At 35.4% G+C, this 144179-nt stretch overlaps 2 protein-coding genes across 5 annotated transcripts; one reads left to right on the top strand and one right to left on the bottom strand.

Moving 5' to 3' along the window:
* Positions 1 to 4117: 4117 nt before the first annotated feature.
* Positions 4118 to 5620, bottom strand: LOC148956005 (uncharacterized). The gene is made up of 2 exons (XM_089093578.1): positions 5340 to 5620; positions 4118 to 4409 (listed from the first exon to the last, which is right to left on the bottom strand). Exons 1-2 carry the CDS (start codon positions 5583 to 5585, stop codon positions 4119 to 4121), a joined length of 537 nt encoding a protein of 178 aa, XP_088949704.1. The 5' UTR covers positions 5586 to 5620; the 3' UTR covers position 4118.
* Positions 5621 to 57728: 52108 nt separating this feature from the next.
* Positions 57729 to 115822, top strand: LOC148956004 (LIM domain-binding protein 1-like). Of its 4 annotated transcripts, none has more exons than XR_016142142.1 (12): positions 57729 to 57807; positions 67072 to 67284; positions 71346 to 71577; positions 75940 to 76027; positions 77132 to 77234; positions 80639 to 80811; positions 85431 to 85637; positions 89480 to 89603; positions 96099 to 96232; positions 99612 to 99852; positions 106660 to 106867; positions 115018 to 115822. XR_016142142.1 is itself a non-coding variant. In XM_089093556.1 (11 exons), the coding sequence occupies exons 1-10, from the start codon at positions 57729 to 57731 to the stop codon at positions 99837 to 99839; spliced, it is 1581 nt and encodes a 526-aa protein (XP_088949682.1). In that variant the 3' UTR covers positions 99840 to 99852; positions 115018 to 115820. The 4 variants fall into 4 exon arrangements, 2 of the variants coding, with proteins under 2 accessions (XP_088949682.1, XP_088949696.1); XR_016142141.1 differs by having other exon boundaries at positions 106739 to 106867; positions 115018 to 115821; XM_089093556.1 differs by lacking the exon at positions 106660 to 106867 and having other exon boundaries at positions 115018 to 115820.
* Positions 115823 to 144179: the final 28357 nt, after the last annotated feature.

The raw sequence follows: 144179 nt of genomic DNA, 5'->3' as shown, positions 1-144179 counted from the left end.
TAGAATATCGTGGGAGAGCTCATTGGAACGGAAATTAAAAGTTCTAGTGCCCTTTTTAAGTGACCAAAAAAAATGGAGGGCAACTAGGCCCCCTCCCACGCTCATTCTTTTCCCAAAGTCACCCGATCAAAATTTTGAGACAGCTATTTTGTTCAGCATGGTCGAAAATATTGTAACCTTGTCTTTTAGGATGACTTAATCCCTCGAAACCCCCAGGAGGAGGGCTGAAAGTTATGAACTTTACCCAATGTTAACATATAGTATTGGTTATTGGGACCCGGCTCAATGGTAACCGAAACTCTAGAAAACGGTATTTTGATGAAAATAGATACATCAAAAGAATCGGATTTTAATGTTCATTTTAAATATATAAGTTTCATCAAGTTTAGTCCTATCCATCAAAAGTTACGCGCCAGAGAAAATTTGGCTGATTTTCGAAAAAAAGGCGAAAGACCCCCTAAAAGTTACAGAACCTTAATGAAAATCACACCATCATATTCTGCGTATTAGAGAACCCTACTGTAGAGGTTTCAAGCTCATATCTACAAAAATGTGGAATTTTGCATTTTTTGCCAGAAGAAAGATCACGGGTGCGTGTTTATTTTATTTTTTTCTCCCAGGGGTGATCATATCAACCCAGTGGTCCTAGAGTATCTTGGGAGGGCTCATTGGAATGGAAATTAAAAGTTCTAGTGGCCTTTTTAAGTGACCAAAAAAATGGAGGGCAACTAGGCCCCCTCCCACGCTCATTGTTTTCCCAAAGTCTCCTGATCAGAATTTTGAGATTGCCATTTTGTTCAGCATGTTCGAAAATATTACAAGTATTTCTTTTAGGATGACTTAATCTCCCGAAGTTCCCGGGAGGAGGGCTGAAAGTTATGAACTTTACCCAATGTTAACATATAGTATTGGTTATTGGGAAGTATACAGTACAGACGTTTTCAGGGGAGATTTTTCCTGGTAGTGAGGGGGGGGGTCGGGCAGGGACGTACGCAGGGAGGGGGGCGTCCGGGTCCGGGCCCCACCGAAATCTCACGATTTTTTTTCATTTTCCCACAATTTTCTGATTTTTCTCACAGAATAATGGGTTTGAAGGATTTGGCCCCCCCCTAAAAAAATTGGGCCCCCCTGAAACAAATTCCTGCGTACGTGCCTGGGGTCGGGGGTTATGTAGGAGGATCTTTCCACGAAGGAAGTTTTCATGGGGGAAGGGACATTGCTATGAAGGGGACGCCGGACTTCCCAGCATTATTTAAAAAAAGATCAGAAATTAAATATAAAAAAAACAAGTTTTTCAACTGCAACAGCAGCAACATCAAAACTTTAAACGAAGAGAAAATATTAAATATATGATTGGGTTCACCTCCTAGTCAATACCTCACTCTTTAAGCCAGAGATTTTTTAGCACTTTCATAAGAGCTATTTATTATTATTACCGGCCTGTGTGATTAAGCGATCAGTTTTAGATAATTGGAACAAAATTCAAAATTCCGATTAAAGAGTAAGTTATTTAGTAGGGGGTAAACCCCCTAACATACTTAATAAAAATATATGAATATAGAATTTCGGTAAGTAATTCGATTCGTATGTTACACATATTTATTGATAATAAAAACATTCTTAAATAAAATTAAACAAGTTTCGAGAAAGACATTTAACCAAATAAAAGTAAGTTAATATGAAAATTTTGTTATAATTATTCATGTACTGTGAGTCAAGATCAAAACCTGCATTTATTCAAAAACGTTCAAAAGTTAAATAAAAAAAACAGTTTTTTTAACTGAAAGTAAGGAGCGACATTAAAACTTAAAACGAACAGAAATTATTCCGTATATGAAAGTGGCTGTCCCTTCCTCAACGCCTTGCTCTTTACGCTAAAGTATGACTCTTTTTAACAACTCTATTTTTTTTAAACAATAGAAAACTTTAGCGTAAAGAGCGAGGCGTTGAGGAGGGGACAGCCCCTTTCATATACGGAATAATTTATGTTCGTTTTAAGTTTTAATGTCGCTCCTTACTTTCAGTTAAAAAAACTTGTTTTTTTTTATTTAATTATAGTAAAGATCGAAGAGGGTATAATGCATTTTTTTTTGTTTTTGTTGTTGTTTAGACCAGGGCACTTCGTATCGAAGGTTGCCATGGGAACTTCGAAAAGGGCTCATTCGATTGAAAACAGAAAGGGCTGTAGCCATTTTTAATAGTTTAAAATGATTTGAGGGCAACTAATCCCCCTTCCAATCCCACCCTCCCACGCCAACCCTCCCATTTCTGCTCTTAAAATTTAACCAAATCAAAATAGCGTAAGTATATCCAAGCTATCAAAGAATGTTTTTTGCGAATGGTATCAAGTTTTCCGTTTCAGGTCAACTAGAGGAGGTATGAAACTAAATTGAACAGTATTATTTGTGTCCAGATTTTCAAGAGGGTGTATGTTGTTAAAAGATGCTGAAAATTTTTCTCCAGCATACAAATAGCAGGCCAAACTATAAAGTCTTAAAAAAAAAAAAGATTTAAAGTATTATTTTCTTTTTTCCCTGAAAAGACTATGCCAATATAAAACGAACAGAAATTAATTTAAAAACTTTTTCCACAAAATAAGTTTTTCTAAGAAAAGTAAAGAACTCGATTAAACAAAAAATGAGCAAAAATAAAATCATAATAATCTACCAAGCGTGAAACTACCACAAATCAGCATCGATAAATAAATGAAACCCAAAACGAACAGAAATTACAATAATTAACCGAGTCAAACTCAAAACGAGTAGAAATTAACATAAGTTGGGCGCACATCCCCTATGCCTTCCTAAGGCCAGAACAAAATTTGCACTTTACTGAAAAAATACAAGTGAATGTGCATTGTCAGTTTAATATACATATACTGATAGTTAGTAATTAAAATGTTAATATTATTTGATTTATTAAAGTTATAAAAGTAAAAACATTTATATGTTTTCAGTGAAGCGCAAATTTTGTTCTGGCCTTGGGAAGGCATAGGGGTTTTGCGCCCAATTTATGTTAGTTTCTGCTCGTTTTGAGTTTGACATAATATTTGCCGAAGTACATGCTACAAAGAAAAATTGAATTTTAAATTCTTGCTCATTAAGAGATAAAATGTATTTTGCGAAAGTGTTCAAAACGCCTTTTTGCAAAATTTTTTTTAGGAAGAATTTAAAGAATTTAGTTCCAATGAGAAATTGCATTCAAAATTTCTAGAACTTTAATAGATGTTTTGATAGGTACTAGACTTTACATGCCGTCCTTAAAAAATTGGCGATCTTATTTATATAATTTATTTTAAAAACTTTTTAATTATAAAATCATTTTTATAGTTCTCATTTTATGTTGATATCAAATCTTCGATCTTGAAAGTTGCAGAATCAGATATATTTTAGTAGAAAAGCAGAAAAAAGCACTAAGTAGTAAAAAGGAGAAAAATATATTTGAAATCAGCATAAAAATCCATTTCTTTTGATGCATCTATTTGATGCATCAAAACTCCACTTTTTAGAGTTTCGGCTACTGTTGAGGCGGGTCGCTTCTTACTTACAGTTCGTTACCAGGAACAGTTTGATAATGGAATTTTGTATTCAATTATACAGACCTCTAGATTTAATTATACAGTTTTGTTAGTAGCAAATACCTATCTTAAGAAGAAGTGGGGGGAGGGGGGGGAAGAAGAATCGGTCAAAATTTAACAAGAAACTTGGGAGACTCAACGGCTTCGAAAGATTCGACTTTAATTTGAAGGTGCAGCTGCATTGTAAAACCATATGTCTAGCCAAAGTTTGCAAACTGTATGTTTAGCTAAAATTCATTAACCTAGAAAAGAATGTCTGCCAGACACGGACCAGTAAATGGTAGTTTTTTTTATATTTCAAAAAGTTACCTCTGCCAGTTATGTTGTCACTGGCAGAAACACAGGACACTCAACGACTTTGAAAGATTCAACTTAAATTTGAAGGTGCTGCTGCATTGTAAAACCATATGTCTAGCCAAAGTTTGCAAACTGTATGTTTGGCTAAAATTCATTAACCTAGAAAAGAATGTCTGCCAGACACGGACCAGTAAATGGTAGTTTTTTTTATATTTCAAAAAGTTACCTCTGCCAGGGAAAGTTGTTACGTCTTTGGTGACTGAGCATATAAAGTTGAATCCATCAAGTGTATCGCTTGTGTCTTCTTTGAATACCAATTTGGGGTCGAGCCCATAGAGACGATTTGCAGGAGCTGTAGAGTCTCTAGGAGGTTCAGGCACCACTGGACCGAACCTTGAGATTCGGTCGGTACAAGCATGATTAATTCCAGGCTCTCGTTTTGATGGACTTGAATCTTCAGGAGCCTGAACATTAGAATAAAAAGCTTGAAGAACCTGGGATGCCACATCATGCTTTGCTGCTTTTTTTGTTCCACCTTAAAAAAAAAACAAATTATAGCATTTTCGTCTTCATTTAAACGACTTGACTCGTTTGGGATGCTTTGATCCCACTGCGACATAATTCTTGCCGAAGTAAATGCTATAAAAGGCTAGAAAAAAAAAATTAAGTTCTTGCTCATTAAGAAATAAAATGTATTTTGCAAAAGTATTCAAAAAGTCTTTTTCCAAACCCTTTCTTTAGGAAGAATTAAAAAAATTTAGCTTTCAATGAGAAATTGCATTTAAAATTCTTAGAGCTTTAATACATGTTTTGCGAGATAGTAGACATTACATACCATCCTTAAAAGATTGGGAATCTTATTTATGTAATTTATTTTAAATACTTTTTAATTATCAAATCATTTTTTTAGTTTTCGTTTTATGTTGATATCAAATTTTCGTTCTGGAAAGTTGCAGATTTAGATATATTTTAGTAGAAAAGCAGAAAAAAATACTTAGTAGTAAAAAAGAGACAAATACATTTGAAATCAGCATGAAAATTAGATTTTTTTTTATGCTTCTTTTAGTATTAAAATTCTGTTTTTTAGAGTTTCGGCTACTATTGAGCCGGGTCGCTTCTTACTTACAGTTCTTTACCCAGAATAGTTTGATAGTGAAATTTTGTATTCAATTATAGCGACCTCTAAATTTAATTATAAAGTTTTTGTTAGTAGCATATACCTATCTTAAAAAGAAGTGGGGGGGGGGGGGAGGAAGAAACGGTCAAAATTTAACAATAAACTTGGGAGACTCAACGGCTTCGAAAGATTCAACTTTAATTTGAAGGTGCAGCTGCATTGTAAAACCATATGTCTAGCCAAAGTTTGCAAACTGTATATTTAGCTAAAAATCATTAACCTAGAAAAGAATGTCTGCCAAACACGGACCAGTAAAAGGTAGTTTTTTTTTATATTTCAAAAAGTTACCTCTGCCAGTGAAAGTTTTTCCGTCTTTGGTGACTGAGCATATAAAGTTGAATCCATCAAGTGTATCGCTTGTGTCCACCTTGAATACCAATTTGGGGTCGAGCCCATAGAGACGATTTGCAGGAGCTGCAGAGTCTCTAGGAGGTTCAAGCACCACTGGACCGAACCTTGAGATTCGGTCGGCACAAGCCCGATTAATTCCAGTCTCTCGTTTCGATGGACTTGAATCTTCAGGAGCCCGAACATTAGAATAAAAAGTCTGAAGAACCTGGGATGCCACATCATGCTTTGCTTCTTTTTTTGTTCCACCTTAAAAGAAAAAATAAATTGTAGCATTTTTGTCTTCCTTTAAATGACTTGACTCGTTTGGGATGCTTCGATCCCATTACGTCATAATACTTGCCGAACTATATGCTATAAAAGGCTAGAAAAAAAAAATTAAGTTGTTGTTCATTAAGAAATAAAATGCATTTTGCGAAAGTAATCAAAAAGTCTTTTTCCAAACCCTTTTTTTAGGAAGAATTAAAAGAATTTAGCTTTCAATGAGAAATTGAATTCAAAATTTCTAGAGCTTTAATACATGCTTTGCTAGATAGTAGACATTACATACCATCCTTAAAAGATTGGGAATCTTATTTATGTAATTTATTTTAAATAATTTCAGAATCATAATCAGAATCATTTTAATGAAAACAGCTATCATATAAACATTAAAAAAAATGCACTAAAAGGCGTTGTTTTTACATGAAAACTTTTTTACATAAAAACACTTCTCTACATTTTATTAAGAGCACTTGTAAAAAAAAGGAACAAAGGAGTTACTAAGTCTGTTTGTGTGGCACGAGACGGGCATAAGTTTGCTTTTCCTTCTGGTATTTGCGCGGACAGGTATTTTAGGTGGTAATATTGTCCTATGTACAGGACTAGACAATAAAAACTGGCCAAAACGAATCATCAGCTGAAAACGGCGATCGCGAAGGCTTGGTATTTCAAGTGACTTCAGAGCGGAGCTGTAATCTACATATTTGTTGCAAAGAATGATCTTTACAGCTCATTTCTGGATCCCCTCCAAATCATCACTTAAGTAATCTATGTAATGAACTTGTGGGCCCCAGACAGGACACGCATATTCAAGGATGGGTCGAATAAAAGTGGGGTACGCGATTTTCAGCTTATACTCTGGAAAACCCAGGCGGCGCATCGCCACCAGTGTCCGCATAGCATAATGTCCCTTCTTAACCAGCTCTTGTACATGAATAGAGAACGAACAGTCCACACTAAAGGTGACGCCCAAGATAGTCACGCACGAAGCAGAAGGGAACAAAGTCACGGGGTAGGTAAAATCGCGTTTAAATGGGTTGAACCTCAAAACCTTTGATTTATTCTCATTAATTTGAAGACTGTTCGCAGTACACTGTGATTTAAACTGATCGAAAAAATTTGGGTCGAACTGGGCTACAGCTTGCGAATCCTTTACGTGGTATTTAAGAAGCGCAGACAAATCATCGACGAATTTAAAACGATCGTCAAAGTCAGAAAGTATATAGTTGATAATAGCCTGGAAAAGAAGAGTTGCTAATATGGTACCTGGTTGGGTCCCACATGTAATTTCCACCCTGTCCGATTCAATATTCTTGGGAAAAAGGGTGTACACTTTTTGCTACCTGTGACGTAAGAAATCAACTACCAATCGGAGGATGTACTTACGGGCACCCATTGACTTGAGATTCTGGGCGGCAAGAGGGTGCTCAATCAAATCAAAAGCCTTTCGGTAATCTACCAGAAGTAAATCTACAAACGAGCTTCCAAACTCCAACCATTCAACTACTAGGTGATAAAGCCGTACTAAATAAACAGACGTGCTGCATCCCTTCAAGCAACCATACTGGAAGGGGTCAAGTTACGGTGAAATGTCCATGAGAAGTTCACGATATATGAAAGATTCTGCAACTTTAGCAAAGTTCGGTGCGATCGAAATAGGTCTTAACTGATCACATGTCTTAGGTCCTTTAACTTTGGGTATTACGCGAACATAGGCTCGCTTCCAAGCATAGGGAAAGGTTTGTTCACTGAAGCACTGATTGATGATCGATGCCAATGGTCTGGCTAAAAACAAGGCATATTCGCGAATAAGTTTGACCGGCAACTCACCAGGGTAGGAAGATCAATTCGGTTTTAGTTTTTGAAGTTCTTTAAAAACAGCAAATTCGGTAAACTGTTTTATTTCGTCAGTTTCACAATGGACTAAGAGATCAACCAGTTCGGCCTCTGTAATTGAGGGGTAGGTGGTACAAATGCCAGCACAGAACTCGTTTACCTCTGAAGCGCTCATTTGAGATCCGTCAGGCTTGGGTATTTTTTTCTTTCTGGAAAGTTGCAGATTCAGATATATTTTAGTAGAAAAGCAGAAAAAACTACTTAGTAGTAAAAAAGAGAAAAATACATTTGAAATCAGCATGAAAATTGGATTTTTTTATGCATCTTTTAGTATTAAAATTCCGTTTTTTAGAGTTTCGGCTACTATTGAGGCGGGTTGCTTCTTAAAGTTTGTTACCACGAACTGTTTAATAGAGAAAAATTGAAATTCTGTATTCAATTATACAGACCTCTAAATTTAATCATTCAGTTTTTGTTAGTAGCAAATACCTATCTTAAAAAAGTGGGGGAGGGAGGAAGAATCAGTCAAAATTTAATAAGAAACACGGGACACTCAACGGCTTTGAAAGATTCAACTTAAATTTGAAGGTGCTGCTGCATTGTAAAACCATATGTCTAGTCAAAGTTTGCAAACTGTATGTTTAGCTAAAATTCATTAACCTAGAAAAGAATGTCTGCCAGACACGGACCAGTAAATGGTAGTTTTTTTTATATTTCAAAAAGTTACCTCTGCCAGTGAAAGTTTTTCCGTCTTTGGTGACTGAGCATATAAAGTTGAATCCATCAAGTGTATCGATTGTGTCCTCTTTGAATACCAATTTGGGGTCGAGCCCATAGAGACGATTTGCAGGAGTTGCAGAGTCTCTAGGAGGTTCAGGCACCACTGGATCGAACCTTGAGATTCGGTCAGCACATGCCTGTATTAATTCCAGGCTCTCGTTTCGATGGACTTGAATCTTCAGGAGCCCGAACATTAGAATAAAAAGCTTGAAGAACCTGGGATGCAACATCATACTTTGCTGCTTTTTTTGTTCCACCTTAAAACAAAAAACAAATTATAGCATTTTTGTCTCCATTTAAACGACTTGACTCGTTTGGGATGCTTTGATCCCATTACGACATATTTCTTGCCGAAGTAAATGCTATAAGAGGCTAGAAAAAAAATTAAGATCTTGCTCATTAAGAAATAAAATGTATTTTGCAAAAGTATTCAAAAAGTCTTTTCCAAACCCTTTCTTTAGGAAGAATTAAAAAAATTTAGCTTTCAATGAGAAATTGCATTTAAAATTCTTAGAGCTTTAATACATGTTTTGCGAGATAGTAGACATTACACACCATCCTTAAAAGATTGGGAATCTTATTTATGTAATTTATTTTAAATACTTTTTAATTATCAACCTTGAGATTCGGTCGGCACAAGCCTGATTAATTCCAGTCTCTCTTTTCGATGGACTTGAATCTTCAGGAGCCCGAACATTAGAATAAAAAGTCTGAAGAACCTGGGATGCCACATCATGCTTTGCTTTTTGTTTTGTTGCAGCTTAAAACAAAAACTAAATTGTAGCATTTTTGTCTTCCTTTAAATGACTTGACTCGTTTGGGATGCTTTGATCCCATTACGACATATTTCTTGCCGAAGTAAATGCTATAAGAGGCTAGAAAAAAAATTAAGTTCTTGCTTATTAAGAAATAAAATGTATTTTGCAAAAGTATTCAAAAAGTCTTTTTCCAAACCCTTTCTTTAGGAAGAATTAAAAAAAATTTAGCTTTCAATGAGAAATTGCATTTAAAATTCTTAGAGCTTTAATACATGTTTTGCGAGATAGTAGACATTACATACCATCCTTAAAAGATTGGGAATCTTATTTATGTAATTTATTTTAAATACTTTTTAATTATCAAATCATTTTTTTAGTTTTCGTTTTATGTTGATATCAAATTTTCGTTCTGGAAAGTTGCAGATTTAGATATATTTTAGTAGAAAAGCAGAAAAAACTACTTAGTAGTAAAAAAGAGAAAAATATATTTGAAATCAGCATGAAAATTAGATTTTTTTTTTATGCATCTTTTAGTATTAAAATTCTGTTTTTTAGAGTTTCGGCTACTATTGAGGCGGGTCGCTTCTTACTTACAGTTCTTTACCAAGAACAGTTTGATAATGGAATTTTGTATTCAACTATACAGACCTCTAAATTTAATTATACAGTTTTTGTTAGTAGCAAATACCTATCTTAAGAATAAATGGGGGGGGAGAGGAAGAATCGGTCAAAATTTAACAAGAAACTTGGGAGACTCAATGGCTTCGAAAGATTCAACTTTAATTTGAAGGTGCAGCTGCATTGTAAAACCTTATGTCTAGCCAAAGTTTGCAAACTGTATGTTTAGCTAAAATTCATTAACCTAGAAAAGAATGTCTGCCAGACACGGACCAGTAAATGGTAGTTTTTTTATATTTCAAAAAGTTGCCTCTGCCAGTGAAAGTTTTTCCGTCTTTGGTGACTGAGCATATAAAGTTGAATCCATCAAGTGTATCGCTTGTGTCCTCTTTGAATACCAATTTGGGGTCGAGCCCATAGAGACGATTTGCAGGAGCTGCAGAGTCTCTAGGAGGTTCAGGCACCACTGGACCGAACCTTGAGATTCGGTCAGCAAAAGCCTGATTATTTCCAGGCTCTCGTTTCGATGGACTTGAATCTTCAGGAGCCCGAACATTACAATAAAAAGTTTGAAGAACCTGGGATGCCACATCATGCTTTGCTGCTTGTATTGTTGCACCTTAAAACAAAAAATAAATTGTAGCATTTTTGTCTTCCTTTAAATGACTTGACTCGTTTGGGATGCTTTGATCCCATTACGACATAATACTTGCCGAACTATATGCTATAAAAAGCTAGAAAAAATAAAATTTTAAGTTGTTGCTCATTAAGAAATAAAATGCATTTTGCGAAAGTATTCAAAAAGTCTTTTTCCAAACCCTTTTTTTTAGGAAGAATTAAAAGAATTTAGCTTTCAATGAGAAATTGAATTCAAAATTCCTAGAGCTTTAATACATGCTTTGCTAGATAGTAGACATTACATACCATCCTTAAAAGATTGGGGATCTTATTTATGTAATTTAATTTAAATACTTTGATTATCAAATCATTTTTTAGTTTTCCTTTTATGTTGATATCAAATCTTCTTTCTGGAAAGTTGCAGATTCAGATATATTTTACTAGAAAAGCAGAAAAAACTACTTAGTAGTAAAAAAGAGAAAAATACATTTGAAATCAGCATGAAAATTGGATTTTTTTATGCATCTTTTAGTATTAAAATTCCGTTTTTTAGAGTTTCGGCTACTATTGAGGCGGGTTGCTTCTTAAAGTTTGTTACCACGAACTGTTTAATAGAGAAAAATTGGAATTCTGTATTCAATTATACAGACCTCTAAATTTAATCATTCAGTTTTTGTTAGTAGCAAATACCTATCTTAAAAGAGTGGGGGGGGGGAGGAAGAATCAGTCAAAATTTAATAAGAAACACGGGACACTCAACGGCTTTGAAAGATTCAACTTAAATTTGAAAGTGCTGCTGCATTGTAAAACCATATGTCTAGCCAAAGTTTGCAAACTGTATGTTTAGCTAAAATTCATTAACCTAGAAAAGAATGTCTGCCAGACGCGGACCAGTAAAAGGTAGTTTTTTTTTATATTTCAAAAAGTTACCTCTGCCAGTGAAAGTTTTTCCGTCTTTGGTGACTGAGCATATAAAGTTGAATCCATCAAGTGTATCGATTGTGTTCTCTTTGAATACCAATTTGGGGTCGAGCCCATATAGACGATTTGCAGGATTTGCAGAGTCTCTAGGAGGTTCAGGCACCACTGGATCGAACCTTGAGATTCGGTCAGCACATGCCTGATTAATTCCAGGCTCTCGTTTCGATGGACTTGAATCTTCAGGAGCCCGAACATTAGAATAAAAAGCTTGAAGAACCTGGGATGCAACATCATGCTTTGCTGCTTTTTTTGTTCCACCTTAAAACAAAAAACAAATTATAGCTCTTTTGTCTTCATTTAAACGACTTGACTCGTTTGGGATGCTTTGATCCCATTACGACATATTTCTTGCCGAAGTAAATGCTATAAGAGGCAAGAAAAAAAATTAAGTTCTTGCTCATTAAGAAATAAAATGTATTTTGCAAAAGTATTCAAAAAGACTTTTTCCAAACCCTTTCTTAAGGAAGAATTAAAAGAATTTAGCTTTCAATGAGAAATTGCATTTAAAATTCATAGAGCTTTAATACATGTTTTGCGAGATAGTAGACATTAGTAGAAGGGGGGTACCAGCACGATCCCTCACCCCTGCTGCTACCTACAACTTTTTTGCAACCCATATATGGACATAGCCTCTCTAGAAAGAACACGTTGTTAATGGGGTCAATGACCTCTTTCACCAGGGTCTCATCCTCCAGGTATGTTTTTGGCATGTTCTCAGCGAATATTATGATCCAGAAATAGTATTTGTTGTTGTTGCTCGAGGCAAATGTTATGAGTTTCCCGGAAACAGTTAGATCACGTGTTTCCTTCTCAGCCAATCAGAGGGCTTGACACAACAATTCGCCCTTGGGATTTCGTATATAACGGGCATGCAATGTAATTAAATTATCAGAAAGTATTTTGACATAGTTGATATAACAATGGATAAATTTGATGAATTAGAAGCCATGCCAACTTCAATTTGCAATGTAAGTACATTTTCATTTTTTATTTTCAAAATAAAATTATTTTCCTTGGTCACCCTCCAGTATATTCAGGTAAATCCCCTCCCCCCTCCCACTCTAATACAAACATCACTATACAATCTTTATACTCGATGGAAAAAATAAAATATTTTCTTTTACCCTCAAAACCTAACCCCCCCCCCCCTCACTTTTTTACAACAAAACTCTCGCAAAAACAAATAATTATCATTTCTTTAAATTTATGAAATTTTAAGTGTTATATATCCTAGCTAAAAGCGACCATTGACTTCCGTCACTGTTGTTATTAACCCGCTCTGGTTTGACATAATGCTCTACGCCAAGTCAAAATTAGCTGTCACCCTTTTCCATTTGTCTTTACGAACGAGGCGGTCAAGTCCAAAGGAACTGTTCTTCCATCAAAATTAAAACACTATGATGCAATAATTAGGCGCAGACGCACCGCGCTTTTGTGCAGAAGTTAAATGGATTATTTTCAAATTAAGGTCTAACAATATATTTAGGAAATTATGTAAAGGGGGGGGGGCAATGCCATCGCTTCTAACGGCTTCGTTGTAAGTAAATTATATAAAAGGAAGAGGGAGGGAAGAGGGGCAATGCCTCAATTCTATCGCCATCATTGTAAAATGAAAACAAACTGTGCAATGCTGATATGCAAGGCTAGAAAGAAAAGTCTTTTAGGAGTTGCATGAAGCTTATATTACGTGTAAATTGAATAGCATTTTAACCTATCCTAACCTAACCTAACTTAACCTAACATAACTTAATCTAGCCTAACCTAACTTAAACATGGAGAGACGGTTAGCTAGCTAACCTAACCTACCTAACCTGCCTTAACCTAACCTAACTTAATCTAGTCTAACCTAACTTAATCTAGTCTAACCTAATCTAACCTAACCATACTCGCCGGAAAATCCCCCAAGGTCGACTTTGTATTTCTCTCTCACTATGCATGCTTGTTGGAGATTTTTTATTTTCTTTGAAAAAAAATTAGAATTGAACTATAACTTTTTTCTTTTCTCTAAGAAAATTCAGAAGAGAACTTTAAATTTCTTTGTGTCTTTGTGAAATTAAGAACTGAAGTGGAAGATTTTAATTTTTCTCTGGAGAAATTAGAATTGAACTGTAAGTTCTTTAATAAAATTCAGACTTGAGTTAAATTTTTATGATCAATTTAAAACTTTTTCTATCTTCTATGAAAAATTTAGAACAGTAATTTAAAATTTTTCCATCTCTTTGAGAAAAATCTGAACTGAAGTAGAAAATTTTTATTTTTCTTGAAAAATAGAATTGATGTGTAACTTATTTCTTCTCATATGGATAGTTAGGAAAAGAACTTGAACTTTTCTTCACATCAATGAGAAAATTAGCTCCTTATCTTCATAGAGAAATATTCACGAACTATTTGTAATTTTTTCTATCATCTACAAACAATGTGGATGATAATTTAAAATTTATGTCTTTGGGGAAACATCTGAACTGAAGTGGAACCTTTTTAAATTATTAGGAAAAATAGACTTGATCAAAAACTAATTTCTTTTTCATTGAGAAAATTTAAAAGAGAGCTTGAACGTTTCTTCAATTCATTGAGAAATTTCAAATAGAACTTTAAATTTCCTTTTGTCTTTGTGAAATTAAGAACTGAAATGGAAGATTTTTATTTTCTTTGGAGAAATTAGAATATAACTGTAAGTTCTTTAATAAAATTCAGAAGATAACTTGAACTTTCTATCTTCTATGAAAAAATTTGGAACAGTATTTTAAATTTTTTCATCTCTTTGAGAAAAATCTGAACTGAAGTGGAAAATTGCAGGATATTGTGGCGTGCACAAAAAAAAATCTGACCTGAAGTGGAAACTTGCATGATATTAGTGGTGTGCAACAAAAGTTTGTCAAATGTAAAGTTGTGGTGAAAAGGATAGGTACTTCTCAACTATGTAAAATGGGTTTAGGAGGAACATTAAGACAAAGAACTTGTTCTGAAATGCCTTTTGAAAAGTATTGCTCGGTGTTGTAGGCATTTAAAAAGCTGTGAAGTATAGTTCTGGGTGAAAAAGTTGGGTACTTCAACTTGTAAAATGGGTTTAGGAGGGACATTAAGAAAAAAGTTGTAAAGCTAAAGTTCGTGGTGAAAAAGATGGGTACTTCAACTTGTAAAATGGGTTTAGGAGGGACATTAAGAAAGGAACTATGATTCTGAAATGTCTTTTGAGAAAAGTATTGCTAGGTGTTGGGGCATTCAAAAAGCTGTAAAGTTAAAGTTGTGGGTGAAAAGGATGGAAAGTACTTCAACTTGTAAAATGGGCTTAGGACGGACATTAATGAAAAGAACTTGTTCATGAAATGTCTGTTGAAAAGTCATTGACTTGATGATATGGCATTCAAAAAGCTGTAAAGTATAGTTGCGGGTGAAAAGGTTGGGAACTTCAACTTGTAAAATGGGTTTAGGAAGGACATTAAGAAAAGAACTTGTTCTGAAATGCTTTTTTAAAAGCATTGCTTGATGTTGTGGGCATTAAAAAAGCTGTGAAGTATAGTTCTGGGTGAAAAAGTTGGGTAATTCAACTTGTAAAATGGGTTTAGGAGGGATATTAAGAAAAAAAGTCGTAAAGTAAAGTTGTGGTGAAAAGGATGAGTACTTCAACTTGAAAAATGGGTTTAGGAGGGACATTAACGAAAGGAACTTGTTGCTGAAATGCTCTTTTGAAAGAGTATTCGCTTAGGATGTTGGGGTATTCAAAAAGCCTGTATAGTACAGTTGTGGGTGAAAAGGATGGGAACTTCAACTTGTAAAATGGATTTAGGACGGTTACTAAGAAAAAAACTTGTTCTGAAATGTCTATTGAAAAGTATTGCTTGATGTTATGGAGCATTCAAAAGCTGTAAAGTAAAGTTGTGGGTGAGAAGGATGGGTACTTCAACTTGTAAAATTGGTTTAGGAAGGACATTAAGAAAATAACTTGTTCTGAAATACCCTTTGAAAAGTATTGCTTGATGTTTGGGCATGCAAAAAGTCTGTGAAGTAAAGTTCGTGGGTGAAAAAGATAAGTACTTTAACTTGTAAAATGTGTTTAGGAGGGACATTAGGAAATGAATTTGCTGTGAAATGTCTTTTGAAAAGTATTGCTTGATCTGTAGGTGTGCAGAAAGTCGTAAAATACAGTTGTGGTGAAAAAGATAAATACTTCATATTGTAAAATTAGTTTATTAAGGACATTAAGAAAAAACTTGTTCAGAAAAAATATAATAGAGTCTTTTGAAAAGTATTGCTTGATGTTTGGGTGTGGAAAAGTCGTAAAGTAAAGTTGTGGTGAAAGACGGGTACTTCAAGTTGGAAAATGGGTTAGAAGGGACATTAAGAAAGGAACTTGCTCTGAAATGCCTTTTGAAAGGTATTTCTTGATGTTGAGGTATCCAAAAGCTGAAGTAAAGTTGTGTGAAAAGGAAGGATGCTTCAAGTTGGAAAATGGGTTTAGAATGAACATTAAGAAGAGATGTTGCTCTGAAATATCTTTTGAAAGTTATTTCTTGGTGTTGGAGTATCCAAAAAGCTGTAAAGTAAAGTTGTGGGTGAAAAGGAAGGATGCTTCAACTTATAAAATGGGTTTAGAAAGGACATTAAGAAGGAACTTGCTCTGAAATGCCTTTTGAAAGGTATTTCTTGGTGTTGGGGTATCCAAACAGCTGTAAAGTAAAGTTGTGGGTAAAAAGGAAGGATGCTTCAACTTGTAAAATGGGTTTAGGAAGGACATTAAGAAAATAACTTGTTCTGAAATGCCTTTTGAAAAGTATTGCTTGATGTTGGGGTATTCGAAAAGTCTTATAGTACAGTTGTGAGGTAAAGGATTGCTACTTCAACTTGTAAAATGGGTTTAGGAAGGACATTAAGAAAAGAACTTGTTCTGAAACGCTTTTGAAAAGTATTGCTTGATGTTGGGGTATTCGAAAAGCCGTATAGTATAGTTGTGAGGAAACAGATGGGTACTTCAATTTGTTAAATTGATTTAGGATGGTCACTAATAAAAGAACTTGTTCTTAAATGTCTTTTTAAAAGTAATGCTTAATGTTGAAGCATTCAAAAAGCTGTAAAGTAAACTTGTGGCTGAAAAGGATGGTTACTTCAATTTGTAAAATGGGTTTACAATGGAAATTATGAAAAGAACTTGTTCTGAAATGTCTTTGAAAAGTATTGCATGATATTGGCACATTCAAAAAGCTGTAAAGTAAAGTTGTGGGTGAAAAGGATGGATGCCTCAACTTGTAAAATGGGTCTAGGAGGGACTTAATGGGTTTAGGATGGATATTATGAAAAGAACTTGTTCTGAAATGTCTTTTGAAAAGTATTGCTTGATGTTGAGGTATCCGAAAAGCCTTATAGTAGAGTTGTGAGGAGAAGGATGGGTACTTCAATTTGTAAAATAGGATTTAGGACGGTCACTAAGAAAAGAACTTGTTCTGAAATGTCTTTTGAAAAGTATTGCTTGATGTTGTAGCATTCAAAAGCTGTAAAGTAAAGTTGTGGGTGAGAAGGATGGGTACTTCAATTTGTAAAATGGGTTTACAATGGAAATTATGAAAAGAACTTGTTCTGAAATGTCTTTGAAAAGTATTGCATGATATTGGCACATTCAAAAAGCTGTAAAGTAAAGTTGTGGGTGAAAAGGATGGATGCCTCAACTTGTAAAATGGGTCTAGGAGGGACTTAATGGGTTTAGGATGGATATTATGAAAAGAACTTGTTCTGAAATGTCTTTGAAAAGTATTGCATGGTATTGGCACATTCAAAAAATTGTAAAGTAAATATGTGGGTGAAAAGGATTGGTACTTCAACTTGTAAAATGGGTCTAGGAGGGACTTTAAGAAAGGAACTTGCTCTGAAATGCCTTTTGAAAAGTATTGCTTAATGTTGAGGTATCCAAAAAGTTGTAAAGTAAAATTGTGGGTGAGAAGGATGGGTACTTGAAGTTGGAAAATAGGTTTAGAATGGACATTAAGAAAAGAAGTTGCTCTGAAATGCCTTTTGAATGGTATTTCTTGGTGTTGAGGCATCCAAAAAGCTGTAAAGTAAAGTTGTGGGTGAAAAGGATGGGTACTTCAAGTTGGAAAATGGGTTTAGAAGGAACATTAAGAAAATAACTTGTTCTGAAATGCCTTTTGAAAAGTATTGCTTGGTGTTGTGGTCTTCAAGAGCTGTAAAGTAATGTTGTGGGTGAAAAGGATGGGTACTTCAACTTGTAAAATGGGTTTAGGAGGGATATTAAGAAAAGAAGTTGCTCTGAAATGCCTTTTGAATGGTATTTCTTGGTGTTGAGGCATCCAAAAAGCTGTAAAGTAAAGTTGTGACTGAAAAGTATGGGTACTTCAACTTGTAAAATGGGTTTAGGAGGGACATTAAGAAAAGAACTTGCTCTGAAATGCCTTTTGAAAAGTATTACTTGGTGTTGAGATATCCAAAAAGCTGTAAAGTAAAGTTTTGGGTGAGAAGGATGAGTACTTCAAGTTGGAAAATAGGTTTAGAAGGGATATTAAGAGAGGAACTGGTTCTGAAATGCCATTTGAAAAGTATTGCTTGGTGTTGTAGCGTTCAAAAGCTGTAAAGTAAAGCTGTGGGTGAAAAGGATGGGTACTTCAAGTTGGAAAATGGGTTTAGAAGGGACATTAAGAAACTAACTTGTTCTGAAATGCCTTTTGAAAAGTATTACTTGGTTTTGTGGCCTTCAAGAGCTGTAAAGTAAAGTTGTGTGTGAAATGGATGGGTACTTCAACTTGTAAAATGGGTTTAGGAGGGATATTAAGAAAAGAACTTGTTCTGAAATGCCTTTGAAAGGTATCGCTTGGTGTTGGAGCATTCAAAAAGCTGTAAAGTAAAGTTGTGGGTGTAAAGGATGGGTACTTCAATTTGTAAAATGGGTTTAGGAAGGACATTAAGAAAAGAAGTTGTTCTAAAATGGCTTTGAAAAGTATTGCTTGGTGTTGGAGCATTCAAAAATCAGTATAGTAAAGTTGTGGTTGAAAGGGATGTATACTTCAACTTGTAAAATGGGTTTAGCATGGTCATTAAGAAAAGAACTTGTACTTAAAACATATAATAACGCCATAAAACGTATTAAAAAATGGGAGCTCAGGGCCCTTGGGGGTGCGGGGGGTCCTTGGGAGGGCTGGGGGGCCCTTTAGGGCCGGGTGTTCCTTTGGGGACGGGGTGAGGGCCTTTGGGGGTCCGGGGGGCCCTTTGGGAGCCCGGTGGTCTTTTGGGAGCCCGGTGGGCCTTTGGGGGCCCGGGGAGGGCCTTTGGGGGTCTGGGGAGGGCCTTTGGGGGTCTGGGGGCCCTTTGGGAGCTTGGGGGACCTTTGAGTACCGGGGGCTTCCTTCGGGGTTGGGGTAGGGGGATCGGAACCCTTTGGGGTTGGGTTAGGGGACCTCACGACACTGTTAAAATACAACTTGTGTATTATAACGACCACAGAGTTTTACCCTCAAATTCTCTTCTAAAATCATCTTTTAAATCATCTTTTAAAATGTCTCTAACTGTTTCAGAGGTAGTGCATTTTAGAGGGTAACCTCCTGACCTAGCGTTGATGGGGCAGCTATTAGAAGTCCAAGGAGGGCGGATGTGCAAGCGATGTCATTAATTTCTTGCGCAGGTTGGACTGCGACTAGTACAGGAGCTGTGACTTGTGCAGTCGAGCCAAGGGCTGGCACAGATGGCTGCACTTGACGAGGTGGCATTGAGGTTCGATTAAGAGGGGCTTGCATAGATGCAGTATCGATGTCGCTGGCTTGTATAGCGGGGTTCTCCACCCTTGCAGCCCACTGTCTTTTCGGTTTTTGACCGGACTGCATTGGGGTTGGCACTGATCGGGCGGTCTCGTCATCTCGCGCTTTCTTTGATGGAGGAGTCGTGCATTCTTCGCTATTTGCGGTACCCATAGCTCTCTTTACAGCTGGAGGGGCAACAAATTCTTCATAATTTGCCTTAAAAAGAAGAGAAAAAATTAGTATCACAATAATTTCCCCATTTTTTTACAGAAAGAATGTTAGTACCTCCTTCTACAGAATTTATTGTCAGACATAATTTGTCTAGAAAAGCATTTATCTGAAAGAAGCCTCCTCCTCCACCCTTTTTCAGCAAAGCAAAAAGTAAAAATTTAGCGAGAAATATATTAGGCTTAGAAATCAAATGTTTTTATTAGACAACTTGTAAGAAAATAAGTCATGACAATCAGTAGTCTATAGGCTTTAAATTAGATCGTTAACCCAGCGGCCTATAGGCCTAAATTTTCTAAACATAGGTTAAAATGCTATTCAATTTACACGTAATATAAGGTTCATGCAACTCCTAAAAGACTTTTCTTTCTAGCCTTGCATATCAGCATTGCACAATTTGTTTTCATTTTACAATGATGGGGGTAGAATTGAGACATTGCCCCCCCCCCCTTTTACATAATTTACTTAAAACGAAGCTGTTAGAAGCGAGGCATTGCCCTCTCCCCCTTTTACATAATGTCTTAAATATATTGTTAGACCTTAATTTGAAAATAACCTGTTTCACTTCTCCAAAATAGAGCATTACGTCTGTGCTTAATTATTGCATCATAGTGTTTTAATTTTGACGGAAGAACAGTTCCTTTGAAAACTTTGGCCGCTGCGTTCGTAAACACAGAGGGAAAAGGGGTGATAGCTAATTTTAGCTTCGCGCTGGAGATTGTGTCAAAACAGAGCGGCATTTTCATTAAAAATTGACAGAAGTCAGTAGAGACTTTAAATCACATTAGAGAAAGGTATACAATAGAGAAAAGTCAAACTTTAACGAAAGGATAATTATTTCTTTTTGCGAGAATTTTGTTGTAAAACAGTGAGGGGGGGGGGTTAGGTTTTGAGGGTAAAAGAAAATATTTTATGTTTTCCATCGAGTATAAAGATTGTATAGTGATGTTTGTATTGTATGGGGGGGGGATTTACGTGAATATACTGGAGGGTGACCAAGGAAATTAATTTTATTTTGAAAATAAAAAATATTCATTTTTCAGTCCTTTCACTCTGACTGCCGACTCTAGACTAACCAGAAAAGAAAGGGAACATTTTCGAAACAATTTTATTGAATAATTATAACATCAATAATACAGAGCATGTACAATTAGCGATAGAGTTTATTGTCTTCGATATGTTTCACTATTGCACTTAAAGCACATTGTAGTCTATTCACATGTGCTATATCAACTTTTGCGGCGAAACATAATTGATCTTCCATTTTAAATTTGCTCAAGGATATCACATATCTCGCATATACTGCATCCCATTCCAGACAAAGCCGCGATCCTTTCGTAATTTCCACCGCAATGTTTGGTGCTCTTGTACTATTATCAGCAAATCCACTATCAACTTTTAAGAGTTTAAACATTCCAATCATCGCCATCAACACAAATATATATCCAAATGAGTAATGTCAAAACTGTTCTTCTTACTTCTTCAAAATCTCTTCACAGACTAATAAAAACTATAGCAAAAACCCTTTCCTTATATTCCCTCCATTACTAACAGGTATGCAAGCTCTTTGATTGGTTGAGAAGGAAACACGCGATCTAACTGTTTCAGGGAAACTCATAACATTTGGCTTGAGCAACAACAACAAATACTATTGCTGGATCATAACATTCGCTGAGAGCGTGCAAAAAACAACAACAACAACAAATACTATTTCTGGACACCATGACATTCGCTGAGAGCGTGCACTTACAACAACAACATTGACCTTGACATTTGCCTCGGAAACAACAACAAATACTATTACTGGATCATAACATTCGCTGAGAGCGTGCCCAAAACAACAACAACAACAACATTGACCTTGACATTTGCCTCGGAAACAACAACAAATACTATTTCTGGATCATAATATTCGCTGAGAGCGTGCCAAAAACATACCTGGAGAAAGAGACCATGGAGAAAGAGGTCATTGACCCCATTAACCACGTGTTCTCCCTAGGGAGGCTATGCCCATATTTGGGGTGCAAAAAAGTTGTAAGTGGCAGCAGGGGTGAGCAATGGGAGATATTATGGCATCTCTACTGATATTTTTATAGGTTTTTCCTTTAGCTAGTAACTTTAAAGTTTATTTGACAACTTGTTTCAATTTAGACTCAATTTTAATGACTAATGACAAAACAGTTGCGTTGGTGTCTCCCTTCAAAAATTCAGTCTCTGTTGACGATTGAGTAACATGAAACGGAAAAAAGGCGCTTTGAATACGTGAAGGCGCTTTCAAAAAGACGCTTTAGAATACGTGAATACTTTGACAGTTATGTCCAGTATATGGCCCTAATTTGTTTCTATTGGACTTTAATCCACTTTTCCGTAATTGATCATTATCTGATAAAAATTAATCAAATGCGTCAAATTCCGTCGGTTAGCTTGCTCAAATTTATTAGATTTTTGTCATTTATACCGTAAATATCTATAAAAAAAAATCTCGAAAATGTATATTTTGGGGGTTCGGATAGACCTAGAGGGGACAGGGAGTCACCATTGGTAGTGGAGTTCTAAAGTCATGTTTTGTTAGAAAGGTTGGAGTGATCTGTCACTTAAAAAGCCTTTGTCCGTCTAGTCCAAGTATTCCTCTGCACGAGTTCTTGATTAGAATGTTAGGCTCTTCGTTAGACGAAGGTTCTTCATCTAAAGAACCTTTCTCCCAAAAATACAGAAGTTTTAAGGCAAATATATTTCTGAGATTTTCTTACTAGGGGGGGGGGAGGGGATTCTTGCTAATTTCCTCATACATTTCAGAAAACTTACTTTTTTTCTTCCTTTTTTGACAAATTAGATCCCCCTAAAATCAAATGGGAGTGCTATTCCTAAATTATTGAAAATCGCAATTCAAAGTATCTTGTTTGTGCTTTTGTCTCAGATACACTCCCCCACCCCTCTCTGCACTCCTCAAGATGAATCTTTGTTAGACACATCAATTGGCGGGAGGGGGAGGTTGGGAGAGCGGCAAGGACAATCGTAAAAACAACAAAATTACCCCTTAGATTTTGAGAAACATATTTAGCCCCCCGCCCCCCTCCCTTTGGTTTCGTGAATGGACGCTCCTGGTATTTGTTGACTCGGATAAGATTTATTTCCAAGAAAATGAGTTATCCTAAGTCAAGATATACCAATTCACAATTCATTCAAAACAGCAAAAAAAGAGAAATATGGTACCTGATCAAGAAAAATGGTCAAGAGATCAAGAGAAATATGGATCAAGATCAAGAGAAATATGGATAGAGATCAAAAAAGTGATCAAGAGAAATATGGTAACTTGATCAAGAAAAAAAGACAGATTCATAAGCTGATATGTCGGAAACATTAGAAACATATAAAAACTAGCAGAATTTAAAAAGAAATTGAATTAGTTAATAATAATACAAAGAGGGAGTGGATTAGGTAAATGGTATAAATAACAAGGAAGAGGGTTTTTGGTAATGTAGGAGGCAAAACCATTTCAAGAATTTAGTCAGAAATAGACTGTAGAAACTTATCTAGTGAAAGTCTATTAAACATAACTATGGATCTATGCAGTAAAATAGAGAGAGAGACTCAATCCTAATACGATTCCACTCCAGAGAACCCTAAATACATCTGGTTGGGCAGTTAATTAGAGCTTTTAAGGGTCAACTGTTTCTTTTAAATGAAGATATTAAATGTAGGGAGATTTACAGATGTTTCCTACAAGCGATTCCGATCTCCTTCTTTTCTGTGCTTTTGCACTTGTTTGACCCGACATATAAGCAGGCACACCACTCGCTGGTTATTTTTAATGATTTTTTCTGCAAAACTGAGTGCTAATGAATTACAAACAGAACAATACTTATTATTCAATTTGCTTTTCATTGTATATATTTCTAATTTAAGTGTTTGGACTATATTCTATGTGCTGAAGCAAATAACAACATGGAATATGAATTATTTTGTACGAGAACGTTAAGTTTTAGAATACACCACTATTGTAACCCCTAACGTCATTAATGTCTTGTTTTAAGAGAGGATGCTAGTACTACTTGCTCTTCCAGATAACGACAGGAAGGCACCAAGGAATTGCAGCTGCCCTAGAGCTTTTGAAAGTCATCATAGACAATATTATGACAAAGATTACTTTTCGTCTCATATTCGCGCAATTTCGTCGTGAATCGTGCAATCTCAAGCGTTCACTTTCTTTTCCACTTGCCTATTGTGGCGGATTCCATGGATAAACTGTTGGAAGTGCTCCGAATTCTGTGAGATGAAGGAGCTAAGGTTGAACTTCAGATAGATAGGAATAAAACAACAATCATGACCATTAACCCGTCTTCTCTAGTTGCTGACTCTTCCGAAAACCTGGACAATACTACTAGCATTGAAGTTGTTCTAGTATTCACTTACCTGGGCAAACGCCTTTTCTGCATGGACCGGTTTAGCCGTTACCTGTGGCGAACATCAAACATCGGCCGTTCAACAAAACTAGATTTTCAACCCCCTCGTTGGCTCTGAGGCTTCAAGAGCTGAGACCTAGAAATCATCAACCGTAATTCTCAAGTCTGTGGAGGATTATCAGTCAAAGAAGGATATAAAGTCTGCGATAACTTGGCTTCCTTCGCAATGAGAGGTTGCTCCAACTCACCAATCAATCTTGGTATTGTACCGAGGTAGCCGAGAAAACCTTGCGTTGACTTGGAATGCCACCACACCTACCCGCAAATTCCGTCTACGGCTTTCACCCTTCCAAAGCTCGTTGGAAACGACCTCGCGGCCGACCGAGGAAGGGCTGGTTCAACAGCCTGTCCAATTTTCTTGCGCAAGGTAACATCAACCTTGATGAAGCACATGCGCTCGCAATGAACAGAAGCAGGTAGAGGAGGCTACTTTGGTTAGGATATCAAACTCTTTGTGGTAATGAACAGTTCATAAGTAAGGAGCGAGTTGACCCAATAGTAATCGAAACTCTAAAAAAAGGAATTTAGCTAGCAATTATTACATCTAAAGAATTGTCTGTTCAATGGAAACCAAATATATAAAGTTGTTTAAGTTCAATGTTAACCATCAAAATAGGAAAAATGCCCCAAAAAAGTCAGGCCTTTTTTTCCCAATGATATATGATCGAGATATTGAGATAGCCATTTGATTTAGCATTGTTGAAATGTTCTTACATAACCCCCATAGTCCCTGGGAAAAGTGCTTTTGTTTTGCCCATTATTTCCACAAGTATATATTATTGGGAAATATATAGGACTTTTTATTTGGGGGCGGGGGGGGGGGTTCCACGGGGGTGATATTTCACAAGAATAATTTTGTAAAATTGTGAGAAGAAAGTTTCTGGGGGGAAAATTTCTCGTCGAAGTGATAAACGGAGGGAGGGGGATTTCCTGGCATGATTTGAAAATCCGTCATAAATTAAACTTAAAAAAAACAGCTGTCTTCGACTGGGCAACATTAAAGAAGGAAAGGGTTTTTTATTAAAAACGAGGGCGCGGCCGGAGGCCTCGACCGAGTCCGTTGATTTTGAATTGAAGTTATCAAGTATTTTGGGTAATAGGTTGCATAGGCTGCATCAAGACTGGGCTGTGTAATCGTAGACAGAGAAAAGCCAAGACAGATACAAGTAGTTGAGAGGCAAATGTTTTAATGGCTGGGGCACGGGTAAATGGCAGGAGTATGAATGACTCTCTTATTGGACACATACTTGTCAGGTTAGTTTTTGGAAAGGCATGCCTGCCTAGAGTCTTAGGCATGCTGATCAAGAATTTAAAAAAGAGGCAAACAAGGCACACCCGCCTATGGTCTTAAGAAGGTTGACCAAGAATTTAAAATTGACATAGGACCATAAATTTGCTTGAAATAACAGGCAAAACAATCGTTTAAAGCCATCTTTATCTTTCAAATAGTACCTATTCGTTGCCATAGCTTAGCTAAACAGCTAAGCTAAACAACCTAAAAAGGTTGTTTACATTAACAACCAACCCGAAGCTTATAAACTTGGTAACGGGTAAACATCACCCTTTACAAAACCCTGCATACACAATCACTACCAGCCATCCTTACCCCCCCCCCCCCCGAAAAAGATAAATGAAAGAATTGAATTATAATTATTCATGACCTACCTGGATGTCGAAGACAAATAAAAATTGATCCTTCTATTCTATCTCCTCGTCCCCCTCCAAAGAAAAAAATAACAACTTAAACATTAAAACTAAAAACGAACAGAAATCGTTCCATATATGAGAGGGGCTGCGTCTTCCTCATGTCCCCATTCTTGATGGGGTATTACTTATAGAGAAACTAAAAGACTTAGCGTAAAAAGCGAGAGTTGAGGAAGGGGCAGTCCCCCTTTTATACAAATTAATTTCTGTTTGTTTTAAGTTATAATCTTGCTCCTTACTTTCAATTGAAAAACGTTGTTTTTTTATTCTTTAATAAACATTAAAGAACGAGAAAGAGTATTTTGTCAATTAGAAGAAAAGAGTCAGGTTATTTGAGCGGGTAGTTTTTTTTTTTGCATCCGAGGGTCTTTCAAAGTCCAAACTCTTAGTTGCTTTCATCCTATGTTTAGGTCTTTATATATATATATATATATATATATATATATATATATATATATATATATATATATATATATATATATATATATATATATATATATATATATATATATATATATATATATATATATATATATATATATATATATATATATAAATAAAATTTTACAAAATTTTTAAGTGGAAGCAAAGAGCGACATCTTGACGATTTTTTTTGTCCTGTCCTCAAATCAGCGACACCCTTGTAATTTAGACCCTCTGAGTAAACACGTGGACTATGACACTTGTTTAGCGCCGTGTGTTCATATTCAATACGTACAATAATTATAAATTTTTACTGGCCATACTAAACAAATTGTTTAATTATAGAACAATCCTCAACACAATATCAACACACGGTCATCGACAAGTATCAGTTCCATGGATGGACTGAATTTATATCAAACCTAATTAGTAACCGCCAGGATTTAGAATTACAAGCATTATATGCTGTTCAAAGTATTGACAACAAATTGGCCCACCCCAAAGGTAAGATGTTCCTTTTCATTTTATGTTTACAATTTAAATTGTAGAATCATCTATAAAACGTGCCTTAGTTTGTTTTTTATATGGTACGTTTACACATTAAGTACCTTTGGTAGTCTCTCTCTCTTTTTCTCTCTTCTCTCTCTTCTCTCCTCCCTCTCCTCCCTCTCCTCTCTCTCTCTCTCTCTCTCTCTCTCTCTCTCTCTCTCTCTCTCTCTCTCTCTCTCTCTCTATCTCTCTCTCTCTCTCTCTCTCTCTCTCTCTCTCTCTCTCTCTCTCTCTCTCTATCTATCTATCTCTCTATCTATCTATCTATCTATATATATATCTATCTCTGTGCCTTAAATAAAGCCTCTCTCTGTAAAAAAAAGCCTCGAAATAAGATTTTTCTAGTTGACTGGAATAGTATGCAGTAAATATAAATAAGTTCTTAAAGTAGCTATATTATCAGAATTTTAAATTACGTGTTGTCAAAAATTAATATTTGCGTTAAAAATTTTTGTGATATATATTCTCTATTTGCTATTGCTCTATAATACTTCTATCTGGGAGTTAGCTTTCTTTTCTATCGCTGACGAAGAATGATCAGTGTTGCCAGTTGATTCTAACAAATAAACTTTCAAAAGGGGATAAATCCATTTATTTAGACAGTGAAAAAACAGGTACAAAGTGACTGAAATATCTGGACTTTAGTACCTGTTTTTTCACTGTCTAAATAAATGGATTTAACCCTATTTGAAAGTTTATTTGTTTGTCTTAGAACGGCAGTTTGGTCTAAGAAAACAACACCTAATTTAAAGGTGTTTTGTCGAAAATACGTCAGTTGATTCTGCAACTACTTTTTATTATCTGTAATTATATTATTAGCTTGACAATATAATAATCTGATGTTATTTCTAGTGTTGATAATAGCGGTGCCGCTGAAGCTGCGTTCATATCGTACAAATTTATATTTTATTAAAATACGCTTATATGGTCTATCTTCCAGGATTCATTAATGATATGGCCTCCGCTTTGTACGAAAACGACATCATATCCGAACAGGCTTTCAAATTATGGAAAGACAGTCCACCTACAAGTGAGCATGAAGGTCACGCTATATGTATAAAATCACTGAATCGGTTCTTCCAAGCTTTAGCAGATGACGATATTTGCAATATAGGAATCCAGTTAAATGTAAAAATGTCTTTTTGAACAAAAGAAAATGTATGTTCACAAAAAATGCAGTGTTACAGTTTGAAAAGTTTTAAATAAAACGCTTGCACATTTGCATCGCTTGTCCTTCATACGGATTAATTTAAAAAACCTTTTACAAGACAAGTTTTTCAAAGAAAAGTAAAGAGCTCCATTAATCCGAGAATGATCCAAAGCAAATTGAAATAATTTCCAAGCGTAAAACTACCACAAATGACTATTACTAAATAAATGAAACTCGCAACCAAAAGAAATTACAATAAATAGCCAAGTCAAACTCAAAACGAGCAAGATCATGAAGAAAGATCACGGATACGTGTTTATTTGCTGTTATTTTTTAACCAGGGGTCATTGCGCAAGCTAAGGGTATTAAGGTGAAGCTTTTAAGGAATATTTAGGCTGATGTTGAACTAAATCAAAACAGACCATGATCATGTGGACTTTCAAAAAGGTGACAAAGCGATATCTGAAGAACAACTTATTTTATTAATTTAGACCTTTAAGGGTAAGTTGTGGGGGATTTTCAACTAGCCAGAAGGCACTATGTGTATACTTCCAATACGACCACTACAGTTACTGTAATAAATGATGCTAAGCGTATTAAGGTGAAACTTTTAGGGAACGTTTAGGACGAGTTTTAAAGAAACGAAAAAAACTGTATGCATGCGGGTTTTCAAAAGGGCATATAGCAATATCAAAGGCAGCACCCCTCCATAATAGCTAAGAATATCGTCAAAATTTTTAAAGGAGATAGTTCAATCTACAATTAAAATTTCAATTTACAATTAAAAGTCTGGTGCCCTTTTTAAGATCTACATTTATTTTTAAAATTAAAACTTCAATCTACAATTAAAAGTTCTGGTTCCCTTTTAAGAGTAAAAACGAGATTGGAGGGTAAGCAGCCTTTCTCTCAAGCACATTCATTTTCCAAACACATCCAGTCAAAATTTAAAGACAGCCATTTTGTTCAGTATAATTGAATTGAACAGTATTGAAACTATGTCCTAGGGGATATTAGGCGTGTCAACCCCCCAACAGTTATAAAATTTGCCCATTATTCTTAAAAACTAAATGTTGTTTTAAACTAAATCAAAAGGTATTGTGTTTGTGGTTGCCAATAAGAAACCTCGGCAATATATCGACAACGATTGAGGGTATTAAGTTGAAACCTTATAATCAGGAAATGGAAGGCGTTGACCTAGTCGATAATTCTTTGTCGGCATACAGACCAATTTTGCGACCAAAAAAGTGGTATTGGATCATAGGCCAATATCTTCTTTGCACGCTCATGGTCGCAGCTTGGCGGTTCTACCTTCACTTTGCATGATGGTGACGTGGCTGGAAAGATCCCACAGCTTGAATTCCTCCGTAAAGTAGTTCAGGGTCTTTTCAACAACGAAACCTACCGTCCAGGTCATGGTGGGAGCTCAGGATCTCTGCTGGTCTACCCTAAGATGTCAACCGCTCATGTACTGGTGACAGCAAAGAATCAGGGTTCATGTCAAGTATGCAAAAAAAAAATGCACGGCTAGAGTGCAGAGAGAGCTACGTCAAACTTCACTTGCAACGGTGTGCCTGTTTTGAAGTTTCTACGACAACGCCTTCTATAAAAACCTTATATGTCCCCAGGGCATAACTTAAAACCATTGCCCTGAGGGTTGTGGGGGAGTGTCCTCCTCAAAAACATATTTTCTATCTGGAAATCAACTACGCTGAACAAAAGTTGGCTATCTCAAAATGTTGATTGGATGTATTTGGGGGAATGATGGGGGTGGAGCGGGTTAGTTGCCCTCCAATCACTTTCGATTATTAAAAAGGGCACTAGCCACTCCAATTTCCAATCGAATGAGCCCTTTTGAAGTTTCTACGACAACGCTTTCAATAAAAATTTTATATGTCCCCAGGGCATAACTTACAACCTTTGATGTGTTTGGGGAAAAGGTGGGCGTGAGAGGAGGATTAGTTGCCCTCAAATCACTTTCGACTATTAAAAAGGGTACTAGTCCATTGAATTTCAAATCGAATGAGCCCTTTTTCAAGTTTCTAGGACAAAGATTTCAATACAGACCTTATATGCCCCCAGGGCATAACTTATAATCCTTGCCCTGAGGGTTGTGGGGGAGTGTCCTCCTCAAAAATATGTTTTCTATCTGGAAATCAACTACCCTGAACAAAATGGCTATCTCAAAATTTTTATTGGATGTGTTTGGGGGAATGATGGTGTAGGGGGGGGGGGGTAGTTGCTCTCCAATCACTTTCGACTATTGAAAAGGGCACTAGCCCTTTGAATTTCCAGTCCAATGAGCTTTTATTGAAGTTTCTACGACAACGCCTTCTTTAAAAACCTTATATACCCCCAGGGCACAACTTAAAACCCTTGCCCTGAGGGATGTGGGGAAGTGTTCTCCTCAAAAACATATTTTCGATCTGGAAATCAACTACGCTGAATAAAATGGCTATCTCAAAATTTTGATTGAATGTGTTTTGGGGAGTGAAGGGCGTGGGGGGGGCTAGTTGCCCTCCAATCACTTTAGACTATTAAAAAGGGTACTAGCCCTTTGAATTTCCAATCGAATGTGCCTGTTTTGAAGTTTCTATGACAACGCCTTCTATAAAAACCTTATATGCCTCTAGGCCATAACTTAAAACCCTTTCCCTGATAGTTGTGGGGGAATGTCCTCCTCAAAAACATATTTTCTATCTGCAAATCAAGTGCGCTTAACAAAATGACTACCTCACAATTTTGATGGGAAGTGTTTGGGTGACTGATGGGCGTGGGGGGGGGGGGGCTTTTTGTCCTCCAATTACTTTCGACGATTAAAAAGGGCACTAGCCCTTTGAATTTCCAATCGAATGAGCCTGTTTTTAAGTTTCTAAGACACCGCCTTCTATAAAAACCTTTTATGCCCCCAGGGCATAACTGAAAACCCTTGCCCTGAGGGTTGTGGGGGAGTGTCCTCCTCAAAAACATATTTTATATCTGGAAATCAACTACGCTGAACAAAATGGCTATCTCAAAATTTTGATTGGATGTTTTTGGGGGAATGATGGGTGCGGGGGGGGAGGCTAGTTGCCCTCCAATCACTTTCGACTATTAAAAAAGGTACTAGCCCTTTGAATTTCCAATCGAATGAGCCTGTTTATAAGTTTCAAAGACAACGCCTTCTATAAAAACCTTATATGCCCCCAGGGCATAACTTAAAACCCTTGCCCTGAGGGTTTTGGGGGAGTGTCCTCCTCAAAAACATATTTTCTTTTTGGAAATCAACTATGCTGAACAAAATGGCTATCTCAAAATTTTGATTGGATGTGTTTCGGGGAATGAGGGGCTTGGGGGGGAGGCTAGTTGCCCTCCAATTACTTTCGACTATTAAAAAAAGCACTAGCAACTCCCATTTCCAATCGAATGAGCCCTTTTCGAAGTTTCTACGACAACTCCTTCGATACGAAGTGCCCGGGTATAGAGAAAAAAACAAAAAACAACACATTGTGCCCACATCGTTTTTACTTAGGCAGCGCTAGCGCGCTGCCTATGATATACCAGGCTTCTACCACGTATAATCGTCATCATGCTGTGGCCCTTGTATCTATGATAATGTTTTAGAAGAAATAACGTCACTTCCATTTAAAAAAATTTAAGATGTTGGAAGATCTGACGTCACTTTCCTTTAAAAGCATTTCGGATGGTAGAACGTTTGACGTCACTCTTATAATATAAGGCATGTTTATGACTAATAACGCATAGTTTGAGTTTACCAAGCAGCTATTTTATAATGTTATTTGGAAAAGTTTTAAGGGCACCAAGATATTCTGATGAGGTGATCTGGCTTGATGGAAAAAAACAGATTTGGACACATTCTGGCAAATCCTGGCATCTGTTGGAGGAAACTCCATTCAAACAGCCTGATGATTCCTATTCTAGACCTGTTCAAGACGTGTTATTTGGAAAAGTTTCGAGTGCACCAAGATATTCTGATGAGGTCATCTGGCTTGATGGAAAAAAACAGATTTGGACACATTCTGGCGAATCCTTGCATCTGTTGAAGGAAACTTCATTCAAACAGCCTGATGATTCCTATTCTAGACCTTTTCAAGACATTACTGCTGCTGCAAGTCCTTGGTCCTTGTGCAGTTTCCTTAATGACTGTTGTATCATGGTTGCACCGGCAGCTGCAACCTAGTAAAGAGTGAACCACAGCTCATAGTAACCAAAAGTAAAAAAACGTGCTTTGAAAAAAAAACTGCCTAGTGAAAAAAAATTGCCATCTGACACTGACTCAAGAATAGTCACTATTTTGTCGGTTCGTCTTAAAAGTAAAAATTTATTGCGAAAAGAAATTTATGGTTATTTCGAAAAAGAGCCTGAAACCCCTTGAAAATGGCGTCAAATCGAAATAAAAAGTGCACCATTGGAATCAGCATGGTCCAAAGCCTTTTGTAGGATAATTACAAACCCCCGCCTTAAAAACCCAGGAAAATGACTTTTTTGCATGGATAGCACTGATCTGTCGCCCTTTTTTTCTTTTTTTTTCCGAAGGGCTAGGGGATGGCCAGAGCACCATAGAGAGGTGTGTAATAGCTCATTCGAAAGGGAATCAAATTTGTAAGTGCCCTTTTTAAGTGACCAAAAAGATTGAAGGGCAAATATCCCCCCCCCCCTCCGTATACAGGCCCCCTCCCCCACAACTATTCCTATAAATATTTTGAGATAGTCATTTTGTTTAACATAGTTCAAAGGTCCAATATATATGGTTTTGATGATGATATAGCCCTCCATAGTCCCTGGGGAAGGGCTGTATGTGGTATCGGGCTTATCGATATCGCGCGTAGGTCCTATAGTCAAATTTAAAATGATATTCAAGAAACTTCAAACTATTGTTGAAGTTCATACCGTGTTGATTGATATAACCTATTTACGGTGAAAATTACATTTTTTTTTTACAGAAAAATTGGATTTTTTTACTTGTTTGAATTCGAGCAAAACATTTTGTTGGAAATCAATTTTTTTTTTTTATAGTGCAGCTTTTTCACTTGAGACACGACGCCAAAAGTGCCGTTTTTAGTGCCATTTGAACTTTATGATGGTGGAATTTATATGAAAGACGTAGATATGTGCAATATCTTTTATATGAGCTATATGAGATCTGCCAACGATGTTCTGGTAGCCTGCTAGTGCCACCCTTTGAGAAATATCCCAAAAAGTGCCATTTTAGTGCCATATGGCACTTTGAGATGACAAAATTTATAAAAAGCACGTATATATGAGAAATAGCTTCTGAATGAGCCATTAATAATCACTTTATGATGTTCTGGTAGCCCGATAGACCTGTTGAAAAAAAAAAAAAAACGGGAGACAGATCAATGCTGCCGATGTAAAAAAGTGATTTTCCTTGTTGTTAAGGGAGGGGGACTGTAACTTCCCCGTAAATGGTTTTGACCATGTTGATTCCAATGGTACACTTGTCATTTTGATCTAACGCCATTTGCGAGGGGTGTGAGGCTTTTTTTCGAAATCACCATAAATTTCTATTCGCAATAAACTTACTTTTAAGACGAACCGAAATAATGGTTAACGTTCTTGAGTCAGTGTCAGATGGGAATTTTTTTCACAAGGCAGTGTTTTTCAAAACGCGGTTTTTAACTTTTGGTTACTATGGGCTGTGGTTCGCTCTTTACTAGGTTGCAACTGCCGCTGCAACCATGATACCTTGCTGGGACTACTTTAAATAATGAGCCTAGAAAATAACTGAAACAAACCACCAGCGGATACCGATATTCCTGATACGATACATGCGATACCAATCCGCACGATACCGATACGCGCGATATCAATACGCCTGATACCACATACAGCCCTTCCTCAGGGACTATGGAGGGCCATATCATCATCAAAACCATATATATTGGACCTTTCGCCTCGCTTTTCATTAGCGGTCTCTTAGCAACATATTTTTTGTTTTATAGATCAAATTCTGAATAAAACGGAAAAGTTCAAATAAAAAGTGAAAGACAAAGGAATTCAAACTGCATGAATGATAAATACAGTAGAACTGCACTTAAACAGTAACAAATTTACAAGTCATATTCGTACACTAAAAAATCTTAAGTATAGACAACATATTAGTGGAGGATACCAAGAAAGGTTCTTTTTATTCTACTGTGTTTTTTACTTAATGAAATTGCTTCACCATTCAGAGTTTTAGCTCCAAGCCTTAAAACTACTTTGTCTTCTATGCCAACTTAGGAAGCTGAGACAGTTATTTAACAAACCTGAAAAACCCTCAACGAACTTTTCTTCTGTCTTTGATACCAAAGAAGCGACACAATGTTTACAGGGCTAAAGAAAATAGCTGTTAAGCCCGTAACAAAAGTTAGGCCTTACAGGTAGGGTTCGAACTTAATAAATTTCACCGAATCACGACCAGATTTTCAACGAATAAAAAAGTGACCTTTAAATATACTATAATATGCAGAAATTACGTAATATGTACAAATTCACAATTGGAGAGTATTCACCGAGTTTTCATTTTTTTCCACTTTTGAATATTTGAGACAGGTTACATAGACCCAAAAGATCACTTTCATAGACTAGTTTCAGCTGGTTATTAAGTTGTTTTTCATTAATCGTGGACATAAGAGTATTTTACTTTCTTTACGATCTAGAATGCTTTTCATACTAACAGGAGAGTATTTTCAGTACTTTTTCAATAATGAAAGCATTCTATAATGTTCTGTCAAAGGGCCACTCTTTAGCATCAGACTTGAAGAGACGTAATACGGAATGAAATTCAAATTCCTCAGTCACCCAGTTAAGAATGAGAAAGACTTGTACGAAATTATTGCACTCAATGGGCAATTGACAAGGCAGTCAATAATAAAATTTTTCAGACTATAATTCAGTTTATAATAGTTTTTTTTCATTACTGATGCTATGTCTGATATTACTGATCGCACTTCTCAAGCATAGAACTCCTTGAATGTCAAAAGGCGAGAAATCGAAGAAGGTTTCGCATTTTCTAATCTTGCTGGAATAGAACGTGGTCTATGATGACGGTTGATTTTCCTTCCGAAGAAAAGGTAATGATTGAGGATTCAAAACGCTCAAAATAATATTATCTTTTTATTTTTGTATTATTTTCCTTAGTCTTAGTAGTCAAATGTTATTTGAAAACAAAAATGCAGGAATTAAAAAAAAAACAACCTAGAAAGCCCACAAAATGGCATCAGTTCTCTGTGATGTCATTTTTGAGAGTTTTCAGGGTCTTTTTGATGGTGAATGGTCTTCTTCTCCACGATATGATTCAATGCAGTTTTTCTAAATTGGCCCCGAAAAATAGAAACTTTTTCAAGCTCGCATCTCTGCATTTTCTTTGAAATTCGGTGCCATTTCGGCATATTGGTGCCGAAATGGTTACGTGTGTTCGTCCCTTAAATAGAGCATATACTTTCTAATAGAAGAAAGAGCTGATAATCTTCACCATATCAATAATACTGACCAGACAAGTGGGAGACCAATCCCCATTAGAGATATTTACCACTGGAGATTATCCGAGGTACTGTTTAATAAGAATAATCCAATTCTATCTCCCTTCTCCAATAAGTATTTTTCTAAAATTTATCATAGAATTCGGTCTGGCTCAAATGGGCTACATTTTCAGGCGTTTTCATATCAGTTGCCTAATTCAAGTGGTTCATTTCCCTCCTCAGTAAATTTTCGGCAGTTCATATTATTGACTTTCAAATAAAGTGAACATAGCCTACTACTCAATGCCTTATTTATGCTCTTCATAATATAATAATCATTTTTGTTGGAAATGAATTTTACCCCCACCCCTATATATATCAATTCAGGGTATATATTTGTAAATTAGGGGGGTGGAAAGTTTAAACTTACCTCTCATTTTCATAAGAAATAAACTTTATCCCCCCCTAATATGCAAATATATACCTTAGGACATCCACAGGACACACCCTTTGAGTATTGGAAAAAATTAGTTTATAAGCTTATATAGAATGGTACTACCTAATCACCTTATAATTAAAAACATTTTAGTCATCTAGTTGGAAAATTTGGCATAGGCCTAGGCCTATCTGTAGGCCTATAGGAAAAATCTAAATTTGCCAACTAGCCTAGTTGACTAATAACCTCCCCAGCAAAAATTAAGGTAAAATTCTACTTTAGTTACTTTTACCTATCTTGGAAAGGGGTGAGGTTAGGAAAATGAAACTTTCAGAGATGGGTCTACAGGCTAAAATATGTCCCGGGAAGGTATTTTGAAGTACTTATCTCCTCTCCTGCTCCCTCTAGAGGATCCTGAAATTTGCCTCATGTGAAATTGAAATTTTGACAAAACAACATTTTACCTTAATTTTCAGTTATAAGATTCTTTTTCTCTGGCTTTAGTTCTGAAAATGCAATTCCTGTTATTTGAGTAGTATTTTAAGCCATATCAAGGTTAATTTTGAAAATTTAGGAAATGTATTTGCATATCTTTAAAACTCATAGCTAAATCAGGATTGAGCAAAGTTGTGAGGCTGAAAACAATTTTGTTGGACCTCATTTTAAGCAGAAGATCTATTTTAAAAGGTTTCACTTTTATAACACACAGATTTTTAAAGGTCATCAAAGGTCAGGACCCTCTAGAGCGAGAAGGAGCAGAGATAGGTACTTCAAAATACCTTCCCAGGACATACTTTAGCCTTTAGATCTATCCCTGAAAGTTTCATTTTCCTAACCAAACTTCTTTCCAAGATAGCCTAAAGTAGCTAAAGTAGAATTTTACCAAAATTAATTTTTCCAACTAGTTGACTAATGACTTCTGCCCAGTAACACTTAAATTTGCCAACTTGTTGACAATAAATGTTGCCCCAGCAAAACTTTCCTTTTCCAACTAGTTGACTAATAACTTCTCCCCAGCAAAACTTAATTTTTCCAACTAGCTGGAAAGAAACATTGCCCCAGAAAACAACTCATTTTCCAACTAGTTGACTAATAATAGTTAGAATTTATTTGGAATTGCATAAAATTTGTTAATAATTTAGGGTTTTTTCAAATTTAATTATCACTATTGTTACAGGATACCACCAGATGGCTAATTTGACAGTGTATATAGCCTACATACACATCTTTGAATTATCCAACTGACCAACCAGTATTTTAAGCCTAGGAGTTCAGCTGGATATAGAGAAACATATTAAGAAAACAATTCCTACTCCATAATATGCAAAATAATCCTAGTTGACACATTTTGCAGGGGGAGAGCCTTTATCTTCACTTCTTTCCTTGTTTTTCAAAGAAATTCATGGATTTTCTAGAACCTATATATTCACATTATATATACCCCCACCCCCCTAATGTGCAAATACATACCTTGGCTTGGCTTTTTCTGTCTACAATTGACCATGTCTTGATTCAACCTACTGCAAAATACTTGATAACTTTAATTCAAAATCAAAGACCAATATATAACTCAAAATATATCTCCCAATTAAGAGGGAGACAGGGAGAGAGATGGAAGTTGTAACACAGTAGTGATAACTACATTTGAAAAAAAACCTATAGCCTATTATTAACATATTTTATGCTATTCAGAATAAATTCTAACTATTATTAGTCAACTAGTTGGAAAATAAATTATTTTCTGGGGCAATGTTTGTTTCAGCTAGTTGGCAAAATTAAATTCTGCTAGGGAGAACTTATTAGTCAACTAGTTGCAAAAATTAAGTTTTGCTGGGGAGAAGTTATTAGTCAACTAGTTAGAAAATGAAAGTTTTGCTGGGGCAACATTTATTGTCAACTAGTTGGCAAATTTAGATTTTTCCTATACAGATGGGCCAAATTTTCCAGCTAGATGACTAAAATGTTTTAATTATAAGGAGATTAGATAGTAACATTCTATATAAGCTTATAAACTAATTTTTCCAATAGTCAAAGAGTGGATATCCAACATCCACCACATGGCTAATATAAGAGTTAAGTTTATTTGTGATACAAATGGATGTTATAGCCTATTTAGATTTAGGATACAATTCTAGATATATATTTGCACATTAGGAGGGTGGGGGTATATATTCTGTGAATATATAGGTTCTAAGAAATTCATGAATTTCTTAGAAAAACTGGAAAAACAAGGAAAGAAGTGAAGATAAAGGCTCTCACTCTGCAAAATGTGTTAAACTAGGATTATTCTGCATATTATGGAGTAAGAATTGCTTTCTTAATATGTTTCCTTTTGTCCAGCTGGACCCTAGCTATATCCCTAGTAGGGATAGCTCTGTGCCATGGTTTGTTGATTAAAACACAAGGGTCTCTGCCCTTTGGGGTCCTTGATGCCCTTACACTTGCTTTGTTGTGTGTTTTTTGGCCTTTGGCTTGCTTTTGACTGTTAATGTGCTGGCTGCAAACTCTCAGATTCCTGCATATTACAACTACCAATTGCTTGAAAGTGGTTATCAAACCTTTTTATATCCTGCTTTGAAATTTTTTGCTGTGCCTGCTTTTGACTGATATTGCTTGCTTAACTTATTATTGACTTAGGGCCCACTCTGCTTGTAGCCCATTTGTTTTATTTATTTGACAATTTATTTCCTTTTTGTGATTTAACTTTGTTGTTTAAATTGTTTTAGCCCTTTGGGGTTTTATTTGTGATGACTGACAGGATGGTCACCTCTGAACCCAATAACTGTCACCTCTGACCCCAATAACTCTAGTATAAGGATTTTGGCTTTAGGTATTGGAGGTCCAAATGAGACCAGTAGGCCTAGGCTGTTGACATCAGGGTGTAACAGTTATTGCCAAAAAACTGTTTCAACATCTCCAAAATCATGAGTGCAGGGCCATTTTGGTTCAATGTTAGAAAGACTTGGACCAGGTGGCTCCATTATCATAATATCTGTGAACCATTCAGTAACTATTGCTATACTTTCTTTTTCAGATATAGCAGTAAATGGATGTAAGCTAAAGTTTGTGCTTGGTCCTAGCTCTAACCCTGCTTTAATCAGAAACAGAAAAGGCAATGTATTTATCCCATCTGAGGATGTCACCCATCTGGATGATTTTGTCAAGAAGGCCCAAGTTGATGAAAGAATACAACAAGTGACATTGGCCTTTAAAAATCCAAGCCCAACAATTGTCCCTTTGGTTTGAACCTTTAATCAGAATGTTCGGTTCCCTCTGAAAATCTCTGTTTGGGGTGCAATGTATACAGTTAAGCAGTTTATCCCCCAGCAATTCAGTGTTTCAATTGCCAAGGGTTTTGGTCACTTGGTCTCAAACTGCCACAGAGGCAGAAGATGTCTACTTTGTAGTAGACAACACACCCTTGATGAATGCCCCCAATCTAAAACAATAAAGGAAGATCAGGCACTCAAGTGCCCTAACTGCAATGGTAATCATGCTGCTAATGTCAAGGAGTGCCCAGTATTCATAGAGAAGAAAGTAATTGTAAGTTACTCTTTCACCAATAATGTCCCCATGAGGACTGCTGCTGAGGTCTTGAAGAAAGGACTTCCTAAACATACAGAACACATCCCCATAGTACACACAGACCCTTTTCCTCCACTGACTCTTAATCAACCTCCAGTTGAGGAACTCAACATGAGTTACATGGCCATGTTTGAAGGTATTGCAAAGCAGATCTCTGACCTAACTCAGGCTATTACATCTATTTGTGAACTGCTTTCTGAGTTAGCACCAAGATCTTTTCAAAATGCAGTCTGCAGTCTAAATAATTCAGTGGAAAACCTAAATAGAGAAGGTTCATTCCTTCCCACAATGTCAGCAGATACCAGCAGCCCTGACCTAAATAGCCTAAATAAGTCACTTGATAACCTAATAAGTAGCCTAAAGAAGAAAGTTGAAAACCTAAGAAGAGAAGTTTCATCCCTTCCCACAATGTCAGCAGATAATAACAGCCCTGGCAAAGCAGAAAGGATACATAAAGGAAAGGAGTCTGTACCTAGCCCAGAAGCTACTAAAATACAACCTAGGGTCAGACCTAAGTAAGCTCCTTCTCAGACAATTGACTAGTTATCTCTCCATTGTTTTCCCTTGGGTTTGGCATGGCTGACTAAGCACAAACTCATTAAGTAACTTTGTTAAGACTACTGGTTTGGTTCCCTAAATTCATTTTTTTTTTCCTGCATGTTTCCTTTTTTAGAATTGCCTTATTTGACTATAATTTGATCTAGGTGACAGGTTAAATGTATTATTTATTATAATTGACTTGTATAAAATTTGTATTTTGTTGTTTGATAGGGTATTTGCATCATTATGGTTCCTGTTCATATTTGATGGCAGGTGCTGATGGGGATTAAACCCTAAAATAAACAAGATAAATGGTAGATGTTCTATATTATTTTAATCTTGTTGGCCTTGATGCCCCTCCCATAATTTTTTATTTTAGAGTTATCCTTTTTCTATTTTATTTGTTTTATTATCCTTATCTATCTTTTCATATTTTATCTGGTTAAATTTCTATATATGGAGGTATGTAATAGGCTATAATGTGCAAGTGTATTATTTATTATAATTGTGTTGTATAGGTATTTTAATTGTTGTATGACTAAGCACAGTTGCATTATTTTGTTTCCTGTTTTTCAATGCAGGCAGTTGCTGCAGGTGTTTTACCCCCTACCAATAGCAAGATAAGTGATACATGATCAGGTTCAGTGAATATTGACCAAAGTGACACCCAAGCAAGCTAGTGATTAGAGAAGGCACAGAACAATTGAATGATACAAACGCATATTACCTATTGGTCAAATGCATCAAACCCCAAACAACAAAAAGAGCATAAAAAAGGCATTAAGTAGTATGTTCACTTTATTTGTAAGTCAATAATATGAACTGCCAAAAATTTACCCCCTCCTCCCCCCTTTGGAGGTATTTTAATATAAAAAGTCAAACAATTAACCATTGCCTATTTGAAAGTAATATGCTGATGTTTGCACAGTATACCCTGCATTGTAAACTGTTAAAAGGGCTTCAAATGCCATAAATTCTTACTATCAGCTAAGAGTCTAGCTGACTATACCTGTACATAGAGCACATAACTCAGTGATTATCTTCTTATATTTCAACTCCTAGAGTCAAAAGATTTAATGGAAGAAATCTGAGCAGATTCAATAAATAAAAATCAACCAATTCAGTAGCTCTGTTCAGCTCACAGAGTGAAACAAAAGGAAAAGGGCTGAATAGTCTTGACTGAAAAGCCCCACCTGCTGAAATAGAAGAAGAAGATTTTGAAAAAAAACCTGCTCTCATCTTGGAAAGCTGTTGAGATAGGTGAATGTAATTCTCAGCCTATATTCTATGAGATTGTTTAACCTAAAGTGTCTACCATCACCCCCTTTCCCTCCAATGGGTACTAGTCTTGGTTTAAGCCTAGAATTAGGGCTGTTGAGAAGGAATCATGTTAAGAAAAAAACTCTTGCTTCATAACAAGCAGAAAAATTGTATTTTATAAATATTAATTTAAAAAAAACAAAGTTTTTCCAAGGGAAGTAAAGAGCAAAGTTGAACTTCAAAGCAAACACAAATTATCACTTCACAGCCTATCATAGGCAGCACAATAGCACTGCCTAAGTAAAGAACAATGTTGGTACAATCTATTATTTATCATAGGCAGCACAATAATAATAATAATATAATGCAAAACAAATAGGCCACAGGCCCTCTACAAAAATCTTTTAAATTGAAACAAATTGTAGGCACTTTCACCATAGTATTTGTCCAGTTCCTGCTTGAATGATTTTAATGAGTTGGCATTGATGACTTCAGAGGAGCTTGTTTCAGTGTTGTGTTACTTGGTTCTTGAAGGCCCAATGGCCAATGTCCTTTTGGAACCTCTCATCTTGAAGCTTGAGGTTGTGACCATGAAGGTTTGTGTGGCTGAAGTTGAGAACATGAGTAGCCTGGATGTTTTTGTAGGCGTCGTAGCAAAGCTTGTATACCTCAATGGGAGTTGGACAGAACTTGTTATTCATCTTTGAACTTTTTTGAGAGCTTTGATGTCTTTGTTGTAAAAGGTACATGTAGTGCAATGACCATATTCAAGGATTGGCTCTACTAAAGCTTTGTAGAGAAGGCAAAGGGTCTTATCATTTCCAAAAGTGAAGTTGTGCCTTAAAACTCCTGCAACACGATTTGCTTTCATTGACCTGAACACGAGGTTGTTGTCAATGACAACTCCCAAGTTGCGTTCCTCCTAGCATGATGTGATTGGTAAGTCTCCTAGTCTATTTTCATAGTGGATAGTAGGTTTCTCTACTGTTAGCTTGTGGCTTTTGTCGATATTGATTTCCATCTGCCAGTTGGACATCCAACCATTGAGCTTGTCAAGGTCCTCTTGTAGAGATTGTGCATTGGCAGCTGTTTTGATTACTTTATACAGCTTGGTGTCATCTGTGTACAGAAGAATCTCTGAGCTGATGCCTTCTACTAAATTTTTGAGATACAGGATAAGTAAGTGAGGGCCAATGCCCAAGCCCTGGGGAACACCAAAAATTACTTCAGCTTCGACTGAGATTAGAGCTCTACCTACTGATACCGTTTGATATCGACCAATAAGAAACTGTTTAATCAAATCAAGTATGGTTCCCAGACAAGGTGGTAGAGTTTGTATTAGAGGCAACAATGAGGTACTTTGTCAAAGGCCTTTTTAAGGTCTATGTAAATGACATCAACTTGATCACCCTTATCTGCATGCATTTTCCAGTTTTCCACTGCCAGAAGAAGCTGTGACTCTGCAGACCTTCTCTTCAAGAACCCAAATTGCTTACTGGTGATTATCTTTCTTTTGCTCGTGTGCTCAAGGATGTGGTCAGATATGATAGATTCCAGTATTTTGCAGGTTATGCAGGTTAGACTGATTGGGCAGTAATTTAGAGGATCTTGGCAGTTTCCTTTTTGTGCAATGGTATCACCATTGCCTTTTTCCAGATACTAGGGAGTTCATTTGACTGTAAGGATTATTGAAAAGTCATTGATAAGGGCTCTGCAATTAGATCTGCAGTTTCTTTTAATGCTCTGGGATGAAGTCCATCCAGACCTGGCAATTTGCATATCCTTAGCTCTTTGAGTTTCTTCAGGACCACCTGTGGGTCTATCTCAACCTTGGGTGTTGGGTCAGACACTATGGTATGCAGGGTTGCTAGTGATGACTGAATAAGTTCCTGGGTGAAGACAGTAGTGAAATACTTGTTTAATAAATCTGCTTTTTCTGCAGATCTTTCAATCAGGAGTCCAGTCATAGGATTTTTTAAGCTTGGAATATCTGGCTTTGCAATGCGTTTAGAATTTATGTGGTTCCAAAACGTTCTGGGGTTGGTCTTGATAGATTCTGCAAGGTTTTGCTCTCACATGCTAGCTGCTTGCTTGGTTTGTTGCCTCACTTTACTTTGTAGCCTTTGGTAGGCTCTTGCTTTGAGACAGCTCAACTTGTCAGCTACATAATTTTTCCAACAGGCTTGCTCTTTCTTTATGAGGTCCAAAACAGCGTGTGGTAGGGTTGGTCTTTTATATTGTTTGGCAACTGATACGTGTTTCTCCTCAGCCTTAGACATGACAGAGAGGAATTTGGAGTACATTTCCTTACAGCTTTCGGTCAAACTGAACTCTTTTCCCCAATCCATTGTGCAGAGGTCATTGTGCATCACAGCTAGACCCCAGCGCCGGGGCCGGCGGCGTTCGGTCGGCGACGACCCTAGCAAATTTTTTTTTCAAGGAACACTAAGCTGTTTAACGTTATTTTGCGTGTTTGTTTGAACCACATAGTGACCTAGTTAATTATTAAGTAAATTATTTTTCTAATGAAAGCTGAGACGGTATCCTATCAAGGTGGTATCTAGAGGGGGGAGGGGTAGGGAAGTATGACATTCAAATGATAATATCTCGAATTTTTTTTTATTGAAAGCAGGGATCCCAAAAAGTTAATTTTTTTTAAATTTAAACCATAGACGGCATCCTTTCAAGGTGGCATCCAGAGGGGGGGGGGGTAGTGAACTATCATATTTAAATGATAACACCTCGATTTTTTTTTTGAAAGCAGGGATGCCAAAAAGTTAATTTTTTTTTATTTAAATCAGAGACGGTATCCTATCAAGATGGTATCCAGAGGGGGGGGGGGCATCTGAGGTTATTATATTTAAGCGATAGTACCTTGATTTTTTTTTTATTGAAATCAGAGACGTCAAAAAATTGAAAAGTTGACAAAATTAAAAAGATTTTAGTGATTTATACTTGATACATCTTTTGAATGTTTTTATCGTCCAAAGGGAAAGGGACATATGCGTACAACCCGTTTTTTTTTTTTATTGATGAAACGGGTTAAATTTGAAAACATTCATTCATAAGTAACCGGTAAATCCACACTAAAACGAATTGGTGTGACGAGAACGATATAAACATCCCCACCTAACGTTGTGCTCGAGTGACAATGGCGCCCTTGGTCCAGTGCCCGAGTTACATCAAAAGGCCAGGTCATAATAAAAGCTTTCAATTTGGGAGGTTCAAGGAGGAGTCTTTGACAGTCTTATAACCTCAGGGTACTAGGTGTTGCAACGTTCTTACGTATCTACAGTGGTTTAAAAAATTCGATCACGCCACAAATGATTACCCAAAAAATGCACAAATATAACAAATGTAACATTTGGAATATTATAACACTTTTTTCAAAGCTTTGAAGAAAAGCAAAAAAGGCTAAATACTCCTAACTACGCTTGAAAGCTATTCTAAAAAGAAACTCTTTGGAGATTTCCATAGATATGACCATAGCAGAAGCTTTGAGCCTGGGTGGGGATCAAACAGGGGTCTTTGAGTATTTTGACAACTGGTGACTTATTGTTGCGACTTTCTTAAATTTGGTAATTTTTGTGAGCATTTGGAAATCAAAGCTTAAACTCCATAACTGATACTAAGTGTCCTAATATTTTGCTAGGATTGAAAGTGACGAACTAGGATGAAAATCTCAACATCTTCCTGGAGCTACTTAAGTCTGCATATTATTTAATTTAATTACATTTAAAACGGCCGAGCTCTTACTGTTTGACCAAAAGTAATAGTGGGCAATTCATTTTTCTTCGTACCGAACAAGACATCGAGTATTGTTTTTTTCATTATAGTTGAAAAGTTTTCGTTTAAAACGTTTATCGGGTATATTCCAGTTCATTAAATTTACTTCTCTTAAATTCAATATAATTTGACTGATAATGAGTATCTATCATTTTATAATTTGGAATGAATCCTCAAAAGAAAAAATGAATAATATCCAAAAGAGCAGCCAAAAGCAATAAAAAAGCAGCAGTTCAGGCTTAGCCTATATGACATATATTCTATAAAGAAGCCATAAAAAAACTTTTAAATGCATTTTTTTTAAATTGTTATTAAAAACCAGTTTTAATACAAGAAGGCTTTTTAGGAATCCAAAAGAGAAAAAAAAACAATCAATATAAAAGTCGCCCATTTAAACTGTTTTTAAGGTGACAAAACAGATGTAGGCAAAGGACATTATGAAAAAATTAAGCTTCTAAGTTCAATGTTATATTCAAAGTTTTTAGCCAGATAACTGATGAAATTTGTGATATGATATTTGAAGTTTTGTATGCAGTAATGCTCGATGAACGAAACTACTAATTTTGATAATTAATTATGTTAAGAATACGTAGCTAATAGATACTTCAACTACTTGTATTATGCAAGGGTTTTGAAACGCCACAGCCATTTCGTTCCTACCAGATTGCTACTTCTCTTGATGAATAACAAAGAAGACCAGTTTCCAGCCAGCAACTTGTGAATTTTTGAACTCATGAATAGGCTCAAATCTGTTGTAAATTTAAGCTGTGATTTGAGACTGATGTGTGAAGACTGATGAAAACAGTAATGTTTGTGGTCAAAATTGATCATGCCGGCGGCGCGCCGCCGACATCTTACCCGCGGCGCGGCACGGCGTGCTGTTTTTGGCCCCGCCACCGCCGGTTTTCCCTCATCGGCGCGGCGCCGGGGTCTAATCACAGCAAAGTCTGCTCTGTTGTAATTTTTTCTTGGTGTTCTTTTGTCTTTGCTGCCATTAGCCAAAATCTGGAAGCCTATAATACAGTGATCAGACTTTCTCACCAGTGCTAGTAGGCGGATGTCCTCTATCAGTTCTGAATCTTGTGTCAGTAGCAGATCCAATATACTTGGTCTATCTGTACCTCTGGTTCGGGTGGGCTCTAAGATCAATTGGTTCAGATGATAGTTATTCACTATTTCTAATAATTTCGCCTTGGGTGGTGTTGGGCTGTGCGAGTGTATTTGCTGTCTAGACCAGTTCATTTTTGGTAGGTTGAAATTGCCCACAATGACTACATTTGATAAATTTTCACTGCAGATCTCAGTAATTTCTGCAAGCAAGTGCGAGTCATTTTCAAGACTGCTATTGGGACTTCTGTAGTAGATTTCGAGTTTGATATTTACTCCATCAGCTGCTGTTATTTTTAACCAGATACTTTCTTGGGATACTTCGTTTCCTCTGGGACTTACTGGGGTAGCTTGGACGTCCTGTCTGTAATAGCAGAGGATTCCCCTTCCAGTTTGCTGTTCAATTATATAGTGCTGCCTAAGTAAAGAATGATGTTGGCACAATGTTTGTTTGTTTTTTTTTTTGTTTTTTTTTTTTTTTGTTTTTTTTTTTTTTTTTTTTTTTTTGGTCTTAGACCAGGGCACTTCGTATCAAAGGAGTTGTCAAAGAAACTTCAAAAAAGGCTCATTTGATTGGAAATTGGAAGGGCTCGTGCCCTTTTTAATAGTCAAAAGTCATTGGAAGGCAACTTAACACCCTTAAATGCCCACTATTTCCCCAAACACATCCAATCAAAATTTTGAGATAGCCATTTTGTTCAGCATACATGATTTCTTGATAGAAATTATGTTTTGAGGAGGACACTCCCCCAAAGCCCTCAGGGGAAGGGTTGTAAGTTATGCCCTAGGGGCATATAAGGTTTTTATAAAAAGCGTTGTAGTAGAAACTTCAAAAAGGGCTCCTTCGATTGGAAATTCAAAGGGCTAGTGTCCTTTTTAAAAGTCAAAAGTGATTGGAGGGCAACTAAACCCCCTCTCATGCCCACCTTTTCCCCAAACACATCCAATCTAAATTTTGAGATAGCTATTTTGTGAAACATGGTTGAAAGTTCTGGAAATTAGGTCTTTGAGGATGATAACCCCCACAGCCCTCAGGGCAAGGGGTGTGAATTGTGCCTTGGGGGCATATAAGATTTTTATAGAAAGCATTGTCGTAGAAACTTCAAAAAGGGCTCATTCAATTAGAAATTGAAATGGCTAGTGCCCTTTTTAATAGTTGAAAGTGATTGGAAGGCAACAAACACCCCTTCCACACCCACCATTTATCCAAACACATCCAATCAAAATTTTGGAATAGTTATTTTGTTCAGAGTAGTCGAAAGTTCTGGAAATTATATCTTTGAGGATGACACTCCCCCCACAACCCTCAGGGTAAGGGTTGTAAGTTATGTCCTGTGGGCATTGAAGGTTTTTATTGAAAGCTTTGTTGTAGAAACTTGAAAAAGGGCTCATTCGATTGGAAATTCAAAGGGCTAGTGCCCTTTTTAATAGTCGAAAATGATTGGAGGACAACTAACCTCCCTCTCACGCCAATCTTTTCTCCAAACACATCCAGTCAAAATTTTTAGATAGCCATTTTGTTCAACATATTTAAAAGTTCTAGAAATTATGTGTTTCAGGATTAAAATCCCCCTCACAACTTTCGGGGCACGGCCAGCAAGTTATGTCTTAGGGTCATGTCAAGTTTTTTTAGATTGTGACTTTATAGAAACTTCAATAAGGGCTCATTCGATTGGAAATTAGAAGGGCGTGTGCCGTTATTAATAGCCGATAGTGATTAGAGGATAATTAGCACACCTCTCACACCCACCATTTCCCCAAACATATCCAATCAAAATTTTGAGATAGCCATTTTGTTTGACGTAGTTAAAAAGTCCGGAAATTATGTTTTTGGGGATGACACTTCCCGCACAGCCCTCAGGGCAAGGATTGTAAGTTATGCCCTGGGGGCATATAAGGTTTTTATAGAAAGCTTTGTTGTAGAAACTTCAAAAAGGGCTCATTTGATTGGGAATTGAAATGGCTAGTGCACTTTTTAATAGTTGAAAGTGATTGGAGGATAACTAAAACCCCTCTCACACCCACCATTTCCCCAAACAAATCCAATCAAAGTTTTGAGATAACCATATTGTTCAAAATAGTTGAAAGGTCCGGAAAATATGTTTTTCATGATGACTCTCGCCCCACAGCTCTAAGGAGAATGGTTGTAAGTTTTGCCCTGGGGGCATACAAGCTTTTCTTTTTATAGAAAGTATTGTTGTAGAAGCTTCAAAAAGGAATCATTTGATTGGGAATTGAAATGGCTAGTGCACTTTTTAATAGTTGAAAGTGATTGGAGGATAACCAACACCCCTCTTACACCCACCATTTCCCCAAACACATCCAATCAAAATTTTGAGGCAACCATTTTGTTCAACATAGTTGAAAGGTCTGGAAATTATGTCTTTGAGGATGACAACCCCCTAACAGCCCTCAGGGGAATGGTTTTAAGTTATGCGCTGGGAGCATATAAGGTTTTTATAGAAAGAATTGTTGTAGAAACTTCAAAAAGGGCTCATTTGATTGGAAATTGAAAGGGTTAGTACCCTTTTTAATAGTCGGAAGCAATTGGAGGACAACTAATCCCTCTCACGTTCACCATTTCTTCAAACACATCCAATCAAAATTTTGCGATAGCCATTTTGTTTAACATAGTTGAAAGTTCTGGAAATTAGGTCTTCAAGTATGACAACCCTCTCACAGCCCTCAGGGTAAGAGTTGTAATTTATGCCCCAGGGGCATATAAGGTGTTTATAGCAAGTGTTGTTGTAAAAACTCAAAAAGGGCTCATTTGATTGGAAATTGAAAGGACTAATGCCCTTTTTAATAGTTGAAAGTGATTGGTAGGCTTGACATTTTTATAGTAAAGATCAATGTGGGTACAATGTATTATTATTATATATTATTTTATTTTTTTTTAGACCAGGGCACTTTGTATTGAAGGAGTTGTTGTAGGAACTTCGAAAAGGGCTTGTTCGATTGAAAATAGAACGGGCTTATGCCCTTTCTAATAGTCAAAAGTGATAGGTGGGCAACTAATCCCCCTCCCACGCCCAATCTCCCATTTGCCCATTTTGTTTAAAAACTAAATGTTGCCTTAAGATTAAAATCAAAAAGCACTGTGTTTATGCTAATTCCCAATAAGGCATCTCAGCACTATTCCAAGAACGACTGAGGGTATTATGTTCAAACTTTTGGGGCTGCTTCTGCTCTCAAAATTTAACGAAATCAAAATAGCATAAGTGTATTTAAGCAATCAAAGAAAGTAAACAGATTTTTTTTTGCAAATGGTATCAAGTTTTCTATTTCAGGTCTACTAGAGGAGGTATGAAATTAAATTAAACACTACCATTTGTGTCCAGACTTTTAAACGGGTGTATGTTGTTAAAAATTGCTGAAAAATTTTCTCCAGCATACAAATAGCAGGTCAAACTATAAAGTCTTAAAAAAACGAAAAGATTTAAAGAATTATTGTCTTTTTCCCTGAAAAGACTATGTCAATATAAAACGAACAGAAGTTAATTAAAAACCTTTTTCACAGAATAAGTTTTTCAAAGAAAAGTAAAGTACTCCATTAAACCAAATATGAGCCAAAATAAAATCAAATAATCTACCAAGCTCGAAACTACCACAAATCAGCATCGATAAATAAATGAAACCCAAAATGAGCAGAAATTACAATAAATAACCAAGTCAAATTCAAAATGAGCAGAAATTAACTTGAGTAGGGCTCAAAACCCCTATGCCTTCCCAAGGCCTGAACATAATTTGCACTTTACTGAAAAAAATACAAATGAAAGTGCATTGTCAGTTTAATATACATATACTGATATTTAGTAATCAAAATGTTAATATTATTTGATTTATTAAAGTTATAAAATAAAAACATTTATATAGTATAAAATACTAAACCAGATTCCTAATCCAAATAATCAAATTCCTTACATTTTGTGTACTTACTGAACTTGCTTTAGATTTATAAATATTATAATAGATTTATAATAGATTATGCTTTAGATTAATAAATAAATCTTAAAACGAGTGAAACTTAAATTGAATATGCAAATAAAGCTTGAAACGAACAAAAATAACCACAAACAAAAGTTTGGGTATCGCCTCCTTCTCTCACTGTAAAAGTCTAAAACCTACTGCGTAATTGGCGCTTTAATGAAAATCAATTATATGGGAAATATTTTATTTTGTACTTAATATTGAAAATAAACATTAAAATTATAGTAGCATTTTGAATTACCGAGCTTTCAGCAATTAATATCATTATACATCAAATATTCAGTTTAATTTATTAGCTCTTTTTAAAGTTTATTAGCTCTTTATTAGCTCAATATATATATATATATATATATATATATATATATATATATATATATATATATATATATATATATATATATATATATATATATATATATATATATATATATATATATATATATATATATATATATATATATATATATATATATATATATATATATATATATATATATATATATATATATATATATTGCTTTAGATTAATCTTTTCTTTGTAGTCATTTTGATGCAACTTTTTCTGCAATCAAACTCTAATCAAAGATGTTTTTAACCTGTCCTAGCCTTGCAAAACAGCTGCAAACAAAGCAAAACAACTAAAACAATGTGAAAATTTAATTTATTTCATAAATAGGTGTATTTATATATATATATATATATATATATATATATATATATATATATATATATATATATATATATATATATATATATATATATATATATATATATATATATATATATATATATTGTCATTTTTATTTAAATTTTACAATAGTTTACATACAAATAAAAAAAAACACTTTGGATTAGAAATCTGAAAAGTATAAATTATACTAAAATAAATAAAAACCATATTTTGAAGTTAATTTCAATATTGTCCCTTGTATCTATGTCCTAAAAGAATTCAAAGTGTAAAAACACAAAAAAAACTGTGGAGTAATAAATTTTAAAAATCAAAAGGTATAAAATGATTTTCAGAAAGATAAATCAGAAGAAATACACAATCAAAACTTTTTATTCTTTAATAAATTTTGCTTATGTAAATCTTCCTCTTGCTTACATGTCAGGCAAGAGAACAAGATCTCTTTTCCTAGTATAGGAAAATTTAACATTGCAGTGGACATAGAGACATTAACCTTAACTAAATAAAAATTACAGGTTCATACAAAATACACTTTCATTTTCCTGGTGTTTGGAAAGGCATATTGTTGAAAAGTGCTACATGGATTCAGTGCTCCATGGCTTTTGGAAAAATAAAGATCTTTATTATCTTTATTAAAAAATTTTTAAAATCTTTATTAACAAATAAAGATATATGCAACTTCTTGAGCCATTGAATAGCTTTCATAGACTTACAGAGTGGGATATTTGATTGCATCAAAACTGATTTGTTAAAAGTTGTGATGATGTCTGGAATGATCTACTGCTTTTAAAATTTCAAATTCATAGATCTAGTAATCAAATTCCACTTGAATGACTCACTACATAGATGACTCACTACATCTACTACATAGATGTAACAGGTGAATTGAGGCTTTACAATCATCAATAGTACATATATCAAGCAGTGCTCTCCAGGACAGTTGCCTTGCATCACCGTTGTTTTTTATATTCATTATGATTTGCCCTCTGTAGTTTGGTTTCAAATATTTGGAATATTTGCAAATGAAGTTAAACTTTGTCATCTTAGCAGCATAATTAGTGACATTGCATCTCTACAAAGGGATTTTGGTGCATTAAAACTTGTAGCATATCATTTGCATGTGGCATGATAGCCCTTACTTTTCATATTAAATTTATGCAAGCCCTGTTAGCTCTATAAACACACTTACTGTGTGTACGGTATATATTTCTATAAAGGATACATAGACTGGTACACTTCAACAGGGGATTTCAGTAATTATTTCCGCCAGTTGTTAATTTTGACCTTGAAAAGATCATTGCTTAAGTTTAATATAAACTGTTTGCACTTTGTAATTTGTTGATTTATCTAGTCTTTGATTATTGTTCATGATGATAATGGTTGTTCATCATTGTTCATGATGATGTTCATGATGATAATATACCATGATAATGGTATATGACTAGCAAGGTTCATTGTATTAGCAATTGCAGAACAAACAGGAGCCTGAGATTGGCAACACTGATTATTGTCTAGTAGTTGTAAAGGTCCATCTACAGCTCTGTGCTCAGAGCCAAAGCCCCCAGTGATCAATGTAACACATTTCTGCAAGCCAAAAGTATGCTCCAGTTAAGCTGTTGACATCTTGAATTGTTTTGACACACTTCTATCATTTATGGACACAGAGGAAGCACAGGGTTTGTTCAAAACTAATGACCTCGACTCAGCAACTTCAGTTTTTAAATGAAAGAAGCATGCAAACAAGCTATGGATTCAGGCAGACACACTAAAAATTGTAGACCAGAGACATTAGGGCAGGCTGCTTGGCAACATTTTGACCTACAGAAGACTCAACAATGTCTGCATCAGGCTGATTCACAGAGACAAGAAACTCTTTTTAAAAAGGAAGACAAATGATCAGGAGGAAGCTTTTATGAAAGGGCATGTCATGAGTATTTACAAACATCTCTGTGACCTTTCAGGGAATTATGCTCCTTTGCTTGGACCAGTTGTGTCTGTAGATGGTCAACAATTCAATAACAAAGCTACCCAGTTAAATCAATTGAGGGATCACTTCTCCAATCTCCTAAATGCTGATATTTTCATGCCAACTGACGAGGACCTTGCAAGCCTAGCAGCTATCACCCAAGAACTGCCTACAGATGAACCAAAGTGTTTGAAGGACTATAGAGCTGTAGGATTATGTGAAATATTAGCAAAGCTCCTGAAGAACACAAGTTGGGCAATGCTGCTCTGGCTCCAAATGTTCTCTCTAGTGTGCATACAGAATGGATTCTGTATGAGGAACTGGTGTGCAGGTATAATCCTACCTCTATGGAAAATTGTGTCATATATCATGCCATTACTCAAACAAACAACCAATTGCCCTTTGGCCTCCAGTTTGGAGATCAAGTCCTGTCTGACCTCAACTTTGCAGATGACCATGCAGTTATTATCAATTCCATACAGCAGCTGATAAATGTTCTCAATGCCCTACGAAAAGAAACTGCAAAATTTGGGCTGAAAGTAAATTGGCCAAAAAAAAAAGAAAAGAAATTGAACCACTAGGCCTGGTTGGGTCCTGATTTCATCACAGGTTTTATAGCCCTTTTTGAAAATTCACGGACTTTTCCTTCTTGGCTTGGTGATTTCAAGCGATGGCTTCATGGATGCAGAACTGAGTAGCCAAACTGCAGAATCTTGTTGGAGCATAATCCTAGTTGTTAAAAGACTTTAAGTTGATTTATGGGCAGAAATATACCCTAGTAGCAAAACAGCACCAAGGAGACAAGGTGATAATGTCTCCGCTTGGCACGTGAAAGATATCATTGATTTGCTTCGGAAGTGCGAAAATGAGGAGCTAAGAGTGCCAACGTGCGTAATTATTTCACCCACTGAAGTACCTGTAATTCCTGCTGTTGCTTATCACAAACTTGCTTCCAAAATTTGTGCTCTGGATAGTATCCTTAACTTCATCAAAGAAAAGGTAACAGCTTATGATTTAAATTCTCCGTCACTTCCCATTCCTTATACTAGTCCTCATATTGAAAGCACTGCCACCATTATCATTTCAAAAGTGCCTACTAAACTTGACGACCCTTCAAAACGGGCTCATGCTATTAATAAAATCCCTGGCCATGAAGCTATTCACAGCATAAGGCCTTCTGGCGATAATCTGCTTGTTCAGATTAGTCAATCTGCAGCAAAGATTTTCAGCGATGCGGTTCCAGCCGTATTGAATAGCTGTGACGTCATGATTCAAGAAAAGCAATTTCATGGCATTGTTAAGGGAGTGCCCTCTAATTATGAGGCGATAATTTTTAAGAAATGTGAAGGTGTCATCAATGCTGAACGTTTGGGAAAATCTCTGGCTGTGAAAATTACCTTTGCTGATGCTGTAGCCCAGAGTAATAGCCTACGACTCGGGCTCAAGGTGGGCTATGAATCATTCGGGGTTTTTGAATTCCTGCGGCCGCCCCGTTGCTGTCATAATTGTCGATCTCCCAACCACATGAAAACCAAATGCGATAAGCCAACAAAATGCAGCCGCTGTGCCGGCTCTCATGTATCATCCCGTGATTCCCCCTGTGTTTTTGATCCAAAATGCGCTAACTGTGAGGGTAATCATGCACCGTATAGCTTAAAATGTCGTATTCTGCGTGATGTCTTCAGCAAATGTGTGATTCGGAAATGACTGTGGAATTGTCCGTCTCAATATGCTCTTTTAATATCAATGGCACGAAAGATAAATATGGCTTATTAAATCAAAAAATGAATGATTTTGACATTTTGTTCTTGCAAGAACATTTACTTCCCGCCATCTCCGTTAACTCTCTGAAAAAGAAGTAGACACCATATTGTCTTTACCTAATGCCATAATGCCTGAAAAACAAAAGGCCGACCTTCCGGGGGCCTTGCATGTGTTATCAAACGAAAAGCTACTCCTTTGTCACCTATCTTATTTCATTCCTCTGATATTATTATGGCAATACGACTTGGTCACCTTGTATTTATAAATGTATATCTTCCCTGTGATCAGAAACGTCTAGCTTCACTTACTAAGTTTTCTAATGCCTGCTCATCCCTTAAAACTCTGTTATGCAATATTGAAAAGCATGGGTATCGTTGATAGGTGACTTCAATTGTGATGTTCATAGCTCCTCTACTCGTGCCAACTTAGTTTTAGATTCGTTGCCTATTGGTTACCGCATAGTACCCAAAGCTCTTAATTACAGTTATATTCATAATAGTGGTACTGTGACCAATATTGATCATTGTATTTGCTCTGCCGATGTTCCCTGTTCTGTCGTTAATGTTGACGAAGACAAATGTGCTTTTGACCACCTTCCCCTTTCCCTTACTGTGAAATTAACCGCTGATCCATCTAATCATCCTTGTGTTACTATCTAAAAAAATGGTGCATGAAACCACAGTTAATTACAATAAATTGACTTTTATATATTTTTATCCTAGCAGCTATCTTGTCCTGCGTCAACATCCCTTTTAATCTATTGTGCACGAGTGTTTTTTCGCCACAAGCCAGAGTACAACTGAATGTTTATTATCTTCACTTGGTTAAGTGCATGAAACAAGCTGAGAATGTGGCTGTTCCCCTTGTCCGGGTTAAACTCAAAACTCGAAGTCCAATATGGAAAGAAGACCCGGGTCTTAAAGCCATTAAAAATTGTGCTAAACTCTGGCTTCGCATCTGGATTGGGTGTGGGCGGCTCTTGCGAGGCCAAGTTTGATATAAAAGAGCAAGACAAAAGCGGAGTTTAAACGGTATCTTCGTTTGGTTCGATATAATGGTGCTGAGTTCCCTAAAAGTGCAGTACAATGGAAAGAAGTCATTAATACGTCTAAGTTTGATTCATTAGGGACTAGTGATGTTATCCCAGATTCGTCTTGGCTTGGGCATTATAAATGTGTTTTTTGTAAGATTGAGTATAGTGTTCATTATCGTTTTCAGTGCTTAATTTCTAAATTTTTGCCACCTAAAGTTTTGCAACGTCATGCTATTCCCGTCTCAACTAAAAGTATTGTTAATTGTATGCTTGAACTTAAGTCTAAATTAAGTGATCTTGATGGGATTAGCGCTCACTATTTACGTTGTGATTGTCCGGCACTAGTCGCTCAGCTCCAGTTACTTTTTCAGTTCTGTTTATCTTTGTCAATGGTGCCTGATTCTTTCCTTTGCGGAACGGTAACTTCGATTCTTAAACGCGGAAGAGACCCTTTTGATTGGAGTTCATGTAGGCCCATCACTGTTGCTTGCAATATTAGTAAAGTTTTTGAATATTTTCTGCTCCCATATATTATTGAACGAACTGCGAGACTCGAACCAATTTGGATTTCAACCTCGTATTGGGTGTCAACATGCGCATAAGGTTTTAGCTTCAACTCTTTATGAAGCCCAATCTAAAGGTTATGAATTACATATTTGCGCTTTGGATTTATCCAAAGCGCAATATAAAGCCTTCGATAGTATTTGCCCTGCACAAATGTGGCACTCTTTGTCAGAGTTTGGAGTGAACCCTTCTGTCATACATGTACTTAAATTTTGGTATAGTAATTCGTTTCTTCATTTAAAATCTGGCACAGGGTACTGCGGTAATATACCAGTGTAATCTGGAGTACGACAGGGTAAGGTGCTGTCAGCTTATCTATTTAATGCTTGCATTCAAAATGTGTTATTAGGAATCAAGCCTTCGTATTTTTATAATTTATCTGATGTGTCTTATATTGCGTATGCAGACGACCTGCTAGTTTTAAGCCGAACCAAGTCTATTTTGGCATTATCGGTGCAACGTATTTCTATGATGTTTCGGGATGTTGGTCTGTTTTTGAATTTTGATAAATGCAAATATTTAGTTTTCAATCCCAAATCATCAGCTCATTATTTGCCCTGTGGATCCTCAGTAATTTGCAATGTTACGAGTTTACGGTGGTTAGGAATTAGTATTTGTTCTACACTCACTTTTTTGCGACTTCAAGTTCTGAGAGATTTTAAAGAAAAGTTGAAGATCGGATATGCAAAAATTGTACCTAACCGTGGAAAATATTCATGCAGAGCTTTGACTAAAGTGTATTCCACATATTGTGACCATTCTGTCTTATTTCTAAGTAGAATGTATTCGTTATTGGACAAGAACGACTTGCGAACGATTTGTATTGCTTAACTTAGATATTGCAAATTTTTATTTTGCCTCCTCACTACATATCATAATGCACGTGTTATTGAGAAGTATGGTGCTACCGACAATATCCAATCGTTTGAATTGCTTAGTAATAATTTGACAAGAAATGCCTTTGTGTCCCTAGGCCCAAACCATAATATTGTCCATGTGTTTTTATCTGTGATTAAGGTTTGAGTTATCTTTGTTTCTGTGTATTTGATTTTTTTTTTTTCCTTTTTAGTGTGCTTTACTCCGCTTGTTTTATATAAAAGTGGGTTGTAAATAAAATATTATTATTATTATATCTGACCTCTGTCTTTCTCTATGCTGCTGAGGCATGACCCCTCAAATCCACCATCTTGAGAATGATAGACGCCTGCCTGACAAAACAACTGTCAAATCAAGGCTCTGATGGGACAATTTTATGAGTAACAAAAGGAATTTTGTGAGTACTTGCCTGTACTCACCAAGTGCCATTCTCACCATGCACATATGTAACTCATATCTGAGCTCTGTCTTTCTCTATGCTGCTGAGACATGACCCCTCAAATCCACCATCTTGAGAATGATAGACGCCTGCCTGACAAAACAACTGTCAAATCAAGGCTCTGATGGGACAATTTTATGAGTAACAAAAGGAATTTTGTGAGTACTTGCCTGTACTCACCAAGTGCCATTCTCAACTCTAATCGCCCGAAAAACTCTCAGATGGTTTTGGCATCTCCTTTGAATGCCACTGCCAGCTTCTGCTAGAACTATATTTGAATTCAACCCCACATCCCATGGTTGGTTACTACTAAGAGGTAGACCTACAAAAGTTTTTAAACATGACCAACATTACTGCTGACAAGGCTCCCCTCACAGCAAAGCTACTGTGCTCTCCACACCACATAGCATGCATAAATTTCTTGGCCTTCTTTTAACTTCCAAATATATTGTGCTGATATTTTGAACATAGATATAATAAATAATAGTACTGATAACATTGAATGTTTTAGTTGCTTTGAAATGAATTTTTATTCCTGAACCAGGCTGTCTGATAATGTATTTCTTTAGTAAACTTGGAAATGTTGAATTTATCAATTACTCATTAAATGTTTTCCTGTCTTTTTTTCTGTTATTATTCATCCATGTGAGATAGGAAAATATCTAGCAGGTTTTTTCTTCTTTTTTTTACTTTTATGATCTGATAAAAATTCTGTTAATTTTAGGGAATGATGGAAGCAGCCTGGAACAGGCAAGGAAGTGACCAGCATACAGATTTAACAGGACCTGGAACCCCACTTTTCTGTGGTATGTAAAAAATTATCTGCCATCCAGTATCAAGTTTCAATTCTAAATAAGTGTAATTGCAGATGACAGAAGAATTTAAATTCTTTTAGAAAAAGTGGTTTTACTTACATTTTAAAATTAAAAGTAATCTTTGAAAAAATACTTTTTGACTATGATTTTTTCTCAAAATTTTGTAATTATAACACCTTACCATTAAATCTTGACAAACAAACTTCTAGAAGCACTGACCAATAAGTTTCTTGGTGGCCCCTTCCCAACGCCTACACAAAGATTATTTGTTTCAATTTCTTTTTCATAATGGCTGATCCCAAACTTGTACCACTATAGGACAATTTAATTTTACTAATGCCAAAATGACTTATTGGTTTGATAAAAATATTTCTCTTTCTAAGATTTTTTTTTTATTATTATTATATTAGATTGAAACCTCTGGAATAAGGCACTGATTGTTTTAATCTGATGATGTAATATTTATATAGATCACTTCATTTTTTAAGTCTTATTACTCCTTTTCGAAACTGCTGTCCAAGTTCCTTAATATTAGGGGGGAGGGGGAGGGGACCCAGCACCAGAAATCGTGGATATCTGTCACACAGACTAAATGTCCCATTACTGTTATTTACTATTCTGGATTTTCTGAACAACGTATGGTGGCTTGCTTTTCTCACATATGAACGTATTTGTAATTCTCTCAGACTAGTGTATTTCAAGGACGCACTGGAAGCAGTTTTTTTTTAAATCCTTGTATTCTTTTCTCAACAAACTTGAGCTTCAGAGTAAACAGAGCTTTTCCATGCAGTACTTAGTTTGGTACAAGTATTTCCTGCAAAAGCAACGTGTGTAGTAATTTAGTGCTCAAACTTTTTGTCAGAGTTTCTTAAAGATTCTTAAATTCTGCAATTTCCTCTGGCACATCAGAACCAACATTCAATAGCTATCCCAGTGATATGTTGACATTGTTGGGCATAACTTTCATCTTTTGGGCACTGAATGACAACCTAACTCATGCAGCTTTGTTTGAGAGTTCTTGCCATTGTAAGTTTTCCCCCAGATGACAAAAGAGCGCAATGTTATCAGCCAAATCGTCATCAAAAGCAGTACATCTCTCATTCAACTGAATACTTGCAACAAAGAGTTATTCATTATATAAAGTGACAATACCACCTATAATCTTGCCTAGAAGGCATAGTGTCTTAATATTATCAATAGCAATTACCTATGGGGAGAACCAAAAGCCTTTAAGAAGCCAATAAACGCTATTCATATTTTTGTTTGTCATTTGTATGAGGGTATGTGGTGAAGGTAACGATTTAAGGTATATTTCGTTTCTTTGAGTCTTATTAATGTTGATCTACTTATGATCAGGCTTCACACCTGTACACAAGTAAGAAAGTGCCTCTTTTTGTCTTTATTTTTTGAATATGTTCATGAAGTGTTTTTCAGCTCATGGACAAAATTTGAACTTTACTGAAAACATACAAATGAATGTGCATTGTCAGTGTAATATACATATATTGATATATAGTAATCAAAATGTTAAAATTATGTGATTTATTATAGTTATAAAAGTAAAAACATATATCTTTTTTTCAGTAAAGTACAAATTTTGTTCTGGCCTTGGGAAGGCATAGGGGTTTTGCGCCCAACTTATGTTAATTTTGCTCGTTTTGAGTTTGACTCGGTTATTTATTTTAATTTCTGTTCATTTTGGGTTTCATTTATTTATCGATGCTGATTTGTGGTAGTTTCGAGCTTGGTAGATTATTTTATTTTTGATCATTTTTTGTTTAATGGAGTTCTTTGCTTTTCTTTGAAAAACTTATTTTGTTGACAAAGTTTTTTAATTAATTTTTGTTCATATTATTGGCGTAGTCTTTTCAGGGAACAATAAAGTAATATTTTAAATCTTTCGTTTTATAAGACTTTATGGTTTGGCCTGCTATTTGTATGCTGGAGAAAATTTTCAACAATTTTTAACAACATACACCATTTTAAAAATCTGGACACAAATAGTACTGTTTAACTTAGTTTCATACCTCCTCTAGTTGATCTGAAATGGAAAACTTGTTACCATTCGCAAAAAATCTGTTTACTTTCTTTGATAGCTTTGTTACACTTACACTATTTTGATTTGGTTAAATTTTAAGAGCAGAAGTAGCCTCGAAAGTTTGAACATAATACCCTCAGTCCTTCTCGGGATACTGCTGAGATGCCTTATTGGGAATTAGCATTATCACAGTGTATTTTGATTTAATCTTAAGGCAACGTTTAGTTTTTAAACATAATGGGCAAATGAGAGGGTGGGAGTGGAAGGGGGATTAGTTGCCCTCCAACCACTTTCGACTATTAGAAAGATCATCTGCCCTTTCTATTTTCGATCGAATGAACCCTTTTCGAAGTTCCCACGACAACTCCTTCGATACGAAGTGCCCTGGTCTAAACAACAACAACAACAAAAAATATCACTAATCACTTTCGACTATTAAAAAGGGCACTAGCCCTTTGCTATTCAAATCGAATGAGCCCTTTTCTGAAGTTTTTACGACAACGTCTTCTATAAAACCTTATATGCCCCCTGGGCATAACTTGAAGCCCTTGTCCTGAGGGCTGTGGCGGAGTATCCTCCTCAAAAACATATTTTCTGTCTGTAAATCAACTAAGATGAACAAAATGGCCCTCTCAAAATTTTTATTGGATTTGTTTGGAGGAATGATGGGCGTTGGGGGGGGGGCTAGTTGCCCTCCAATCACTTTCAACTATGAAAAAGGGCACTAGCACGTTGAATTTCCAATCGAATGAGCCTTTATTGAAGTTTCTACGACAATGCCTTCTATAAAAACATTTTATGCCCCCTGGGCATAACTTAAAACCCTTGCCCTGAGGGGTGTGGGGGAGTGTCCTCCTCAAAAACATATTTTATATCTGGAAATCAACTACGCTGAACAAAATGGCTATCTCAAAATTTTGATTGGATGTGTTTGGGGGAATGATGGACGTGGGGGGGATAGTTGCCCTCCAATCACTTTCGACTATTAAAAAGGGCACTAGCCCTTTGAATTTCCAAGCAAATGAGCCCCTTTTGAATTTTCTATGACAACACCTTCTATAAAAACCTTATATACCCCAGGATATAACTTAAAACCCTTGCCCTGAGGGTTGTTGGGGAGTGTCCTCCTCAAAAACGTATTTTCTATCTGGAAATCAACTACGTTGAACAAAATGGCTATCTAAAAATTTGATTGGATGTATTTGGGGGAATGATGAGGACGGTAACTAACCCTCCTTTCACGCCCACCTTTTCATAGGCAGCGCGCGAGCGCTGCCTAAGTAAAGAACGATGTGGGCACAATGTGTTGTTTTTTGGTTTTTTTTTCTGCATACCCGGGCACTTCGTATCGAAGGAGTCGTCGTAGAAACTTCAAAAAGGGCTCACTCGATTGGAAATAGGAGTGGCTAGTGCTCTTTTGAATAGTAGAAAGCTATTGGAGGGCAACTAGCCCCCCCACCCACGCCCATCATTCCCCCAAATACATCCAATCAAAATTTTGAGATAGCCGATTTGTTCAGCGTAGTTGATTTATAGATAGATAATACGTTTTTGAGGAGGACACTCCCCAACAACCCTGAGGGCAAGGGTTTTAAGTTATGCCTAGGGGGCATAAAATGTTTTTATAGAAGGCATTGTCGTAGAAACTTCAATAAAGGCTCATTCGATTGGAAATTCAAAGGGCTAGTGCCCGTTTTAATAGTCAAAAGTGATTGGAGGGCAACTACCCTACCCAAAAGTTATGCCCTGGGGGCATATAAGGTTTTTATAGAAGGCTTTGTCGTAGAAACTTCAAAACAGGCTCATTCGATTGGAAATTCAAAGGGCTAGTTCCATTCTTAATAGTCGAAGTGATTGGAGGGGAACTAGCCCCTCCCCCACGCCCATCATTCTCCCAAACACATCCAATAAAAATTTTGAGATGGCCATTTTGTTCAGCGTAGTTGATTTCCACATAGATAATACGTTTTTGAGGAGGACACTCCCTAACAACCCTGAGGGCAAGGGTTTTAAGATATGCCCAGGGGGCATAAAATGTTTTTATAGAAGGCCTTGTCGTAAAAACTTCAATAAAGGCCCATTCGATTGGAAATTCAAAGGGCTATTGCCCTTTTTAATAGTCAAAAGTGATTGGAGGGCAACTACCCCCCCAAGGTCATCCTTTACCCCAATACAGCCAATCAACATTTTGAGATATCCTTTTTGTTCAGCTTAGTTGTTATCAAGATAGACAACATGTTTTTCAGGAGGACACTCCCCCGCAACCCTCGGGGCAAGGGTTTTAAGTTATGCCCTGGGGGCATATAAGGTTTTTTATAGAACGTGTCGTCATAGAAACTTCAAAAAAGGCTCTTTAGAGTGGAAATTTAAAGGGCTAGTGCCCTTTTTAATAATTGAAAGGGATTGGAGGGTATCTAACCCCCCTTTCATGCCCGCATTTTCATAGGCAGCGCGCTAGCGCTGCCTAAGTAAAGAACGATGTGGGCACAATGTGTTGTTTTTTGGGTTTTTTTTCTCCATACCTGGGTACTTCGTATCGAAGGAGTCGTCGTAGAAACTTGGAAAAGGGCTCACTCGATTGGAAATTGGAGTGGCTAGTGCCCTTTTGAATAGTAGAAAGCTGTTGGAGGGCAACTAGCCCCCCCTCCCACGCCCAACATTCCCCCAAATACATCCAATCAAAATTTTGAGATATCCATTTTGTTCAGTTTAGTTCATTTCCAGATAGAAAATATGTTTTGAGGAGGACACGCCCCCACAGCCCTCAAGGCAAGGGTTTTAAGTTATGCCCAAGGGGCATATAAGGTCTTTATAGAAGGCGTTGTCGTGGAAATTTCAAAAAAGGCTCATTCAATTGGAGATTCAAAGGGCTTGTGCCCTTTTTAATAGTCAAAAGTTATTGGAGGGCAAATAGCCCCCCCACGCCCATGATTCCCCCAAACACATCCAATCAAAATTTTGATATAGCCATTTTGTTCAGCGTAATTGATTTCCAGATAGAAAATATCTTTTTGAGAAGGACACTCCCCAACAATCCTCGGAGCAAGGGTTTTAAGTTATGCCCTGGGGGCATATAAGGTTTTTATAGAAGGCATTGTCGTAGAAACTTCAAGAAAGGCTCATTCATTTGGAAATTTAATGGACTTGTGCCCTTTTTAATAGTCAAACTGATGGGGCGGGTAACTACCCCCCCCCCCTAATGCCCATCATTCCCCCAAACACATCCAATCAAAATTTTGAGATAGCCATTTTGTTCAGCGTAGTTGATTTCCAGATAGAGAATATGTTTTTGAGGAGGACACTCCCCCACAACCCTCGGGGCAAGGGTTTTAAGTTATGGCCTGAGGGCATATAAGGTTTTTATAGAAGGCGTTGTCATAGAAACTTCAAAAAAGGCTCCTTTGATTGGAAATTCAAAGGGCTAGTGCCCTTTTTAATAGTTTAAAGTGATTGGACGGTAACTAGCCCCCCTTTCACGGCCACCTTTTCATAGGCAGCGTGCTAGCGCTGCCTAAGCAAAAAACGATGTGGGGACAATATGTTGTTTTTTGGGGTTTTTTTCTCCATACCCGGGCACTTCGTATCGAAGGAGTCGTCGTAGAAACTTCGAAAAGGGCTCACTCGATTGGAAATAGGAGTGGCTAGTGCTCTTTTGAATAGTAGAAAGCTATTGGAGGGCAACTAGCCCCCCCCTCCCCCGCCCAACATTCCCCCAAATACATCCAATCAAAATTTTGAGATAGCCATTTTGTTCAGCTTAGTTCATTTCCAGATAGAAAATATGTTTTTGAGGAGGACACTCCCCCACAACCCTCACGGCAAGGGTTTTAAGTTATGCCCTTGGGCCATATAAGGTTTTTATAGAAGGCGTTGTCGTAGAAACTTCAAAAAAGGCTCATTCGATTGAAAATTCAAAGGGCTAGTGCCCTTTTTAATAGTCGAAAGGGATTGGACGGCAACTAGCCCCTCCCCACGCCCATCATTCCCCCAAACAAAACCAATCAAAATTTTAAGATAGCCAGTTTGTTCAGCGTAGTTGATTTCCAGATGTGTTTGGGGGACTGATGGGTGTGGGAGGGGGGGGGCTAGTTGCCGTCCAATCACTTTCGACTATTAAAAAGGGCACTAGCCCGTTGAATTTCCAATCGAATAAGCTTTTTTTGAAGTTTTTACGACAACGCCTTCTATAAAAACATTATATGCCCCATGGGCATAACTTAAAACCCTTGCCCTGAGGGTTGTGGGGGCGTGTCCTCCCCAAAAACATATTTTCTATCTGGAAATCAACTACGCTGAACAAAATGGCTGTCTCAAAATTTTGATTGGATGTATTTGGGAGAATTATGGGCACGGGAGGGGGCTAGTTGCCCTCCAATAGCTTTCTACTATTCAAAAGGGCACTAGCCACTCCAATTTCCAATCGAGTGAGCCCTTTTTGAAGTTTCTACGACGACTCCTTTGATACGAAGTGCCCGGGTATGGAGAAAAAACCAAAAAACAACACATGGTGCCCACATCGTTCTTTACTAGCTGCCTATGAAAGGTGGCGTGAAGGAGGTTAGTTACCGTCCAATCTTTCAATTATTAAAAGGGCATAGCCCTTGAATTTCCAATCAAATGAGCCTTTTTGAAGTTTCTATGACAACGCCTCTAAAAACCTTATGCCCCAGGCCATACTTAAAACCTTGCCGGGGTTGGGGGAGTGTCCTCCTCAAAACATATTTTTATCTTGAAAACAACTACGCTGAACAAAATGGCTATCTCAAATTTTGATTGGATGTGTTTGGAATGATGGGCGTGGGGGGGAGGGTAGTTGCCCTCCAATCACTTTTGACTATTAAAAAGGGCACTAGCTCTTTGAATTTCCAATCGAATGAGCCTTTCTTGAAGTTTCTACGACAATGCCTTCTATAAAAACCTTATAAGCCCCCAGGGCGTAACCTAAAACCCTTGTCGCGTGGGTTTTGGGGCAGTGTACTTCTCAATAACATATTTTCTATCTGAAAATCAACTACGTTGAACAAAATGGCTATCTCAAAATTTTGATTGGATGTGTTTGGGGGAATGATGGGCGTGGGGGGGGGGCTAGTTGCCCTCCAATGACTTTGACTATTAAAAAGGGCACTAGCCCTTTTGAATTTTCAATCGAATGAGCCTTTTTTGAAGTTTTTGCGACAGAGCCTTCTATTAAAACCTTATATGCCCCCAGGGCATAACTTAAAACCCTTACCCCGAGGGTTGTGGGGGAGTGTCCTCCTCAAAAAGATATTTTCTATCTGGAAATCAACTACGCTGAACAAAATGGCTATCTCAAAATTTTGATTGGATGTGTTTTAGGGAATGATGGACGTGGGGGGGGGCTAGTTGCCCCCCCACTGTCGACTATTAAAAAGGGCCCTAGCCCTTTGAATTTCCTATCGAATGAGCCTTTTTTGAATTTTCTACGACAACGCCTTCTATAAAAACCTTATATGTCCCCAGGGCATAACTTAAAACCCTTGCCCCGAGGTTTGTGGGGGAGTCTCCTCCTCAAAAAGATATTTTCTATCTGGAAATCAACAACGATGAACAAAATGGCTATCTCAAACTTTTGATTGGATGTGTTTTGGGGAATGATTGGCGTGGAGGGGGCTAGTTGCCCTCCAATCGCTTTTGACTATTAAAAACGGCACTAGCCACTCCAATTTGCAATCGAATGAGTCCTTTTCGAACTTTCTACGACAAATCCTTCGATACGAAGTGCCCGGGTATGGAGAAAAAAAACAAAAAAAAACAACACATTGTGCCCAGATCGTTCTTTACTTAGGCAGCGCTAGCACGCTGCCTATGATGAAATAAGTATGGAGGTGTTGTCCAAGCACTTAAGCCTAAAATAGGGCAATTCATGTTTTAGGACACAGCAGATTATATCTTCTGCTATGTTTTTAAGGCCATGCCTTCTGTCTGAAATGGTTGGGAAAACCAACAGCAAAATTGCACAAGGTAGACACATCAGAGACTTGGCAAGTATGGTAGTCGTAGACGAAATGCACCTGTTTGCTGAGTTTAGCAGAAGTTGTCCTAGAAGCAAGTTCTAGTATATAGTTTCGGTAGAAGAGATTTAAATTTGGAAAAAGTGTCTGGGCAATTTCTTGCTTGAATTGTAAATTGTGGTATCATATTCCTTTAAATTGCTATTCTTTTCACCATTACATTTTTTTTTGTCAGGCTGAGAAATTTGTTTATTTTCCTACCAGAAACTGGTAAGCAACTTACTATTGGAATCAGTCAAGACCCTGATGATTGTACTGATAATCAATACTGAAAATATCCAGTCACAAGAAAATGATGGAACTACGGTTAGTTTTAAAACTATGCAAGTGAACATTTTCAAGACCTTGATATTAGGAATAGTACGTTGCTTTGTTTCTTTGGATAACTTGAGATAACAGTTTTGCTGCCCCCCTTATATATGACCTAACACAATCTTCGTTATTTTGATGTTTTAGACTGTAGCAACCAGTTGTAACGCTAGTCTGTTTGGGATGAATAAACGTGCCAGCTCCAGGGAAAGTATCTGAGTATTGTTTCATAGTTTTATTAATTTAATAAAGTTTCTTTTACAGCTGGTCAAGTTTTCAAGAACAATCCCTTCCTCTCCCCCCCCCCCCAACGGTAATTAAATGCTGTAGTTTGTGCCAAATACAGTTAAAAAGAAAGAAACCAGATGTAAAAAGGCAATGTAAACTCTGAAGTGATACAATTGCTCACTGCCCACTGATCACTCGCTATCAAAGTGTTACCTGTATATCAGCTGAATTTACACTAACTGTCACTACCCGATTTGAAATTTATAACTTATTCCTTTAATCAATTTGTTCTTTATTACATTTACTATAAGATATTGTTCGGAAATCGAACATTACATCTTGTTTTATTTGCTAGCTTAGATATCTTTTTACATCCCCCTCCCCTTGTGCTGATTTGAAGGTTTTGGCTACATGTATGCTTTAGACCACCTTCAAGGGCGAGAAAATTCCAATGCATGTAAATTTATCTGAACTAAAGGAAAATTCAAGTTGCAGCTAAAGTCGGTTTTCTTCTGTTTGTCAAAAAAAAAGTATACACGCGTTCTTTAGCTTCTTCTTTTTATCCATAATGCATATATGGCTCCTTTCTGGGAAAATCTTTATTTTTGTTTATATTACTTTAATCTATTAAAAAAAGTCATCTCTTAGGTCCTTCCCTTGGACTTCCGTCTCATTACACAAGGTCTGGTCCTGCATCAACGCCTACACCTGGATTCACCACACCCACTGGAGGGTCACATTTTGCACCAGGGCCACCTTCGTATAGTAGTTCACCAGTTCCACAAGGGCCAGGCACTCCAGGCGCAAGTATGACAAATTATTTTCCCTCTCCTGGTTTCCCTCGACAGGGAGCGATGGGAGGTATTTACCTTTATTTAATTCTTTTTATCTACTTTTATTATTTTAAGGTCTTTTATTGTTATTTTTCTGTTTTTATTGTTGTTGGATTATTTTATTTCGTCGGTTTTTTTGTTAACTTTTATTCTAGTAGCTTCTCCTTTTCTATATAATGTGTGTCCGAAATTAGTTAATTTCTTGATTTCCGTTTTTCTTGAAATTGAGAGTTTGAGTCGGAGCATAAGACAAACTTAATGTTTCAGGAAGCCAATTTGTGGGTTTTTTTTTATCATGTTTTCCATTATTGCACTGCACACGGTTGTTCTTTTATGGGGTATGGTCTTTTTTCTGATGGCTCTAATCGGAAAAATGAGTTCTTTTGAGTGCTTAATTGGCTATCAAGTTCTTCTTCAGCAAGTATGCAATTATTTTAATATAAAGCAAAATAGAGAGAGGTAGCAGATTCAAAATTAGCCATTAAACACTTCTCCTCGATCTTGCCATAACATGCTATCCTTGGCAGAATAAGAAATTAGAAAGTAATCAGGATAATAAAAACCTCCATTGGAGGATTTTAGACCATGACAAGTCGTTGGGATATATTACATTTTTCATCTCTGACATTTTCATCCTCTTCATGCAAAGTTTGATGTTTCGTGGCACGAAATGGCAGAAAATGTCATTTTGTCATTTTGCTGAACAGCTTTTTTGAGTCTTCGTGTTAAGGTTAAAAGACAAATGAAACTAAGAGAGGAAAGAAAATAACAAAATGAAAAATAAAATAAAAAAGGTAAAAAAACGAGGATTTTGTCAGCCAGTGGTGAAACATGAAGAAGAAGAAATAAGCAAATATTTCGACAAGGACCTCCGCCGAGTCGTCCTCAGTACTAAACAAAAAAAAAAGAGAGGAAAAAAAAAACAACGAAGATCGAACCTTTCGAAGTTTTCCTCGCAACAACAGAACAAAAAGAATGAATGTATCTTAGAATGTATTTAAGGTTAAAAGAAACTACTCTATGACGTTAATCAATAATCATCCTTTTAATGCACTGTTCTTTTTCTACAAGATTCTTCTTTTACAAGATTCAAAAGTGAACAAAGGGTAACAAGCCCTTTCATCTTTTCAAAATTTTGAGATAGCCATTATGTTCAAAATAGTCCAAAGGCCAAATGACTATTCTTCCTGGGTTGAAATCCCCCCCAGCTCCAGAGGTAAGCATTGTAAGTTATGCAAGTAGCTTATTGCTACTTTGATACTTTGTTTACTTTGATACTTTAATTTACTGATTTAAGAGACTTTTATTAAAGAACTTTTTAAAAAGTGTAAGAGGTCGGCTATAAGATACAAAATTTTCGTCACCTAATCATTAGGAACAGCTCTCCACGTCTTATACAAATTATCTTTTCCGATGTTTCTACGTACTTCCGGTCTAAACCCTTGATAGGTATTTCATATATTGTCAGTTAAAATATTGTCAATATTTTAACTAAATTTGAATAAAAAAAATTTGAATAAAAACTAAAATTTACAGTCCCCTTTTTATGTAACAAAGGAGATTTTATTTCAGTAAAGACACAATTTGTTGCCATTTTGTGCCGCAAAGCTGCAATTTTGGTCCAAATTTAGCCAAATTCTGTTGAAATAAAATGCTCATAAAACCAATTCGTGTAGAAATTTCTGATAAGTAAAGGTTTTTCTTATTTTTGTATTTAGTTGTCTAAAATCACGGTTTTTAGGTACGGACAGACCGAAGATGGCAGACAGTGTTTCTATTTTATATCCTGGCTACTTAAAAAAAAACTATCAAGAACTTGATACAAATTTATCAAGTAAAAAAAAAAAAAAAAAGAAGCAACATAAAAAGTCATGTCGCTCGTAAAGTTTTAGAAGACATAGTAATATATTTTTATTTAGAATACAAAAATTCAGACAAAACTTGAACATATTTGAAGATAGAAAATTAACCCGTGTCTTCATTGTGGTTTTCTCAGGCCAGGTCTGCCTGGGGTATTGCTACCCCAGGTTTCGTTATGCATTATTTCTGTTAGCGATTCGTTGTGGTTTTCGCCGTCGCTTGTCTTCAAACCGGAAATTTCGCCGTGCATAATTTTCGTTGCGATTTCCTTTGTGATTCATTGTGAAGCTCGTTATCGCATATCTTCTAACCGCATCACCCATGGAAAAAAAAGGAAGTTGCTCTTTAATTGCATTATGAATATGACCGGATTCATATGAAAAATGTTATTCTAAAATTAAGGATATAAGCGGCTTTTTCCGAAGTCTCGACAAAACTAGAATGTTTTTTTCAGGTCAGAAAATGTTCATGTGCCAATTTTCAGAAACAAATTATCAAGTTGTTTTCGAGAAAAAATACATACGTTAATATATACGGTATACAATTACTGCTTGCATAACGAGAACTGACAAGTCGCTACAGCTTTTCGCATTAATTTCCTGCAAAATTTACTTTTCTTGATTTGGGTTTTGGACCATCTTTAGCACTCCTAGGGAACAGTTGAAGTCAAACTAAAAATACTTTTAATTTTTTGCCATAAAGGCAAAAATTACTGAATTCATCACGCATGATTTCACTCATATCGAGCCATTGCACAAAATCTGTTATATTAAAAAAAGGATTCTTTTAACCCTGTTTTTTTTTTAGTTTTCTAATGATCAAGGTATCTCTACTGTTTTATCGGTATTGATATGGTAACTGTAGCCACTGCTGCTCCTACTACTAACAGCTTATTGGCGCCAACCCACTTTCTATTTGACCCAAAAAGAATAGCTAAAAAGTACAACCTTTTAAAATATATCATCCGTAAAACGGCCTAGCCATCCTACATTTCTTTTTTTAAGTAATGCTGGAAAATCCGGTGCCGCCTTCATAGAAATATCTCTTTCCCCATGAAAACATCTCGATAGAAAGATTCTCCCACGTAGTACAAAGTAGGACAAATAGGACTACAAAGTAGGACCGCAGCACATTTCTGTACACTACGTAAAAGACTGCTTCATATGCTTCGATCTTTTGCTATCTGGTTGTTATAAAATAATTTTGTGAAAACTTATCGTAAGTCATGCACATAAAGAGACTATCCCCCTCCATCCCTCACATGCAGATTTTACTGCACGTCTGCTGAAAAATTCTACAGGATATTGAAACGCTGGTGATACTTGGTGATAGGCCGCTCAAGCCGCTTGACTATTTGTTGGACTATTGGGCTATAGGAGCATGTGGGAATTGACGTGTTTCTGGGGTCGGCTCTGGCTGTTTTTGCTCTTCTTTCTTCGCTTTCTTCAACTTCTTTTTTGCCATTTTAGTGAGTGATCTGAAGAAGCAGGGATAGATTTTGCCCTTTCTTTCGGCTCATGGACTATAATAATAAGATGTGTAATAAAACGCAACATTTTGTAGAAAAACTTTACGATAAGATAATACAAATAATAAACAAAAGACTGAAAATTGACACAAAGAAAAAAAGGAAAAAAAGATGCATATCAATACAAGACAAATAACAAATATTCAACTATTCCTCTAAAGGTAAAAATGTATAACAAGCAACTATGTGTCTAATAAGAGAGTCATGCTTACTCCTGCCATTTACCCGTGCCACAGCCATTTAAACATTTGCCTCTCAATTACTTGTACTATCTGTTTTTGGCTTTTCTCATTCTACAATTAGCCATGTCTTGATGCAGGCTACTGCAATATTCTTAATAACTTCAACTCAAAATAAACGGAACTTCAATTCAAAATCAACGGTCATGAACTTCACGATTCTGAAGATTTCTTTGGACAAAGCTGTTTTTGCAGGAATTTCATTCCTCTCCCCTTTCATCAGGTAATGACGTGAATGTAATAATACAGGTTACGCTTAAAATACGTCCGTAATGAGAGGAGATCTGTCATTTCCCTGCAGCCAAAAAGGTTACCGTTATGCATTTTTCTTTATCTTTGTATATACTATGTTGTAATTTCATTAATTTTGCCTTCTATTTGTTGTCAGTACACTTACTAAAAGTTTTAGAGTTCTCTTCCTCCCTTCGTATTGTTTATATATCTCTATGTTTTCTGTTACAGGTATGCCATTGTGCAATTCGACGGGAAGCCCATTCAGCAGCCCTACTGCTTGTCCACAACCTCTTTATGGAGGAGGATCTCATCCTGGTTTAGCACTTCATCATTGTGGACCTGGCTCTTTTGGTCCTCTTTTTATGGGTCAAACGCAGGGCCCGATTATGGATTCTGGAGGTCCTCTGCAAATGGGACTTGGTGAATCAATGCCCAGACCACATGGGTTGCTGAGGGATAGGTAGAGTATAAAATTTCAATTTCTGAGTTGAACTTGCCTGAAATTTTCGGTATATTCAATAGTCTTAAAGTATATAAAAGTATAGATGATTTATGATTGCAAGTGTTAGAGTATAGATGTATAGATATAATAAAAGATGTATAGATATAAAAGTATAGATGATTTATGATTGTAAGTGTTTTATTCACGCATTGGCATTAAAAGCATTTAATTTTATCATTTAATTCAAGTGCGAATAAATAATCCCTTCCATTCTAGGTTTTCCTGAAAAAAAGAAAGAAAAATTTTCTTCGAAAAATAGACAGTTCAAAACTAAAAACAAGCCAAATCGTTAACTCTACTTTAGCTCAAGCATAAAAAACTTAATTTTAAATTAGTTTTTAAAAATAAATATATAAATTAAAATACGGATATAAAAATCGTTTTTTTATAAAACAATTTCGGTAATATTTTCATCAGGATTAAAATTTAAAAAGGAATTTTTTCCTTTTTAGAGTATAAAATTGCAATTTCTGAGTTGAACTAGCCTGAAATTTTCGGTGTATTAAATAGCCTTAAAGTATCAAGGACAGTGAGAATGAGATTTTTGGATTGGTTATGTGAAAACTTACACCTACGTATATATCTTAAAAGAGTAAGACAATGAGGAATTCAATTTTTTATGGAAAACACACCTGTATCTTATGCAGTTTTTTGGCTGTAGTGAGGGCCGAATTAAAAAAAAAAGAAAAAATTTGAGAGAAAAAGCAACACAAAAGACTTGAACCATATAGTACCATACAAATTAGTAAGATTGGAGATGTGGTTGTCTTCGAGAAGCAACAGATCGTTTATGTTTGAATCTTACAAACAAAATGAGTTTTCAAATGCATCTTGACGTCAAATCAACCTACATTTGAATCAAGAGGCATCATGCCAACATATCTCTGGTCACACATGACAACACTGTTGCCAGACTAATATGATTTCCACAGAGCAACGGTCTTCAAATGATAAAATTTTCCACTTCCACTCGTGTCAAATTGTCTACTAGTCTTGTTTATTTATGTTTCAAATTCAAATTGGTACTACTGACGAAAATGTAAAACAGCTCAAAAAAGTTCACTATGTTGAAACAACCACAAGACAAATATTAGAAAGTCACAGTTTCTGGTGTGAATAGACCTAAGGTGCATCCTGGGGGGGGGGGCGGTTCTTCTATTTTGATGCCCTTGGTACTTCAGCATTCATATTTTGATAAATACTCTCAGGCTCAACAATCATGTTTCGAAAGTTTTTCCTTCCGTTTCTTTTTAACCTAAATATCAACAGTAAAAAATATTAAAACTGTTTCTCATTCTAGAAGTTATTCCACGAAAAAAAGCTATTACGCTAATCGATATCTTTATGATCTGAAATTGGTAATTGCTAAATATATCCCCCTTTTTAATAAACTCAATATAATACGCTTTTTCGAAATTGTTATGGTGAATGTTTCGCATTTGGTACTGGGAGTAAAACTCGGAGTTAGAACACAAAATAGTTTGCTTGATTCTCGGGTAAACCTCTTTGAAAATGATATGTGTTAATCTAATTAGAGTAGTCCGCATTTCAATTTTTTCGTTTTTTTAAACTGACTGCCTTTTTTTAGCAGTACAGGGATGTGTAGAGAATACTTTCTATTTAGGTAGTAAAATCAATATCCCCGACTATTTCCCTGAAACTTTTCAAAGAAAATTGAGTTCTTCAAAACCCCCTCGAAAACCAATGCTAACAAAACTTTTATGTTGTGACGGTTTTATGTTATTTTGTGTCAACATTTGTACTTTAACAGATGCTTATTTTTGGGGAAACTTCAGAGAACCCAATCTTTTTTAAAGGAGGTTCGAGAGACCCAAAATTCGAGGTGGAAGCAGCGTGTTTAGTGAAAAATAAATAAGGGTAATAGATCAAATGGATGAAGTTAAACCTTTTTACGCTTAAATTGGGTGAGGTGGACGCGTGATCTATGCTGACATGGTCTTTGTAGTTGCAGTTTAATGAACTTCCATGTTTTTGATTATTAAGGGAATACGTTCAAAATTTAGGATATGTGATTGAGCAATAAATTTAATTTCTTTTCTCGCCATTTAAATGTTTATATTTTTTGTTTTTAAATATTTATAAATAAATTGCATAAATGAAACTTATTAATAAGCATTTATGTTTTACAATCTGCCTGCTACCTTTTCTCTGTCTTCTATTTTTCTGCTTCGTTTACCTTCTCCATTCTACTGCCACTCATAATAATCCATTGCGGCAAATTGCTGCTCTTGGCTAACGCATCTTGTATACTCCTCCTTCATCCTACCTTTGTCAAAACTTCACCTTTTGATGCCACGTATGAAACCACCTTATTTTAAGTAATTTCTGATAGCCTCTTCCAGCTCTATTCGAGGATGTCCTGCTTAGTGTTTTCCTGCTTACAAAAAAAGTACAATTTTTGTCCCCTATCACGTGCAAAGCTTATTCCTGCCAAAATCGAGTATTCTTTATAGACCGCTGTGCTGCCTATGTGCATGCCTATAGCTGCCTATAGAATATGTGCTTATGTGCTTATAAGAATATGTGCTTTTATATATTTGCATGTTTCATTGCTGCTATGCTATTAGATTACCCGGAAGGGCATAATATCTATTGATTTACTTCGTTAGCTAACCTTGAATAGATTCACAGTAGGGCTTACAGACTCAGGCCATGTCGGGGCTAATAGTTAAAAACTATTTAGGTTGATAAGATACAACATCTTTTATTCAACGCCTCCTGCCCCCCTCCTAAGTCAAATCTGAGATCTACTATGCCCCCTAACCTCCAGTGAAAGTTTCAACCTGAACCTCCTAGACCCTCCTGAGACATTGCAGATACGCTATTTTAATAATTTGGCAACGCATGGTCAATTTGTCTATCTAAGTTTCATAAAGGTCATGATGTGGAAACGTTTAGGTGGATCAAAGACTATTCGTTCTCTAACTTGTTTTTTTTTTTTTGTGCTGTTTTTCGTCTTTTCAAATTTACCAGTCACAAGCTCGTATGTCTCTGATTAGTGTAGCTCAGTTTTAATAGGTTTGGGGTTGATACGCACAAATGCTTTTTATTAGTTCTGAAAAATTGCTCCCGGTGGATTGTATTCGTTCTTTTCTTTTATCTAAAGGGAGTTTCTTAAATTTGTCTCCCTTTTATCCAAAGGTAACAATCTAAAAATTACTTCCGGTGGATTGTATACGTTCTTTTCTTTTTTTCTAAAGGGAGTTTCTTAAATTTCTTCATTAGACATGCGAAAGAATGATGCAAAATTCTTTTTTATATTCTGAAGATTTTTTGGTTTTAATTGAACTCTGGTTACGACATTCAGTCTTTTCCCTGTTATCAAGTTTCTGTAACATATTCTGATTCTCAGATAGGTCTAAAAGACATAAAAAGGAGAACCGGTTACGCCTACAGTGGATTGAATTAGCCTCCTTAACCATGCTTTGATTTTGAAAGCTTACATTTTTTATTTAATTTTTGTATCTGTCAAAACATTCTTTCCTGAAACGTCTCTTCAGATTCTGAGAAGGTAGACTCTTCTTTGATCCAATGTCTTTCTGAACACTTAAATTAATCATTTCTGTACCTTGATATCTTTCTATAACGTTGACCGTTGCAGTACTGAGACTGAAAAATTTTTACGAATGTGTCGCCGACTGCTTACCGAGCAGTCACCAACTCTAAAGAATACCGTAAGCAAGGTACCATGTTGCTGATATCCGTCACTCGTGGTGCGAAGCATTTGTTGCATGAAGATATACATCATGACACAGAAGTACAACACATGGCGGATAAACAGTCACACCAGTTGGCAGGGATTGGGTAACCCCTCCGATGTTGACCCGCGGACTGCTGGTAGACAAAACTAAAGCTAAGGCATAACCTAATAGAGTATTTATTGGTCAAATTAAATATACTCTTAAATATAATTATACAAATTATATAAATTAATTTATAATTATACAAATTAAATATAATTTCCCCCAGGGGTGATCGTATCGACCCAGTGGGGTCCCTAGAATACCGCAAGAGGGCTCGTTAGAACTGAAATTAAAAGTTCTAGTATTCTTTCTAAGTGACCAAGAAAATTGGAGAGCAACTAGACCCCATGCCACGCACATTTTGTTCAAAGCCATTTTGTTCAAAATAGTCGAAAAATCTGATATCTATGTCTTTGAGGATGACTTAATCCCCCACAGTACCCGGGGGAAGGGCTTCAAGCTATGAACTTTGCCCTTTGTTTATATATAATATTGTCCTTAATTTGTTGTTTAATTTGGTGTTGTGTTGTTGTATTTAAATTTTTTACTTTCCTAGGCCCTCGATTCATGGACGTCGTCACTTCATTGGCCAGCCTGATTTGAGAATATATGAGCTAAATAAGCGACTTCAGCTTCGAACAGAGGTATATAATTTCGTGATTTATGTATTACTACTACTAATTTCTCATTGCAGCACCAAGCCACCTGAAACCAACACAACTGCGCACGCTTCCCCTCCATCCTAATCTATTCAAAGCCTCCCTCTTTACATCCTCGCAAGTAGTCCGTATTTCAATTAAATCTTGCTTTGGGACATCCTGCGATTCCATTCGGGGTGGCCTGTCTTTTGTTTTTGCCTTGATAGTTGGCCGACAATGACGATCTGGCATCATGGTCATCGTTGGCATCACAATGACAATGGCAATCTACTCATCCTTCATCCGCCGAATATGTCTTAGCCATATTGACATTTCTTGCCTTATAGCACTAGAACCGCATACAAGACCTACAGCATACAAGAAGGAACGTTCCTCTATATTTCCATGTGAAAAGTTCTAATATAACTGTTAAATTTTTCCCGACCCTAGCTGTACTTTTCTTTCATGTGTTATTAAAAGCTGCACGATTAGCTTTCAGTGAACATTGAGGGAGTATGCTCTTTCCTTTAACGTGGACGATCAATAAGAAAGGGGGATCTGTATTTTATAGATCGATGATGGTCTCTTGCCCCGAAACAAAGTCTAAAGTTTATTTGAAAGAGTATTGGAAGCTTATAAAAGTTGAAAAAGACGTGTTTGACACTAACTCGAATGTTTGTGTCAAAATAAGATATAGGTGACGCTATCTAGCCTATAGTGTGGCTCTTTGATTATAAACTCCTGCATCCTGTTGGTTTAAGCAGATTTTTTAGTGATGGTGATCAAGGGTCCGATAAAGTTAAATTGCAGTAACGTTTGAACACTTGTAATATTGCTAAAATAGAGATAAAATAGTGTCTCACACAGTCATTTTAGAAATTCTATTCAATGTTTCAAGAGACGTATATGGGTTGTCGTTATTTGAAATCCCCCCCCCCCCCCGCTTAAGGGAAAACTTTGTATACGAGTAATATTATCTGATTTTTTGTATAATTTACACAACTGGCTTTTATATACTAAAATAGTTTTTTTTTTTGCTCTTCTTTCTATTCTGTAAAACTTTTGATTTTGTTTTTGATAATTTCTTATACATGTGTGTTGGTTTTCTAGGAGAGTGACAGCCAATGGTGGGATGCCTTTGCAAGTGAATTTTTTGAAGACGATGCAACATTGACTTTGACATTCTGCCTAGAGGATGGGCCTAAAAGATATAGTAAGTGAAAAAGAACTTGTAATTTTAGAATCAAGATTCTTTGAAGTGCTAAAGTATTCTATCTGATGTGGTAAGATGTTATCAATTCTTAAACTGTCGTCCTTATCGCTACCCCATGGTAAGAAGGGAGCTGAAAAGGCCTGTCACCCAGGTAGATATCTTTCGGTAACATGACTTTAGCTAAAGATATATTTTTCGTGATAATTCAAATATGTACTATAGTCAAACAGTTCGTGGTAACGAACTGTAAGTAAGGAGCTACCCAGCTCAATAGTAACCGAAACCCTAAAAAAACGAAATTTTAATACCAAGAGATACATTAAAAAATCAGATTTTTATGCTGATTTCAAATATATAAGTTCGCCTGAAAAAATCTGCCTTATTTTCAAAAAAAGGGGAAACCCCCTAAAATCACATAATCGTAATGAAAAGATTCATCGTATCAAAGAACTTTACTGTAGAGGTTTCAAGCACCTATCTTCAAAAACGTGGAATTTTGTATTTTTTGCCAGCAAAAGATCACGGATGCGTGTTTATTTATTTATTTTTTCCCCCAGGGGTGATCGTATCGACCCAGTGGTCCCTAGAATACCGCAAGAAGGCAACTAGACCCCATCCCACGCACATTTTTTCCCAAAGTCACCCGATCAAAATTTTGAGATAGCCATTTTGTTCAAAATAGTCGAAAAATTTGATATCTATGTCTTTGAGGATGACTTAATCCCCCACAGTACCCGGGGGAAGGGCTTCAAGTTATGAACTTTGCCCATTGTTTATATATAATATTGGTTATTGGGAAGTATACAGACGTCTTCAAGGGTTTTTTTTTCTGTGGCGGGAGTCAGGAGGAGGGGTTACGTGGAAGGATCTTTCCATGGAGGAAAGTTTCATGGGGGATGGGAATTTTGTGTGAAGGGACGCTGGATTTCCCAGCATTATTTAAAAAACGATCAGAAAATAAATTAAAAAAAAAATTGCACCTGAAAGTAAGGAGCAACATTAAAACTTAAAACGAATAGAAATGATTACGTATATAACGGGTTCGTCCCGTCGGCAATACCTCGCTTTTTACGCTAAATTTTTTTTAGTACTTTCAAAGGAGCTATTTATTATAATTAAACGGCCTTTGTCATTCAGGGGTCATTCTTAAAGAATTGGAACAAAATTCGAACTTAAGCGTAAAGAACGAGGTATTGACTAGGGGGCAACCCCCCTCATACGTAATATTTTTTGTTCGTTCTAAGTTTTAATGTTGTTCCTTATTTTCAGGTGAAAAAACTTCTTTTTTTTTATTTAACAATTAACTTGCATCAATTTAAATATACGCTTTAGCTATTAACTTGCAATAATTTAGATATATACAATTAAATCGATGTAATACTAGTAACTTGAGTGACATACCATGATTTAAGCTAAAGGTACATACAATGTAATTGAAGTTCTGATTACTGTTTTCCTGGATAATGAAAAGCCCATCATCTACAATTCATCTTCAATTCCAATGATTCGACTAGCATTTTAAGCCATATTTTGAATTTTTTTTAGAGTTTACTCATATTTGCAAAACCCTATAAGTACTTAGGAAGGATATTAGGATCAGAAGTAATTTATTTAGGCCTCATTTGTTCTGTAATTATCATTTTAAAAGTTTAAATTTCGAAACTCAGAGTTGCAAACATGTCATTCCCCTTTGCAAGGGCGAGAGGTAAAAATGAAGATAAAAATAGATAAACTCATACTTAATTCGTTCGAATGATAAAGGGACGAGTTTTAAATGTTGAAAGGGGATTAATTGGAGGTCAAATTGGGGTAATAAGGGTTTCAGTATATGGAAAGGAAATATATCAGTGGACTGAGCGAAGAGGACTTTTCAATCTTGATTTTTGCTCTTAATTTTTATTTGATTTTTATTGAAAAGTATTCAATTGCGAGTCATTTAATGGGTTTTGAATTTCCATATCGCTGAGATGGCTAGTGGCTAAGACACCCCCTTGAACCCCCTTTCCTTGAAAATTAATTCCTTTTATCTTCACTTGTTATGAACTTTTTCCATTCAATTTTTGCTAAAAGATTATTGTAATTTTATGGCAATTATATACTTAAATGATTACAAACGACTTGGTTTTAAATGAAGCCTTCGGCTTATGCAGGCAAGAGGGTCAAGTATTTTATATATAAAATGCGCATATTCAAACAAGCAAGGAGGCTAATAGACTCCTATGCTGGAGTCTATGGAGGCTAATATATATATATATATATATATATATATATATATATATATATATATATATATATATATATATATATATATATATATATATATATATATATATATATATATATATATATATATATATATATATATATATATATATATATATATATATATATATATATATATATATATATATATATATATATATATATATATATATATATATATATATATATATATATATATATATATATATATATATATATATATATATATATATATATATATATATATATATATATATATATATATATATATATATATATATATATATATATATATATATATATATATATATATATATATATATATATATATATATATATATATATATATATATATATATATATATATATATAGTAGTAGTAGTAGTAGTGTGTGTGTGTGATATATATATATATATATATATATATATATATATATATATATATATATATATATATATATATATATATATATATATATATATATATATATATATATATATATATATGTCAAAAACGACAGCTGCGTACCCATTATTATGAGTTGGCAACATTTTTGTTACGTTTGCCCTTGTGGTTTTCAAATAGTTATATTAGCAGCCGTTAAGGAATAATTGACCCAGTGACTAAAATTGGGGAGATAGAAGCAAGACCTTGCTGCCGAAGTATGCAGTTTCTTGCTGACTCATCTCTAACTCGTCTTGTACTGCAATTGTAAGTTAGTGTAAATATTTTGTACTTGTTGATCAGTGTTTTTTTTTTTTTAACTCCCATTATTTGTCTCCATTTGTAAAGCGGGTAGAAAATAAATTATTATTATTATTATTATATATATATATATTTATATATATATATATATATATATATTTAATTAGTATGGTTATTGACTTATAGGGTCAACTAGTACAATTTACATCTATGTTTCATTTATGTGCTTAATTAATTGACTTGCATGCTTGATTACCACTATATTTTTTTTTTCATGCATATTGGCTTATTTCTCACAGTCTTGAAAATGTCCCAACTGTATGGCAGTATGGTGGATTAATACTATGGATTGAGAACTCGGCTAGAAGTTATTTAAAATATCGAATCAGGTTGATAGACCTATAATTTATTGTAAAATTCTTTTTTTCTTTTTTTAGCTATTGGGAGAACGTTGATTCCACGCTACTTCCGGAGTATATTTGACAGTGGCGTTGCAGACTTGTATTTCCATTTAAGACCTGCTAAGGAATCTCTTTATTCCACAACGTTAACTCTGGATTGTGACCAGTGTACGATGATTACCCAGCATGGAAAGCCGACGTTTGCCAAAGTAAGCCCTTTTTGTTAGATCGTGATCACACAACCTTGTGGCCACAATCCATATTGGCCCCACAACCTTGAAGCACGGTTTTGTTACCTGGAAAAACTTATAGTTTACCGTTTTTTACGCGTAGAAAATGATTTTAGCTTGCTTTTTTCTGCATTCGTTTTACGTTTGGGGTTTGTCTCCCTTTGTGATTATTTTTTACATTTTGCATTTTTACATTTTAGACTTGTTTTGTCTTTTTAACTTATGTTTGATTGTATCTTTCTTGACATAGATTAATCGAATCAAAAAAAGAATTAGATTAGGTGAGACAGAGATTCTTCCAATTCTTATAATGGTTAGACTCGTTTCCAGATATGTCCCGAATAAAGTATCGATAATAGATACAGTTTTATCCATAACGCTGTAGACTTTAGACTTTTACAGATAGGGAAGTGGGAGTAACCAAACTCTTTTTTGTTTTTTTTTATTTTTTTTTTTTTTTTTTTTGTTTTTTTTCATAATAAAAAATTTCAAAATATTAAATTTATATAAAATTGAGCATTCCAAAATATATCAGGTTATAAAAATAGAGGTATACTACATTTCAATTTTCATAAACCTTTTAGGTTCATCCGATATCTCAGGCTGCCCTTCCCCCTTAGGACACCCCTTCCATCGTGACCTTAAATTACACTTTTCAAATCCTTTTTCATCAACCTCTATTTCCCCGATATATAATTTACTTTTACCCCCCAGCCCCCAAAATAACAATATAAAAAAAAGTAAGAAAGAAATGAAAAACTCGACCTTTACAAAAAAAAAATACTAATAGGTAGAATGTCTCCGTCTCCCTTCACTTCATTTTCTTTACTTTTATTACTCATCTTACCTTTCTCTTTTGGCTGCTCAATTCTCTTTAAACTTTATCTTTATCCTACTTTTAATACTTCTCAATTCTCTTTAAAACTTTATCTGTATCCTACTTTTAATACTTATTTCTTTATCATTCTTTTATTTCTTTTTTAAATAACAACATTTCAATTTCTTTACAAAAACTTTTTCCATTTTTTTTTCTCTCTCTTTCTTTTCCCTTTCTTTTTCCTTTCTTTTTTTTCTTTCTTTTTTTTCTTTCTTTTTTTTTACTCTCTTCTATACACCTTCACTTTTTTCTTTTCTGTTTGCCTTTCCTTATATTTACTAGCCTATCCCACTGAACTCTTACATTTTTCATTACCTCTGTTGGGTTCGTATCTTTCATTTTCGCTTTCCAAACATAATAGCTGAAATGTGTGAAAATGCATGTCAAATCTTCGTGCTTTTTCGTTTGATTGGTTTCCATGCATAATTTTAATTCTACAATCTTTTCTGCGTTGACCAGTTCCTCATTTTCTTGTATTTCACTACTTAACAGTTGTTTCAATTCTTCTAATTCTGTTTTTATGCTTGTGCACTGAAGAATTAAATGTTCAAAACTCTTGTTCACCAAACTCTTGTTTGTAGTGACTGTTTCTTCGTTTTAAGATTTACATATTCAATTTAAGTTTTACTCGTTTTAAGATTTATTTATTTATTTATATTAGTATCTGGTGTGTTTTTGTTTGCTATAACTGTTTATTTAATTTCTGGTCGTTTTGAGTTTGAATAATAATAGGTTTTTATTTCTGCTGATCTTAAGTTTAAATGGCCTTTACTTTTCGTTGAAAAACTTCTTTTCCGGAAGTTTTTTTTTAATTTTACATATAAAAAAAAAGAAATTAGAAGCAGATTGTAAAGAAATCAATACTTTTGTGAGGGCATGGACACGAAGAAAAAAAGCTTTAAACGGGTAGCCTTTTATGAAATCAGAACTACTCTGTCTGAGTAACTTCATAAAAAAGTGTTTTTTATTCTATGGTGGATGTCAGAATTAAATCCTCAGAATCCAAAGAAGAAATGGTCTAGCCTGTCCGTGAATCAAAATCCTTGAAATGACTCTAAGTTCTGTCAAATAACTCCTTTTTTAGCTAAAAAAGCATGAAAATGAAGCAAATCTACCTTATAGCCTTGAAATGTTCAAGAGCAAGGAGTTTTTTTTTACTGACTATCGATCACCCCCAATTTAAATGCCCCTAGTATATTTTCCTCATAGATAAAATTTAAGAATAGTTTTATTATTATTTGTCCTGAGTAGGACCAAAGAGTGCATCAGACAGTTTTTCCCAGAATGACCAATCGTGCCCTCAGCAATCGTCTATTTCATTTTTACTGTCTTCATGTATTTGCAGAGGCGTTTTTGTTCTTTTTTTTCTAGATACACTTCAACCAGCGTGGTTGAACTTAATACAACAGCTTCTTAAGATCTTTGGAATAAAACTTCAACTTTAAACTTCGAACTTTAAACTTTAACTGTGGAATAAATGAAATGTGGCATATGAAAGGAAGGGAAAGCTGACCAATGTGTGATTGACCAATCACATTGAGGATAACTTAAGCTGCAAGAATGAGAGAAAAGCAAGAAAAAAAATGCATAAAATTCACAAAATAAATATTACCTGTTTATTCGATTCATATAGTATTTTTCATGTTAAACAATGTCAATATCAAAATATTTATTCCGATAATAAATGAGAATAAGAATTTTTGGGGTGTAGAATGATGTTTCTACACCTCAAACTACTAGTATTACATCGATTTAATTGCATATATCTAAATTATTGCATGTTAATAGCTAAAGAGTATATTTTGGATGATGGAGAAGGGCGGCGGGGGGGGGGGGTCTCCTAAATATTGTAGTGTCGCACTTAAAGGAAGGTCCAACAACTCATTCATTCAAAAACTAAATGCTCTAGAAGAAAACTCGAGGCTACTGATACCTATGGTAGTCTTTAATTTTAGAAGACAAAAAATCGTCTTTTGCTTGTTTATTTTTGTTGTTTAACGAATCAAAATTCTGTTTTTAAATATTTGGATTAGACTGATTACTTTAGCCGGAATATTGTAATAAAATTGCTGGAGCAGAAAGTGTGGTTAGTTGCTTGTTTGGCATTGCATCTAGAGTTAAGCTGGATTGTGTCCTATCCCCGTTTATGTGAATTATTTTGAATGACTTGGACTTAAATTATAGAGATGATTTTAGTGTCCTACATAGAGTGTTAGGAAAATGGATGAGTTTTTGGAGGTATTGATAGTTTCGGGTGCAAGAATAGGTTTGAACATTAATGTTAAGAAGACTACGGCACTTAGACTAGAAATTAATTAAGGTGAAGAGGTGATTTTGGGTAACGAGAAGACCAATCAATCGGACAGCTTCACCTACCTGAGTAGTATTATTAGTAAGATGGTTGATGAACTGAAGACGTAAAAACTAGAATGGTGAAAGCTTAAGCTGTTTCTTTCATAGTTGAAAAAGACTTGCAAGCATAGGAAGATAACTCTTCAAACCAAGATTAGAATATTTTAAAGTTACATTAATGACAATTCTCACGTTCGATTTCAAATCCCAGGTGTTTCGAAAGGTAGAGGAAGATCTATTAACTTTGTTCAAGAGCAGTTGTCGAAGGATAGTTTTAGGTCTTGACTTACCGTGCATCACACATACGGTAAGAAACATGGAGCAACTGTATGAAAAATATGGTTTAATCCCTCTTTCTAGGACTATAATGATATAACGTTTTAGGTGGCTGGGACATGTTTTACGGATGAAGGAAGAGAGGTTACCAAAGACTGTACTTTTTGGCCATCCACCTGGGGCCGAAGGAAACGTCAACGAAGGAAGAATGTCAAAGGAAGTCAGAACATCCAGGAAGGGAGTAAAGAGTGAAGCTTTGACTAGATTGGGGTGGAGCAGGAACCTGCACAGCTGAGTTGGCTTCATTCGAGTTAGTACTGCAGAGATTTGTTAGTAGTAGTAGCAGTAAGGCTCCGAGGTTGCAAAAGACTCAGAAGACTGTTTAATAGCATTAAAAAAAAAATTTCAAAAGTTTCCTGAAAAAAATTTTCAGGGGGCATATCTGTGGCCGTGGTATATTGATGAATTTTCTTTCTTCTTTTTTCAATCTCCTTTTCTTCAATTACGAGGTTTCATTCATGAAAAGTAAAGACATAAAAATTGTGTATGATTTTTTTTTTTTACTGAAAATTGCTCAAGAATAACCAATAGTGATAGTACAGTTGAACTATGACAACTGGTCAATGATGACAGAGGGAACAATAGAGTTGTAAGTGCAGTTTTCATAGATAGAAACGCTTACACTTTTTAAAGGCAGATTTTCGAGTCCTGGGGTCACCGATTATGTTGTTTGGAGCACGGTTTAAGCTCACCGTGAGCTTACACCGTTTGTTGTAAGCTCACGTTTGGAGCACCTGACTCTGTAAGCTCAGACAGAGTCGACCCAGCTCTAAATGGGTACTTGAATAAATCTGGGGGAGGTAAATAGGAAGAGTATACGAAAGCACAGGATGGCTGGCTGTCGAACCCCTATTGCACTTTTGGCGGAAGGGTCATGAAATGGAGATCAGTACCGTTGGTTTGAAGTAAAGAGTCTAGTGCCGTATCCCTATACTTTTTCTTTTGTGACTTTTAATTATGTAAAATATATTTTACATTTACACGATTTTTTAATACTATTTTACACCATTTTTATTTTACGCCATTTTTTTAGGTTTGCACCGAAGGACGTTTAATACTGGAATTCACCTTTGATGACCTGATGAGGATCAAAGCTTGGCATTTTTCCATAAGGATGCATAGGGAATTTGTTCCTCGAAGTGTGTTATCTATGCACTCTCAAGATCCTTCACTTTTGGATCAACTGACAAAGAATATTACTCGGCAAGGCATAACGTCAGCAACTTTAAACTACTTGCGGGTAATTCTTTATGTTTTGATTCAAGTTTCCACATTACCATGTGTAAAGCATAAAACCACATCGTTTAAATATAAAATGCACAGCATAAACCGAAAATTCGCCGCTCCACATGTTTTTAGAGTAAAAAAAAAACAAGAAGAAAAGTATGTGAAAAATGTTAGAGGATGAAGGAAATCGTACAGATGTCGACACTTCTGGAAATAGACCAGACATCTTCAAAGAAAATAATTATTTAACCCGGTGGATTGAATCAAAATGGATCTGGACGATCCCACAGATCGTCTTAGAATTTGTATCCTAGGGTAGCTAGAGAAATTAAAATTGATCTCTCTTTACAAAAACAGCTTCAAGTGATAATTCTTTTTTGCTTCATAGTTTTTCAAAACATACTTTTAAAATCCGGTTACTGGAGGCCCGGGTTCGCTCTTTAATAAGTTGTACTTAGTGCAACAACCATGGCACTTTGTGCGTTTTAATTTTTGTTGATGCCGTCAAGCTCTATCTCTTTCCGTTTGGCGCTTTGTCTCTTTTGTTACCGAATATAAGCACTTCTTTGGGTCTTATAATCCTTGCAATCTGGTAATAACGTTTAGTTCTGCTGATAAACCCCAAGCCACCCGTTTTTCAATATGCAACAACACTTGTGCGACAGGGAGTTTTTCTGTTTCTGTTTTTGTTTCAATGAAACAGCTTTTTTGTTTCATTGACATATTTTGTAATGTGAAAATTTTTGATTGGACCGATAACCTAACAGAAAAAAAACGACAGTTGTATGCCTGCAATATGTTGAGCTGCCTGTTCAAATCTCTTCAAATTGACGCCTGTTATATTGCTCATATACTGGATTTCGTATTAATCATAATAATTGTCGGTACAGTCAGAACGCTAGCTGTATTAAAAGATGTTTCATCATATTTAAAATTTGTTTGGAAATCAGTGAGGAATGGATATAAATTAAATAACAAGAAAAGCATTGTGTGGAATAATTATTATGAATAACTTCTATTCAAGGAGGGGGTTGTGGGGAGATTTCTATTGCGAGACAATTTCTTATATAAAATGGTCTGTATATGTATATTATGTTATTAACTTGACAAGTTAATATGACAAGTTATGACATTATTGACATTATGACATTGACTTGACAAGTTATGACATTATTAAATTATGACAAGTAATAGTGGTGTGCCTTATCTCCCTCGAACGCCCTAAAGGCTACAGCATTCACAATTATAGAAAATAAATATCTAAATAAACATTTCAGATGTGAATTGATAATTTTTTAAGATATTTGTTTGGTTTTCTGAAGCAGCATTTTTAATTAGCGATTGTTTTGAAGAATGGGCCAATTGCATAGTTTTTGGCCATCGTCCTTCAGGCTTTGGGGGGGGGAGCTTTCGATCATTCGTAGAGAAATGCTCGTCTCAAAGTGTTGATCCGTTGCTAGGGGGGGGGGGGAGGGCAGTGCCGATTTCCAAAGGTGATAGGGTATAGTTAACGACTTGGCTACGACGACTTCTTACTTTGCCATTGGGAGTTGTAACTCAAGTGGTGATTCGGAGTATATAACAAAGGTGGTGGTGATCGAACGCGTTCCAAATCTTTTCTGCCTTTATTTGTCACTTCTCGCAGGCGTAAATGGGTGTTACAATGGGTGTTCTCTGCCATCTGGGTGTTACAAAAGACTCAAGGTACTTGAATTTCTAGACATTTTCAATTGGTTTGCCGTTCAAGATGATTGATTATTTTAGTTAATTTTAGTCTTGGAGCTGCTTATGGTAAGCCCAATGTTCTTTGAGGCCTCGGAGACATCATCAAGCATGTCTTGCAAGCCGTTGGCGATGATTTCCAGCAAGGCAACGTTGTCCGCAAAATATAAGCCTGTCAAGGATTGAAGAAAACTGTCCAGTTATCCAAAGACGCCTCCACTGTGATCTCTCTGGACATTATCCAGTAGCCAATTTATCGCGTAGTTGAATAATGAGGGCGATATGTGACATTTCTGCTTGACCCAATGCTCAACGGAAAACTTGTGGGTGTCGTTACCTGGAAGTACCATCTTCTTTTTTGTAGACCTTCTCATGATCTTCTTTTTTTTATGAGAAAACATACAGCAAAGTCATGATTAATTTTATAAAGAAAGAAAACTATCAAAAATGGAGTTTATAAGGCCAAAGGAGATAACTGAAAAAAGACGCAAAACAAATGCGGAAAGTCAATGGAAAAAAAAATGACGAAAAAACCAAAAAATTAAAAGATAAAATAAAATTCAATAATTGCTGGTTCATGTTTTGAGTGAATGAAATTTTTTTCTTTTATTTCTCAGTTGTTCGCTAGTATCCGTCGATGACAGTTCTAATTTTTGGATTTTGTGCAAATCCGGTATTGGTGACTCGCTTTTTGGCTGTTAGTTATTTGGTTTTACTTCTTATAATTTTGGCTTTTATTGAATTTTATTTATCTTTTATTTTTTTTTTCAATAGGTTTTTTGTTTTTTTCACACTGACTTTCCGCGTTTGTTTTGTTGGTTTTTTCTTCGGCATTTTTCTTCTATATATTATTTTGTTAGCGCTGAAGAAGAGAGGCGGTTGTTCTCTTGAAATATTCGCTTTGTGTGTTTTTTTTTCAGTATTCTCGTTTGGCCCTAAAAAACCCCATTTTTGATCGTTTTCTTTCTTTCTGTTATGGCAGGCCAATGTGGTTTAAGAATTTATCATGACTAATTTCTTGGTAAAATGAGAAAGGAAAAGGATCCGTGCTATGTTTCAAAGGACACTATATTATTTACCCCTACTGACGAATACCCTGGGGAGGATAGATATAAAAGTATGGAGCTGTTTCGGTGTTGTGAGAGGGTTCAGTGTCTCAGCTCTGTCACAAGCTCCTTCCTCCGTTCCTATCCTAAAAGGGAAACCCTGCATGCTGTGCCTTGTAGTGGCGTCATTATAAAATTTTTACGGGTTTTCCTAACCAGAATCATGACTGTAAACGATGCTGCAAGCTGGCCTTGAATAATGCCCCGTCCCTTGATGGAATTATAGCCTAGTAAACGACATAACATAGGATGATTAATGTGATTAATGAATTTGTTTTACGGATTATTCTTCTTTGCTTTCTTTGTCTTGGGGGTCTTTTTTTGGAAAAAAACCTCCTAGCTAAGTTGTTTATTATAGGCTGCCTCCTCATGTGGTATAATGTTTTGTAGGCATGAATATTTAATGAGTTGGAGGTAATAGATTTGAGATGGGGTGTGTACAACCGAATCCTCGTGCAACTCAATCCCATATGGCTGAAACCCCGTGCAATTGAACCCCATATAATTGGAGCCCCGTACAACTGAACCCTCATTTAACTCCACCCCATTTAACTGACACTCGTTCAACTGAAGCCCCAAGCAACTAAACCCAATTTAACCGAACCCTTGTTGCCCTAAACCATCTTTCAACTGAACCCCCGTTTAACTCAAACCTCATGTAGTTTAATCCCCATTTAAATCAAGCCCTGTTTGACTCAACTCAACCCGAAGTCTAAGAATGTTTCATCTGGCGCTGATTAGAAACTAAAAATTTGCTCCTCGCCTCGTTCGCAGCATCTGACTAATCCCAGATTTCTTGCAAATTGGAAGAATCATCCAGGATTCGGCCTATTGCCAAAATCATGGCCTGGTAGTTTTTTTGTTTTTTTTTTCAAACTGCTAGTATTCGGTACCGTAGATCTTTTTTAAAATAGATTTAATTTTTTACGTTGAAATTTAGTTTCAAAGAAAAGATTGTTATTTAAATCTTCTCTTTCTTTTTTAATTAATGATTGATTATTTTGCGTTTTTTTCCCCCTTTTTTTAGTTGTGTGTCATTTTAAAACCAATGCAGGAACTTATGTCAAGACATAAAGATTATGGCTTAGGACCAAGAGATTGTCTGAAAACCACATTGTTTCAGAAGTGGCAACGCGTGGTGGCACCTCCCGGTAAGTTTTTAAATCCTTTTGTTGTATTTTGGCCGACGACTATTTATAGTCTTCATTTATACTTTATGTATAAATATTGGGAATTATTTCGTTAATTAGTGAATGATTTGATCAGCAAAAAACTCTTCTTAGGGATGGAAAATCTTCAACTAAGAAAATCTTTGAAAATTTGATTTTTGCGTTGAAATTTAGTTGCGAAGAAACAATTGTTATTTAAATCTTCTTTTTCAATTAATTGGGATTACTTTGCACTTTTACCGCTTTTTTAGGTCTGTGAAAACACAGACCCTGCAAAAGTGTCTGTTAAGCCATGAAGCCACATTTTTTCTCTTTCTTTTTAGACCGGTCTTAAGGGTGTCGTATATGAAAGAAGATTCTCCAGTCTCTTTTCAGAAATTTTAAAAACCAGACGAAATTAAACTTTTGTTTTTCAAAACTATTTAACTTATTATGTTTTGGAATAATTCTACTTCATTCTTTGTTTCTTTTATGTGCTGTTGTTGTGTATTTCAAACAGTTCGTAGTAACGAACTGCAAGTAAGGAGCGACCAGGCTCAATAGTAACCGAAACTCTAAAAAACGAAATTTTGATACCAATAGATCAAACAGTTTATGGTAACGAACTGTAAGTAAGGAGCGACCAGGCTCAATAGTAACCGAAGTTCTAAAATACGGAATTTTGATACCAGTAGATACATAAAAAGAATCGGATTTTTGTGCTGATTTTAAATGTATAAGTTTTATCAAATTGAATCTTACCCGTCAAAAGTTACGAGCCCTAAAAATTGCCTTATTTTCGAAAAAAGGGGGAAACGCCACCTAAAAGTGACAGAATCTTAATGAAAATCAAACCATCAGGTTCAGCGTAATAGGAAACCCTACTGTAGATGTTTCAAGCTCCTATCTGCAAAAATGGAATTTTGTCTTTTTAGCCAGACGAAAGATCACGGATGCGTGTTTATACAAAACTATGTCTTTGAGGACGACTTAATCCCCACAGTCCCCGGGGAAAGGGCTGCAAGTTATGTACTTTGCCTATTGTTTACATATAGTATTGGTTGTTGGAAAGTATATTGACGTTTTCAGGGGAGATTTTTTTCTGGAGGGGGAGGGAGAGGGTTACGTGGGGGGATCTCCATGGAGGAATTTTTCATGGGGGAAGAGAATTTCCATGAAGGGGGTGCTGTATTTTTCAGCATTATTTAAAAAACAATCAGAAATTAAATATAAAAAAACAAGTTTTTTCAACTGAAAGTAAGGAGCAACATTAAAACTTCAAACGAACAGAAATTATTATGTATATGAGGGGGTTTGTCCCCTCCTCAATACCTCGCTCTTTACGCTAAAGTATTTTTAAGTAATTTCAAAAGAGCTATTTATTCTAATTAAATGGCCTTTGTGATTCAGGGGTCATTCTTAAAGAATTGGAACAAAATTCAAACTTAAACGTAATGAGCGAAGTATTGACAAAGGGGCAAAACCCCCTCGTCAATTCATATACGTAATAAAACTATACTAATGTAGATGTTCGAAACGTGAGTTAATTCGTAATTTACGTATATTTTTTACTAATAAAAACGTTTGTAAATAAAATTAAAAGGTCTAGTGCCCTTTTTAAGTAACCAAAAAAATTGGAGGGCAACTAAGCCCCCTCTCCGCCCCTTTCTTTATCAAAATCGTCCGATCGAAATTTTAAGAAAGCCATTTAGCCAAAAAAAAGCAAAAATTAATATGCAAAATTCGTTTTAATTATTAATGCACGGTGAGCCAAAATCAAAACCTGCATTAATTCGAAAACGTTTAGAAATTTAAAAAAAAGAAGTTTTTTTTAACTGAAAGTAAGGAGCAACATTAAAACTTAAAACGAACAGAAATTATTCCGCATATGAAAGGGGCTATCCCCTCCTCAAAGCCTTGCTCTTTACGCTAAAAATAACAAGTTTATTAGCTGAAAGTAAGGAGCAACAATAAAAAACGAACAGAAATTATTCCGTATATGAAAGGAGCTATCCCCTCCTCAATCTCGCTCTTTACGCTAAAGTTTGACTCTGTTTCACAACTTTATTTTTTTAAACAATAAAAAACTTTAGCGTAAAGAGAGAGGCGTTGAGGAGGGGACAGCCCCTCTCATATACGGAATAATTTCTGTTTTTTTTTTAAGTTTTAATGTTGCTCTATACTTTCAGCTAAAAAAAAAATTGTTTGTTTATTTAATTTGGAGGAAAGAGAGAGGGCTTTTTAGAATTTGTTATCAGAACGTCTACCAGAAGGGATTTTGGATCTCAATCAAACTTGATTTAACATTATATGATAGTTATACATTTGTAGTTTTGTGAGACAACTGAACCTCTATGGAGAGAGGGCAGGAGTCCTCAATTATTTTCATCGTAGGATTTACTGCAACAGTATATCTAATCTCAGCCAATCTGACGAAAAACAAGAACTGTTGCCTTACTTGGATATTTTAGTGTTCAGGCTCAATTTTAGCTTTGGGTTGATCGGGGAGGGACGTATAATCGTATAATCGGAAGTTTTAGTGAATAACCGAGATTAAAATAAACATGGCGGGTAAATAATCGTTCAAATGGGGATAAATCCATTTATTCATACCTAATTTAAGGTGTTACGTCAAAAATATGAGGGGTAGTTGACGCTAATTTCCTGGTTAAGACTTTTCGATGTTGTATTTTCGACATAACACCTTTAAATTAGGTGTTGTTTTCTTAGACCACGCTGCCGTTCTAAGACGGCAGTGTGGTCTAACACCTAATTTAAAGGTGTTATGTCGAAAATACGTCGTATATATGGGGAAATGAGACCAACCCAGGAAACATCTATAAACTCAACATTTGATTTGCAATTAGAAGACACGGAAGGCTTTGCCACTTTCATTGGAAATTTGTTTTACATTTGGGGAACATTAAAGAAGAAAACTTACATCAAGAACTTTGAATGAACTTTGTCAATGAACTCTCTCTGAAAATAATCTAGTGAATAATCGAGAAGTTAATAATTTTGTGAATAACCCAAAAAGTTATTTATTTTGCTGCGTACAAATATGCTTGTTTAAATGTTATTATTTTAGTATTTCTACTGAAGACGGTCGCTGTATATGTGACAGAAATATCTGGACTTTTGTACCTGTTTTTTCACTGTCTAAATAAATGGATTTATCCACATTTGAAAGTTTATTTTGTTCGTTTCGATGTTGATTTGAATTCTTTATGCGGTGGAGGTTTCTTGGAATATCAGGGTTTCAGGAGGTTACAAGAATAGGTTGTTGGATCTTAGCAAAACTTCATGAGAGGTTTGAACCAGAGGTTTCTTAGAATATCTTCAAGAATAGGTTGTTGGATCTTAGCAAAACTTCATGAGAGGTTTGAACCAGAGGTTTATTAGAATATCTAAAAGAATAGGTTGTTGGATCTTAGCAAAACTTCATGAGAGGTTTGAACCAGAGGTTTCTTAGAATATCTACAAGAATAGGTTGTTGGATCTTAGCAAAACTTCGTGAGAGGTTTGAACCAGTTTTTTTTTTCTTTTACCAATCCCATTTTTAGTCAGTTATTATACCCGCTGTAATATGTTGTTGGGATGAACCAAACTTATTTAAATCTAATAGTCAAAGTCGTAGTCATGCCTTTTTGGAGTATGACCTCATTGAACCTCTGTGCAAGAGAAGGAAGGAAGGTATTTTGATTATCGCTCTCGGCTATATCCAGAAGAGGAGGCTCCTTTTCATTCAAACTAAATACAAACTAAAAGCTTGGCTCATAGTTGATTCTCTTTTTGCATATATACCTTACTTGACCTTGGGGAAGTAGGACACAGTTGTCAAGTGTGTTGTCTTGTTCTCCAGGGAAATTGCCTACGGATTGTTCTGGTTACTCAGCTGACCGAACATATTTCAAACAGTAGGCTGTAAGAAAAGTGTGGTTCAATCCCGCTTTCTACGCTTATAATGAGAGAAAGACTTAGATCGGTAGGACACGTTCTGCGGATGATGGAGGAGAGATTGCCAAAGATTGTCCTTTTCGACCAACCATCTAGGGCCGACGAAAAGCAGGTCGTCCCTGAATGGGGTAGAAAAGATTGTAAGAAAGGACTTTGGAGGATTAAATAGGCAAATTTGGGTAGATTGGCACGGATGAGGAGCGTGTGCAGCTATGTTGACATCATGTAGTTTGGTGCGGCAGTGAGTTAGTAGTTGCAGTTGTGTCAGTGCTCTAATTACTACATAAGCATACAAATTTCAGCTACACCGAGTCATTTCCTTGAATTATGGTTTCGAGTGTCTTTGCTGATCTGACTTTGGTGATTAGAAGAACTGTATTGCTGTCATTTATACCATCAGCTAATTTGGGTGTCACTTAAAAATGGCAAGTATTAGCAGAAAGGCTTATAGTTCAAGTCTAATCTGATAGCTAGTGCCCCAGTTAGCATTTGCTCTCAAGAGCTCCTAGGTACCATTGTTCATTTTTATATCCTGGTGTATCTTTAGCTAATATTATTACACCCATAAACCAACCATGTTACGGTCCATAGCCACAGGGAATTCTTCAAGGCATTGAAAGGGAAACTTTACCCCTAAAGAGACTCATAGAAAGTACTCTTTCAAAAAAGTACTCGTAGAAAGATAGTATTGCTAAAGTTGTTAAATTTGTTGATTTGTTACAAACATAAGGTTCATGCAAGTTAGAAAGTAATCTTTAAAAGAAAAAGTACCCGTAGAAAATACGAAGAAAGAAAGTATTTGTTTATTATTTTTTTTTATTCAAACAAAACGTATTACTAAAGCTGTTAAATTTGTTGACAACGACAAACATAAGGTCCATGCAAGTTTTAACTAGGGAGACAATAGTCCAAAGCACTGGACTAATGTACTCAAATACTTTGTATTTAAATTTTTCAGTTTCAGTACTTACCAATATGGTTTGTATTGGTTCAAACGCAGCTAAATGTGGCTATATAGAGAAAATAGTGTTAAATAAGAGAGACTAGGTGATTAGACTTTTCATATATGGTCTAACTTATAAATCTAGTAACTGTCCCAGTGGATAAGTAGTTCAAATGTTGGCATATTTGCAATACGACTATTAGAGGCATAGAGAATGTAGAATTAGGTATAGGTGTGAACAAAGGAGGTGGATGAGTATTTTGAAGAAAGTATAAAGTATTTTATAACCTATCACAGAACATCTCATTGTCTAAATTAGTATTATTTAAATAGGCTTATAATACGCTAAATTCTTCGTTTTTTTTTGTGATTCAGGCATGTTGCATCTCTGATTTGTATTGGAAATTCTATACCGAATTAATTTTGATAAGCTTCTTCTTATGGCCAAGCCTTCTACCCTAATCGAGGTGATGCACTATTTTCAAGATTGTTCTGTCTTGATTGAATTATATAGTTTCTGTAGCTTTAACAGATATCTCAGCCTACGTGAATAAGAATGTGTTATGCGCTATTAATGGTATTTTTATTTCAAATGGGCTCTAACATAAATTGTGTTTGATTCCTCTTGAGGTTTTATTGTCGATTTTTTTCTTATCCAGAACTGAGTGTTTGAAGACAGAACAATGTTTGGTCGTTTATTTCCTTGAAATAGGAGCGGTCCTTTAAATAATCTACGTCGATATCGCCTCCTTCGCGCCCCTTTTTTCCTCTTTCCATGTTCATGTGTAGGCAAAAACCCAGTGAATACCATCATATGAGAGAGAAAACATAAGACGGCTCAATCCATTGGACTATAGATCTTGGAAGAAGGAAAATAAAGAAAATAATTATTCTTGCTAATGTTCCATGAATATTATTTTTAAGTAATAGTTTATATAATTAAATAATTTTTCAAATCAGTCTAAATTATTGTTCTGTTAGTTAAATTATTTCTTAATCCTATCATTAAATAAGATCTATCCTTTGAGCAACCATTGTGACGTCATCTGTTTATTTTAGAAAGCCAAAAACCTCCCAATAAGCGACGAAAGCGACAAGGATCCAACTCAGCTGGCGCAGGCGCTGGAGTAATAAAGGAAAATAAAAGATAATAATTATTCTTGCTAATGTTTCATTATTATTATTATTATTTTTAAATAATAGTTTATATAATTAAATAATTTTTCATATCAGTTTTAAATTATTGCTCTGTTAGGTGAATTATTTCTGAATCCTATCATTAAATAAGATCTATCCTTTGAGCAACCATTGTGACGTCATCTGTTTATTTTGGAAAGCCAAAAACCTCCCAATAAGCGACAAGGATCCAACTCAGCTGGCGCAGGCGCTGGAGTAATAAAGGAAAATAAAAGATAATAATTATTCTTGCTAATGTTTCATTATTATTATTATTATTTTTAAATAATATTTTATATAATTAAATAATTTTTTATATCAGTTTTAAATTATTGCTCTGTTAGGTAAATTATTTCTGAATCCTATCATTAAATAAGATCTATCCTTTGAGCAACCATTGTGACATCATTTATTTATTTTAGAAAGCCAAAAACCTCCCAATAAGCGACGAAAGCGAAAAGGATCCAACTCAGCTGGCGCAGGCGCTGGAGCAAACCCAATAGTGCCGCCTTCAAAGAAGCAATCTCCTGGCCCAAATTTTACTCTATCATCCCAGGCAATATTCTCTACTAATTTTATCCTTTTTTTTACCATAGTAGAAATTGGGTTTAAATGTTATAAAAAAAATAAGTGCACTAAATGTTATCTATTTATTTTTCTTAATGTAATAGGGGAATGGATTGCTCTGCCATTGTATTCACAAACCTAGAAACAGGCTGTCAAATAAGAAACTGTTTCAATTGAATTCAATTGTTTTCTTCAATAACAGGTAAAAAAATTTCAAAGCTCCTAGTAATGTGGAAATGGGGCAGATGAGTATCACGAACTTGGTTTTTAACGCTTCTAATGGTTCTTTGGTTCTTAGGTCTTAGGCTCTGCATATTTCTGACTGCGATCATCCTTTCAAAAAATAGGACAGGTTATTGTGGTATTATAAATTTTAATAAAATAATAAAATAATGTTTATAAAAATAATCTGAAGGTTTACATAACAGACATTCATGTCCTGATCCTCCTGTTTGAATAAAGATAATCAGTTCGTTTAGGAAATTATTACAAGTCCATCAACGATTTAAATTCATTGACCTGATCAGAACTCAAATGTGTCTGCTGGCCTAATTTGTCTATTTCACAGCGTTGTAATTGATAAAAACCATGTCTTATTTGACATTGGTGGCAAAAAATGGAATCTAAATTCCTGTTATTATGAAATAATAAAATGATATTTATTTGGGCCAGCATACGATCTTACCACTTTGGGATTAAGCAAGGTTGGGTAATAAATATATCCAGCAGAGTTAATTGTTGTTTTATATCAACGAAACTTTGAATGCAAGATTAAGTTTTATTGTTGACCCTTTTCGGGTCCAAACACTATCTGACTTTTATGAGGGAAAATCTTCCCTAATTTCTTACAATCAGGACATCTGCCAAACTGGGCTTTTAGATCCCTTATCACATTAAATGAAAGATAACATTAAGTGCTCTAGTTTTGTAATTCTAACGATTGTTTGATGTTATTGTTACAGACGACTACCTCCAGAAACTGGGCTTTGTTTTTTCGTAACGTTCTTAGGCATACTCAACCCAAAGATAAATGCGCTCTTAATACGGATTTTACTCTTAGATCTTACTGATCTTAACAAGGCTGAATAGATCTAAGTTATGTTTTTGAAATTGATTACCGTTGTGAGAAATACGATAGGATTTTTGGGAACAAAAAACAAAAACAAACACTTGGCTTGAAAATCTAACTAACAAACAACCTTCTTTTATGGAGGGAGGGGTCTTCTAGATTAATTTAGTTGAGTTTTTCCAAATATGTAATTAATACAAATCCTTAGCCTACGCCGTCCGAGATCCAGTATCCAAAATCAAGCAAAATAGGCCAGGGGTGCAGAATGCTTATCGAATGTGTTATGTCAAGTTCTATGTTGCTTTTTTTTATTGGGGGATCACTTTTTTGCAAGAGAGAGGGGGGATACGAGCAGCCTCCATTTATTTGAATATTTAAATAGTGATTTAGTAGCAATAGCCAATAGAAATTATTTAGTAGCAAAGTTTCTTCAATCTCTTTCCAACAGCGTTGTCTGAGAGAGTTAATCACAGGATTTTTGGAGGTGGCTCATTTGCCTGGACGTTGAAAATTTTAGTGTCCTTCTTAAGAACTGAAAGTGACGGGAAGGTGACCAGTCTCCTTCGCTGCATTTTTGCTGATTGGTCTCTAAGCCTTCCGTGGTAATTTTATAAAAAATTTGAAATTTATTCGTATATTAATTCTGGAAATATTTTAAATACTCTACTTTTACTTTTTGTTTTAGTGTTGTGTGTATATTTTTCTATTTATGACTTTAAAGTTTCGATATTCAGTATTGTTATTATTATTTTCATATTTGATTGATAAATGAGCCAATCATATTGGTACTTTCAAATCTTTCAAATTCTTACGAACATGCTTTGTTTTATTAGGTATCGCGCTTTTGTTAAGGCGATTTTTTTTTTTACTCTTAAATGTTTGGTTTTATAGGTACCTTAATATTACTTTTCCATTTCTAATGGACTGGCGCCAATGACGTTTCAGGAACTAAGAATAAAATGGGCAACCATATCCAGTAAACTTGGCTTATGCACTACTTACCTAGTCGTAGTTTTTAGTCCTGTGAAGGAAGGTTTATGGAGAGACGAGTTAGTTCAAACACTTGTGCTGGTGGACTAGGTCCGATTGATTTTGGTGCTCGGAGAAGTGGCTTCTTGTGAGGTGAGGTTCATAGACTTTAGATGGATTAGCTCTGAAAATGAAGTCAGGAAGTCAGGGTCCATGGTGTGGGACCCTGAGCCAGAAGAGAAACAAGTCCTTTGGGTAGGACCGTAGGGAAAAGTATAATCCTTCTTTGAAACGAGGAAGGAGTCTTTTAGAGTCCTTCCTCGAAGAATAAGGGATCTTTTTAGTCGCAATACTGAAAGTAGCTATTTGGACCTAATCTACATCATAGTCTTTTCAATCTAGAGGATAGAGAATAGTCTTTCTATGCATGTGATGTTTACTGCTGTTTGGCTTCAACATTTTCAGAAGAAAGAAACGCTTAGTTCAAGTCCTAGCCCCTTCTCGCTGAAAATTCCTTGAAAACCTCTTCCTTCTTTCTCATAAGAAGTATTTTAGCTGATGATCTTCGATTTATGATAAGCTCTTTTTCGGAGGAGTTGGGAGGGATTGTAGGGATTGGGATATTTTCTGAGTGTAGATTTTCTCCCCCTTATCGACATATAGAAGTTCAAATAGGGTTTTCTAATAGACAGATATAAATTTCACCAAAAATACTATATATTTCGGTCACATATGTAGTGACCGTCATCAGCAGTAACACATCAGGATTATTACTACTAATGACGGTAACTGGATATGTGACCGAAATATACAGTATTTTTGGTGAAATTTATCACTGTCTATTAAAAGGATTTTATCCCTATTTGTACTTTTATTTATCGTCATGGAAAGGCAGTGTGGTCTTCGAAATTATCTACTCCCCCTTCAGGAATTTCGATTGGCTTGTTGTTGATATTTTCGAAAACGGTCCACGGGAAGCCATTCTTTTGAGTGAGTACCCATCGACCCCTCTCATGCAAAAATTTTCGATAAGGGCCAGGTTTGTTCTTTGTAAATGTAAGCCAACAAATATTTAACAGATTTACTGGCAAAACTTGACCAACAAGCAACGAATTCTCTAGCTTGGTTCTAATACTTGTTTTTAAATAATAATTACTAATATATTTTCTTGTCGTTATTGTTGGTGCCATTTTTAAACAAATTGATTATTCGTAAAAAATATAATTTGGCATAGCAAATCTGGACATTCATGTTCTGATATGCGTATGGTATTCGAGAGGTTTGCTGCTTCGTTTATTTAACTTAGTGTATTTAATTTGTATCTTTTTAGGATGTAATGGTTGTCGGTGAACCATCATTGATGGGTGGTGAATTTGGTGAGGAGGACGAAAGGTTAATCGCTCGTTTAGAGAATAATCAACACAATCTAAATATTGGCGTACTCGAAGAACAGGGTATCAACCACGCCCTTTATGGAGACCCAAGTGCACCTTGGCAACAAGACCGAAAACCTCCTGGATCAGATCCTGGAAAAAATAGTCCAACCATTAGCCAGTAGCTTCACAGATAGTGTAAGAATAAGTTACTTTTGTGGTGTCACCAAGTCCGTATACGATCTCCCCCGATTTTCCGCTATTTCCCACTGAATGCGATTTTCCACTGAATGTCTGTAATGCTTTTGAATCCTTTTTCAGAACAGTTCAAGAAGCACCATCACCCTCTTTCAGGGGCGTCGTTTGGGGGTGGCAAGGGGGGGCAGTTGCCCCCCGAATAATGTGGAGAAAAATTATTATACATCCCATGCCCTTTGACTATTCAGACCTAGACCCCTCTGGCCCCCCCCCCCCAATAAAAATTCTGGAGATTCGTCCCTGCCCTCTTTGTAGTGGAAACATTCAATAATAAATATTTGTTCAGGGATGACAATTGAAATTTCTTTACCCGTTCACATTACGGTGTCACCAGTTTTGTGCAAAAGTTTTGAGTTGCTAATTATTGGCGAGGTATTTGATAAGTGTTATACACCGGATACCCAATTCGGCTTAAAGAAATGAGTGAGCCGCGACCATGCTCACCGTTTGATTGCTAATTTACTTCTGCTTGCTCATGAAAATAATGAGATATTATATTTTTCTCAGTTAGACGTATCTAGAACTCCATAAACATTCAATAATAAATACCCGTTCCAGTAAAAAAAGACAATGTCGGTTTGAATCATTGGTCTGAACCCAAAATTAATCATTTACAGCCATTATCTAAACGACTCTTTAATAATCCCGAGTCGGGAAAGGTGAAACGTGTTAATACGTTCAAGGCACACGTGGTAGTAAGGTAGTTGCAGCTGTCACCTTAGGCGTAGTAGTCACTGTTTTTACAGCTGTCAAAACAGTATAACAGCTGTAAAAACAGTGGAAATATAGAGGTTGGGTTACAATCGGCCATTCTATGAGCTGTTGTGAAAGGATTTTTCATTGCGAGCAATTATCATAGGAGTTACATTGAAAAATTGTGGTAATATATTAGTCTTCAAGAGTACTGTTAGCGTTGATAATGGTAGAATAAGTATTGGTAGTAGCGTCAGTAATAAGCCTGATCGGACTACTGACTAGCTTTTATTTTATAATGATGAGTGTAGTTGTATTAATTGTAATAAGTGTCTGTAGTAGGAGGACGGATCCTTTCAGAAAAATCAGGTCTCAAGTTTTACATCATATTATCAAGACTGTATTCAGGAGAAAGATTAGGGAGTTTGACCCCCACCCCTCCCCAAAATGTTTGTCTGACTTGTAAAAAGGTAATTAAGAATGCATCAAAACACATTTTTATGCGTTTTTTAAAGTTTTTTTGTACCCACCCCCCCTCAGCAAAAGTCTTGGATACGGCCCTGCATATCTAATTCCAATGTATCCAATATTTAATCATTTAGGATCAACCCCTAAGTTGGTCATGAATAATCATGAATTAAAAGAGGTTTTACATGTTATATTGAAAATTTGGGGTCGGGTGGGGGGCTAGGCTCCTTTGTGGTTTCTTTAATAACATAGACTAAAATTACCACGTTACTGTACTTGTAGCAAGGTATGACGTGTCCAGCTTTCTTCCGAAATGTAACATTTCTTAGTCTTGGCATCTTCTCTTCTCTGAAAGCATCTATTTTAGGATATTTGACCATTTCGACCAAGTGGATATCTTTGAATTTAAATGCGAAGTCAAATGGGGTAGTGTGGTACTGAAAAACACCAAAAAGGTAGTCAGCAACAGTTCTATTGCTTCCTCTACTGAAAAAGGTATTAAGGTATATAAGAGGTTTCGAAAAAAATATATAAAAGTTACTTTATTGCAAAAGGTACAGAATCTGAAAAAAAAGGTTTATTTGAATTTCGCTACAAAAATAGAAAACAGTAGGAATTCTTTGATTTGGGGAGAGGGTGCCTTGTACCAGGTGGAGTATTATTAAAATTTTCTCAGTTGCATTTACCTTTGTTTAGGAAATAGGAAATATTTGCTATCATCTTTATTTCCTTTGGTAAAGGTAGAGGAACCAATGAGAAAATGAGACCAATGAGAATTTGGTGTAAAGGTATGGTAAAATCTTCTCTGATTTCGGCAGGATATGCCCTAATTTGACCTTGGCCGCTTTTACAGTAAGCATCAGCCAATTCAGGGCCCCGTTGTCGGTGCTAGGATTTCTTTACCGAAAAAAGGAATAGGTCTAAACTCGGTTTATACGACTTCTGACAAGCCGTTGCTGCCCCAAGCCCCCTAAGGCCAACATAGCTGCGCAACCTGTTCTTCTACCCAAACTTCACACTTTACTCTATTCAAAATTTCACTCTTTACCGGCTCCTGAAATAAGTCGAATATCTTTAAATGCCTACTTATGACCTATTACCAAACCCGTTCGGCGGTGATCTGCTCTTTCTATTGTCTTCGATGGATGGCTGAAACTCAGTATATTGTCCTTTATCCGTAAAACGTGTACTAGCCGTCTTTGCCTTTCTTTCCTCAGGGCCCTAGAAGGGGAGGGGGAGCACATTTCAAGCACACCTTATTGTTTGATATACAGTTAGAAGGGGCGTATGTAGTGATGAGTGGGGAGTAGTTAAGTGTCACTTTCAGCTTTTAATGAAATGTTTTAATGATTCTAATTTTCCTGGGCTTAAAAAAAGATAAAACCCCTTCATCTAGAGTCCCATCGATTTAATTAACAGTCTAGTTTATCCCTTTGGTTAGAACATATTTTGATGTGTTTCTAAAAGTTTTTCGTGTCCCCCTCCCGAACAAAAGTCCTGGTTACGGCTCTGAGGATTACATATAAATTTTTGTCTTCGCCCTTCCTTCGTCTCTCCATTAGAACTAGTTATGTATTTATGTGAAGATTCTTTCAAAATAACTGTTGAAACACAAGGATCGTTAAACTAGAATAAGAATTTCTTAAAGACACTGTGGTCAGTAACAAATCATTCGGAAATGATTGAAAAGCAGGCAGCATTGTTTGAAAAGCAGGCTAAATCTTAGGAAAGGGCACTGGAACTTTCGATTTCCAATTGACTGATCCCCCTCCAAAGTCTACTCGACTACCCCTTACACATGAAGCGCCTCTGGGATAAAATAAATGAACAAATACAAACACATTGAAGTCTTAGGGCTCATTGGCGCCCATAAGATGAATTTTAGGGGGGGGGCTTAGCTGAATGATCCAATGCTGTATAATAGAAATCTCAAAACAAAAATGTAAAATATAAGGCAGCATCATTCAGCCAGGGGGCTGAAGCCCCCCTCTGCTCCCCCATATGGACGCCCATGTTAGGGGTCTTTACTATAGGTGATGCCGTACGATTGCCTCAGAATTATAAGAGACAGTGGAATTTCAATTTCTCTTCTAATGAAGATCCGGAATTATCCAGGGGGAAAATAGGGTAGTATTTCACACATTTGGTTGGAGGCAAGTCACATAGGGTACATAATGAGACTTAGTCCTCATCTTACCACTATTGTCTAAGCCTTTAGTCCCAAAAGTAAAAGGAAAAAAATTGATGTTGGTTACAGCTAAATAGGAAAGAAGACATACGTGATATTTTGCTGCTTAAATAAAAATGGTAAAAAGAAACCTAAAAAATACCTTTCTTTTGTGCAGAAAGGTGCAATTTTCAGGGAGCCCCTCGTTCCTCCCAAAAAAAATTTGATTGAGTTTCAAGAAAATCTTTGATTTTTGTGAAGTTTGGGGGTATTGGAAGCATTACTTTCAACTAGGAATAATAGAAAAAAGTACACTGTCTTTTCTCCCACAATAAAGGTTAAGTAACAGAATTTTAAGCCATCCTGGCTAAGTGGTTGGCGTGCTGGGTTGGGAATCCTTTGTCTGGGGGGTACGGGTTCGTTCACTGGCATGGCATGTTATTTGGTTTGGAACGGGTTCAGTGGCGCGATTCTGTTAGCTCAACCAGTGTCGAGCCAGCTCCAATGGGTGCCTGGAGAAATCTGTGGAAGGTAAGCAGGAATGTTGTGCGAAAGCACAGGATTGCTCGCCCGCGACTCGCCATTGCAATTCCTGGCTGAAGGGCACTGAAGCGGAGATCAGCACCGCCAATTTTGACCTTGAGGGTCTTTTGCCTTCCTACTTAATTATTAATGCATTCTGTCATCCGTCACTTGTCGTTGTCGCTATGAAACCGGTTTTCTCGGATCTTACATTCAGATCAAAAACTTGAGTGCGTCCTGGATAATTAACCAGTACAGAGAATTCCTTCCTAATCTTTTTGGTGAATAGTCTTTCATTTAATCTAGCTTGTTTTTTGGTTTGTTTGATTCAGTCTTTCTTCTGCTCTGTTAGATTTACTTTGAAAAATTAGTTTTCCTTCTTTCTTTGAGCAGTGAAGACGGTTGCAGTGAGCAGTGAGCACTGAAGACGGCTGGGCGGAATTCCCTGACAAAATATCTGCTTCTGTAATTTCCGCTTCTTTTCTGTCCACTGGCTAACAGTACCCTCTGTTTTCACGGTTATGAAACTTTTTTTCTTGTTTGTCATATTTCAATCTTGCTTGTAGCTCTTTCTGTCCTTAACAGCTCACAGAACTAACATAATTTTATTTTAGCTAATATTTCACCATTTAAAAATTCTAATTACCTGTACTATAATCTGTAATACACTTTATTGTTTTGACAACAAGAGACTGAAGTAACACAGAAAACCTTTCAACACAGCTGACGTAATACAGCTATACATAAAGAAAAATCGGTACTTGTATGATATAGACCCTATCTAATATTTTTCTAATATGTTTCTCTGACGCTCAATCCTAATGGAATATACCTAAGTATGATAAAAATATAATAATTTAAAAGCAAATTTGGTGTATATGTTTGCACATTAGGGGGTGGGTATAAAGTGTTCTGGATCTGCATGCCTAATGTGTCAGGTACAATTATTGTTAGAATTAGGCAGTGAGAATTTTCTTCTAGCTTCACACTGTCAAAATCATTTTCCCCCACCCCCTCCCTCTAATGTAAATTACCCAATGTAAAATACTAAAATACCCAATTTTACCTAGTTTTAGTTTTAAAACGCCTTGCAATTTCCACAGCTTCAAAACATGCTATAAAAAAAAAACTAAACTAAAAAAAATTGGGTATTTTAGTTTTAATTTTACCGTGAAAAAATTTTACCAGTTACAACACTAGTGGGGAGGGGGCTCAAGGTCCGCCCCAACCTCTTTTTCCCACTCCAATAAACCTGTGTGTACCTGCCTGATGGCCAGTCATAAGAGTACCTAAAACTACCCATAGACAGTTTCTCTGTGAAGTATCTAACATATCTTCCTCGACATTTTTGAAGTGTTGATGTATCATATTCATATTTGGCCACTTTTATTACCGTAGCTTCCATTATTCTAGTCTTAGTTCAAAGGCTTCCTATTCTTTCAACCTTGCTTCAACTTCTGTCTTGGCTATTCTACTTTTTCTTTTTTGTCTAATTATTAAATAAAAAATAAGTTTTTTCAAAAGAAATTAAAGAGTGATTAAAAGCAATAAAAAACCATAGAAATGATAAAAGAACTGGAATCATTCCGTATATAAGGGAGGGTGCCTTCTCCTGAACCCCCGCCTTTTATGCTAACCTTTAATAGTACTTCAGAAAAAATTTATATACAAACTCAATGGCCCTTGTGTTTGAGCATTCGTTCTTGAAGGATTGGGAGAGAAAGTCCAACTTTAGCGCAAAGAGCGTAAGATTTAGTAGGGGATAACAACCCTGATGCACTAAGTAAGGTATTTTTTGAAAGTTTTAATGGCACTCTACTTTCATTTGAAAATATTTATTTTTTATTTAAAAAGGCTGTGCCATTTGTCTCCAGAAACCACATTTTCATTTCCGCGTAGGTTTGTCAACCCGTAGCATTAAACCGGTTTTGACGTGGGCTATTTTTATAAGGAAAAATAAAAAAAAGTCACAGACATAAACAACGGAATTTTAGCATATTTTGTATTACCTGACCATGTTAGCACTAGTTTCTCTTTTTCTCTTTGCTTGCAGTTTTAGCATTGGTCCTTGATAAAAACAAGCTATATTGCACATTGAAAATGAATGGTAGTTATAGGCAAAATTTTGGAAACTTCACATAACCAAGTTTCTTCATTTCAGAGTTTATTCATTGATTTATCATATTACAAAATGACTCACTCATTTAATAGGGGGATTGTAGTAGACTTTTATGCGAAGGGGTGAAGGCAAAACCTAAAACAAATGTATTTTGGGCCCAAATAATTTGCTGGAGACCGTCTATAGCTATATCGTCCGATTTATGTTAATTTGTCTTAATCTGAAGATATGTATTAAGACTCGAGCTACACTTGATATGACTAGACCTTAACTAAAGCTGCTGTAGATTTTAATTTAAGAGAGTTGACTCATTTGAGACTTCAATCCTTTATGTAAAGTGCATCACAGCTGAACACCAGCTTTAAAGTTGAAGGTCAGCAGATCTTTCTGGGGGACTGGATGCGGCTGAAACTTCAAACTTTTTTTTTTATTGCCAGAGATTTATTCCCAGTGAATCCAGGGGAAAGAAGACTATTTATACCCTAACTTCTCCATTTATACACCCTAACAATTATACCCTAGCAAAACAATAAACAATCAGATATTACTTTAGATATTAGGGGGCTCGTGCCCTTTTAACTCCACGCTCTCCATGATAAAGTTCAAATTATGCTTTCTTGAAAGCTTATTAGAATGTAACGGATATTATACTGAAGATTTCAAACGATAAAAAAAAATCTGGAAATGTCATTTTAAAGAATGCCACTAATAACTTGTCCAGGCGAAGCATTTTGTTCTGGTCCAATTATTGTTTTTTTTTTTTTTTCAAATTTTCTAGTTGACTGCCTCCTGCCTAACTGCATCTATCATTCTGGACTCTTCACTGTTTTATTTTTCCTCATTATTACTTATTCCAGTTCCAGTCCCCTGTTCTAAGGAAAGTAATTCACGTTTTGAAACCAGGAGAAGTGGCTTTAGGCTTTTCTTAATCAGATGGGAGTGGTCGGCATCCTGTTTCTCTTTCTGGATGCACAAATCCGGGCAAGGTTGGTTGCAATTCTTTTCTGTTATCATGGAGAAGTCTGTTAGACTGTCAGATTCAGCATTTTTCTCTTCATATTCCTATACTCAGTGTCTAATTTAAACACACGTTAAATATGTAACCTCTTGTCAGTGAAACAGTGAATCACATGGATTTGGAGTTGTTTTAGTTTATTCCTCTCACTATGTAAAAGAAACATATTATTCTTCTCTTGTGAATTGGCCTTCCAATAATTAATTGGCTTTATTAATTTATGATTGTAAGCGAAGAACCTAATTTGGGTGCTTAACTTCAAGAAAGTGTTCCAGAAAGATTGGTCAAAATTAGAAAGCCGAGAGTTTCATAGTTGGCTTAAAAAACCTACTATATGGTACTATAGAAACCTAAGCTATAAAAAAAACTACTATAATAGCTCAGTAACCTAATTGTATGTCCCTTAGGGAAATAATTTTTTGTGACTTGTCCATCTGGCTGGGTAATTGATCCTAATAGATCGTCTGTATTTAACTTTTAATACAATCCAGCTAATCTTCAGTTTGATTAAGGAAAACGACTATAATATTTGTCATAAAGTATGCCTCTCCACTTAGAGGTAGCTAAATAAAACGCGTTTATGTCCAAATATCCAGATTTTATGGCTCTACTCTGCTATTCTTGTAAGTTTATGTAAATATAAAGCTTGTCCTACATAATCTGAAACTTTCCTACATAGTTTCCACATTCTGATGTGTATAAAAAGCCGAATTAATCTCATTTTCAAACCAATTAGACAGCGGTTATAAACTTAGTAGGAGATGTTAGAATGGATCGGTCAAAATGGAAATGTAAAACATCTTCACCAACTGTTAACTAAATGTTTCACTCACATGGGACTAAATATCCAACCGAATGAACATCCTCATTTTTAAATATAGTGGTAAGAATGCTTTGGTTATACTTTAAATGCTTGTGTATCTTTGCCAACTATTAGCCAAATATCTTGCTCTCGGACTGAATGGTCAACGCGATGGACTTTATCAAACAGTTCGTTGCAACGAACTGTAAGTAAGAAGCTAAATGGCCCAGTAGTAGCTAAAACTGTAAAAGACGGAAATTTGATAGCAAAAGATACCTCAAAACAATTGAATTCTTATACTGACTCTAGATAGATAAAATTCATTAAGCTTAATGTCTCCTAGTAGCTTGGGTACCAGACTCCTATAATATAACAACTAGGTGATCTGAAAGGCATAGTATTTGGTAATAGTTTTTGACTATATTGACCACGCTGAATTTAAATATGGATGGTGGAAAAGCTGGAAGCGATGGCTTGACCTTGTAAAACAAAAAAAACTTTTGAAGCCTATAAAACGTGTACAGACTGTTTTTTTTTCTAAGGTTGTACCACTTTTATTTAGAGGGCATGATATCTCTTTTTGTCCCTAGTATGGTTCTCTCATAGAATATGTTCGATTTTTTCAAATATCTCGTATAGCAGATTGTCGTAGGCAAATTAAACAACTGTAAATTGCCCAGGAGCTATAGGCTAATATTTATTAATTTTTCCTGAAAATCTCAAAATTTAAAGGTTACTTTTCAGCTAAGCCCCGTATCTTGGACCTTTCTACAATTTTTTTGTTTTTCATTCTATTTTAGATTTTATTTTGGGTATTTAGCTTCATATTGCCGTAAAGTTCCAGGTTTAAGTTCTTCAGTGAAGCCGTTTAGAATATTTTGAAAAAGTATAGGTCAAAAATATGTGCAAAAATTTTTTTTTCTAAAAATGTAAAAAAAAGTGCATTTTCAAATTCAACTTTCAAAAACGATTATGTGACACGTCATTCCATGTTAGAATTTCAAAATATGAATATAAAGTTAACTTTTCAACTCAATATTGACTTCGTTTGTTATAGGCTAATTATTTATTTGTAAGCCTTACATTTTTATTTGGAAAAAGGTACTGCGAGACAAATTTATGTGCCAAATTTTGACACTGAGTCCAACGGTAGTGTTGACTTGGCCATCTTGTGTCAACTTTAGTTGCTACATGCTATTTAATTTGCTATTAACTTGGATTTTCTTGCAAATATTATTGCGAATTCAGGTTATAATGAACCTATGAAACTTTATAAGGTAGTGAATGGACACGGGAGAACCACGCTTGACAGAAGCTGAAAGCCGAAACCGCTAATATGATTTAAGATTATTTATTATGTGAAGTACTGTACATCTTTATAAAAATACTTGTGCTGGGAAAAATTAATTGAGCAAAGATACAAGTATAGCCTGTCGAAATATAATCCCCGGACATCTCAACGGTTTCCCTAACTTACGAAAAAGATCCCGCTAGTTCTCGTTTTGGACGTGGAGTCCTCGCTAGTCCTCGATGCGTGAAGAATCTCGCTTGGCTTTATCCTCAAACAAAGGTACTTTTTACCGCACATCGTTTTACAGTAACAAGAGTTTGAAGCCTTCTTGACAGATGGAAGCCAGGGGATCAGCATTGAAGACACTGGACGGACTCCTAAAATGTCGTGATGGGGTTCTTTTTTTAATTTCTTCTTTCTGGAAAATTAATTAATTCGGAGATCATTGAGGGAATCAAGTTCGACTTTTTGTGATTTACTGATACAGCCATTTTCGTACAAATACGCAAGATTTCTGGCTCATACATAATGATGTTTCGAATATCACTTCATTTTCAGTTTAAAATTCTTGAATGAGGTGTGATTTAATAGCAGATGCAGCAAATGTTTTTTAGCCCTTCGAGAAGAAAGAGATGACCGTATCACATCCACTAATGCAATGTATCTGCCCAATTGACTCTACAACAGCCCACGATGTTCTGTTCACGAATTTATGAATTGGAAAGACGTTGTCACGGACCTGAAGGTAGAGCTCGGGTTCGTAGCCCCGGTCACACCTATAGAGGAATATTTCGCAACAGTTCTGTAATAGAATGGCCACAATGTCTGTATCATTCGCTTTAACAATTACTTGGAAACATCCATTTCTGCATCATTCGGCAACATGGAGAGCCACACGCGTTTCTGCTTCTTCATGTGTGCTGCACAAGGTGGCATCGCAGTCCGGGTTTGGATCTATAAAGTTATTTTGGATAGGATCAGTTTTAGCACCTTCATTTTGTCATTAAATCAGCCAGTAAGAATCTTGCTTCAAAAAGACAGACCTGGCTCCGCAATTCAAAAATACATTCCACAAGTAGCCTTACTTTTTGACTGCATAAGGAAAATATCCCAGTTTTCGCACACCATGCTATTCGTAAAGATAAAACTCTTCGTCACTGTATTTCCTCTCCGCTCATGACATCCACTACCGTATTTTAGGGCAACAGGATGCCTGGTCATGTTTACAAGGCCGAATACTCCGTCATACCGATCAGCTACAATATGCAGTTCGGTTGTAGATTTTGGGAGTCAATTTAACAGCCTTGCAAGGATTCGTTTCAAAATGCCTCAATGGTTTCGGTTTTGTCTGGCACTTGCGACAGGATTAACGGTATGAAATCTACCTCTACGCCAGTTCCCGTAACCGTGTTAATCAGTACTTCACTAGGCAAACTTTTTACACTTGCAGAGGTGCGAGTAAACTCGAGAAAAGTTGACTTCGTGCCCGATCGAAGTTTAATACGTTCACCAGCTCCTGCTTCAAGTATTGATGGGGCGCATGGCAAAAGTTTGTGCGGGGTAATGTTATTAAGCATCTCGAACGCAGATTCTTGACTAGTGCTAACAGTAACCAATTCTTCTAACAGCTTCCAATTCAGCATGAATTCAGCATTCAGCAAGAACCACTATCACAGGCACTCAGGAGACTCTTTGCCATTGCCTCATCAGTGACTTGATTTGAAATGATATTCACTAATGATTCCTCGTGACATGTAAACGGATCAGAATGGTCTTCGACAACAGGTACTGACACATTACTGACAAAGTTTTTTTGGCTCTTCTCAAAGGTTTTTATTTTTTATTTTTCACGATCAAACTCACTCATGCTCTCAATTCCGGCAAGTCGACAAAGGGAGGATGAAACCTCAGCACAGAATGGTATAGTGATAGTCCACTTGGCAACTGCCATTGAGCTTAGTGTGATTAGCTTTATTCCTCCATTTTGTTTTAACTTAAGGTTGAGGGTAATTTCCAATGCATGATCTGGGAAACACAGTTCGTCTTGCGAATTTTTTGCTTCACGTTGAATAGTCCTACGACAAAGATATCATGCAAGCTAGGTGGCTAGGTTTTCATGTCACTCAAATACTGGGGTAGGCAAGCAGCATACTTATAATACCTGGGGGCTTTCACTTACGGCAAAATGAGGGTTGCAACCATAATATGACCTTCCCAGTCTACCTCTGCCCTTTCTTTAGGAGCTGAAGAAGAATCAGCACAAAATGCATTTAGTCCATCCACAACTTCGCTGTTAGATTTTTATCACGCGACTTGTTGTCCTTTGACAACGAGGATTAGAGGGATTTTTTTTCGCACGTTAATGGAAAAGCGTTGGGATGTTCGGGAATTGTATTTTGACAAGCGTTACTTTTTATCTTTACTCATTTAATTTTTCGCAACACAAATATTTTTATACAGATGCACAGTTCTTCATATAATAAACAAACTTTAATCGTGTTATCGGTTTCGGGTTTCAGCTTCTGTCGAGCGTGGGTCTTCCATCTCCGTTTACTGCCTTACTAAGCTTCGTTGGTTCATTTTACTCTGATTTTACAACGATATTTGCAAAAAAATCTGAGCTTATTGCAAATTAAATAGCATATAGCAACTAAAGTTGTTCTAAGATAACCAGTCAACACAACTGTTGGGCTTAGCGTCAAAATTTGGAATATAAACATGTCACGCAGTACCATTTTTCAAAGAAAATGTTAGGCCTACAAATAAGTAATTAGCCTATAACAAACGAAGGTAATACCGGGTTAAAAAATAAAGTCCATGTTCGAATTTGGCGTTAAATTCTAGCATAGAATTATGTGTCACATCATCATTTTGTAAAAATGTATTTTTGCATATATTTGGCCAATACTTTTTCAAAAAATTCTAAACAGCTTCACCGAACATTTGAAGCTTTGAACGGCAATGTGGAGGTAGATACCCAAGGTAAGTTCTGGAAAAAATAAAAAATGTGGTTTATATATGTGGTTTAGCTGAAATTGAACCTCTCAATTTTGAGATTTTCCGAGCAAAATTAATGACTATTATCCTACAGCTCCTGAGCTATACGAGATATCGGAAAAATTGAACATATTCTACGAGAGGACTATACTAGGAACAAAATGAGATTTCAAGCCACTAAATCGAAGTGGTATAATCTTAGCAAAAAATAGACAGTCTATACACGTTCTATAGGCTTTAAAAGGTTGATTTTTTTTTGCTTTTACAAGGTCAACCCGCAATCTCCAGCTTTGCCACCACCCATATTCAGATTCAACGTGGTCGATATAGTCGGAAACTATTGTCAAACTGATTTTATTTTTCTGATCATTTCAACTCTGAAACATGCGAGATATGCTTTACTGGCGCCCGGACTATATCAAAAGCTGCGAGCCTAAGTAAATTTGCTTGGTTTTCGAAAAGGGGGTAAACACTGCCAAGAAGTCAAGCGATCTCGATGAGAGTTACATCATCAAATTCAGTATATTTCTTAACTCTAGTATATCGGGTTATGCTCATATCCGGGAAAAGTTTGCAATTTTGTATTTTTCGCTAAAAGAGCGATCATAGATACGTATTTATTTGTCTTCTTGTTTGTTTTTTATTTTCCTCAGGGGTGATTTTTAGAACCAATGGTTCTGAAAGGAAGACGGCTCATTCAAACGGAAATCAAAGTTCTAGTGTCCTTTTTAAATGTCCGAAAAGATTGGAGGACAACTGCCCCCTCTCCCATGCCCTTTTTCCCAGAGATATATGATCACAATTTCGAGACAGCCATTTAATTCAGCATGGTTGAAAGATGCAATAATTGTGCTTTTAGAGATGATATGACCCCCCATAGTCCCTGGGGAGAGGGCTGTAAGCTATGGAATTTGCCCATTGTCGCCATATAGTATTTGTTATCGAGAAATGTAAGGATTTTTTTGTTGAGGGGAGGGGGGGGGGGTGATATTCCTGGGAGGCAATTTAAAGATTTAACGTTTCGTTTTTAATTTCAAGAAAATCTTTAAATTCCAAAACATAAGCAATTAAAACTATAAATTTAAAAAAGAAACGTTAAATTCTTCAATATACAAAAAAAAACACGCACTTAAAACTAAAAAAAAAATCGAGGTTTCAAAATCTTCAATTTACAAAAAAAATTAGCAGTTAAAACCTAATGAATGGAAAAGCAAAGCCTTCCTTGTTACGATTGCGCTTTCTTAGGCTCCTTTCATGGCTTCTGTCATCCTTAATCCTTCTAATCAGTATATAAAAATAAAAGTCTCGAGAAGAAAAATAAAGAAGGTGCAAAAAACGCTATGTATGGCCCTATATGATGTTGTCGTATTCCTCATAGATACAAAAAAAAGATAACGTTGTATGGCCCCGACGAAACATTAAAATCTCGAAAAAGTTAAAATACTAAGCAATATAATACTTGAAACTAAATAAAGAGACGTCAAAATTTTGAATTTACAAAAAAAACACGTATTTAAAACTCGAAAGCTTGAAATTTAAAAAACAAAACGTGCAAAAGTTAATAAATGGTAAAACCGTTAAAAACAGGGTTCGTCTGGGTGCAAAAGAGGGAAAAGATAGTCAATAGGATGCTTGACCCCAAACCCTTCATTGAGCTGGGGAAGGGTCCCTACGCTGAGGAAAGCATTTAATCTCGTCCATTTGCTCCGGCGAAAGGTAATTACAAAAAAATAGACATAGCTAAAAAATTAAAAAAAGGCGTAAATTAAAGAAAGGCGAATAGGAGGCCAGTCCCAAATCTTTCATCAAGTGGGGAAGGGCCTTCACACGGTACATATTGAGAAATTTTTTTAGATACTCGCTGTCTGAGAATAAAATTAGATGCTAAATCTTCTCCTAAACAGACGTTAAATTATAAAAATATCTAGATATTTTTACTTTGCGTCTGGAAGCCTTTATTGACGACAAAACATAAAGATAAATTGGTAATGCTAATTCCAACAAAATGTGTAGAAGTTCTTCTCAAGTGAGTTTTGAGAGAATAGTAGACCTCCGGCTCGCTTAGCTTACGTTTGAATTGTGTCAAGATTAACTCTATTACCACCTCTGCGGTCATAACACCAGATTTGAGATTGCGGAATACCCACGCACAAATACCCGTGTTTAATTACAACATTCCCTCTTAGAAATAATAAATATGGGGTAAATAGCTATTAAAGAGATAAAAATATTACGAATCACGCGTTGTCTCCCTATAAGGTTTGGTGATTTGCTGCTAAACACATCCAGAAAAAACATTAACATTATGTACACGAAGTAGCGAGGAACCCCTGAAAATGCCGTTTCGGCACCTTGGGAAATCTTGCAAAGTCACACAATGTAGGAGGGAGTCAGCAATCCCAAAAAAATGACGTGTGGATGTGCGTATTGTCAATACATTAGCCCCAAAATGCCGCGTAGCGCCCTTTAAAACCAGCTAAAAAAAGACACTGCGATTGCTGGATAGCCAAAATGGCTCGGACTACTATGCCTATTGCTACTATTATACATATATATTCTCTATGTTTTTACCTATTGCTCTGCAATACTTCAATTGGGGGTTAGCTTCATGTTCTATCCCTTATTGAGAGGGGTCTTCAGCTTGAACTAGTTTCCGCCCATCAGGCCGGTATGAATTTAATTTGACAGAATGTATACAAACTAGATCAATTTAAGTTATTTTGAATGAGTTTGGATACTTCGCTGTGACTGTTGTCACTTGAAAACCTTGTATATAAATCTGTATATTTCATGAAAAACAGACAACCATGAGAAGATATGCTTTGAATACTTTACAAGAAAAAATCAGGTTGCGGGGACATGCTGATCTGCTGAGAAATTATCTATAAGTATATTAATATAATATCCAACAATATTATTATCTAATGATATTGCTTGTGTTCAAAATAGTGGTTCCGCTGAAGCTCCGTTCATTTCACAAAATTTATCTCTTTTTACTATAACTTTATAATGTATCTTCTCTTTCTTTCAGGATTCATAAATAAAATAGCCTGTATTTTGTACGAAAGTGAAATAGAATCGGAACAGGCTTTCGCATTATGGAAAGAAATGTCCACCCACAAACGATCGTGAAGGTCATGATAGTTGTATCAAATCGATTCTTCTGAGCTTTTGCAGAAAAAGATGAATCAAATTAAGACTGAAAATAACTGTTTATTTCAATTTAGGATCAAGTTTAGTTTTTAGCTGCCTTAAACTAATTTAATGATCTTTTCCTTTGGCGTGATATTTTTTGCAGAGGTTAGAGGCTGTTGCAGATCTAGACCTCAAGTTTGGCAAATTTAATCTGGTAAACTTAGCAACTCCCTCTATGAAAACATGTGGCATATGTACATATATTTTTGTAAATAGTATTAAATAGCCTGAAACTGAACCTTCTAGGTTCTTAGACCTTCTTTCAGAAATGAAAATTTTTTGTGCCTGGATCAGGTATGCCATAAGTAGAAGGGTGGTATTACAGACATTTTGTAAACCAAAGGGAAGAGAGTAATTTCTAATGAGTTCATTCTCGTAATCCCTATGAATTTTCAAGTGTTTTTACCCCCCATTGGATTTTCTTTTTTTGTTTAAGTTTAATTGTACAGAGTTTTCTTTTTTGCCTAACTTTTTAAAGTTGTTTTGTTCGGTTTTGTGTATAATATAAATGTAAGGTTAAATTATTTATAAAGGTTAAATGTAATACGACCGTTTTTAGAGAAAAGTGGTAAACTTTATGTATAAATAATCAATAAACTGAGAAGATAGTATTTGTTCTGTTAGTTTCAGAATTTGTTCATAGGCTATGTGACCTCTCATTATGCAAGGATGAGTTTCAAATGGTACGGAAAAGGGGAAGCAGCCCGACTAGAAGACCAAAATAAATAAAGATGCCAGTCTTTGCTGTCGTCGAATATTTTACTGTTTCTACAAAAAAGAAGCCATAAGATTTCAATGTTCAATTTTTTTTTCCACGGCCACTTCATATGGAAGGGGTGGCTGTATAAACTTTGGTGGGGGTCATTTTATGGCAAATTGGAAGTTCTCTTGCCCTTTTTAAGAGTCAAAGTGATCGAAGGGCAACTATCCCCCCTCCTTTAAGCCATCTTTTCTCCAAATGCATCCGGTCGAAATTTTGAGATAGTTATTTTGTTCAAAATAGTCCTAGTCATATAAGAATGTCTTCGGGGTTGACACAGCCCCCCCCCCCTCTGAGCCCGGTGGCAAGGCTTGTAAGACATATGAAGCTAAGAGGAAAGGAAATAATAAATGAAAAAATAAAACCAAAAAAGGGTGAGAAAACAAGGATTTTGTCAGCCAGTGGTAAAATAGGAAAACGAAAAACAAGCAAATATTTCGACAAGGACCTCCGCCAAGTCGTCCTCAGGACTAAAGAAAAAAAAGTGAAAAAAAAAACAACAAGAATTTAACCTTTTGGAGTTTACTGCACCAGATCCGAACAGACACTGAATAAAAGACCAAGCCGAAACCAATGAAAAAAGGGATTTACCAAAGAGATTGTGCAAGAATGTTTTCCTAGCAATACTTTTTGCTCTTCTGCTATTTCAGGTTTTCATTAGATATGTTAATAGGTTCTCTTAAATTTGATTGGGTGCAAATATCAAGAGTCTTTTAGTATTAATTTGTTATAAATTGGGCTTAATGAAATGTCTCCGGTGTCTGTATTTATAGCCAAATTTTTGTTTATATATATTTTTTATCTCAATTACCTCTTTAAAAGATTGCGGTAGGTCATTTACAGTAGATACTAAAGTTACCTCCTCAAAAAGAACAAGATGTGTAGGATTTTCGAGAATATGCTGGGCCAAGGCGGAATCAAAGTTGTCATTTTTATTTTCACAATCTCAGGGACATCTCTTTTGAAGTTTTGTGTTCATGCAAACGTTCATCTAGTTTTTGAGGGGTCCTACCAAGGTAAAATTTCCCACATGAACACGGGATTCTGTAGACACCACTACAGAGTACATGGTCAGTTTTATCTTTTCCTGAGTTGAAAAAATGTTCAACTTTTTGTTCACTTTCGAAAGAAACAGAGAGATTGTGTTTGTTTAAGATTTATCCAAGTTTATAACTAAGTTTTGAGATGTATGGAAAAGTGGTGAAAGTTTTTTTCTCAATTGCAGGAGCAACTGAATCAAGGGGAACAGGCTCCCTATTTTCTTGTTTTATCTCTTTATAATCGTCTATTTGATATTTTCAATGAGGTTTATTGGGTAGCCATTCCGGGATAGAATATCTCTGATATAATTTAATTCAGAATTTACATGATTAAGTGATCAGATTTTTAAAACTCTGTCGACTAAAGAGATTGTTTCTCCTCTTTTAACAGAAGGAGGGTGATTTGACGAGAAGTGTAAATACCGATCACTATGGGTCGGCTTTCTGTATATAGAAAATTAAAGGCTAGGAGTATTTTTCATAATTAAAACATCCAAAAAAGGTAGCTTTTCTGAATCTTCCAGTTCCATTGTGAACAGTTTGAATCAAAAGAGTTTAAATGTACCAATAAATATCCAAGGGAGTCTTGTCCATGTTCCCAAACAGAAAGAATATCATCAAAAAAAAAAAATCAGAGGGAGTTCTTTAAGTGCAAATTATTCAAAGCGGATTTTTGTATGAAATCCATGTAAAAGTTTGTCTAAAAAGGAGACACTACACTCCCCATGAATAGACCCATGATTTGTAGGGAAAATCTTTCTTGGAGCTTAAAATACGAAGAGAACTTGTTACAAAGCCAAACAAGCGTCATTATTGTGTCAATTTCCTAAGTTTTGTAATCTGACCAAGCAGAATTTTCCTCCAATTTTCTTTGTAAGGTCTGCTCACATTTATAGACATCGCATGAAGTGTACATAGAAACTGCATCAAAACTAGATTAGATAGTTTTTTCTGTTATACTTTGAAATTTTAACTTCTCAACATGATCTATGGAATTTTTTATATAAGATTTCTGTGTACTTAAAAGAGGCTTAAAAATGGTGGCTAAGAACTTTCCTACACCTGTAGCTGGAGAACCATAACATGCTACAATAGGACGTAACGGACCATCTTTTTATGGATTTTAGGCAGACCATAAGACTTTGGGGCTGAACATCCTTTGGGGTAGAATTTTTTGTACATTTGAGGGATAATCAGTCTACGGTTTTTTAAAAATCCTGATTCTTTTTTCAACTGCTGTGTGTATTTGTCTGTGGGATCACTTTTTATTTCTTTGTAAGTATTTATCCATTAAAAGGGCATTTGCTTTCATTTCATAACCTGCAGAATTCATAATTACTACTGTGTTTCCTTTGTCTGCTCTTGTAATTACTGTGTTTTTATCTTTTTTAAGTTCCGGAGGATTTTAAATTTCTTCTTTTGATTGAGTTGAAAGCGACAAAGATGGCCTATAATCAAGAATACTCTTTACAATTTCCCATCTGAGTAGGTCTGGATTTTCAACCTCCCCATGAGAGCTAAAAATAGCAGACTCCACGTCCGTAATAATTTCTGATGTATTTACGGTTGTTTGAGCCATTGAAACTTTTGGTCCTTTTGAAAGAATACTTAGCTCCTTGGATGTGAAAACCTTAGAGGATAGATTTTCCAAAGGAGGGCCAGGACAAAATCTAGGAAGGAAAATCCGTGTTTGTTGAAACTGTTGAAATTCCAGTTTTAAGAATTTTTCCGATAAGTGAGTTTTTGCTAAATTGAAAATGTGTCGTAAAGACCTTTGTGAGATATGTAAAATTTGGGAAAAATCTTGAACGGATAAATTCGGGTATAATAAAGATTTGAAATTTAATATTTTATTACTAAGGACGTATCTTTTGAATCTATGGTCTTTTAAAATATGTTTTAAAGTTTTGAAACCCATTCTCTGGATAAACGGGCCTTCAGATTGTGTGCCTAAATGTAGGTTGAAACATAAAGAAGGTGGAAGAATTCGATGCCTTATGCAGGTTTCTAAGAAATTAAACTGACAATTAAGATTTGCATGTTTTTTAACAGAATTTAAAAAATCCAAAACAATATTGGTCCAATGCTCCCCGTAAGCTTGACGTAAATACTTTTCTAAGACTACACTGGCTATACATGACATATGAAGCTAAGAGAGGAAAGGAAATAATAAATGAAAAATAAAAATGCTGTCATCAGAGCAAAGGTGTCGTAACGTGTCTGAAGCAGCTGAAACCCCATTTAAGCTTCCTTTATTACCTTGCTGATAGCCACCATTCTTGTTATATGTCTGGTTTATTCTCACCTAACCATGTATTGCAAAGTTAATTTTCTATTCAACGCCACAGACAGCATGTATTTTGGTGAGCTCCTTACACTGCTTCTTCTATGCCGTCAGCAAAGGTGTCGTAATGTGTCTGAAGCAGCTGAAACCAGCCATTTCAGTCTCCTTTATTACCTTGTTGATTGCCACCATTCGTGTTGTGTCTGGTTTCTTCTTACCTGTCCATGTATTGCAATATTTTTGTCTCAATTCTTCATGTTATCTGTTCAGGTAGTAAATATATAGCACGTACACGCGGAGACCTGTCAGAACTCTATGGAGGTGGTATCTTCTTCTAGCAGTTAGAATACACATGTACGAACGATAGGCTGACTTTCTCAGAGAAAACATATTGTTTTGCGAATATCTATTAATTATAAAAAAAAAAGACAATCATAGGAAGAAGTTTATTTACTGAGGTAGTCAAGTAATATGTGAAGTGAGATCCTTACTTTAGATTTTAGCTACTATTATACCTCCAGACACGCCCCAGGAGGCTCAGATTTGAGCACCAAATGAGGGGGGAATTTCCACTCCGCTAAATTTGGGAACTACGTTTTTGCTATTTCGTCAAAAAATACTTTTTTGGTATTTTTATGGAAAAAAACTGAAGCAAAAATAAAATTTCCCTCCATATTTTTCTGACCTGGCACCCCTGATGAGCTATAGCAAGTCTTTCTCATATCCAGTATCAAAAATACATAGTCTTGTTAAGCCACTCTCTCAAACTCAAGCAAGCCATCGTAGGTTAAATCAAAAATAACTTTAGTTTATGTCAAAATTGTAGTCCAAAATCCAGCAGAAACCTGCCTATATTGAATCAACACGGGTGTTTTTAGCTTGAAAAGCTCCAAGTCTGTCCAACTCTTTAGAATTTCGCAAGTAGCTTGTGCACAAAATGTAATGTGATGTAATATAATTCTCATTTTTCTTGGAAGCTGCTTTACAAAGATGTTGCGAAAAAATAGTTTCGAAATACAATTACAACACGATTTACTGTCCGAGTTATCATTATACTGGAAAAAAAAACTTACAGGACGAGCCAACTACTCTTTTATTGTTTCAGCTTTTTTCATATGATTTAAATTTGTGAAATGTATTTGCGGGTCTGTTTTAGGATAATGTGACCTGTTATTTGTAGTGTTGGAATTCATAATAGTTATGGCCCATTCACAGTGAAATAGTTTAACATATATCGTGTTACATCACATTCCTCAAGCTCTAGAACTTTCTATGTTAGTACCTAGTCTTTAACACATCGTACAATCCGTAAAGTACCTTAATGTAAAAACTAGCATTTTCGAAGCTATCGTGGCATTTATTTTTTTTTCTGAACTTGCGAAATATTGTGTGTTCAAGCACAGAGAAACAGTGAGATTAATTGTAAAAATGTTGTGACTCAAATCAGGGACGCGAATTCGCGAAAATCTAGGGGGGTAACGATTCTACCGAAGTCTTGTATAAACTTATTTCTTTCGTATGTACTATTGTGCTTTGTATCTTTAAATTAACTGATTTTTTTCCTTTTTTGGTGTAATTAGATAGTTAAAAATGAGCACTAATGAATCTGTTTAGCTCGCAATGCCGTATCTAGCAAGGGGTAGTTACGGGATTCGAATCCTCCCCTCACAATTTTTGTCAGAATCGTAAAAACGTAAAAAAAAAATGCATATCAACAAAAATTTGATGTATTTTTAAAAGTTTTTATTGTAACCCTCCCCCTCAGAAAAAATCCTGGATGCACCCTTATTAATTTATTGAAATTAAATGTCTACATACAAACAAATTCAATCTTTCGTGTTTGCTAAACATTGAGCCAATGAAGAAATGAATAATTTCCATTAAGCAGCTTCAAATTCACAAACAAAGTGACAATCTACCAATACAATTTGTTAAGTCGGTAATTCTTAGACAATTATTAACCTAACAATTGTGTGAAGTTATGCAACGGGTATCAGAAGCTTGAAATAGAGAAATAATAGAAATGGCAATAGAGAAATAGCATGAACCCATTGGCACCCATCAAATACACTATCGTGTTATCTACATTGCTTTATTGATCTTCCTGAGCACCGAAACTAGCAATTGGTACACGGATTCAATTTTCTTGGGTATTGAAATCTGCAAACTATTGTTCCAAATTCAGATTCATAGAGGCCCAACCCGGTTACCGAAGCACCGACTTTAGTTTTACCGGATATTTGGCAGTTGGAAGGGTGTGGTGATTAATAAAAGGGCGATGGACCCGTTTTATTCCTCCGCTAATATAGATTGATGACCCTGACGCAATTCAGCTTCAAATAAAATGGGTCAAACCTACTTGTGGCAAAAGATTCAGCAGGAAGAGGGAGTGTTGGAGGGAACATATACAACAATATAAGGCAACAGAAGTTTGACAAAGCATCAAAAGAATCTACTTTTAATTTTGGTTCCAAATATGTAGTATTAAATAAGTTTAAATTCACCCTTCAAAATTTATCAGCACAGAAAAACAAGCAAATCAGTTACAAAAAAGAAAAGGAAAATCGTCTCCTGAAAAAGGTTGGCCACGAAAATTGCATCTTCAATTACCATTTAACGAAGGTTTCTAGCCCTTACACCACAAAAGACAAATTGTGAATTTTGAATTTCATGACATGATTCAACAAAGGTCTGAAATTAAATTTAAAAAAGTAAGTTTTCTACTGAAAGTAAGGCGTAACATTAAAGTTCAAAACAGAAATCATTTTGTGTATGATAGGGGGCTGCTCCTCTCTGAACACTCTTTACGCTAAAGTTTCACTTTTTGTCCTGTTTTTTAGGAAAGACTACTCAAAAAAAGGCCCAACTTACAGACTACTATACAAGCCAAATTATTGTCTATATAAGTTACCGTTTACCACAGTGCTTTTACAACTTTTGGAAACTTAAGATCTCCAATACGTCTAAATTTTATTCCGGAAGCTATGCGTCTCACGGATTTCTGCCGGTCAATTTGTCAAAAATACAGACAGAACCAAATAACAGTATAATTACACTATTTTAAAGTGTAATTTTTTAACCCATTTATTTCATTTCTTTTTCAAGTTCTTTATTTTTAAGCTCGTGTATTTTTTGTATAATTTTTTATCTAGGTTAGAACTGATCTCGTGTTTGGTACCAAAGAGAAAATCATTTTTTCGTTTTTCTTTGTTGGTGCAATTGGATGCCTTTTTTTGTACAGTAAGTCATTTTTAGATTTCGTATCCGGTCCCCTCATATTTATTATATATATAGTAATTGTATATGTAACACGATAATTAGATAATATTATACAAAACGAAGCAACAATTATTGCTTCACTGTGTATCTAACATAATATCGATAAAACTAGTTCAAACAAACCATCTGAAAATATTTTTCTATGTTTGTATGATTACAGAAAACTACTGAAAACACAAAACAATATAGGAGTTTTCATAAAATGCAAGCAAACCGATTAATAAAACTTTTTTGAAAAAAATATAAAGCATTTTAGGATTGTTTCTTGAAATTTCCAGGGATCGTTGAGGAGGATTTGGAACTAAATAAAAATACACTATATGCATCCAGGTTATCAAAAGACATATCTGAAATATCTCAAGAATGGAACTAAATCAAAAGATTAAATTTGGCTTGGAATTGCAGCTGGAACTTTTGTTGCACAAATAATCCCTGTCAAAAACAAGACGCATTGCTGTTTATGTTTTTCTTTGTTGGTGCAATTGGATGCCTTTTTTTGTACAGTAAGTCATTTTTAGATTTCGTGAAGGATTTTTTGAGAGGTTAGTTTTGCTTTTATAGTGCAAATCGCTTTTTTGCTTTCGTATCCGGTCCCCTCATATTTATTATATATATAGTAATTGTATATGTAACACGATAATTAGATAATATTATACAAAACGCAGTCCTTACCTACTTCTGAGAAATAAGCACTTAAAGCTGATCTCTCCTTGCCTTTACAGTTGTGGCCTCTTCCCTGATCTGTCTAGGTATAGAAGAAAAAATATGAATAATGCTTTCCTGAGAAAACGTTCAAGCGGTGCAACACAGATCGTCCATACATAACCCAAGAAATTAAAGATTTGGTTCAGTATAAAACTCAACTAAGAAAAGAAGGGAAAATAGGAAATGCTAAGGAAAAGGAAAAGTTTTTGTTCTTTGTCGTTGTCCTCAACTTGCACATCTAAACAGTTGCAATCTAAACAATTTGAACTTGCTTTGAAAATGGGAAAATTTACCCACTTTCAAATTTTTTTTTTTTTGCTCGTTGCTATCATAAGTTATAAAAGCCGAACAACCCCCAAATGCTTGTCTGACTCGTAAAAACGTAACAAAAATGGATATAAACACATTTTCTATGCGTTTCTTGATGCGATCTTACTTCTTTTTTTTTTGTATGCGTTTAAGAGAAAAGGGCTAGAGTAATAATTACGCAACGACTCTCTCGAAAAATGATGGTATTTCAACCTGGAGAAAGGGCTTGCAGCCATAGAAAAAGTATTTTTGACTTTACTTTACGTTCAATAGACAAATGGTCACTGTCATGTAAATTTTACAGTTTTGGGTAGAGGGGCCTCGAAACACCCTGGGTACAGTTTTGTTCGCATGTCAAAGTTAAAAAAGGTATTTTTTAAATTATAAGAATGGACGGGGAGGGGGGGGGCGAAAATTTAGGGCTAACAACCCTATCTATCCTAATTGGAACCCCAGCGCTTCACTTCGAGATTTTGTTAAGTTTCCAATGACATGTACCATTTTCAAGAAAAAGAAAAATTTAATTTTCAGTTGAATTTTAAAAAATTTAACAATAAGAACCTTTCTTAAATGTACAGAAAAAGTCTAGCGTTAAAAATATGCAGAATGTTGAAGTATTTTCAAAGCAAAATAAAACTTTAGTATGAAGAACGAGGCACTGAGGAAGATGCAGCGTCCGCATATACGGGATAATTCTTATTCGTTTTAAGTTTTAATAGGACCGGATATGGATATCGATTATACTACCGTTGATCATTTAAAACTAATTTAAATGATTTCTGAAATAAATACAGATACATTTGAAATACATACAGATTTTAGAGGCCTAGAGAACATAAAAAGAATTTAATAAATGAAGTTCACATACTTTACGGAAAGTCGTGTTATTATTAATGCAATTTTTCTGCCACAACACTACAAATAAACTTCCCTTAAGAAATTATAATCTCTTTATATTTGTTTCTTGAATCTATATATTTAGAAAAAATGATCGTTAGAACTTACCTTGTGCTACAGAGAGAATATGGATTAAAAAAAATGTCTTATCCAATAATCTAACCCTCGCTCACGACAAAGTGTCCTTACTGTTACACGAACTAGTACTAGTTACACGAACTTTTATGTACAAGTATTTGTTTTATACTTTTTGCTATTCCCAATTCAAAACAATAATATAACATACACCTAGAAGTACAGTCACCACCTGATGAGGCTTTTTTGTCCTCTTTTCCACTACAAATCTACAAAAAGCACGAGGAAGGATCAATAACTTTTTGGTGGACGTGTGGAACTTGTGAAAAAAGTATCTGCTGGTTGTTAAAGGTAATTTTCGTGTCACGTTTCGACAATGACAATTCTAACGGTGATAACAATTTTGAGGGGTTTGAGCCTCTGTTGGGAAATTTCTGTCAATTAGTTGCCTAAATCAATAGATACTATATGTGTTCAAAAGGGCGTATCTGATAAGACAATTTGAGGTAACATATGTAGGCAATGAGCGAACCGGTTCAATAGTAACTGAAATTCTAAAAAATGGAAATTGGTTACAATAAATACGTAACAAAAATTGGCTTTTTATTGTGATTCCAAATATATAAATTCAATAAGTTTAATGCTACTAGCTTAACAGAACGTGCCTGAGACAATTTGCCAGTGATCTTTAGAAAAATCACACCATCAAATTCAGCATATCAGTGAACTCTACTGTAGAGGTTTCAAGCTCCTATTTACAAAAATGTCAGGTTTGTGTTTTTTGCCAGAAGAAAGATCATGGATGCATGTTTATTTTTTTGTTTGTTTTCCCCAGGGGTGATCGTATCGAACAATGGTCCTAGAATATCGGAAGAGAGCTAATTCGAACGGAATCAAAGGTCCTAGTGTGCCTAAGTGACCGAAAATATTGGAAAACAACTAGCACGCCTCCTGCACCCTCTTCCCCCAAAAGATATAAAATCAAAATTTTGAGAGAGCCACCATAGTTCTTGGGGAAAGGACTGCAAGTTACAAAATTTGCTTGTTTACATACATAATCCCGTATTGGCGAATATACGTAAACTGTTTGGGCGGAATAATCTGCGAGGAGGAGGAAGGGATTCTACGAGTAGTATTTTCTAAGGGGAGAAAATTTTCCTGGGGGATTTTTCAGAGAAAAAAATTTACACAGGGGGGTAAAGGGGATATCCTGGTATGATTTGAAAAATGGTCAGAAATTAAATAAAAATAACATTTTTTCAATTAAAAGTAAAAAGCAACATTAAAACTTGAAACGAACAGAAGCTATTCCGTGCATGAGAGGGGCTGGCCCTTTCTCAACTCTCGCCCTTTACAATAAGGTTTGCCTTTTTTCACAATTCCTTAAGAAAGACTGCTCAAACGCAAGGGCCATTGAATTTGAATGAGAAGTGTTTTAGCGCAATGAGTGAGCTCTGAGAAAGCCCCCCCCCCCCTCATATACGGAATAAATTATTTCCGTTTTAAGTTTTAATATTATTTCTTAATTTAAATACATTCTAATACCACACTGGCTATACATGACGTATGAAAACAAGACAGGAAAGGAAATAATAAATGAAAAACAATATCAAATAGGTTTTTGTCAGCCAGTTCTCACCTATTTGATTTTATTTTTCATTTATTATTTCCTTTCCTCTCTTGTTTTCATACTTCTTAATTTCAGTTGCAAAAAAATTGCTATTACAATTAATTTATCTCAAGTACTGTTAAGGGTATTAAATTGAAACTTTCATCGCACATTCAACTAAAGCAAAAGACGCTATGTGTATTCAGGTTTTCACAAAGCCATATTTGTAATACATCAGTAATAGCTAAGGACATTTAGTTGAAATTTCCAGGGATTGTTGAGGAGGATTTGGAACTAAATAAAAATACACTATGTGCATCCAGGTTGTCAAAAGACGTATCTGAAATATCTCAAGAATGGAACTAAATCAAAAGATTTAAGTTTGGCTTGGAATTGTACCTGGAACTTTTGTTGCACAAATAATACCTGTCCAAAACAATACACATTGCTGTTTGTGTTGCTCCGTAGCTCTGACTCACGGAGCAGAGTTGCTGCAGGTCTCCACAGGATTTTGGCACCAGAACCCTATTTTCTGCTCGTTTTTGCCTTAAAACCTATTATAAGCTAAAGTCGGATTGTGTTAAGTTTTCAATTTTTCTTTTTTATTTTTTTTTATTTTTATGAAGTACTTTTGCCTTTTTTATTAAATGAAAAAGTGAATGAGTTTTCGCAGTAAGGATTATATTTCTTTCTTAAGCAATTTAAAAAACTGTTCTATTTCCCAGAACCTAGACCAAGCTTTTTTTTTCAGTCCTTGCATCTTTCATGCCGTCACTTTCTTTAAGCGGGGAAGCCCCAATAATTTCAAGTTTGTTCGTATATAGCCAAAAGCATGTGCAGTTATATGAGTAATAGTTGGGTCGAATCCTGAATAGTTTACAAAAAAGTATTCCAGTAGAATTCGAAGGTATTTTGTCCTCTATACACGATAATTACGGTAAACCACAGAAAGCAAATAATTATATCACTAACTATCTCAAGAGGATAATTAGCTATAATGACAACTCTCTCAGATCAATTACTTCCAAGAATTACATTGTGACCTGAAATTTGAAATCAATGCCAAATTTCTGACGAAATGTTTAGTGCGCCAAAATCCATCTCTCAATCTGAAGCTATATATAATTTTTTTTAAGAAAAAAATATAGTTTAAAGAGTCATAAAAATTACAGCATTTTTTTATTTTTCTTTGCCAAATTGTGAAACAGGCAAGGTATTGGTAACACTCGCATGCATGTCTAGTCAAATCTCCATATCCATGTAAATAATCGGAAATCATTTACTACTACTACTAACAACAACTCACTGTGACAGCAAGCCGCCTGGGACCAACACAGTAACGCACACTCCTCCTGCATCCCAATCTATTCAGAGCCTCCCTCTTATATCCTTCCAAGAAGATCCCATTTCTCTTAAATCTTTCCTTACAACATCGTCTCACCCCATTCAAGGATGACCTACTTTTCGACTAGGACGATATTTGGCAATCTGTCAACCTTTCTCTCATTATAGCCCTAGAAAGCCAGATTATGGATTTACCAGGCCAAAATATGTTTCATAATCTGGATAATATTTTTTTTTTTTTTTTTTTTTTTTTACAGTAAATCTTGTTTACAATTAGTCAAAACTTCTGTGTTTATATTTTGCTTTGCCAAATTGTAAGATAGGCGAGTGAATTAAGTGGCGTTCTCATACATGTCTAGACAAAATTCCATATCCTAGTGCGTGTTTGGAACATAATCCGCAAGAGATTTTATAATCCATTTTTGTTGGGGGTGGGGGCATAGTGGAAGCTTTCCTCAGCCTTCTTTTTTTACGCTAAATTCTAACAGTTCTTTAAAAATATACCAAATTCGACTGCCCTGTGTTTGAGCAGTCTTTTTTTAAAGAATTATGAACTTTAACAAACTTCAACATAAAGAGCTTGGGTTAAGGAAGGGGCAGCCCCCTCAAACTTTCCCCGTGAAAAATTATCCCCATAAACTTTCCTCTCCACGAAAAAATTATCCCCGTGGAAATCCCTCCGCACAATGTCCGCCCAAAAATATTTGTATATATGAAACATGAGCAAAGTGCGTAGCTTACAGCCCTACCCCCCAGGGACTCCAGGGTGGGTCATGTCCTCCCCAAACGCCTAGTTATTAGACTGTTCAACTATGCTGAATCAAATGGCTATCTCAAAATTTTGGTCAGATGTATTTAGGAAAAAAAGTGGCGTGAAAGGGAGGCAAGTTGCTCTCCATTCTTTTTGTTCACTTAAAAAGGACAATAGAACTTTTATTTTCCCTTAGAATGAGCCCTATTCTGGTCTTCTATTACTATTGGTTCCATACAATCACCCCTGGGAAAGACAAAAACGAAGCAAGATAAATGAACACGCATCCTTGATCTTTCTTCTGGCAAACAAAAAATACACATTTTTGTAGATAAGACCTTGACACCTCTATAATAGGGTTCTCGGATTTGAAGAATCTGACGGTGCAATTTTCATTAAGATCCCTTGACGTTTTGGGGGTATTTCCCCCATTTTTAAAAATGATGAAAATTTCCTTTTATATATTAAGAATCACCATAAAAAGGCAATTTTTGAAGTATTAATTTAAAACCAGGTTTTCTGAGGGAAAGTAAAGAGCGAATTTGAAACTTGAAACGAACAAAAATTATTGCTTCACAGTGTATCTAACATAATATCGATAAAACTAGTTCAAACAAACCATCTGAGAATATTTTTCTATGTTTGTATGATTACAAAAAACTACTGAAAACACAAAACAATATAGGAGTTTTCATAAAATGCAAGCAAACCGATTAATAAAACTTTTTTGAAAAAAAATAAAGCATTTTAGGATTGTTTCTTGAAATTTCCAGGGATCGTTGAGGAGGATTTGAAACTAAATAAAAATACATTATGGGCATCCAGGTTATCAAAAGACATATCTGAAATATCTCAAGAATGGAACTAAATCAAAAGATTAAATTTGGCTTGGAATTGCAGCTGGAACTTTTGTTGCACAAATAATCCCTGTCAAAAACAATACACATTGCTGTTTATGTTTCTCCGTTGCTCTAACTCACGGAGCAGAGTTGTTGCAGCTCTCCACGGGATTTTGGCACCAGAACCCTATTTTCTGCTCGTTTTAGCCTTAAAACTTGATATAAGCTTAAGTCGGATCGTGTTACGTTTTAAATTTTTTTTTTTTTTTTTTTTTTTTTTTACGGAGTACTTTTGCCTTTTTTATTAAATGAAAGTGAATGAGTTTTCACAGTAAGGATAATATTTCTTTCTTAAGAAATTTAACAAACTGTTCCATTTCCCAGAACCTAGACCAAGCTTTTCTTTTTTCAGTCCTTGCATCTTTCATGCCGTCACTTTCTTTAAGCGGGGAAGCCCCAAGAATTTCAAGTTTGTTCGCATATAGCCAAAAGCATGTGCAGTTACATGAGTAATAGTTGGGCCGAATCCTGAATAGTTTACAAAAAAGTACCCAAGTATAATTCGAAGGTATTTTGTCCTCTATACACGATAATTACGGTAAAAAACAGGAAGAAAATAATTGTATCACTAACTATCTTAAGGGGATAATTAGCTATAATGACAACTCTCTCAGATCAATTACTTCCAAGAATTACGTTGTGACCTGAAATTTGAAAGCAATGCCAAATTGCTGACGAAATGTCTAGCGCGCCAAAACCCATCTCTTAATCTGAAGCTATATATAATTTTTTTAGATAAGAAATATAGTTTAGAGAGTCATAAAAATTATGGTTTTAGGCGTTTACCCCCCGACGATTACCCCCCCCCCCAGAAAATACCCCCACCCCCGTGGAAAATACCCCCTGCGGAAAATATACCCCCGCGGAAAATACCCCCCAGAAAAGACAAACCCCCCCGTGGAAAATAAGATTTTTCAAATTTGAGAATTTTTTTTGAGTTTAATTTTTTTTTAATTTCCGTAGGGGGAAGGAATTTTGGTACTTGTATATTATGCGCCACTCATTCAAGTTTCCGCTGTGTAAAATTCGAGAACACACCGTTTTTTTCGTTAGTTTCTTCGTTACTTTAGATACGTTTCGTAGATTTTCGTAGATACGTTTACGTTTCGTAGATTTGCACATTAGGGGGGGGGGGGGTACAGTATAGCGGGTCTGCATGCAAAATGTGTTTGGTACAATTTTTATACATATTAGATAGATAAATAAATAAGTGTATTTTGAAGCCAAATATACGGCCATGAACACAGTAAAATACCATAAATGAAAGGCACAAATAACATAAACTTAGTACCAAGTAGTACCAAGACTCCTTCCCCCAACGGAAATTAAAAAAATTAAACTCAAATAAAATCCTCAAACTTGGAAAGCCTTCTTATCCACGGGGGGGAGGGTGGATATTTACCGGGGGGAAAGTATTTGCCCCCTAAAAAACAGAAGAATAGCGAGGTATCTGGAAATTTTGTTAGCTAAAAAAAAAAAAAAAAAAAAAAAAAAAAAATCCCAATATAAAGTAAATATAATGTTTCATTTAAAGGTTTTTTCCAAGTGTTAAATTTTTTTTTCAATGACCGTTTTTCCAAGTATTAAGTACTATTATTAGGTTAATGTAGCGTTTCATTTAAGTGTTTTATGATGATCGCTGATCAAAGTTTATGTTATTTGTGCCTTTCATTTATGTTATTTTACTGTGTTCATGGCTGTATATTTGGCTTTAAAATGCACTTATTTATCTATCTACCTAATATGCAGAATAATTGTACCAAACACATTTTGCTTGCAGACAAACTATACCCCCCCCCCCCTAATGTGCAAATACTTAGCCATTTTTTTGTTTTTTAAGCAACAAAGAAACCGGTTTGTTCTCGAGTTTTACACATCGTAAACTTAGCGAGTGGTGTATAATACACAAGTAGGATACCGGAATTTTTATTGGAGAGAGAGCCAGATTTTCCGGTATTATTAAAAAAGATAAGAAATTAAATTTAAAAAAAAGTTTTTTCAACTGAAAATAAGGAGCAACATCAAACTTAAAACGAACAGAAATTATTACGTATATGAAAGGAGTTGCCCTTCCACAATATTTTCAAATCATTTTTCAAAACAAAATAGAAATCTCTTTCTGTGGATTTCCCCCCCCCCCCCCTCCCTCCGAGGGAAGTTGATCCTGTTAAAAATTCTTCCATGAATAATATATGCCTTGAAAATTACTCCATGAAAAATTCCTCTCGTGGAAATCCCCCCCCCCATGAAAAAATCCCCTAGAAAATGCCAACCCATCTGAAAATTTCTCCTCGAAAATTTTCCAGGAACAAATCCACATGCGAAATTGAGACGACAAAGAGAGAGTATGACAAGTAAAAATAGTTTCGCACAGAAATTTTGTAAAATTCCCCTAGCGCAAGATTTCCCAAGGAAAGTTCACCCCCGGAAATTTCCCTCCCAACGGAAAATTCTACCGACGGAAAACCATACCTCCCACACATAAAAATGTTAGTATACTTCCCAATAATATGTTTGCATGTATACAATGGGCAAATTTCCAAGCTTACAGCTCTTTCCCCAGAGGTTGTGGAGGGTCATGGTGTCCCCAACGACATAGTTGCTAGACCTTTCATTTATGATGACAGAAAGCGCTATCTCAAAATTCTTGTCACACAAACGTTATAGAAAAGGGGCGTGGGAGGGAGAGTAGTTATCATGCAATCTTTTTGGCAAATACATAATTTGGTCTGTATATTTGCACATAAGGGGGGAGGGGTAAAGTGTTTGGATAGTTTGAAATCAGATATTATGATTGACTTCATAATATGTAGAATAATTATTTTTTTCTCGAGTCTTACACATCGTAATCTTCATTCAGTGGCGTATAACACACAAGTATCAGATTTTTTCACGGAGAGAGAACTTTAACGTAAAGAGCGAGGTCTTGAGGAGGAGGCAACCCCTTTCATATGTGTTATAATTTCAGTTGGTTTTAAGGTTTGATATTGCTCCTCAATTTCAGTTGAAAAACTTGTTTTTCTTTATTTAATTAGTTAGAGATAGTATTTGTTAATGGGAAACATAAGTTCTTAAAGAAAAGTAAAGAGCCTCATTACAACAAAAATGAGCAGAAATAAAGTCAAATAATCTTCAAAGTAAAAACTATGGAACCTAATAGAAAAAAGAATTAAAAAGATAAAATTATTTTATATGAAAAAGACTATGTCAATAAAAAATGAACGGAAATTAATATAAAAACTTTTTCCACAAAACAAGTTTGTCAAAGAATAGTAAACAGCCTCGTAAGCCAAAAATGAGTAGAAATAAATTCAAATAATTTTCCAACGCAAAACGACCACAAATCAATTGAACCCAAAACGAACAGAAATTACAATATATAACCTATTCAAACTAAGAATAGCAACAATTAGCATGAGTATGGCTGACCAACCAAACACCTCCTCAAGCCCAGAACATAATTTGCATTTTACTGAAAACAAAATAAATTTTAAATGTTTTCACTTTTTTGACTTTAACTCATCAAACTCAAAGCGAGTAACAAGTTTGACTTGTTGTTAGTAGTAGTAGTAAATGATTTCCGATTATTTAAAGGGATATGGAGATCTGGCAAGACATGCATGTGAATATTCCCTAATTCCCACGCCTGTTTCACAATTAGGCAAAGTAAAATGAAAATATACTATAATTTTGGGTGGCCGGCGTTTACCCCCCCCCCCCCCATCGATTACCCCCTGGTAATACCCCTCACCGAAAATACCCCCTCCCCTTGGAAAATACCCCCCTTCCGGCGGAAAATACCCCCGAGGAAAATATCCCCCGGAAAATACCCCTCCCTCCTCACCGAAAATACCCCCAGAAAATACCCCCCTCGTGGAAAATAAGGCTTAGAATTTACTTCAGTTTTATTTTTTTTATTTCCGTAGGGGAATGGAATTTTTGTACTTGTGTATTATGCGCCACTCACTCAAGTTTACGCTGTGTATGATTCAAGAACACACCGTTTTTTTTTAGTTTCTTCGTTACTTTAGAAATAAATTTGGGCTATAGGTTTGCGCATTAGGGGGGTGGTGGTAAAGTATAGCGGATCTGTATGCAAAATTGGTTTGGTACAATTATTCTGCATATTAGATAGACAGATAAATAAGTGTATTTTAAAGCCAAATATACGGCTATGAACCCAGTAAAATAACATAAATGAATATTGTGAACGGGTGGGGGGTGTTTCACCCCCCCCCCCCCGGAAAATACCCCAAAGCGAAAATACCCCTGTGGAAAATAAGGTTTCTAAATTTGAAACTTTTGTTTGAGTTTTTTAGTTTCGTTGAAACGGGAAAAAGAGGAATTTACACACCAGAAGTATCTTAAAAACGTAACGTAAAAACGTTAAGAAGTTACGAAAAATGTTAACGAAAAAAAACACAAATCCATTTGTGTTGAAAAGACTTCTGCAATTTTTGGCAATAGCGGATGCCAAATTAAAAAAAAAATAGAACAAGTAAAACAACATAGGCGAATAATTATCAAAATTAAGTTGAAACATATGGTAGCAAAAAGTTTGAGAAGGTTTGGCTATCATTTGGAAGGATAGATAGCTTTGGGAACCAACAAATTATAAATTGTTTAAGTTTTTACGTACGAAAGCGTTGTCAAATTCTACGAGGTTGTTTTTCTTATTTCCAAAATGTAAAACTACCACAAATCACCATTAACAAACAAATGAAACCCAAAACTAACAGAAATTACAATACATCAAAAACTCAAAGCGAGCAAAAATTAAAAGGAGCATGGCTGACAACACCCATGTCTTCTTCAGAACAGAAAATAATTTGCACTTTACTTTAAAAAAAATGTGTATTGAAATTACAATACATCAGACTCATCAAACTCATAGCGAGTAACAACAGAAATCAAACTCAAAGCGAGCAAAAATTAAAAGCAGCATGGCTGACAACACCCATGTCTTCTTCAGAACAGAAAATAATTTGCACTTTACTTTTAAAAAAATGTGTATTGAAATTACAATACATCAGACTCATCAAACTCATAGCGAGTAACAACAGAAATCAAACTCAAAGCGAGCAAAAATTAAAAGCAGCATGGCTGACAACACCCATGTCTTCTTCAGAACAGAAAATAATTTGCACTTTACTTTTAAAAAAATGTGTATTGAAATTACAATACATCAGACTCATCAAACTCATAGCGAGTAACAACAGAAATCAAACTCAAAGCGAGCAAAAATTAAAAGCAGCATGGCTGACAACACCCATGTCTTCTTCAGAACAGAAAATAATTTGCACTTTACTTTAAAAAAAATGTGTATTGAAATTACAATACATCAGACTCATCAAACTCATAGCGAGTAACAACAGAAATCAAACTCAAAGCGAGCAAAAATTAAAAGCAGCATGGCTGACAAAACCCATGTCTTCTTCAGAACAGAAAATAATTTGCACTTTACTTTAAAAAAAATGTGTATTGAAATTACAATACATCAGACTCATCAAACTCATAGCGAGTAACAACAGAAATCAAACTCAAAGCGAGCAAAAATTAAAAGCAGCATGGCTGACAACACCCATGTCTTCTTCAGAACAGAAAATAATTTGCACTTTACTTTAAAAAAAATGTGTATTGAAATTACAATACATCAGACTCATCAAACTCATAGCGAGTAACAACAGAAATCAAACTCAAAGCGAGCAAAAATTAAAAGCAGCATGGCTGACAAAACCCATGTCTTCTTCAGAACAGAAAATAATTTGCACTTTACTTTAAAAAAAATGTGTATTGAAATTACAATACATCAGACTCATCAAACTCATAGCGAGTAACAACAGAAATCAAACTCAAAGCGAGCAAAAATTAAAAGCAGCATGGCTGACAACACCCATGTCTTCTTCAGAACAGAAAATAATTTGCACTTTACTTTAAAAAAAATGTGTATTGAAATTACAATACATCAGACTCATCAAACTCAAAGCGAGTAACAACAGAAATCAAACTCAAAGCGAGCAAAAATTAAAAGCAGCATGGCTGACAACACCCATGTCTTCTTCAGAACAGAAAATAATTTGCACTTTACTTTAAAAAAAATGTGTATTGAAATTACAATACATCAGACTCATCAAACTCAAAGCGAGTAACAACAGAAATCAAACTCAAAGCGAGCAAAAATTAAAAGCAGCATGGCTGACAAAACCCATGTCTTCTTCAGAACAGAAAATAATTTGCACTTTACTTTAAAAAAAATGTGTATTGAAATTACAATACATCAGACTCATCAAACTCATAGCGAGTAACAACAGAAATCAAACTCAAAGCGAGCAAAAATTAAAAGCAGCATGGCTGACAACACCCATGTCTTCTTCAGAACAGAAAATAATTTGCACTTTACTTTAAAAAAAATGTGTATTGAAATTACAATACATCAGACTCATCAAACTCATAGCGAGTAACAACAGAAATCAAACTCAAAGCGAGCAAAAATTAAAAGCAGCATGGCTGACAAAACCCATGTCTTCTTCAGAACAGAAAATAATTTGCACTTTACTTTAAAAAAAAATGTGTATTGAAATTACAATACATCAGACTCATCAAACTCATAGCGAGTAACAACAGAAATCAAACTCAAAGCGAGCAAAAATTAAAAGCAGCATGGCTGACAACACCCATGTCTTCTTCAGAACAGAAAATAATTTGCACTTTACTTTAAAAAAATGTGTATTGAAATTACAATACATCAGACTCATCAAACTCAAAGCGAGTAATAACAGAAATCAAACTCAAAGCGAGCAAAAATTAGAACAGAAAATAATTTGCACTTTACTTTAAAAAAAATGTGTATTGAAATTACAATACATCAGACTCATCAAACTCATAGCGAGTAACAACAGAAATCAAACTCAAAGCGAGCAAAAATTAAAAGCAGCATGGCTGACAACACCCATGTCTTCTTCAGAACAGAAAATAATTTGCACTTTACTTTACAAAAAATGTGTATTGAAATTACAATACATCAGACTCATCAAACTCAAAGCGAGTAACAACAGAAATCAAACTCAAAGCGAGCAAAAATTAAAAGCAGCATGGCTGACAACACCCATGTCTTCTTCAGAACAGAAAATAATTTGCACTTTACTTTAAAAAAAATGTGTATTGAAATTACAATACATCAGACTCATCAAACTCATAGCGAGTAACAACAGAAATCAAACTCAAAGCGAGCAAAAATTAAAAGGAGCATGGCTGCCAAAACCCATGTCTTCTTCAGAACAGAAAATAATTTGCACTTTACTTTTAAAAAAATGTGTATTGAAATTACAATACATCAGACTCATCAAACTCATAGCGAGTAACAACAGAAATCAAACTCAAAGCGAGCAAAAATTAAAAGCAGCATGGCTGACAACACCCATGTCTTCTTCAGAACAGAAAATAATTTGCACTTTACTTTAAAAAAATGTGTATTGAAATTACAATACATCAGACTCATCAAACTCATAGCGAGTAACAACAGAAATCAAACTCAAAGCGAGCAAAAATTAAAAGCAGCATGGCTGACAAAACCCATGTCTTCTTCAGAACAGAAAATAATTTGCACTTTACTTTAAAAAAAATGTGTATTGAAATTACAATACATCAGACTCATCAAACTCATAGCGAGTAACAACAGAAATCAAACTCAAAGCGAGCAAAAATTAAAAGCAGCATGGCTGACAACACCCATGTCTTCTTCAGAACAGAAAATAATTTGCACTTTACTTTAAAAAAATGTGTATTGAAATTACAATACATCAGACTCATCAAACTCAAAGCGAGTAATAACAGAAATCAAACTCAAAGCGAGCAAAAATTAAAAGCATCATGGCTGACAAAACCCATGTCTTCTTCAGAACAGAAAATAATTTGCACTTTACTTTAAAAAAAATGTGTATTGAAATTACAATACATCAGACTCATCAAACTCATAGCGAGTAACAACAGAAATCAAACTCAAAGCGAGCAAAAATTAAAAGCAGCATGGCTGACAAAACCCATGTCTTCTTCAGAACAGAAAATAATTTGCACTTTACTTTAAAAAAAATGTGTATTGAAATTACAATACATTAGACTCATCAAACTCATAGCGAGTAACAACAGAAATCAAACTCAAAGCGAGCAAAAATTAAAAGCAGCATGGCTGACAAAACCCATGTCTTCTTCAGAACAGAAAATAATTTGCACTTTACTTTAAAAAAAATGTGTATTGAAATTACAATACATCAGACTCATCAAACTCATAGCGAGGAACAACAGAAATCAAACTCAAAGCGAGCAAAAATTAAAAGCAGCATGGCTGATAAAACCCATGTCTTCTTCAGAACAGAAAATAATTTGCACTTTACTTTAAAAAAAATGTGTATTGAAATTACAATACATCAGACTCATCAAACTCATAGCGAGTAACAACAGAAATCAAACTCAAAGCGAGCAAAAATTAAAAGCAGCATGGCTGACAAAACCCATGTCTTCTTCAGACCAGAAAATAATTTGCACTTTACTTTAAAAAAAATGTGTATTGAAATTACAATACATCAGACTCATCAAACTCATAGCGAGTAACAACAGAAATCAAACTCAAAGCGAGCAAAAATTAAAAGCAGCATGGCTGACAAAACCCATGTCTTCTTCAGAACAGAAAATAATTTGCACTTTACTTTAAAAAAAATGTGTATTGAAATAACAATACATCAGACTCATCAAACTCATAGCGAGTAACAACAGAAATCAAACTCAAAGCGAGCAAAAATTAAAAGGAGCATGGCTGACAAAACCCATGTCTTCTTCAGAACAGAAAATAATTTGCACTTTACTTTAAAAAAAATGTGTATTGAAATTACAATACATCAGACTCATCAAACTCATAGCGAGTAACAACAGAAATCAAACTCAAAGCGAGCAAAAATTAAAAGCAGCATGGCTGACAACACCCATGTCTTCTTCAGAACAGAAAATAATTTGCACTTTACTTAAAAAAACTATTTTGTCTGTTTGATATTCATATTAGTAAAATACATAATAGTAAAATATTGTACTGGCACGTTAATAAATTGAGAGGGAGTAGTCAATCCAGACTTGGCCCAGTTAAAGACAGGAACGGCGCCACAATCAAACAGTTCGTGGTAACAAACTGTAAGTAAGGAGCGACCCGGCTCAATAGTAACCGAAACTCTAAAAAATGGAATTTTGATACCAATAGATACATCAAGAGAATCAGATTTTTTATGCTGATTTCAAATATATAAGTTTCATCAAGTTTAGTCTTACCCATCAAAAGTTACACGACTGAGAAAATTTGCATTATTTTCGAAAAAAGGGGGAAACAACCTTTAAAATTCATAGAACTTTACTGAAAATCACACCATCAGATTCAGTGTATCAGAGAACCCTGTTATAGAAGTTTCAAGCTCCTATCTGCAAAAATGTGGAATTTTCGAATTTTTGCCAGAAGAAATATCACGGATGCGTGTTTATTCTTTTTTTTGTTTTTTTTTTATTTCTCCAACGGTGATCGAATCGATCGAATAGTCCTAAGATATCGTGAAAGGGCTCATTTGAACGAAAATTAAAAGTTCTAGTGCCCTTTTTAAGCTACCAAAAAAATTAGAGGGCAACTTGGCCCCTCCCACCCTCATTTTTTCCCGAAGTCACCCAATCAAAATTTCGAGATAACCATTTTGTTCAGCATAGTCGAAAATCTAATTAATACGTCTTTGAGGATGACTTAATCCCCCACTGTTCCCGGGGGAAGGGCTGCAAGTTATAAACTTTGCCCATTGTTTACATATAGTATTGGTTATTTGGATGTATACAGGCGTTTTCAGGAGGAATTTTTTCTGGTGGGGGGATCGGAGTAGGGGTTACGGGAGAAACTTTCCATTGAGGATGTTTCCTTGGGGAAGGAATATTTCTATGAAGGGGGCGCCGGATTTTCCAAGCATTATTTAAAAGACGATCAGAAATTAAAAAAAACAAGTTTTTTTCAACTGAAAGTAAGAAGCAACATTAAAACCTAAAAGCAACATAAATGATTACGTATATGAAGCGGTTCGCTCCCTAGTCAATACCTCGCTCTTTAGGCTAGTTTTTTTAGTACTTTCAAAAGAGCTATCTATTCTAATTACCCGGCCTTTGTGATTCAGGGGTTTGTCATTCGAACAAAATTCGAACTTTAACGTAAAGAGCGAGGTATTGACAAGGGGGCGAACTCCCTAATATACGCAATAAAAACATACGAATATAGAAATTCGTTACGTAAGTTAATTCGTAAGTTACGTCAGAACAAAATTTCGAGAAAGTCATTTAGCCAAAAAATGAAAAATTAATATGCGAATTTCGATTCAATTATTCATGTACGGTGAGCCATAATCAAAGCTGCATTAATTCAAAAACGTTCAGAAATTAAATAAAAAAACAAGTTTTTTTTAACTGAAAGCAAGGAGCGACATTAAAACTTAAAACGAACAGAAATTATTCCGTATATGAAAGGGGCTGTTCCCTCCTCAACGCCTCGCTCTTTACGCTAAAGTTTGACTCTATCTCACAACTTTATTTTTTAAAACAATAAAAAACTTTAGCGCAAAGACCAAGGCTTTGAGGAGGAGACAGCCCCTTTCATATACGGAATAATTTCTGTTCGTTTTAAGTTTTAATATCGCTCCTTACTTTCAGTTAAAAAAACTTTTTTTTTTTTAATTTAATTAATGATAAGGAAAGAGTTAAAGAGAGATGTGCAGAACATTTTGAGAATTTGCTAAACAGAGATAGAGTTGCATGAACAGATATAGAGGAAAATGGAAAATTTTGTTATACCTTGGATGTGAAGGAAGATTTGTTTTGTGAGGAAAAACTAGCGACAGTGCTAAAAGCATTAAAAAATATTAAGGGCCTAGGTGTTGATAGTGTAGTGAATTAGCTTCTTAAATATGGTGGCTCTGAGGTTAGAAATAAGTTACTGAAGATTATGGCTATGATTGTTGAAAAAGGGGAAGTGCCTAAGAATTTTAGAAAAACCTTAATTAAGCCACTTATAAAGTGGCTTAATTAAGGTTTTTCTAAAATTCTTAGGTACTTCCCTTTTTTCAAAAATCATATTCATAATCTTCAGTAACTTACTTCTAACCTCAGAGCCACCATATTTAAGAAGCTAATTTACTACACTATCAACACCTTGGCCCTTAATATTTTTTAAAGCTTTTAGTATTGTCGCTAATTACTACTCACAAAACAAATCTTCCTTCACATCCAAGGTATAACAAAATTTTCCATTTTCCTCTATATCTGTTCATGCAACTCTATCTCTGTTTAGCAAATTCTCAAAATGTTCTGCACATCTCTCTTTAACTCTTTCCTTATCATTAATTAAATTAAAAAAAAAAAAAAGTTTTTTTAACTGAAAGTAAGGAGCGATATTAAAACTTAAAACGAACAGAAATTATTCCGTATATGAAAGGGCTGTCCCCTCCTCAACGCCTCGCTCTTTGCGCTAAAGTTTTTTATTGTTTTAAAAAATAAAGTTGTGAGACAGAGTCAAACTTTAGCATAAAGAGCGATACGTTGGGGATGGGACAGTCCCTTTCATATACGGAAAAATTTTCTTTTTGTTTTAAGTATTATTATCCCTCCTTGCTTTCAGTTAAAAAAAAACTTGTTTTTTTAATTTTAATTCTGAACGTTTTCGAATCAATGCAGCTTTGATTATAGCTCACCGTACATGAATAATTGAATCGAAATTCGCATATTAATTTTTCATTTTTTGGCTAAATGACTTTCTCGAAATTTTGTTCTGACGTAACTTACGAATTTACTTACGTAACGAAATTCTATATTCGTATGTTTTTATTGCGTATATTAGGGAGTTCGCCCCCTTGTCAATACCTCGCTCTTTACGTTAAAGTTCGAATTTTTTTCGAATGACAAACCCCAGAATCACAAAGGCCGGGTAATTAGAATAGATAGCTCTTTTGAAAGTACTAAAAAAACTAGCCTAAAGAGCGAGGTATTGACTAGGGAGCGAACCGCTTCATATACGTAATCATTTATGTTGCTTTTAGGTTTTAATGTTGCTTCTTACTTTCAGTTGAAAAAAACTTGTTTTTTTTTAATTTCTGATCGTCTTTTAAATAATGCTTGGAAAATCCGGCGCCCCCTTCATAGAAATATTCCTTCCCCAAGGAAACATCCTCAATGGAAAGTTTCTCCCCCGTAACCCCTACTCCGATCCCCCCACCAGAAAAAATTCCTCCTGAAAACGCCTGTATACATCCAAATAACTAATGCTATATGTAAACAATGGGCAAAATTTATACCTTGCAGCCCTTTCCCCGGGAACTGTGGGGGATTAAATCATCCTCAAAGACATATTAATCAGATTTTCGATTCTACTGAACAAAATGGTTATCTCGAAATTTTGATTGGGTGACTTCGGGAAAAAATGAGGGTGGGAGGGGGCCAAGTTGCCCTCTAATTTTTTTGGTAGCTTAAAAAGGGCACTAGAACTTTTAATTTTCGTTCAAATGAGCCCTTTCACGATATCTTAGGACTATTCGATCGATTCGATCACCGTTGGAGAAATAAAAAAAAAAACAAAAAAAAAGAATAAACACGCATCCGTGATATTTCTTCTGGCAAAAATTCGAAAATTCCACATTTTTGCAGATAGGAGCTTGAAACTTCTATAACAGGGTTCTCTGATACACTGAATCTGATGGTGTGATTTTCAGTAAAGTTCTATGAATTTTAAAGGTTGTTTCCCCTTTTTTCGAAAATAATGCAATTTTTTTCAGGCGTGTAACTTTTGATGGCTAAGACTAAGCTGGATGAAACTTATATATTTGAAATCAGCTTAAAAAATCTGATTCTCTTGATGTATCTATAGGTATCAAAATTCCGTTTTTTTAGAGTTTCGGTTACTATTGAGCCGGGTTGCTCCTTACTTACAGTTTGTTACCACGAACTGTTTGATTGTGGCGCCGTTCCTGTCTTTAACTGGGCCAAGTCTGGATTGACTACTCCCTCTCAATTTATTAACGTGCCAGTACAATATTTTACTATTATGTATTTTACTAATATGAATATCAAACAGACAAAATAGTTTTTTTTAAGTAAAGTGCAAATTATTTTCTGTTCTGAAGAAGACATGGGTGTTGTCAGCCATGCTGCTTTTAATTTTTGCTCGCTTTGAGTTTGATTTCTGTTGTTACTCGCTATGAGTTTGATGAGTCTGATGTATTGTAATTTCAATACACATTTTTTTTAAAGTAAAGTGCAAATTATTTTCTGTTCTGAAGAAGACATGGGTTTTGTCAGCCATGCTCCTTTTAATTTTTGCTCGCTTTGAGTTTGATTTCTGTTGTTACTCGCTATGAGTTTGATGAGTCTGATGTATTGTTATTTCAATACACATTTATTTTAAAGTAAAGTGCAAATTATTTTCTGTTCTGAAGAAGACATGGGTTTTGTCAGCCATGCTGCTTTTAATTTTTGCTCGCTTTGAGTTTGATTTCTGTTGTTACTCGCTATGAGTTTGATGAGTCTGATGTATTGTAATTTCAATACACATTTTTTTTAAAGTAAAGTGCAAATTATTTTCTGGTCTGAAGAAGACATGGGTTTTGTCAGCCATGCTGCTTTTAATTTTTGCTCGCTTTGAGTTTGATTTCTGTTGTTACTCGCTATGAGTTTGATGAGTCTGATGTATTGTAATTTCAATACACATTTTTTTTAAAGTAAAGTGCAAATTATTTTCTGTTCTGAAGAAGACATGGGTTTTATCAGCCATGCTGCTTTTAATTTTTGCTCGCTTTGAGTTTGATTTCTGTTGTTCCTCGCTATGAGTTTGATGAGTCTGATGTATTGTAATTTCAATACACATTTTTTTAAAGTAAAGTGCAAATTATTTTCTGTTCTGAAGAAGACATGGGTTTTGTCAGCCATGCTGCTTTTAATTTTTGCTCGCTTTGAGTTTGATTTCTGTTGTTACTCGCTATGAGTTTGATGAGTCTAATGTATTGTAATTTCAATACACATTTTTTTTAAAGTAAAGTGCAAATTATTTTCTGTTCTGAAGAAGACATGGGTTTTGTCAGCCATGCTGCTTTTAATTTTTGCTCGCTTTGAGTTTGATTTCTGTTGTTACTCGCTATGAGTTTGATGAGTCTGATGTATTGTAATTTCAATACACATTTTTTTTAAAGTAAAGTGCAAATTATTTTCTGTTCTGAAGAAGACATGGGTTTTGTCAGCCATGATGCTTTTAATTTTTGCTCGCTTTGAGTTTGATTTCTGTTATTACTCGCTTTGAGTTTGATGAGTCTGATGTATTGTAATTTCAATACACATTTTTTTAAAGTAAAGTGCAAATTATTTTCTGTTCTGAAGAAGACATGGGTGTTGTCAGCCATGCTGCTTTTAATTTTTGCTCGCTTTGAGTTTGATTTCTGTTGTTACTCGCTATGAGTTTGATGAGTCTGATGTATTGTAATTTCAATACACATTTTTTTTTAAAGTAAAGTGCAAATTATTTTCTGTTCTGAAGAAGACATGGGTTTTGTCAGCCATGCTGCTTTTAATTTTTGCTCGCTTTGAGTTTGATTTCTGTTGTTACTCGCTATGAGTTTGATGAGTCTGATGTATTGTAATTTCAATACACATTTTTTTAAAGTAAAGTGCAAATTATTTTCTGTTCTGAAGAAGACATGGGTGTTGTCAGCCATGCTGCTTTTAATTTTTGCTCGCTTTGAGTTTGATTTCTGTTGTTACTCGCTATGAGTTTGATGAGTCTGATGTATTGTAATTTCAATACACATTTTTTTAAAAGTAAAGTGCAAATTATTTTCTGTTCTGAAGAAGACATGGGTTTTGGCAGCCATGCTCCTTTTAATTTTTGCTCGCTTTGAGTTTGATTTCTGTTGTTACTCGCTATGAGTTTGATGAGTCTGATGTATTGTAATTTCAATACACATTTTTTTTAAAGTAAAGTGCAAATTATTTTCTGTTCTGA

Source organism: Artemia sp. Qi Xiang Cuo, chromosome 1, assembly GCF_049724085.1.
Source record: "Artemia sp. Qi Xiang Cuo chromosome 1, ASM4972408v1, whole genome shotgun sequence".
NCBI classification, from domain to species: domain Eukaryota; kingdom Metazoa; phylum Arthropoda; class Branchiopoda; order Anostraca; family Artemiidae; genus Artemia; species Artemia sp. Qi Xiang Cuo.
The sequence above is the reverse complement of the archived record's forward strand: the minus strand, read 5'-3'. Positions and strand labels throughout refer to the sequence as shown.

What these genes read in the sequence shown, in the direction of transcription:
- LOC148956005 (XM_089093578.1), bottom strand. Translation starts at nt 5,585, where the DNA reads ATGTTCGGGCTCCTGAAGATTCAAGTCCATCGAAACGAGAGACTGGAA. An exon ending in AAAAACTTTCACTGGCAGAG is followed by an intron (nt 4,410 to 5,339) that starts GTAACTTTTTGA and finishes TTTTTTTTTAAG; the next exon opens with GTGGAACAAAAAAAGCAGCA.
- LOC148956004 (XM_089093556.1), top strand. Translation starts at nt 57,729, where the DNA reads ATGATGGAAGCAGCCTGGAACAGGCAAGGAAGTGACCAGCATACAGAT. An exon ending in TGGAACCCCACTTTTCTGTG is followed by an intron (nt 57,808 to 67,071) that starts GTATGTAAAAAA and finishes GTCATCTCTTAG; the next exon opens with GTCCTTCCCTTGGACTTCCG. An exon ending in GACTTCAGCTTCGAACAGAG is followed by an intron (nt 76,028 to 77,131) that starts GTATATAATTTC and finishes TTGGTTTTCTAG; the next exon opens with GAGAGTGACAGCCAATGGTG.